Source organism: Symsagittifera roscoffensis, chromosome 3 (genome assembly GCF_963678635.1).
Source record: "Symsagittifera roscoffensis chromosome 3, txSymRosc1.1, whole genome shotgun sequence".
Lineage (NCBI taxonomy): Eukaryota > Metazoa > Xenacoelomorpha > Acoela > Convolutidae > Symsagittifera > Symsagittifera roscoffensis.
Genome location: NC_087064.1, coordinates 5986154 through 6130332, shown reverse-complemented (window position 1 = coordinate 6130332; position 144179 = coordinate 5986154). Strand labels below are relative to the sequence as shown.

Genomic DNA, 144179 nt, shown 5'->3' with positions numbered 1-144179 from the left:
TGAAACGATTTTGTCGTGCGGGATGAATGTAATCAAAGTTGAGTCGTATGAAATTAAAGCGACCAACTAGGTAACCTCAATTCAAATTCAAACAATATTTTTCTGCGGGATCGATCGGCGCCTATAAATAATTTGCGTTACGTTTTCAACACTATGAATAAAATCTTCAAAACGCGCTTAAAATAGCCCAGAGTATGGCCAAAATACCAATTTTTTGAAAACTCCCAGTAATTTGCAAAAAAGGATCGGAGTTAAAAATTTTTTTATATTTGATTTCAAGTAGTCAATATCTTCAGTGGGTTAAAAAATTTTATGTTCAAAGCCATGATTTCGATCGGCAAAAATTGACTGAAAAAAAAGCCACCCCAAGCATAAATAATCCGCTTTCTTCGAAAATCGGAACGAAAAGATTCAACATATCCTTAAAAATAATGTTTTTTTACTTATACAACTTGGATGTCATGTTCTAAAATGTCGAGCGGTTAAATCAAATAGTTTCGAACTCATTTCTGAATTAGAATACAAGATTGCTTGCATATCAGGGCAAAGCCCTGAAAATTCTGACTGCACTTTAGGGAAAATGGATTTTTTTTTGTTGAAATTTTGATAAATCAATCAAAAAGAAGGTTTTATTGACATTTTTATCATTACACCTGCTATGTATGGTTCTAAGACATGTGTCCTATTCCAAAAACAAGACCAATAGACTTCCCTTAATTCAATTTGGATTGAATGAAACCCACCACCCCTTTTGAGTTGAATTGAATTGAATTTAGAGACAGTATAAAGATCACATATGTGTACTTAAATACTGCATCAAGGTTACTGTACGGGCAGTACAGCCCAACTAACAGTAACCTAAGGGAAACCTAGATAAATGAGTGAAAGCAAAACCTGAGTTAAAATACGAGGGTACAAGAAATTTACCCTATAAACATGTCAACAAGTAATCGATTGTCATTTAAGTACACTTTTTTTAATTTTACGTAAAAGTCTTTCTTCTGTTTGTCAGTAAACTCGTTAAGGTTAAGAGGCAATAGGTTATATGACATTAGGAAATTATAGCATTTCACAAATTTGTACGAAACCGAATTTTGTGCTAACTTTGATTTTCTCAAAGGCAAGGGTATACAACCTAAACTATTCGACCGGGTACTACGACGCGTTTTACATAATCAAGATTCAAAAATTTTAAAGGCGATTTTCCAAGGAACTGAAAAATTGTCTCGGAAAACAATTGGCTGATAAAAATTTCATGTACACTCTAAAGTTGGAATTTTGAAAAATACTCCGACACATGATCATACTTTCGAAAGAAGAAAATGGTTCTTATGATTTTTTACTGTGCCACGAAAAATTTAACAAGGTTTGATTTCGATGTACATCCATAAGCTAATAAGCCATAAGAAATTAGTGGAATCACGTATGCAATGTAAAACTTAATTAATGCCTGTTTAGAGAAACAAGATCTTCTTCTATATAAAACACCATTAAATTTGGAAGTTTTCGTGCAAATTTTTACAATCTGCATATTAAAATTGAATTTTTTGTTAATTTCAATATTCAAATATATGAAACTTTCTTTATTTTTCATGTTTCCATAGCTTTACCAGAACCCATCAGTTTACTTTTGTCTGTATTAATCGATAACTTGTTGACATTACACCAGTCATTTAGGCTCTGAGTATCTGTTCTGAATTTTTCAAAAACGCTCTCGTTTTACCAGAACCAACAATAGCAGCGTCATCGGCAAAAAGGCTTATCTCAGATGTCTTTTTTACATTTGAAATATCATTGATATAAATCAAGAACAATAAAGGACCTAAAACCGAACCCTGGGGAACTCCACAAGTTATTTTTTCAAATGAAGAATTAATGATAACATCACTTACAAATTGTACTCTGTTAAATAAATGATTTTTCAACAAATTTAAACAATTACCACGGAACCCATATTTCTCTAATTTAATGATTAAGATATCGTGATCGACAGTGTCGAATTTTTTCTTAAAATCTAGAAAAAGTGCCATTCCACTATCTCTTCGTTCCAAAACTGAGCGCATATATTCGACTATACGTGAGATTGCCTGTACACATGAATGTTTTTTTCTGAAGCCAAACTGTTCAGGGCAAAAGTTTTATTATTCTGTAAAAATTTGACCATTCTTCTATAAATTAGTTTTTCGAAAATTTTGATTATAGGTGATAGAAGGCTGATGGGTCGGTAATTACCAAAATCAATTTCACTTCCACTTTTGAGCAGGGCAATCACTTTCGCTATCTTACAATCGTCAGGAAAAGACTCCGAGTCGAACATTTCATTAAAACAAACAACTAAGAGCTTCATAATGACTGGTGCACAAAGTTTAATCATTACATTACTCAAACCATCATGACCAGTCGAGTTTTTGTTCATCAGGTTCTTAATAACCTTCGCCACTTCATCAACATCAGTGGGAAAGAAAACAAAAGTATCAGAGTTTCGTGAAATTTTATCGTTGTATTTAAACTCCACCAAGTTTTTGGCAAGTGTGGGTCCAATGGTAGAAAAAAATTTATTCATGTCATTCACTTCTAATTTGCACGAATTGGATTTCTTTTTCCCACAAAATTTATTGAAAACTTGAAACATTTTTTTGAAATCATTACAACTTCCAAGTTGATTGTCATAAAACTTTCTTTTCTCCGTCATAATCAGCTTTTTGCCTCAATTCTCAATTTTTTGAATTTCGCTTTTGTTTCATCGTTCGGAAGTGTTACCATTTTTTTTGTGAGCAGCGTCTCGTTTTTTGCATATTTGTTTCACATTATTGGAAATCCAAGATTTTTTCAATTGTTTTGGAAAATCAATTGGTTTCAAAGGGCAAAACTTATCAAAAACATTACTCATTGAATATGTTAAAACGTGGATTTTTGTTTTTACTGATTCCTTATCACTCAACTTTTCCATCTCAACATGTAGAAGAAATAATAACTTAAGTAGGTTGTCATCAAGCCTCAGTTTTTTGAAATTTCTGGTGTAAATAACAGTTTTGCCAGGCATTTCAGCCGAAAACGGCAATTCACCCAACAATGCATAGTGATCACTAATTGTGGTTTTGATAACTGTCACCGGATTAAAATCTTCTGTTATAAAGTGGTCAATGCATTTTGCACTATTTTCAGTAACTCTGGTTGGTTCACTCAAACAAAAATCCAAATCAAAAGACTTGAAAAGCGTTTTATAATTTAACACTTCTGGTTTTTCATCCTTGGCAAGAATATTAAAATTAAAATCTCACACAATAACTGGAAGAAATTCAACTCCCGTTCTGACGAAAAAAGCTACACCGCCACCCCTTTTTTCCCTATTTGTAAAAACCCCTTTTTGATACCCATCCAACTAAAAAAAATCCAAAAAATCATTGTCAGTTCGTCATGTCTCACATAAAGCTATAACTATTGGTTTTTCTTTGAGTGAATCAACCAAAACACATAGCTGGTCATGATGTAATCTGAGTGATCTTATGTTAAGAAAAAGCACACCCTCTTTTCCCCCAATATTTGCTTCCATTAGGTTTCCCAAAAAAGAAGAGAAAATTTAAAGCAAGAAGCTAAGTATATAGTATTTAAGTTCCCGCGTTACTTTCCTCATCATTTGTAATACACTGCGGTCCACGTAGACCTATGCTTTTTTTAGCAGGAGGAGACCCATGCTCAATGACTGTTTCCAACAAGCTACACAGCCGGTCCAGTTTGTTGTCATCCTTATCATGTTTGCGCTTTCCAACCTAAAATTTACTCAAAGTTTTACCTTTCTCTCCACTAGTAGGCAACGTAGTATTTGATTTAGAACCAGCAAAGCTATCACCCTGAGTAGATCCACTATACACATGCATCTGTACATTTTTATCAACACTTCCGTTCTGCAAAATCATGTCAACATCGTTTTTGCTAACGACTTTTTAAGCACGCCCTCTAGTCGCACCATAGGTTGGCAACTGTTTGTAACATACTCTACATTGACCTGCTTACAATGTTCAATAACCTGCTTGTCATGATCCGCTAACCGTTTCACAATATAAACTTTTTCGTAGGCCCATAATTTTTCAAAGACGCTCTATTTCGCCAAATTCTGTCCCTGTGATGATTATAAATGAACTTGACAATAACTGGCTTGTTCATATTTGCACTCGGTAGATGATGACAAGCTGCAATATCTTCCGCCCTAATATTTATTCACATAAACTGTTGAATAAGTCCTAAAATTGACGATAATGGGTCATCTGATGTTCGTATTCCCAAAAAAATCAGGCACATTTTGGACGAACTTTAAAATCCTGTCGTCTTTAATGGCATTCAGCGCGTGAAGATCCTTTATTTCCGTCTCAAGGTGGGATATAATATCGTCTTTGTCAGCAATATTATGCGCTAAACCCATAAGAAGAGAACAAATTTGTTTGATATCGTTTAGATTCGCTGCTTTGATTTTGTCACAAAGAATCTGCATTTCGAAAAATAACGAAGGAAAGCAACGCGAGAGAATTTGAATTAGGACCACCGTTTAGCGAGCATTTGCCAGCATGATCTCAAATCAGTTTTCGCTACTTATAAGAACGCAATGTATTGCGTGTTATCTATCTCAAAATGGCCAAATTAACTGCTTTCAAACCCCCGGAACCCCTTCGAAAAATGATCAAAATAAAATAACTAAGTTTCTCTAACAAAGGCTTTACAATCAAGATAGCCGCCCAAAAGAACCAGGTCTAAGACAAGTGCTGCGGTACACGACTAAATCTAACAAGACTGCTCGCTCGAAATAGGGCAAAACCCTGATGTTTCCGACTGCCTTTTAAGGTCTATGGAGCAAAAAAAGATCATGAAAAAACTGAATGTAGTAGAGTAAAAACGACAAAAAACCTAACTTTGAGATTTTTTTAAAATACATCCCCCACACGCCATGTAAAGTACAAAGTGATGGATTTCGCTCCTATTAACAAATCAATTATGGCAAATAAGCTTCCTTCAACCATTTTGTAACGATTTCTAAGACGGATTAAATCTCCGCTTGCGCGTTATAAGCGCGAAATATATCGCGCGTTATTTGTCCCAAATCCGTCAAAAAATGGCAATCTTTAAACCTTCATCACTTTACAAAAAACGATCACAGGTGAAGTATCTTTTTTTCCATTTTAGGCTTATGATTGATATTTAAAAAATCCGTAAAAATTGGCTAGTTAAAAAGTCGAAACTTGTCTTAAGAAGAAAACCCACCCCGAACACAATCATTCCGTTAATTTTGTTACGAAAGTCGGAACAATAATCCTTGATTGTTCCAGCTGCTCCCATCAAATATGACAGTTTTTCTTCCATCAATTTCAAAAGCTTTAAAGTTTTCGGCTGCAAACATCAAATATAAAGTGCAAGTTTTCAGTCATTATATTATGACAATTTGGTTTACTTCAATCAAATTGAAAATGATTGAGTAAGATAAAGAATTGGGGAAACAATTTGATCCAAAAACTCTTATATTATATTCATTCTGTCACAGTTTTATTCAAATTTTTATTCCTCTAATTTTGCATTAAATAAATCTCATTTGAAATTAACAATTTAAATGAAACTTAATCTCCATCTTGTAATAGTGTCTCACAACAAAATTTTTTTTTCCAAACTGAAAAAACAGTGTCTGTATCGCCTTAATTTATTGGTTTGAAACATGAAGTGACATACCAAAGTCAAAAACAATTTCTTCTAACCGAGCTTTTATGATCGCAATGTTAAACAGTATTTCAAAAGTACAATTGTTTTGTTTGTATAAATGAAAACATTTTTGATCAAAAGAACAGAGTTTTTATTGTCTCAGTGCCACCATGTTAAGCAATTATTGGTGCATCAAAACAATTTTAATCAAAAATTCATCTAAAAAACCGGAAAAGTGCAACTCTCTGTGCTTCGGATGATTTTTTCAACAAAAGCACAATTATTACAGCTCAATTTGAACCAAATTTTGAAATTTAGGAAATACGTGGTTTTCGCTGACTACTAAAACTATGCAAAAAGAGAATTCGATTGTTTTTAAATTTTGATATAACATCATAATTAAACTATGAATTTACTTACGGGTATATTGTGTTTAATGAATGGCGGCATTCGAGCTTCTAGTTGATGCAAAAATCAAATATTTTTAATACTAACAAACTCTCCCCCTATTTTAAACATTTTCTTGGGTAGCAAAAATCAACAAATGATCACATTTGCTACAAGTTTCAGCCATCAACTATTAAGTTTTGTTTCGACCAGTTTAGTTTGTGGTCAAAATTTTTGGAATTTTGGATTTCAATTTTTTGTTCAAATATGGCTTCGTTTTAGAACATTAACTTAAGTTTTCTCTGATTTCCTCGTTTTGAGCCGGAAAAAAAACTTTATCTTGTATCTTGTAGTTCTTTGCTAGGAAAAAGTTATCAATCAAGGTTTTTTAAAACTGATAATACGGTGTCCTTATCACACCATATTCAGGAGATTTAAAGAATGAAAAGCAAATCAGTGCCTAAAAAATTTTTTCCACCCGATTTTTTTCAAACACGACGCCGTATTCGAAAGCCGTATTCTGTTTTGAAAATTTAAAAAATGACCAAAATCTGATTTTTCTCAATGACAAAATGTTAAGCAAAAAAGAATATTCACATTTGATTTTTTCTTTCTTTTCACAGCTCAAAATGAACCAATTTGAAATAAACGAGATAAATTTTGTTGCAGATCCTCAAATTATGCAAGAAGAGAATTCCACAATTGATGAAATGTTATTTAAAACTCAATTCAAATGCAAATGTTGTCTTCCAACCTTGGTTGAAATGCGAATGTTAATGCTTAGCTGTGAAACTAAACTAATGCGAATGGTAATGATTAATTCTAAAAATAAACTAATGCGAATGCTAATGATAATCTACGATGAATGCTGAAATCGAACCATCACGCGGAGCAATTAACAAGAACTGTTTCATGAATAGGTTTTTTTAATCAGGGACCACGACATAGCAAGGGTTCTCTCTTGGGTGCTGTGTTCAGAGGCGCGTATATGAATAATCTGACCGAGCGGCTTTTTGAAAAAGTATTTCCTGCTACTGTTTTTCGGTCGAAAGTGAATAGTACTTATGTTAAAATTAGTTATTAGGTTACTCGAGAAATGATGCTTTGCCGTGAAACAAGATATTAAAAAATCGGATGACTGATTTAATTTAAAACGGGACGTAATAATGATTAAGTGTGAAGGTAATCTCAGAAATTGGAACTTCTCAAAGCTTCTCACTAATCTACCCTCCTCCCCCTAAAAAGCTGGGTAAAAGCGTCACCAAACCCCTGTACTATAAAAGCAAAAAGGATACAAAAGCTAGAACTGAATTTTCTGTAGCCTTAAAGATTCAGCTGTCCTTTCCGGCGGGAAGCCGGAAATTCGACACTCGATACTATTATTCGATACAATGTCGTAGGGGGGGGGGGGGGGGGGGGGGGGCTACTTGGTAACGTGTGATGAGGGTAGGGTATTATTTCAAACTAGATATCTGATATAAACCTTGAATCTACTAACAGATATCTCTTTTAAAAAGAAGGACGGCATTCAAATTTCAATTTAATACAAAGATTAAAGCTGTTCTTAATGCAATCAAGTTGGTTCCCTGTTTTAATATTATACCGATCAGCAAAAATGAGCAACCAATTCTCTTCGGCGACAGGAAGACTTCAGTTATCGACCTGTTTAATGGGGTATAAATGAAATTGTTTTTTAAATTTGGATAATCCCAAAAGAAATCTCCTTCTTTTTGATGGGTTTTTCATAGATTATGTCGCCTAAGGTAACAACTATATTTTGAAGTCAAGTGATTAGATTTTTTATCTAATTGATACAGAAGTAGAAATAAATCTATACATTAGTATCATAAGAAGCATGAAAAATCTCCCATGAAAATTATAGCGGAATTTTTTTCCGGTTGTGATATACTAAAATCTCCTTTACAAAAAGATACCCTCATCGGAACGGCGACAAGAAGTCGTAGCAAACTACCAGAAGTCGCGAATATAAAAAACGACAATTCATCGCAAGCATTCCATATCAAGTCTGACACGCGCTAAAGCATGGCTGTTTGGTTACTGTGAATAACTAAATCAGATTGTTTTTTGCAAAGTTGTGGGGGTTTAAAAATTAGCATTTATGCCATTGTGGGACAATTAACGAGCGATATATTTCGTACAAAATTTAATATAATTTTCGATATATTTAATCCGTGTTCAAAATTATTTCAAATTTGGAAGAGGCATGTTATTTCAAAAAATCATACAAAAAATTTTTGAAAATATGTTAAGTTTTTTTTTCAAATCATTCATCAATTTTTTGAAAGCGAACAGTACTCCATGGACCCTAAAAGGCAGTCGGTACATTCACGGCTGCAGTCTTGTTTCAAATTAGTTTTTGTTTCGATTTTCCAAGAAAGTGAAGAATATAAATGCTCAGGGTGGTTTTTTATTCAGACCAATTTCACAAAACTCTTTACTCCCTCGGGGCGTCGAGCCTTTGACCTGCATGCGCTCAGTTGGTTGCGCACACCAAAATAGTATGTGTCTGTCGAAATTGGTCGTTTATAATTTTTTCTTAACGAATTATCCCGCACTACAAAATCGTTCTAAATTGAATTGAGGCAATAAGCTAATTGGTCTTCTTAATTCAATACACAATTCAATTTTTAACTTTCAAAATTTGATATTATCAGCCTAAGCTTCATAGTTTTGCCAACATTTTTTTTTCAAAAAAACTATTTGAGCCCTACTAAAGAGCAGTCGGAACTTTCAGGGCTTTGCTCTGATACGAGCAGTCTAGTATGTTTGTTAAGCTTAATTGCTCTGCGACGAATTGTCGCCTCACGCCTTCTTCACCTATCTAAACTGATTAGTCTGAACAATTTGCCATAAAAATTGTTCGTCGAAATATGTTCGACCCCCTGACGAAAAATTTATGTACGTCACCAAAAATGGATATATCAAAATAGTACCAAAGGGAGGACCCTTTGGGTCGGCAGGGGGTCGAATTCCTGAGGAGGCGGGGGAGAGGGCGTCTGCCCCCCCCCCCCCGCTTTTCCCCTGATTCCCCTGGTGAACTACTCTATTTCTAAATGTCGGTATTCTGCAAAGTTGGGTCATCTCATTGCAGTTTCTTCCGATTGATGGCTTTATTGAAAAACCGAACTCTGGAGGTAAGAAATTAGGTTAAGGGGGGGGGGGGGGGGGGGGTCGCACATTAATTGCTTGATTTTCCCCTTTTCCATAATTTTACCGAAATTGAATTGAAGACACTTGAAGTATTAGTATTTAACTTAATCAATAAACAAAGTATCGTAATAAAACGTCTACTGTGGTTTCAGTTATATATAGAATTAGATCATATATGATCTAATTCTAAATCATATATGATCCCCCCTCCACCCTTACTAGACCAAGTTAAGATCATCCTCCACAAACAAATAGGAATGCTCAATTCTGATTGGGCTAAAAATCCAGCTTTGAACCAAGTTTACATCCCCCCCCCTAATTCAGAGAAGGGGATGTTAATTTGTTCCATAGAACTGAGTTTTCTTGAGCTAGAACAATATCATTGAAATTGATGGGTTCAGGGGGGCTCATGGCAGGACTAATTTTCCGGGACTTGTAGATCTATGATCTACAAGTGTGAATTGGACAATTTTTTCAATTAAGGGCATGTATGTTCTAGGACTAAGAAGCGCAAGCAAAAATAAGATTATATGTTGGCTGAAATAGTTCCTGTCCTATGATTAACTCTTTGTGTTTATGTTCCAAGTCGAGTTTTTCAATTATATGCTCTTTGCCTCACGAAGTTACAATTAGAACGTTTAAAATGAAAATCACTCCTGAAGACAATTGGCTTATTTTATTTTTCAATACCGCTGCAACCTTCAGATTTGCAAAACTCTAAAAAGATTCCCCTATTCTCCATAGCTTATGGTAGTACCTCTCCTCGTGTGACTTTTGCTCTTGATTTGTGCTCTGATGGAGATTGTTCTTGAGTAATGGAACCTGATCTAAACTACATTTTATTATTGGATAAATTAGATATTTTATCACTATAAAATATTTAATATTAACCAATCATATTCCATCTAACTAACAACCCACTTATTTGTAACTGCTGAAATTACTTGTAATTTCAGCACAAGAGAGATTTGAATTTAACTTAGAACTTAGTTGCCTCTCCAAGAGAACTTCAGCAGTTGCAATAAGGCAGTATACTCTAGATCTATTGAGCCTAGCAGAGACTAGTTAAACACCCTGAGACTAGTAGATATAAGAGTAAGATTAGGATCGGTATTAGACTAAGATGTTGCACGAATCTATCCGGCCGAAAATAAGATAGCGTGACGAGCAGACGGTGTACCCTATCCGAAATTACTCTATGAGTTACAAACCTCGAACTTAACTCAGTAAGAAAATTGCTCACGTTTCGAAACATAAAAAAGCGTTAAGTTAAAGCATTTTTTCAAAGATTTTGCTGGCAAAATCAATTTAAATAGATTTACCTCAGTTTTCTAGGTACTAATGTCTTTCTACCGTAAATAATCCATTTAAGTTCGATTTAATTTGTTTTAATTTTCTAAATGGGCTACTTCAAATTAAAACTTAATCAGTATAAAATATGTGTTAAATTAGCTCAAATCGATTTCAATCTCAAATTTGTCAGCGCAGTTTACCTTATGAGACAAACAATCAAGCAGTCACCGCTAAGAGATAATGCATTTTGCTGAGTATCTGCTGTAGACTAGCAGAAATTTTACAAAATTTCTGAAAAAAAATCAAAAGGATAGCCTGTTACTATGCAAGTAGCACAGAATGTTCTGACCAAAGTCTTTACAAAACTGCCAGAAAAAAATTTCTTTTCAAGTTAGATCAGATGTACAACTACAATTTAGGCATATTTGACAGACCTAGTAATATAGGCAAATTGGAAAAAAAAATTTGTCGAAAAATGACAAGAAAACAAATACACATTTTTTTTCTTTTTTTTTGCAAAAAGTTATCGAATTTTCTTGAAGTTTTTATTTTGCATAATGGAGCTAACTTGCTACAAGTAAAAATTTAGGACTTTAAGTAGGCATAGCTAAGCTGTATAACCATGCTCGCTCGCTATATTCGATCGAACTAAGACGAAAAATCAAAACATTCAAACTGGATTTTTTTCCCTGACAAAATTTTTTGAAGTTTTTAAATATCGATTGAATCACAACTGAAAGAGCTTTAACATGATATATCACTCAACGCATTCCAATGAATAATTGTGGTACCTGATTTTGCGTGGAAAACAAAAAAACTAAAACACACTCGAATACAAAGTTCTTCCCCGTTTTCAATGGTCAGAACGAAAAAAGTTTCGTTGTAGAAATTGAAATCTTGCTTATTTCTGAAATGGAATGCAAAAATGGTCTGGAAAACAAGCAAGAGAAATGATTTTTCAGCAGCGTGTGTATTGCAAGAACACTGGGGTATACACGCCTAGCCGAGTTTCAGATTTGATTTCTGGGCTTACCATGCACACTAGCATCTGAAGTGAAACGCTCTTTCCGTAAAAAACAGGAAAAACAATTTTCACCAATTTCAGTTTTCCGAATCAAAAACAAGAAAAACACAAAGATTATATATCGATTAGACATCTTAATTTGAAGCTTATAATCAATTGCAATTCTGATAATCCTGCAATTCTGATAATCCTGTTCGGATAGTGAACGGCAACAAAGATGACAGAACTTGAAAAAAAAGATAGAAAAACTAGTTAGTGAAAAAAAATACATTTCACCGATCGATGTTACTGTATTAAAAAAACCAAGGTACTTGGGGTCGGGGTAGTCAAGGGGATTCAGGGGTGAGATTTATTTCATCATGAAATACACTTTAGTACACTTCAGGTATAAAACTTAGAACACCCAATATTTTTTCAGTTCATAAACTTGTATTTTTGCTAATAATTGTCTGTCGCAAAACAATTTTATAATTTGCAAAATATTAGTTTTTCAGAGCAGATTATATCAACGCATAAATTTTTTGTTTGATGATTCATTATTTCTTAATAAAAGTTTGACTAAAGGGTTTTTTATCAATACTAATGTTGCTGCCATAGCTTCAGTTCGTTGTTTCAGTCAGATTTGTAAGTCCCATTGTTTAGTTTTTTTTTCTGCCAAGTGAGAAGATTCGGCCGTCAGAACAGTGAGATTTACATCAGTTGGCAGAGGCACAAAGCTAGAGCTACCACCACGAATCCATTCAGTCGAAGGCCCACTAAATTCATTAATAATATTAATCAACAAGCACCACCCGATATTTTGGTGAAAAACTTTCTGGTAAAAAAACTGATTAAAATCAATGGAACTCCTTGCAGCTACCATTTTTCTTATTTCAAAAATCATATTAATCTACCCACGAAGTAAATGGGAACGTTCTATTTGGATGCTTTACTGTTTTTTAAAGTTAATTCTATACTTTCTTCCATTCAATGTCGAAGAAAACCGATTTGAAACTTAATTTTCCTTGTTCACTTTCAGAGCGAGCGAGCGGAGCGAAAAATTTCAAAATGACGCTGTGGAAATCTAAGTTTTTAGCTGTAAGAAATTTTTTTGATTAAAAATTCATCTACTGCTTCCGCGGCAGGAAAAATTCCAAAATTAGAAACAAAATCTGACTGTTTTTTGAATTAGAAATTTTTTTTTCTGTTATTCATATTGCATGGAAAATTGCAGTCAATGGTCAAAACTTTCAGCTCTTTTTTCCTATCTGCACCGGATAAGGACCCAAATTGGAAAAAAATAGGTTTCTAATGATGCCTCGCAACTTTATTTAGTCTAGCAACCGTCAAATTGTGTTCTTCATTTACATTTTCTACTGAATTTGCATTGGCTCGGTGTTCAACTCTTGATGAAACGTTTGTTTTCGAAATTATATATGACATCAAATGTGGCATAAATATGAAATAAATAATCCATAAGTATATAATTAAATAATTAATATACTTATGAATATTGTGAAATGTGAAATGAATATTCATAAGTATATGCATAAGTATTCATAAGTATAAGTATAATCACACTCGACTGGCGTTGAGCCAGTCGAATGACACCTCAAGAGCAACGAAAAAAGAAATCATTTTTCCACGCTTCACCCAGCTATAAAAATAATTTGTTACGTGTTATCACAGCAAAATGTTATCTTTATCTTAACAAGTTACATATACTCATAAGTAAAAAAATAAACAAAGCCCTCAAACCCCCTTTCATTGAAAACTGATGTTTTCATAGAAAAAAAACAGTAAAAAATATGTCAGAAAGAATCACAAAAACTATTGTTTCTTTTTTTTTAAAAACCTCGAAACTAATTATATAGATTTTTCTAAATTTTAGTTCTTTGGTCTATAATCTACCAAATATGAAATGATCAAATTTATCAAAATAATTTGTACATTTTCCTGATTCTCTCGCTAAGTTTTCTCTAGAAATAGGCACTGAATTTTATCTATGTCTTAAGTCCCTTGTTCCTGTTTACCTTTAGAAAACTGGATTCAAGCTCAGTTATCTAGATTCATAAATTTATACGGTTAAACTGGTGACTTTTTTCCTAAATTTTTGCTCTCGTTTCCTTTTTTCATAGTGCTCAGTGTAGTCCTTATTAAAAAAATTTGTATTTGTTTTTCCCTAATTGTAGAGTGTCCAAGTTTTTCAAGTTATAAAAAAAATAAAATATCTGTTCTACGATATGTCAACGTTTTTCAATTAGTATTTTTCGCCAGACCATATGTCAATGCCATATAGCAGCATTCCATTTGGTAGCACTTGTTGAGTGTAGTTTTAAAGGAGACATTTGATCCAAAAATAATATATTTTGGTAAACTTTACCTGAGAGTATTGACAATCGGTTATTCAAGTAATCTATTTGTTTTTTGCTTTTTGGTGACTGGCCCGCGGTGTTTCATTTTTGCTAGCCCTAATGATTTTACTTTTTTTTAATTTTTTGTTGCTCTCCATCAATAACAAAAGCTTGTTAGCCAAACAAGGCCAAACAAAGTTCTGTCAGCTGCAAAAATGTTGTTGTGTAGCGTAGAATTAGGGGATTCCTTCGCAAGCTGTCCCTTTGGCAGTGAATTCAGCGGGGCGACCGATATTCACTATTTTCTACAATCCCGAAGGGTTGATTTGGTGGCAAAAATCCTGTATTGCTCTCTGTTGCTCGCCCCTTTTCTGTATTACACTTCCGGCTGTCTTGTCTACTCGATACAATCGCAAGAGTTTCTAATTGTAATTTAAGTCAGATGATTATACGTCTGATTACAGAGTGCTCTGAGTGGCCAGGTTATAATCTAATAATCAAATCAAAAGGAACGGGTCTGCCATTTATCAGCATAAAATGCCTTATTGCAGTTAACTTCCAGCTAACTCCACTAAAACTGAACTATTCTCTCTCTAGAGAATCTCTGACGAGAAGCAACTATCTACTATTTCTGCTACGGTTGTTCTCTTACTTCGACAACCAACTACTCGATTCTCTAGCAATCATTCTTCTCTTCTCTGACGAGAACCAACTACTCTTAATAGTAGCTAACAACTGTTCTCTTCTCTGACGAGAACCAACTACTCTTAATGGTAGCTAACAGTGTTCTCTTCTCTGACTGAAAACCAACTACTTCTAATAGTAGCTAACACTGTTTTCTTCTCTGACTGAGAACCAACTACTCTCAATAGTAGTTAACAACTGTTCTGACTCTTAAAGGCTCTCCGGTACCCTCCAATTCCTTATCTTTCTTTACACTTCGTTTTAGTTAAGTCACGCCATTCCCTATCGGTCCTGACATCCGCTTAAATCACCCGTCCACGCATTTTTAAGGCTATATCCCTCCGCCTGTCACTTCTGCCACGTGCGAACTTCGGTTTCTTTTATCAATCTTTTCACGCTTATTAGTTACCCGGTATGCGGTAGCTGTCACAATTTGACCAAACATACAAATGTCCTAAGAATCTAATCAACCAATTCCTGACCTCAGTGACTTCAGCCCTTGAGTTCAACTAACCTCTAAACCATGCTATATTTACACAGTGATCCTCCAAAGGTCTTTATTTTAAATATCCCATTAAAGTTCCGACCTCCTAAGGGTAGGGGGAGACCTTTTTCATTGGTAGCTAATTCATTCCAAGCATCTAGAACTTCTATCTGTACTCTATTCCAATCCCGGCTTTTTAGCTCTCAAAGGAACGTAGTTCGTCTGTTAGGGGTCAAATTAAACCAAAAAGTCACCTCCGGGAAGCCAAGTAAATTCCACGTCCATTCATACTATTTAGGAGACTTAATTCCCATGCTACGGTCCTATTGCTATCAGATTGCTGTGGGACTACTTTTCTTCAGTCTAGTTGAATTGCTATTAAAAGATCACTCGCCAAGCTAAAATGAACCCAATGTTTACCAAGTCCACTTTGAATTAACTCCACTACTCCAAGGTTGCAATGTAAAAGATATACCTCTATCAGCTTCTGCTCTCGTTCCCAATATATAATTTTTCCTCCCAGCTTTTAGCAAGGTGACCCATTCTCATTTCCAGGGGCTGGACTGGGGAATAAGCCACTTTCCGGTGTTAATCTTGAGGTTTTCTATGCAATTTTGGGGTCAAAACGCCCAAAGGTCAACTTAAGGTCACCCAGGGGTCAAACTTCCATATTTTTGTTCAGAATCCCACGGGGGTCCTAACTACCAAGTTCCATTCAAATCCCATTAAAATTTCACTAGTTATACCATTTATTTTTCTATGGTCCATTTAACTTTCTGGGAAAAGGCTATTAATACTGGAAGGAGTCACCGGAGGCTTTTCACTCAGAGGGGTCTTTTTTCGGGTTTCGTATCTTAGGTCCATTGCAGCATTAAAATCATTATGCCACCGTTCATCATTTCGCGTAAATTGCCTGTTTCCGGTCTAGGGGTGTGTTTTTCCAAGTGCTTATAGCTTCCGATCCAACCGCCGGATTTGGTTCAAATTATAATACAAGATGTGTTTTGCCACTACCTACCATCCCTCCAAGTTTCAGCTCCTTGTGATCATTTGAGGCCGAGAAACGACTTCCGGAAGTTAGGGATGGGTTTGTTTACTTAGGGCATGAAACCGGAAGTGGTGTTCCTAGGAGTCTGGGATTCTAAACTTAAGCTTCCCTTAACTAGGCCTACAACATACTAGAATTTGAGACTAAAACCGCCGCTAGTTTCCGAGTTCTGTTAGGGCCATTTACACTTCCGGGGACCGTTATCACTTTCCCCCCAAGGGTCTGAGGGGTCTGGATTTTTGCATGCCCGGGTTATTTCATCTCTAGTATCCGTCCTATGAGTTTCATAAAGCTAGCCCCGGTAGTTTCCATTTGGGGGAGGGGTTTGCAAAATCGGTACCGTTTTAAAATCCTGCTTCGTCTCTGTTTGTTTCGGGACCCAGAATCGAACCTTGAGGCACCCCACATTTTATCAAACGCTTCTTAGATACTCTTTTTCAACATCAACAAACTTGCATCTGTTTTCAATGTATGATTCTATGTTTGTAGTAGCGAACTTCATATCGATAATATCTTTCGTGTAATATCGTTGAACAAAAATATTTTAATTTACATATTTTTTTTGAATAAAGATTTGAAAACTCGCTCACCGACTGTGTTGTATGCAGCATCTGAAACGAAAAGAAGTTCTATTAAAAAGTAATACTATAAGTGGAATAAGCGTTAAAAATTATGTTTCAAAATATCACAGCTATGATTAACACTGGCAAGTTTATTTAACTATTTTTTTAAAGTTATTAAAAATGTTTTGCATTCAAGATTTCGTCTGGTAATTATAACAACCCTAAGCTTTTCCGCCGGAAAGATTCCGAATCTACACTTTTTCATTAATGGAAATAAAAATAACTTTTTGTGATTATTTTCGGACTAGATTATATAGCAAAACAAGTATATTGAAGCATCACAGGGGCAGATTTAGGAAGGGCGGCGGGGGGGGGGGGGGGGGGACGCGCCCTCCTCAGGGATTCGACACCCTGCCGACCCAAAGGGTCCCCCCTTTGGTACTTTTGAAGAAATCATTTTTTGGCCGAACGACCCTAAAACTTTTCTAAGGGCGCCTTTGGCGCCAATATATACTAACTTTGAGGGGGAGCTCGCGCCAAAAAACGCGATGTTTTTGTCAAAATTTTCCAAAAATTTGCCTGCTGCGTAGAAAATTTGGCCGAAACAGCGTCTTTTTAGTGTTAGGAGAGCTCGGAAAATCAATTTGGTCAACCTAAAAAAAAGGTGAAAATTTTCGAACTTTTTTTGAAAATCCGCCCCCCTCGAGAAAATCCTAGATCCGCCCCTGAAGCATCATACTATGTTTTCTAGTGTTTATAATAAAAGTAATGGTAGGATAAATTTCATATAACCCAGCATACCCAGCAATTTACTTACAAACTTTCACAATTTTGAAACAACGGCCTTATTTTTGGCTAGTTTTAGATACTCTGGGCACGTTTTCGGCTCGCTTATACTTCGGCTGGTTAGTCAAGCTCCGCGGTATACTTACATATAGTAACTGTGATGACGTCATCTTTGCATGCCTCGGAGGGTCCGTTGGCATTAATGACAACTGTGTAGTTGATACCCACAGTCAGATTGTTCGCGGTCTGAACGGCGGCGTTGTTCGCATCGTAGATGAAGGGTCCATCATGAGGAGGATCGAGAGAGATGGTGACATTGCCATAGGCTTCAGCCCCCACAGACACGTCGAACGAAGTGTCACTGACCCACGTGACCGAGGAGGCAGACTCCCTCAGCGTAGGAACTGTGAACGACAAACATGTGACCTTTGACCTAAAGGATTCGACAGTCAAAACATTAGTCGACGAAAATTGTATATTTTGTGAATTGTAAGCTGATTCCGCAACAAGGACGCTCTCTTTGTTCTTGCTTTGTTGTTTTCATTTTTTTAAATCGTTCCGACAAAATTCTTACATGTTAAGAGACTCACGCACTCAGTGAAAATAAGAGAAAATAATCGATTAAATTATAATTATAATCGTACTTTTAGCAAAATTAAAAATAATTTTAAGCGCCAACTTTAGATATATAAGCGATTTATAATCCATTATAATGATAGCATTTTTGGTGACATTTTAATAGATATAATCAATTATAATTTTTCCGAAAATCTCTTTTTATCTCTTCTAATCTATTATAGTCTATTATAATAGATTGTAATCCCTTTTTCTAACAAAATAATATTTCACAGGAAAAACCCATAATAGTTAATTATAGTTTCGCTATTCTGCATGAAAACCCAGTAAAAATCAGTAAGACGTAAGAATCAGTAAGCCAGGGGCGGATTTAGGATTTTCGCGAGGGGGTATCCTATGCCCTATAAAGCTTGACAAGATTGAATCCAAGCTTTCCAAGGCATTGAAAAAACCCTGTTTTGGCCAAATTTGATGCGTCTCAGGCAAATTTTTGAAAAAAAAAACGGGCCAAAAAAGAAATTTTTAGGCACTTTTTGGAAAAATTTGACCAAAAAACAGCTTTTTTCGACGGGCACCCTCCTAAGCAAAAAATGGATATCTGAAAATATTGTGGAGACCTCAAAATAGTGGGGGGGACTCAAAATAGTGGGGGGGGGGGGATGGGGAGACCTTTTGGGTATGCAGGGGGTCGAACCGCTGTGGGGAGTGGGGCGTCAAACCCCCCCCCCCCCCCCCCCGACGCCCCTTCCTAAATCCGCTGGTGGCTATAAGTACAACATTAGAGTTTCTTTTAGTTCGGTAACCAACTGAAATTATAATCCAAAATAAACTTGAGAAAAAAATTTTTCATAAATAATCGATTATAATCGATTATAAGTACAAAACTACGGATTATATCAGTTCGGTAACCAACTGAAATTATAAAAAAAACTTGAGATAAAAAAAATGTCATAAAAAAATCGATTAAATCAATTATAATGCTTTTTATTGTTTCGAAAATGGTAATATTATAATCCCTTTTTAATCTATTATAATCAATTCTTTTTTGAAGTTTATGGAGACTGACAATAAAAATCATTTGTAATCTATTATTTTCTTTTTTACTGAGTACGGCTTGCCTCTGGGATCCCGAGAACTGCAAACACGAAACTGATTGCCTATCCTGTGCACAATTTGGTCTCCTAATGAAAAGTCTTATCTTTCAATTCTCTATAGAAAATTGGGAGCCACAAAACTGCCTGCAAGCCATTTGCTAAAGTGGAGACCTTCCATCTACGAGGAAAGTGCAGAAACAACCAACCTACAAGCTTTTCAGCTCTTTACAGAGAACAGTGATTGTGCGTCAGGTTAAAAATTACATGCAAGTTTTTTTTGGTTTTTTAAATAGGCTGGGTTGGTTTGCATCGAAACCAAGCAACGAATATAAAAAATGTGAGCTTCAAAGATCCGGCATTCAGGCTGAGAGAGCAATTCATGACGGACTGAGTGCAATAACTGATATATTTTAAAAGCTACTGTAGTAAGGCATCAACCCACTAAAGGGCTGTAATTTTTAGTTACAAAAATGTTCTTAATTTTTTTATATTACATAGATCATTTGCAAAAATAAAATTTAAAAAACTGAATTTGACACTACCGGTGTTTTTTTCTGACCATTGACGATAAGGGCACTTTGTATCTATCAAGGTAACCATCTTTTTTACGCAGAAAAACAACACCACAAGTACTAAGAAGCTGCTTCTCAAAATGTTCACGGTTGAGCAGCAGAACGAGGTTTCAATCAAAAATTGAAAGAGAGAGCCAAAAGTGGTATCAAATCAGATACAATAATAACGAATAAAAAAGTGTGAATTTTGTATAATCTCGTGTAATTTTGTATAATTAATTTTGTGTAATAATCTTTGTATAATTTTGTATAAGATTTTCCTGCTCTGTATTCAATTTTTTGTTCTTCCCTATATTTGAAGTTAGTGTTTATACTCATCAACGTCTTCCGTTCACTGTATATTGTGGTTTCTGAAGTACAATTTCTAAAACCAAACTACACGCACTCAATAAAAAGAGAAATTGATCTATTATATTACAATTAGAATTAAATTTTATGAAAATTATAACAAATTATAAGCGCCAAATTGAGATGTTTGAACGATTTTTAATCTATTATAATGAAAACATTTTTAGTGACCTTAAAATGAATTATAATCAATTATATTTCATTATTATTTTTCCCGAAAACCTCTTATAATCTCTTTTAGTCTATTATAATCAATTATAATCTCTTATTATTGATTATAACAGATATTAATCCTTTATTCTCGCGGTTGAAAGGTTCCCGCAGCAGGTAAAAAATAACTCTTCCAAGTAACTTATAAAAATGAAACAATGTCCTAATACTTTTGTGGTTAGAAAAAAGTTGACGTTTGCATCATGAAACTGATCGAGAAGAGTTGAAAAAATAAAAACGCTGTAAATGTGAATTGATTTGAAAACTGCTAAAACATTTTTCACATTTTTCACATAAACCAATGTCTACGAAAAGCATAAAATGTAAGCAATCCGGATGCAAGGTCGAAGTGAAAATGGGCAAAGAAAGGGATTAAGAATTAAGATGAAAATAATCTATTAAAATCAATTATAGTCAATTACAATTATTTTGAACAAAAAATGGATTAAATCAATTATAGTCGATCAAAATGTAAAATAATTGATTGTAATTTGATTTCAAAAATCAATTGATCGATTATTAATTGAGCAAATTCAATTTCTAATCGGTTAATAAAGCTTGAAATTGGATGCCGATAGGAAATTTTACTGCTCCTTTAAATGATAAATGGTCCCAGTTTTAACAACTTTGTGACTAAATTTTACCATTAAAACTAAGTTTTTTGAGTTCCTTGGTACATAAAAACAACCTCTCTCTAAAACTTTTTCTTTTACTTGAAACTGTAGATTCATTTTTGTTAGCGCCTTTAATGTATTATTTTCACTACAAATTCGGTCCATTTAACAATTATCTTTTCATCCTTAATCATATTGCAAGTTGCACTCAATCTGTAACTAATTTAACTTGGATCTAGTATGGCGAGGTATTGTAACAGCTAAATTCAGCCAGCGGTTTCTTTTGCCTGAAAATTTTTCCTCCTTGATGGCTGTACAGTGCTTAGCTTTGTGTTCTAAATCCAATTATCTGAGAATTTTTGCAGAATCTCTATCACTAGAAGATTATTTATCTTTATTTACCCTCGTACGGTGGTACGTTTTTTTTGCATCATCTTTAACCTGTATTGGTCTTTAAACTGGACAAAAGTCGGACATTTTATCAAATGGTTCTCAATCTTGTTTGCAGTTTTCTCATCTTTACTGAATTTTATTATGGTTTTAAAAGAACATAACTCGTTTGGAAGACCTTCAAAGTACAATCGACTCAAAACTTTTTTCTGAAGCCCTCCCCTGCTTCAAATTAAGCTGAACCCATAATTTTTTAGCTGGGTAAGAAAACAGGATGTCAAGATGTCAATGAAGTATTGCAATAGAAAGCGACAAAGTGGTTGTAAAAAGTACTTCTGTAGTTATTGCAAAGTAACCGCGTTTTATCGTCCGTTCTCAAAAACAAAGAAAGTGACTTCTCTCAATTGAGAAGCCAATTCTGTGAAGCAGATTTAAAAATTTTATTAAAAAAAGGGCGGGGGGAACGGGTTTTATGATTCGTTTTGTAAGATGCGTCATCAAATTATTTGATTATAATCAAATAATTTGATGACGCATCTTACAAAACGAATCATAAAACCCGTTCCCCTCACCCTTTTTTCAATAAAATTTTTTGATCTGCTTCAGAGAATTGGCTTCTCAATTGAGAGAAGTCACTTTCTAGTATGTGCTCACGTGTGCATCCTGACCACTCGCTGCTCCCCCACAGAGAGCCTCCTGTGTTGCTCCAACTTGACACATTGATTGAGTACAGGGTGCCCGCATTCAGACCTGCAGTTAAAGGGCGCTAATTGACACACAACCTATGTGACCAGGGAGCAGTCTAAGTTTTCTCAAGGGGTTGGGGCAGATTGTCAATTGGAAACGAAACGTCAAAAATAGCTTACTTAGGGAACAATTTTCGCTGCATAAAATTTTGGCATAACTGCGCCAAAAAACCGTTTCGGTGTATTGTTTGACTGAAATAATGCGCTGTTTTGGCCGTGGGTCGAGGTTGTGGTTTTATGATCAGACAGTCGCGACCAAATTTGGTATATGCAGACTGCCACGACCGAAACTGGATATTTTCAGACTGCCGCAACCAAATTGGTATTTCCAGACTTTGCGGATCGAGGCAGTGTGTCCGCGATCGACACTACCGAAGGACAGTTAACCGCGACTGGCGCGACCAAAGTAAAGCAATTAGTCGGGCATGGTCTAAAACGTAAACGCCGCGGTCGAAAATTGAGAAAACCGCAACTGGCGCAACTGAAGAAAAATTAAAAGCAATCAGGGAAAAACGACTGGAGAAAAACATTTCGAAAGGATTCGACGCAGTTGAAACAATCAATTGGCTGATGAATTTACTCAACCGATAAAAGTTAAACGGAATTAAATTGAACGATAAACAAAACTCGACTGTGTTTGGTAGAGGAGTGTGTATTCTTCAGTAGCGCCGATTGTTTTTTTTAACCGGGTCGAGGTGCTCGATATATTTTTCGTTTTTCTCGACCAACAATTGGTAAGTGTCAATTTTCCTGATCGAATTTCGATATGTTTTGAATTTTTCGACCCAACAACTTTCTCGACCGACATTTTGTTAATAGTTGCAATTTTTTCGTTGCACCGAAAAGGCTTATAGTTGATATTGGGACATGTGTAGGTCTTTTGATGTCGGTCCTGTATATGATCAGCAAATAAATTCATCTAGCTATCTGCACAATAAAAATACATATAAACCGTTTTTTTTACTATTCGCAATTGTTTGACAGTTTTGCTAGCAAATAACTCATTAATTATAAAATGAAACCAAAAAAGTTTTAGTTGTAACGTAACAATTGCTGTTTTTCACTATCTGTTTCTGATTATTTCATGATTTCGTGTTCTCCAAATTTTTGCGACGAATTTTTGAAGAACTGTCATTACAGCGCCCTGACGAACTTTTCGACTATGCCGCGACTAGTTTTTCGACCATGCCGCGACTAAATTTTCGACCGCCGCAACTAATTTTTTGACTATACTGCGAACATTTTTTCGACCACCGCAAGTAATTTTTCGAGCCTCGCGTCTAATTTTTTGACCACCGCGACTAATTTTTGGACCGCCGTGACTTAATTTTCGAACATGCGGCAACTAGTTTTTCGACCACCCTGACTACTTTTTTGACCACCGCGACTAATCTTTCGACCACCTTGACTATTTTTTGACCACCGTACTAGTTTTTCGACCGCCGTGAATCATTTTTTGACCGCTGCGACTTGTTTTTTGACCATATCGCGACTAAATTTTTGACGGACTTGATTAATTTTTTGACCGCCGCGACTATAGTTTCGACCTCCGCAACTAATTTTTCGACCGCCGCGACGATTGCAACCGAGATACGGTATTTCCAGAGTTTTTCCGCGACTTAAAACTCTGTCCAGACTATGGATTATGAACCCTGTTCAGACAAATTCGAAAAATTAGTTGCGGACCTCGACACGGGCAGCAATCAAAAAAGTCTATATTGGCTCGAAATACGCCTGTAGATAATTTTTCCAGACCTAAAGTTCTTATCATATTAGAAAAAAAAGTTTCTTTTACAATTCGATGAGCGGAACTCACTGAAAAATTGTCTATGAAACAGAGTTTAACTGATAAATTTTTATGACAAAATTTATTTTGAATGGCTGCAAAAGTTCGAAAAATCGGCAAAAAATCTATCTTCAGTTTTTGCTTTGATCAATACGGGTTGTAGTTGGACGGCAAAATGGGTTTCCTCAAAAAAAAATTACAGGTAAGATTGATCTCGAAAAAAATCATGTTAATTTGATTGTGCCTGTGAGTGTAAGGGTGTGTGTGAGTTGTAGGTGTGTGTGGGCGTGTAGGTGTGGTTGTTAGTGTTCGTGGGTGTGAGTGCATTTGTGCTCGTTTCTTTCTGACTGCATTAGAGTGTGTGTGGATGTTTACATGTGCATGCGTGTATGAGTATTTATGCTTGTGCTTGTCAGTGTATGTTTCTGTAATAAATATATGCATAGCAAGCTCGCACAAATGGATAAAATTTTGGTTTTTTAGTCTTACAAGTTTTGAAAAGGTGGTCATCGGTAGATTCCGAAAAAACCTATTAGACACTTTGGGTGTGGAGAAAAAATGGTTGCCGGCTCTACTTCAACCACATTTCCGCAATCAGAATACCTGAAAAGGCCTCCCCTTTGGTTATTTGGGTCGTTTTGGCCGACTGGGTCGTTTCGGTCAGCTGGGTCATTTCAGCCAAATTGGTCATTTCGCTCAAAGGGGTCGTTTCGGCCAACTGGGTCGTTTTGGCCAACTGAGTCGCTTCGGTCAATTGGGTCGTTTTAGGCCAATTGGTTGCTTTCGGCGAGCCGCACTGAACTTTAGGCCAACTGGGTTGTGTTTCGGAGTAGTCGTCCGGGAATAATCGCACGTATCCTATGTGGCGTCACTTTACTTCGTCACCTCTCTGTTTCAAATTTTATGGTTCGTTTTAGAGTCACGTACTTAGTGCTAGCAGTAGTCTGTTACACCTTACGTAGGTGTGTGCATTGTCTGATCATGACATGCAGCTTTCCAGAAGAGATTGAGAAATTTCACGATCGATCGTATATCGGTTTTTGGGAATAATCGTCCAAGATTAGTGAACGAGTATAGTGTCCGGAAAAACTGTCCCTGTGTTAAGCCCAGGTATACTCTCCGGGAATAATGTACGTGTTTGCGAACCAAAATATGATGCACTTTCGTATCCTATAAGACAAACTGCACTATTCCATAAAACATCTGTAATGTTTTTGAAGGCAAACTGACCTCAATTGGACAAGCCAGTAAATTAAAGGCCTTTCGTCTGTCTTAGAAAATATAATTTTAGCTTCTTGTTTTTCGCGCCATACGACGTCATTAGTTTAATCGCGAACATCCTCAGCCTCCAAAAGAGCTAAAAAGGGTGCGAGTTTTACGGCCGGTCGAGTTACTTTGCCGGAGCCTGTTGTGACTACGGCAGATCGTGGTATGTTGTGTTTTCCCTAATTGAGAATTTTAGTACGAGCCAAAGGGTACTGCCCTTGAGCTGCGTTTTTCGACAATCCAAATTAAATCGCCTATTTTTGAAATGAAGTCAGTATCAGAGTGCCACTTACTGCGTTTGTTCAGGGCTGATACATACTCTTGGCGACACCAAATTAGGTTGACGTAGCTTAGCGCTTTCGGTAGTCGCTACTAAGAAGAGAGAAAAGAAAAGCCATCTCACAGCCAGCCGGACTTGCTTATATTCATGTTATAGGGCGAGACGAAAATCAGTCATTGTTCTACGAGACGAAAATACGTTTCAAGAACTTTGAGAAGGAGTTTTTCATTCTTATTATTGCGTAGAAAAATCTTCTACCATACCGAACGAGACGTTCTCTTGATGTGATGCTGCCGGAGGGTCCAATTCACCTTCGATACTCTTTTTCGGCATCTCTACGGGTGCGTTTCTAGACTAAGTACGTTTCAAGAGATCTTTCTCGGCTCCCAAGAAGTTGGTGTCGTTATCGGCCAAATGACTGATGGAGTGCCGCGACGCGCTACGAATCTTTTCATTTTCATTACACCTGAAGCCATGTCCATGAATAAGACAATCTCAATATGTATAGACTATGTGGACATACATGAAGAAAGGAAGCACCGTTGCTTCCGAGAGTGTTTCCTGACTATGACGCAATAAGATCCAAAGTAATCATTACCTCAATTTGTGAAGGGAGGCTGGCGGTAACCAAGTCTTTCAACAGGAAGCTCTGCCATCAAGTGTTTATTCAAGTGATTTCAAATCACTTTACAATGAACATAGATTCAATTATGCAATTTCCAACTGAATTACAGGTATAGTCTAAGAACTGCTGATGATAATACAACTTACAAACAATTTTTCAAAAATAGGCTTTCCATCAAGGATTATTGGATGTTTTGTTTCAAATTCGGTTTAAACCAGACGGTGAATCTGCCCTGCTGATCAAATGAGGCACGACCAATAAACGGTGCATACTGAGCGATAGGGTTACACTTGTTGACGGTTTTGTTGCTGGACAGGAGTAAAAATTCCGCCTTAAAATATTTTTTGGGAAACCAACAAAATTCTTTGTTAGGCGGTTTCCAATTCAGCTGGATCAGTTTTTTACTTTGTTTTAGAGCGGTAGTGTCCGTGTTTCGAACTCAGTCTGAGCATAAAGGCAACCACTCGCTAGTTTACGAAAAGAGCTGAACTCTTTCCATGCAAGGAAAATGGGTTGTTTTTCTGGTTAACATGAATTCAAAGAAAACGTACTGCACTATTCCAAAACACATCTGTAACGTTTTTGATGGCAAACTGACCTCAATTGGACAAGCCACTAATTTCAAGTCTTTTTGCCTGTTTTAGAAAATCTAATTTTAGCTTCATAACTTTCGCGTCATATAAAGTCATTAATTTAAGCGCGAACAGCTCTTAATAATTTCTTTTAAAATGCCTCCATAGGTGAAAAAGGGTTCTTTTTTTCAAGCACGCATCCATTCGCAAATTGATGCTAGTGGGTATGTGTTTGAGTCTGTGTGTATGTGTGTGTGTGTGTGTGTGTGTGTGTGTGTGTGTGTGTGTGTGTGTGTGTGTGTGCATAAGTAGACACATACATACATACATTCATACATACATACATGAATAAATTACGTGTGCATGTATGTGTGCGTATTTGTTTATGTATGTGTACTTATGCCTTATTATATGTGTATATGTGTGAACGTGTGCGTTTTTGTGGGTGTGTCTGCATGTTATATAATTTCATCCTGATGTTTATGAATGTCTGTTACGTTTATGAATGTCTGTTTATGAATGTCTTATTATGTGTGTATGAACGTGTATGTGTTATATTGCGTGTGTATGTGTGTGACACATCAACCTGAGTATCGAAGAGTAGACCCCGAACACGAGTCCACCCCGGCCGACGCAGTAGCCACAGCTGTCTCATCCACACCTGGGTCTGTGGTTGAATTGATGCTGTACCCATCTGGCACTGGATGCGAACAATTTTCATCCGGGTGTTTGAACAACAGCTCAATCGTGTTGTCTGTTTTGACTTCACTCTCAATGTTTGCATCATTTACTTGCAGAACAAAAAATTGAGCAGTATCTAAAAAATAAATTTGAAAAGTTATTTGAGTAGAACAAGTTTGAAAAATTAGTTTGAGTCGTATGCGTTGCATACATTGAATTTTCACATTTTAAAAAATAGTTTATAAATATCCATAGATTCTTTAAAACCAAACCCTGGTCAATTAAACTTGTTCCATCCTAGAAACAATGGTAGGTCTATTTTGTTTTCATGCTACCCGGGGTTGACTAGAAGTCGTCAAACTCTTAAATTTTTCTTATAAGAACCATACATTTTCCTACAAAATAGGGTTCTGAGAATGTTACCAGATAGGGATGTCAGAACGTTGTACTAATGTAACTTTTCCTACAAACTTTTTAAAAAATAGTTTTCATGATTTTATAAATGTTTTTATAAACCAGTTTACAAAATCTGCACCGTTGCAGAGTACTATAAAGGGAATTCAACAATTCTCTTTACCGATGTAACTTCTTACTTTTCAGAAAAAGTTTTGTAGCTAATTAAGAGAATTTTTGTTTATATATGCCTGAACACCACACACAACAGGTCCAGAGCTAGATGACAGGATTTATCTTCGTTGCTTTTTTGTATAACAAACATGGCAAAGACACACTCTATGGTTTTTCTGATTTTTTGATTTTGAGATTATTTTGCGTAAGGTTTTGAAATTTTGGGTTGCGGGTTAAATTTTACCCACTCGCCAATCAAAAAAAAATTTTCTGTTTGGTGCTATTGTACAACATCTTTTTTACTCACCCATGCCATTTATTTTCAACCATATGTCAAAATTTTCTAAAAAGTGAAAAAAAAACTTACAGGCTTACGCCAAAGTTTTTGGCCGAACTTGACTTATAGTTCGACTTTGCTTGACCTAGTTCATTAAGAGGCCATGCACTGTATAGGCGCACACTTTTAAGTCTGTATGTTCCTGAATTCCAGAGACAAGCCTTTAAACATCTTAAAATTTTGTTGGAACGGTCAAAGAGAATGAAATAACAAAAGAAGATTACAGGCAGTGTTCTTTTCGCCGATTCCGCTTAGAATTTAGAATTCATAAATACACCGTTTGGCCTCGTAATGTTCGGCTCTAACGGCCAACATAGGTATGTTCCGATTTCCCAACTGAATTTGGGTATGTTTGGACAACAAAATAGTATCTGTAAATCAATTATAAAAGATGCGAATAAGGTATTTGTTTTCTTGGTGATATTTGAAAGTATAATAGTCACTGGACTAGCAAAAAAAATCAAATTTGAAATTTTGGTTCAAAAATTTTGGTTTCCATTTTTTGTTCGACTCAAAATCTAGGATAGGGCGACCATTTGTATCAGGCGACAATTCTTAACAGACGACAATTCTTAACAGGCGGCAATTGGTAACAAGTGACATTTCGTAACAAGGCCTTGGCAAGTAGCATACACTTGCTCCGCTTCGCTCCGCTGCGCTTACATCCGGCACGAGGGAAATGGTTCGCATAAATTAGTAGTGTTTGCCGCTTAATTTATTCTTTCGAACTGTCGCCTGTTACGAATTGTCGCCTGCTACGAATTGTCGCTTCGCATAAATCTAGTCCTGCCAGTCAGTAGCCGGTTTAGGGGGGGGGCGGATGCCCTCTCCTCCATTTTTGGCAGAGTGACCTTAAAATTTAAATGTGCCTTTGGTGCCAATCTATACTAATTTTGAGGGGGGGAGCGCGCACCAAAAAACCGCGATTTTTTGGTCGAAAATTTCCAAAAAGTACCTAAAAACCCCCTTTTTTGGCCTTAATTCAAAAATTTGCCTGCGGCGCACAAAATTTGGTCCACAAGTTACTGTCTTATAGTGGTTTGGGAGAGCTCAGAAAATCTATTTGGTCCACACTTTTAAAAGACACGTTATTTACTTATAAAACACCCACCCCTCCTCCCTCACCCCAGAAGTACTTACTCAGCGGAAGGCTCAAAGCAGTTGCCGCAAAGATGGCAAGTCGTAGATACTGTGCTCGATTGGGAGACATTTTTCTACACTGCTCTACTGTCACGTGACTATAGCTGTTTTTTTTTCAACCAATGATTTTTTTAATAGTTTTCAGTAGAAATATTAAAAAATTAAATTGTAAATCAATGAAAGCTATTGCTGGGTCATTAAAATTAGCAGGATTGTTTAACGTCTGATTCGTCCAAAATTGGAGAGTTATCGGACCAGTTTTGTATTAAGAAGAGCGAATAAATGTTAAGTGATGAATTGTTAATAAATCAACATCCATTAGATTATGAACATAAAAGCAGCTTGAACAATTATATATCTGCAATAAAAAACAGTTTTTTAATCTGAAAAAAAATACTGCTGCTGTGATACGCGTTAAGTTGTACAAAATCATACAAATTTGAGCACCCGAAGTTGTTTTTCACCTTCTGACAGCTTTTCAATCCAAATTTATCCGACTCCAAGCTTCTTTGGTAAACAATAGTTTTAATTTAGTCACGCCTCTGAATACGAGATGATTGGCTGTCACTATCTCGACGATTTGAATTGGTCCGACTCAAACTTGGCTCGCGCTAGTTTTTTCAATTCAAAAGAACTCAGCAAAATTTGCTAGTAGTTTGCATGAAGTTTAGTAACTGTCATATCACAGAACGGTACATGGTAGCAACAACTAATATTTTCAATTCTACGCCCTCTGAAGTTTCATGGATAATAATTGATTATATTGTTTTTATATTCAGAAATTACTTCTAAACCCCGCAATCGATTATAATTAGGGGCGGGGCGTAGTTGAGAGACGATTGGGGGGGGGGGGGGTCGTAGTCGAGTATGGTGGGGCTCGTAGTAGGGTGTACGTGAGTGAGTAGTGATTGGTGAACATGGGGATGAAACTGTTCGTCCCGGTTCGAGTGTTGCTGAAAAAAATCATGCATAAATAATCAAAAATTTAATGCACAAAAAGTAATCGATCAAAATGAAAACAAAAATGAACTAAAATTGAGTGTAATGGGTTGTCATTGATTTTTCTTTGCCGTTTTATTGACAGAAATTGGTCATAGTTGATCAAAAATCCATTATGTGAACTAAATTTGCCACATTAATCGAATATCTAGTCATAATTTTATTCAACAAAACTCCATTGTAATCAATTTTTATTAATTCGTTGATAGTTTATCAAAGATTAGTATAACCTCTTTTTCATATTTTGTTGCGTTCATTGCTTTTTAGGTTTCTTCTAGTCTTTACTTCTAGATTATGTATCCCTTAAGGCAAAGGAAACCTGGCAAAGTTGCACGAATACATGCAAATTCAATTTGGTAAAAGACGCATCAGTTTTACGAAACTTTTCAAAATAGATTAGAAAATATCTCTAGTTTGAAAAAATAATCCTGGAAGCAATCAAACGTTTTTCACCGCAAACTAATCATTTTTAATCATTTTTTTTATCCACGAGGGATAGGACCAACATACGAGCTGTACAGCTCATCACGGCGAACCGCTGTTGTGCCCCTGCTTAAGAACTACATGCAATTTTTTTGGTTATTTTTCTGGGCTGGGTAATGTTGCCTCACCCTCAAGCAACGAGCACGGATCATGGTGGGCCTCGAACATCCGACCTTTCGATTGAGAGGCGGAGACGTAACCACTTCACCACTGCTCCCCAAACTAACCCCAATATAAAGATTATTGGCAAAAGAAATGTTTGCGAATACAAAATGCGAGTTATGCAAAACCTTGCAAGAATCTTGCAAGATTCTGGTAAAATTTGCTTACCGAATTGTGAATGCGTAAATATTACAAGATTCTGGCTAGGTTTGAATTCCTAAGGAACAATCTTGCAAGGTTTGCGTTTCATGTACAGCTAAAAAGCTCGAACTATCTTCAGACTCTGAAAATTTCGAACTGTTTGTTTTATTAACGAGTACGAGCTGATGAGACTATTTAATTGTTTTCCAATATCATTTTTTTACCGCTAGCTTATGCGGCTCATACGCTGCGTTAAGCTAGACCATTAAAGATAACAAAAAAGAGCTTTCAACAACTAGTTCAAACGAAGACGAGGAGTCTGATTCATACACACTGCATAGATACTTACTCACTACTTCAAATATGATATACTATATCCATACCGGTATGGGTATGAAAATCCCCCTTTTGGATGCCCGGGAAAACGTTCAACAATTTTTTACGGTGGAGTTGGAATATTTTCAAGAGCTTTATATTTAAACCAGCGAGAACAGTTTCTTGTAATTGCTGTCAGAAATGAAAAGCACAACGCTTAAAAGCCATTTTAGGCAAGCGCAGATTTAAGCATTACGAGGCCAACTGAGGTATAAAAATACATGGTTTGCTCTTTCATAGAGAATATAAAACATGTTATATTTTAAAAAAAAGCTGTATTTTTGAAAACATTTTAAACTATTGCTGTGAAATTTTCTAAAACAATTACAAAAAAATTTCAAAACGTTTTCAAATATGCCGTATTTAAAATAAAACACACGTGCTCAGTATTTTTCCGTGCCAAATTTAAAAATGAAGTGCCATATTTGAAACACGACTAATACAATTTTTAAATAATGCCTTGGTACTAGAGCAATATTTAAATATTGCACTAGTGTTTCAAATATTGCACTAGTTTTAAAATTTGAATATGAATCAGTAGCGCAACATGATTCTTAGAACAATCAAAACAAATTAGAAAGACAAATCATGTGTTAGCATGAAAACTTTTTCAAATCTGTGTTTTGTTCGATTTTTCACATGTGTTTTATACCAGACAAGCAAAAGATCACATTGCATCTCGAATTTTGTGCACATATCGACACTGCGTGTCTCATTTTTTTCGAAAAATTTCTCGATGCAATATTTATGTAAAAAGCTGCATTGGGCGACATTGAAAACGCGTCGTCACGATTATCGCTAAATCGTTCCTCAAATTAGAAGGGTATGTTTTTGTTCTTTCTTTCACACATGTTCTTTCACGACAACGCATGAATAAAAAATGAAATATTTGAACGCATGAATGAAAAAAGAAATCATTTGCATAGTTTTGCGCACTTTTCTGGGCTCTTTCACAATTTCCGGGCTCTTTCACAATTTTCTGGCATCTTTCCCTCAGAAGGAGTAAAAGATACTTTTCAACAGTAAGATCATAGTTGAAGATGGCCTCGGGCAAAAGAGCAGCATCAGGCACTTCGTGCCCTCAGGCCGTGCTCTTTTCCCCCGGGAATTTTTCAGCTGTGTTCTAACTATTAGAAAATGGCTGAAAAATCTGAAAAATTTTACTGAATAACGCGTTTCAAACAAATTTTATCGCATTTCACCAACAGTCTTACATTTCAGTCTATACTATTTTTGAGTTTCCTTGCAAGCTTGAACGACAATTATACCTCAAGTTAACCAGGAAAACCCAGTTTTGATCCAATCAAAGAGGTATGTTTATTTTTTAACCTTCAGTTTTATTTCGTTTATTGAACTTAGAAAAGCATTGATTTTTCAGAATTTTGAAAGAATCAAAGTTCTAAATTTGGTTCCAAAAACTGAATTAGATCAAAAATAGGCCACTTTAATATTATTTTTACCCAAAAAGATTTCTCTGACAACTAATATCCAGACAAGTTGTCGAATTTGGTTGATATCTATCACACGAAGCACATGGTTTTCTTCCGATTCCATTTAAGTGATGTTTTGGCTCATTGAAAATTTCTGTTGCGCTTTCAATGTCGCCCAGTAAATAATGGAAAATTATTATTTGCTTTATTGGAACAATCAAACAACTGGAATATAAAGTAGAACTACGTGCTCGCCAAATTTTTTTCAAATGTGTGTATCATTGCGTGTTTACATGTGTTTGTTTGTTTCAAAATTTGCGTTTTAAAAATTGTTCACATCTCGACACATGGTGTCTAGATTTGTATACGTTTTTCGATGCGGTAAAGAAATGTTGTTTATCTACTACAAAGACTGTTGAAGCTGTTCTTAGTCCAGTATGAAGCACCTGTGAAACATTCGAGCAAACCACACACAATTGAAAACGTTTTCACAACAATCCCAGATGTTTTATAAGTTTTTTGTTGGAAAATGACTTCTCTAATGTGAGAACCACAAAGTGACAAGGTTTCTCAAAATAGAGTTTTTTTAATGCCAGCTATTTTTGAATCAAAAAGTACAATAGAGACAAAATCAAGTGCAAATTCATTTTTTACTTTCTAAAATGTCCATGATGGAAAACATTTCTTTGGATTTACATCAAAACTTTTTCATAGATTAAAAGCAAATGATCAAAATACCCTTAATGACACTATCAATATTCGGTCTCAAAGACTTACTTTTAATATCCGAGTCTGAAAATGCCAGATTTTTTTTATCTGCATTAAGTTTTCCAATCCACCTGAACAAGTAAGTAACAGCCGCGTTTAGTAAATTTTCACAATCTACACTGATTTTTTCAATTTTTTCACTGAAAATACTTCACGTCGTATTAAAATTATTTTTCAACCGCTCATTCGAGAAAGAATTTACTATAATGCAAAAATTAGAGCAGATGAGGGAATCTGCCATTATAAACTTTGGATTACGTCGGTAAGTCTTTGAGAGCAAATGTTGATAGTTTCATAGAAATTAGCTCTGACCAATTGCTCCCGGTCTATATGAATTTTGTGCTTTGTGCTGGTAATCAAAATAAGTTTGGTCAAAAATAATCAAAGAAAGCAACTTGGAGAAGGAAAACTGAGTTTTTGCTTAATTTGTCCGCAAGTGCAAACTAATAAGCGAACAATAACTAATAAGATTACCTTGCTACTTGCTATATTAGTGGACAAAATTAAGCGCAAATTAAGGTTTTTACATTATAAAAAGCCTGTTACCATAGTCAATTTTGAATTTAAAATTTTTTTTATAGTCCATGAGCAAATGAGCAGAGCTAAGGTCAATGAAACTATCAAAATTTGGTTTTAAAAATTTACCATGTCAAACGGGTCTCAAAAATCCAGATTTCCTAATCTGCACCAAACTTTGCAATCTTGATCAAATAAGCGGATTTAAAAATCTTCATGCTACGTGAAACATTCTCAGCGAGAAAATTGAAATAGTCAGGGTGGAAATTTTATCTAAATTTAGCTGTTACTTTTTTACCCGGATTAAAAAAATCAACGCAGATGAGGAAATCTGATTTTTTCAGACCCGTATTACATTGTTAACTCTTCAAGACCAAATATTCACAGTTTCAAAAAAGGTAGTTTTGATCATTTGCTTTTGATCTATTGAATAATTTTGCTGTAAATTTAAAAAATTGTTGCCAAAAATCGACATTGAAAGCATGCGTTTTAGAGAAAGAAAAACCAATTTTTTTGTTCATTCTTGTTCACTAAAAATGCCCAACGTTTTGAACAATGACCATTTTGAACAATATTCATTTAAAGTTTTACCAATGTTTTTACGCTGACCAATTGCGAATGGATTGAACTATCCTCTGTGAAAATCTCATTTTTTATTTCAAATAATTTTTACTTTATTCCAGGTCTAAAAAAGCCAGTTTTCATCAATTTCATAAATTTTCCAATAGTGCGAAAATTTAGGAAAAAATTAGAGTTAAGGAAAGCTGAGTAATGCTGAGTAACGCAATTTTCCTATTCAAAATATTTCACATCGCATGATCAAGGTTATTTACTCCGCTTAATGAAAAAACATTTCTCAATGCATCCTACAAATGCTTAAAAGGGGCAATTTCAGACACGGAACAAACTAGAAAATGTTCGAACAAAGAGTTGAGTTTTTCAGAGAGTGTAGTCCAGATCTTTGACCGTCTGTTGATGTAAAATTGTCGTTAAAATTCTAAGTAAATGTTGTCGAAAATATCTCTTATAAAAGGAGTTTCATGTTTTTTAAAAAATATCTGAGTTTGGGTATCAATTTGTCCACTAATGAATCCTAAATAAACGGAACATTTTCAAGCTGAACGACCTTCCATTGATCCTTGTTGAAACGTGAATTGACTGTGGTCGAATCATTCATCGTCTTGATTTACTGCATTTTTCGATGCATAACTTCGTCACCTCAACCCAGCTTAAAATAAAGAGACAAGAGCGCGCTCAACCGAAGTATATGTTTTTTTAACTGAGTGCGACTAAAGGTTGAATTCGAAAATATGTCAAATTGACGAAGTCTTTCACAAACTGCAGCATCGCGTCAAAAAGCAAAATTCAAATTCGTGTGTTTTGCCAGCTATCATCTTAAAACATTAATCAAAACAACCAGAAAATTTCCAGAGATGAAAAAAGTTAACAAGACTTGGATTAAAGTCAATAAGATTTAGAATACGATATGCAAAATCAAAAAATCTCTTTGATTTTGTAGAATGATTGACTTTTTGAAGAAAATCCTGAGAAAATAATCACCTCGCCTAAACAGTCTATGCATAATTCGGCAAACTCAACCTAGTTTAAAATACAGAGACAAGAGCGCGCCCAATTTCAATATATGTCCAAATGCAGGTTTCTTCAACCAGATCGAGCAAAAGTTTTCGACCGAAAAAAAACAGGCTCAATTATGTAGCTAGCTCGTATAACTTTTGACTAAATTGAAAAAAATTAAAGTGTAATTAATCAAAAAAAAATACAAATAGGACTGCTCGTAACAATGCAAATAAATCAGTAGTACAAAAGTGGATAAAACTAATCAAAGATTCATGTTTTTTATCTCTAAAACGCCTGTTTTTAAAAATGATTTTGGACAATTTTCTCTCGGGACTTTAAACAAAGTTTTTACATAGACCAAGAGCAAATAATCAGGGCTGTGTTTCATAAAAAAATAATCAAAATCAGTTTTTCCCGGTCTGAAACTGCCCTCTGTGTTGAGGTTTTTTAAAACTTTATGTCAGTTTGTTACTTCATCACTAAATTTTGCGACGGTGTGAACGCTTTTTTGGAAAAAAACGGAGAAAATTTTTGTTCATGCAAAGTGAAACAACCTGAACGGTATTAGTGAATTGCTTCTTGTGACAAGTTTAGTAAACTTCGCTGTTTCTTACATTTTCTCGCGTTCTGAAAAAACCTAGACCCAGAAAAATCTTTGAAACCAAGTTTTGGTATTTTCATTGAGTGCAGTTCCGATCCTTTGCTCATGGTCTAAGAAAGTTTTTTGAATTCTGAATGAAAGTTGTCCAAAATCATCCTTGAAAACAGGAAGTTAAGAAAGAAAAAGTCAGAATTTGCGCTCAATTTTGACCACTTGTTTAGGAGCTTGGGGCGATCAAAATCCAGGGAAAGCTGGAGGTAAGAGCGGTTGCTGAATTTTATAAAAAATCTAATAGTTCTTAAATATTGGTAATCTTTGTCTAAATTGGTCTTTTTCACTAATAATAATTAGTCTCATATGCTTAAGTAATGATTACAAATTCAGTTCTAGTTAAATTTTGAGAATTATTAGCATTTAACAGTTTATCATTTTGCCCAGTATGTTCCCAACGTCCATGAAATTTAAAAATAATTATAGGTTACAAATTACAATTAATTTCCATAAAACATGGTAAAAAACGAAAAAAAGTTAACGCGGTTTTCAATACATTTGTTAAAACTTCTCCGCGAGACAGAATTTGCCCTGTCAAACGTTGTTTGACTTAATTGCCTCAAGAATTTGAATTATATGAGTTACATTTTTCGAAAAATGTTTTTCATTTTAATCTTGTGATCTATTGGTAGAAATTATGTTAGAACGTTTTTAGGTAAACTACTCCACAGGTTGAATTGTCGAGATCCGAATAATGATAATAAAAAAAACAGACACCCAAGATTTCGCAGGAGTTCTAGTTTTTCGAAAAAATGAATCAACCGACTCAGGCTACTGGCCAGACTATCAAACGACTGAAAACGACAAAGAAAATTTTGACCGAAATTGTGCGTTTTTTTCGGCGCGAGCTCACCCCTCAAAATTAGTATATATTGGCGCCAAAGACGGCTTCAGGAATTTTTTAAGGTTAGTCAGCCAAACATGGATGTCGTAAAGTTATGCCAAAGGGAGACTCTTTGGAAAAGTTTGGCAACCAGAATTGAGCCCCCCTTCGGCACCCTTGAGCCCCCCCCCCCCTCGGTCTCATTGTTCGATATCTGATCAAGATTTTGTTGCCGAGCAACAAGTACAGCATGAAATAATTAGAAAGTTGTTTTTAAAGTCTAGAATAAAAAAAATTTGTGTTTTTAATATGTACTTTAAAACAATTTCTCATAAATTTTAAAAATCATAGAGCTTTCGCTGAAACTATATGTACACAACTTTTGTTTTAGTCGCTTTCTGAGCAGAACTCTGTGCACTTTGGTTTTCTGGACTTTTATTACGCTTTCGATTATCCATTTCAAAATAAACTTCCGCGACAAAAAAGTAGACAATGAGCAGCTGCAAACCTGTTTCAACCAGTCATGGATCAGAAATGGAGTTAATAAAATACACCCAAAATCTGCTGTGCATGAACTTTTACCAGGGATGAAAATTTTACAAAACACACCTGATGCTTTAAGACTGCATGAAAAGTGCTCAAACAACCCCTCGGAAAGTCTGCGAGTTCTGATGATTAACACACGAGTTGGCTCATTTGCTCTTCGAGAATCTCTTCGCGAAACTTACCTGCAAATGTTGCTCGGACCAACTTCAAAGCAAGAGTCGTGGGTTTATTTTTTTTCTATTAGTAAACCCCAAGAAGCACTTGAAGAACGAATAAAGAAAGAAAAAATTAGATTTGACGATGTCATAATTTTTAACACCCCAGAAGGCTATAACATTACGACGTTGAGAGTTCTAGCATCAATGAAATTGGTGAACTGTTTTTGCCTGAAGGCAGTTTACTTCATCAAGGCCGACGATGATTCCTATTTGAGGATCGAAAAACTTGACAAGGAGCTGCACAAACTGCAAAAACAAGTCGACCGCGACTTTCCTTCCCTCAGGATCAATGCAAATGGCGAGAAATCATCTCAAGGTCATGTTCTTTTAAACAGCGGGGGTGCATGCAACGTACAGCGTGTTCCCCGATGGAACAAGTACAGGGTGCCCTTTGACTCCATACGTCAATATAAATTTCCGTTCAAATACTGTTGGGGTTAAATGTCAATTTGGGCAAAAGCGGTCATCGAAAGAATTGTTGCTAATTGTGCCACTCATTGTATTGGGTTTTATGGAGGTCAGCAGGACTTCAACTTCAGCCGACCTTGTCTGTGGCGATCCGAAGACATGTTTTTTGGCTCATGTATCCACGCTTTGTTTCCCAAAGAAATTGTAATTATAGAAATTACAAATACAAGTCGTGCTCTTACAAGAAATAACCAACCGAAGTTAACAGAAGACAACGTTGTGGCAATTGACCGCGGAGGCCCTGCAGGGATTCGATCCGCCCACCAATTTTACACCGCATTGGAAAATAAAAACTCTCATGGCCACTAAAGTTAGCTTGTAGACTGGTTTTTATATCCATAAGGTATTATAGATTTAAATGTTGTAAATATAATCGATTCCCATGTTACGCTCAGACAACAAAATTGGAATAAAAATGGATTTAAATCCATTTTTTTTCCGCAAAAGTTTAATTCAAAATAATTCATTCAAAATCCATCATAATGGATTATATAATAAGTAGAAAATCACATTGAAATGGACTTTTTGTTCACTTTCCTTTGTTTCGCTTCGATTTAAAATGCATTATAATTAATTTGAAATCCATAATTATCAATTATATAATAAGTAGAAAATCACATTAAAATGGATTTTTTTTCACTTTCCTTGTTTCGCTCCGTTTTTGAAAAAGCAATAGAAAACATGAATTAATAACAAAACACGTTCTAAAATCACAAATGATATTTCAGAAAACCTATCAGTTTATATTCAAAATAAATGTAGTTCGACAAGGATCAGAATGACGCATCGGAGGGGGCTCGTGCATCCCCTACACTGAACTGCACATCATCTGCTTGGTCGTTATTATGAGACCCTCCTCTCGGATATCCCCCCACTAAAGGACTGGATGGGCGGCCAGACTGTTTGATGGTGTTGTTTTGGCTGCCTACCGAAATGGGCGAGTTTGAGTGACAGTATTGCAGGGATCTCTCCCGCGTTTGGTGCGAGAGAGGACTCGGTTTCTTCGAGGGAATCCGAAGGTGGTCGGTGGGGGAGAAAGAGAGCTCAGGGGGTCTATAGTCCCACTCTCCTACTCCTCCCACTACTGGGGATCTCTTTGGACCACTGCATCTGAAACAGAAACAATGCGTTTGAAGACTTTATCGTATACCTCTATGGTATATCTCGGCGTGCGGCCGTGAAGCATTCCATTCACCGTGAAGAGTTACGTTTTCTTTAAATGTTCTGACCAAACTATTCGCAGCTTTCTTCATCCGATTACTCCTCTATTCAGATCAGGGGCGGATCTAGGATTTTCTCGAGGGGGGGGCGGATTTTCAAAAAATTTTCGAAAATTTTGACGACTTTTTTTTTTTTTAAGTCGATCAGATTGATTTTCCGAGCTTTCCCAAAGCAGTAAAAAGACCCTGTTGTGGTCAAATTTTCTACGCCGCAGGCAATTTTTTGAAAAAACAGGTCAAAAAAGCCGTTTTTGGGCACTTTTTGGAAAATTTTGACAAAAAAAAACGCGTTTTTTTTGGCGCGCGCTCCCCCTCAAAATTAGTATATATTGGCGCCAAAGGCGCCTTTAGAAAAATTTTAGGGTCGGTTGGCCAAAAATGGATTTCTTAAAAAGTATCAAAGGGGGGACCCTTTGGGTTGGCAGGGGTTCGAATCCCTGAGGGGGGGCGTCCGCCCCCAACGCCCCCCCCCCCCCTAAATCCGCCCCTGATTCAGATTACTCAAACTCGGAAATTAAACTTTTGGAATGTTATTACGCTTTGTTTCCCGTTAACTTATTTATTAATTTTGAAAATTGACAACCGATGCTTGCTTCGATTTGGAGAAAAGTGCACAATCTTTTTCTAATCTGATTTGAGCTTTTAAAAACAACAAATGTGAAACGTTTTCCAGGAAAAAGAAAAAGAGAAAAAACAATGATGTGTTCGAATTCTGATTTTCTTTTTTTAAAGTTTCATCTGTATTGCTGAATTATTTTTATCACTAGCTCACTATTATGACCTATACAAACAACGTTCAATACTTTCATCTGTTTAAAGAAAATTTAGTTTTTGTTTTTCTGAAAGGACACTAGTGGACTTAATTAAGCGCAAACTCAGGTTGTTTCTCTCTCTGAAGTGCTTGTTTTCAGTGTCAATTTTATAAAGGCGCCTAAATTGTAGCGCATTTTAAAAATAGAACAAGAAAAAAATCAAAATTACCCTCTATGAAACAATCAATGTTGGTTTCAAAGAATAATCTTTTTATTCTCGATCTGAAAAGGAAAAATTTCTCCATCTGCACTGAACTTTGAATCGTAGAGAAAATTTTTAACGAAAAATGGAAACAAAAATTGTTCATTCGACTGGAAACCTTCTCAAAAAAAACTGGAAAGAACAATGAGAAAGTTTCACTAAACTGGGCTGTTTTTTAATTTTTCACGCGGGTTGAAAAACTTTTTGCAGACGAGAAAATTTTGAATTTTCAGAGCCGATTTACAATGAAAACTGTTTGACATTAAAAATTGGCTTTTTCATTGGGGTAGCTTCGATCATTTGCTTTTAGTCTATGTAACCATTGTGCTATAGCTCGAAATGATTGTTAACCAAATTGGATATTGAAAGTGTGGACATTTTAGAGAGTTAATTGGAATTGGTGGTGCAAATTAAAAACAGAAATTAAACAACATGAAAAACAGTGGGCAAAAATTTGAGAGCGCTAACTTTTACGAAAACTTTAGACAAAATGCGAACTTAAACAGACTTCGTTAAAGGTTGAAAGTTTAGCACAGAGAAATCTGTTGAGGTCCAATTTCAGTTTAGGCAAGGTTAGGTCAAAAATGATTTGTGTTGATACATAAGCTCGTTTGTACATCGTGTAGCCTTTGCATACTAGTTGCTATCGGAACTCAACTTCTTACTGCATACAAAATTGAAATCCCTTTTTGAAGACCGCGTTGGTAGTTCCCCCAAAAAAGAGTGATCAAATTCCACACTGTTGTTGCAACGCTTCCAAAGATGGACCGTGTCAGCTTTAATCAGCTGGAAACTAATGGCAGTACTCGAAGGTTTCTCAGGGCTGATGCATGTTTTGTTTGTAAGAAATCCTTCTGAATTATTTTCGCTCGAAATTTTTTAGTTTCTTTAAACTAGTAAGGGAACGGGACCAAAATTGGGAGCCATATAGCAATAAAGAAAGATGAATTGAATTTTGGAGGATTATTTTTTCACAATTAGAGACTTTGAAAGGTAAGTTGCGTCTTAGGAAATTGAAAAAAAGTTTAAAATTTTGTAATTATGGTAGACTATGTTAATCCCAAAATACTTTGATGGATAGAGTGAAGACAGCGTATTCAAGTATGTTATTGCTAGGAGGAAACTCACTGAAAGTGTCGTAGCTAAAAGATAATTTCTACATTTATTTGGATGAAACATTAGTTTTTTTAAACTGACCAGCTCATAAAGGAATCAAGATCCTGTTGTTTGAGATTGGGCGAGGCTGAGGAAAGAAAGTTTATATCATCAGCAGAGAGAAAACATCACCCAGTGCTTATGGGTGGCCGTGCGTTATTAACAAATATAACAAATAATAGAGAACCCAGCACACCGCCTTGAGGGAATCCGGAGGTATTGCCAGTTAAAAAAGAAAAAATTGGTAAATTTTAACTGTCCAAAAACAATCAGTAAAATAAGATTTGAAGTCGAAAATTTCTCCATCTGCAGAATTTTCCAAATGCAGAATTTTTCCGCAAAAGGTGTAAACTGAAAATTTGGCAAGTCGTAAATGGAACCAAATCCCTTTTCACTCCGAAGTAGGTTGAAAGGCACAGAACTGCTGAATCAGTTGCCAGATATATTTCAACGAGGTGAGAAATTATTTGAGTAAGTGCTTCTTATTGTCATGAAACCGTGTTGACGTCAATCAAAAAGATGACGACCCTTAGGATAGATAAAATGAAACAAAATGTAGTCTAGAATGATTAAACGTTTAGGCAGTCTACTGGTTGGGCGATAATGGATAATGTTTGATTTACGTTTTCTTTGAATGTTCTGATCAAAATATTCGCAGCTTTCTTTCTCCGATTACTCCTTTATTCATATAACTCAAAATCGGAAACTAAGCTTTTTGAATGTTTGGTTTCCTGTTGACTTATTTCATAACTTTGAAAATTGACAACCGATACTTGCTTCGATTTGGAGAAAAATCTTATTTTTGTTTTTCGAAAAAAAAATTCGAAGTTGATTTTTTAATCTGGATTTGATTGATCACAGATATATCCGGTTTTAGTGCGCAATTTTTTTTCAATATGATTTGAGCTTTTAAGAACAACAAATTTTGGTTTAAAATTTGTAAGAAAGACTACTTGTGATACCTTTTTAAGGAAAAAGCAATGAAAAAAACAATGATGTGTTCGAATTCTGATCTTCATTGTTTTTAGTTTCATCTGTATTGCTGAATTACTTTTATCACTAGCTCACTATTATGACCTAAACAAACAACGTTCAATACTTTCATCTGTTTAATGAAAATTTAGTTTTTGTTTTTCTGAAAGGACACTAGTGGACTTAATTAAGCGCAAACTCAGGTTGTTTCTCTCTCTGAAGTGCTTGTTTTCAGTGTAAATTTTATAAAAATTTTTTTTATTAAATTGTAACGCATTTTAAAAATAGAACAAGAAAAAATCAAAATTACCCTCTATGAAACAATCAATGTTGTTTTCAAAGAATAATCTTTTTAATCTCGATTTGAAAAAGAAAAAATTTCTCCATCTGCAGTGAACTTTGAATCGTAGAGAAAGTGTTTAACGAAAAATGGAAACAAAAAATGTTCATTCGACTGGAAACCTTCTCAGCAAAAAAAGTGGAACGAACAATGAGAAAGTTTCACTAAACTGGTCTATTTTTTAATTTTTCACGCGGGTTGAAAAACTTTTTGCAGACGAGGAATTTTTGAGTTTTTAGAGCCGAATTACAATGAAAACTGTTTGACATTAAAAATTGGCTTTTTCATTGGGGTAGCTTCGATCATTTGCTTTTAGTCTATGTAACCATTGTGCTATAGCTCGAAATGATTGTTAACCAAATTGGATATTGAAAGTGTGGACATTTTAGAGAGTTAATTGGAATTGGTGGTGCAAATTAAAAACAGAAATTAAACAACATGAAAAACGGTGTGCAAAAATTTGAGAGCGCTAACTTTTACGAAAACTTTAGACAAAATGCGAACTTAAACAGACTTCGTTAAAGGTTGAAAGTTTAGCACAGAGAAATCTGTTGAGGTCCAATTTCAGTTTAGGCAAGGTTAGGTCAAAAATGATTTGTGTTGATACATAAGCTCGTTTGTACATCGTGTAGCCTTTGCATACTAGTTGCTATCGGAACTCAACTTCTTACTGCATACAAAATTGAAATCCCTTTTTGAAGACCGCGTTGGTAGTTCCCCCAAAAAAGAGTGATCAAATTCCACACTGTTGTTGCAACGCTTCCAAAGATGGACCGTGTCAGCTTTAATCAGCTGGAAACTAATGGCAGTACTCGAAGGTTTCTCAGGGCTGATGCATGTTTTGTTTGTAAGAAATCCTTCTGAATTATTTTCGCTCGAAATTTTTTAGTTTCTTTAAACTAGTAAGGGAACGGGACCAAAATTGGGAGCCATATAGCAATAAAGAAAGATGAATTGAATTTTGGAGGATTATTTTTTCACAATTAGAGACTTTGAAAGGTAAGTTGCGTCTTAGGAAATTGAAAAAAAGTTTAAAATTTTGTAATTATGGTAGACTATGTTAATCCCAAAATACTTTGATGGATAGAGTGAAGACAGCGTATTCAAGTATGTTATTGCTAGGAGGAAACTCACTGAAAGTGTCGTAGCTAAAAGATAATTTCTACATTTATTTGGATGAAACATTAGTTTTTTTAAACTGACCAGCTCATAAAGGAATCAAGATCCTGTTGTTTGAGATTGGGCGAGGCTGAGGAAAGAAAGTTTATATCATCAGCAGAGAGAAAACATCACCCAGTGCTTATGGGTGGCCGTGCGTTATTAACAAATATAACAAATAATAGAGAACCCAGCACACCGCCTTGAGGGAATCCGGAGGTATTGCCAGTTAAAAAAGAAAAAATTGGTAAGTTTTAACTGTCCAAAAACAATCAGTAAAGTAAGATTTGAAAAAAAACATAATTTTTCTGCAAAAGGTGTAAACTGAAAGTTTGGCAAGTCGTAAATGGAATCAAAATCCCTTTTCACATCGAAGTAGGTTGAAAGGCACGGAACTGCTGAATCAGTTGCCAGATATATTTCAACGAGGTGAGAAATTATTCGAGTAAGTGTTTCTCATTGTCATGAAACCTTGTTGACGTCGATCAAACAGATGACGAACCTTAATGAGACAAAACGCAATCTAGAAAGATTAAGTGTTTAGGCAGTCTACTGGTTGGGCAATAATTGATAATATTTGAACGGGAATCAAACATGTGTAATGGAGCGATGTGAAATTTTTTTTCAGCTTTCCCGCCACATCAAAATTTTTGACACCCAATGGTTTTAGTCATGATTAATGGGGGCAAGGTGGCTAGCAGAATCATGAAGAAGAAAATTTGGAAATTTGTCAGCACCCATAGACGAGGAATCTTTTCACTTCTTGAGCACTTGATCAAATTCCAAAAAAGATTTGGAAAGTCACAAAAACAGATATCCGCATCTGCTGTTGCTTTCGGAACCGTTATTGAAGTTTTTCCATAAACTGAATTAAAAAGTTGGTTGAATGCATTTGCAGTATCCTAGTATCCAATAAAAGTACGGTTTTCAAAAAGTGCAATGTAGAGGGATAGAATGAATCAAAAGCAAGGCAATGCATAAACCCATAGCATTGTGCGGTTGAGTTTAGATTAAATTGATTCATAAAAGATTCTTCATCTGGATCAATCATGTCGTTTAGATTACGTCATAAATCTAATTGTTTTAGCGAGTTAGGCAACGACCGTTCTTTGGAAATTTTTCTAAGGTTTGTTTGTCGTTGATTGAGAAAAGGAAATGAGTGAGAGGAGTAAAAACAGCGGTACGTCAAATCTTTTTTTCCTTGAATTTTATAGAGTTGTGAAAAGCAGCGCATATAAGCTCGTACTATTTTGGCGGATAGGAATTATTTTCATGACTATTAAGGCTAATCCAGTCAAAAATTGCTGAGAGGACGAATTGAAGATTCAAATTTGGAAAAAAGATTTGGGTAGAGTAGAGCTTGGGGTAGTTTCGTTCGCAAAAATGGTAGTTTTAAAGAACACGGGGTAGGTAGTCGGAGAAAAAATCAAGTCCTACAAAAAATGTAATGTTAATCTACAAACAGAAGATCCAGATTATTGTTGCCTTCATGCATTCGAACAACGATATTTTGTGTCAAACAGAAATCAGTAATGACTTCAAGGAAAGTCGGTTTTTGAGAATTTGGAGAAGTAAGTGTCAAACAGTTATTACTGCGGTGATTAAAGTCAGCATGGAGAAAGATATCAAATATGTTTTTGTAATCATCTTTAAGTGCAAAAAATTTCGATTGAACGTACATAAGCCAAGAGACAGTCATTAATGCGAGCCATGTCTTTGTTGTTACTAGATGTAAAAGGACAATTGTAGATTAAAATTAAGAACTTGAGCTGAGTATTGATGGCACCATATCCTTATGAAAACGTATTTTGGATCAAAGAAAAGTCTGCAAACTTAAAATCTACTTGACTAGAAAGGGCAATTAGGAGACCACATTGTTCTCCTTTCAGAGCAGTCTGATCGTTCTATAATGTTTAAAGAATGTCTGAGTAATATTTCAGATTGAGTTTAGACTTCTGAGAACCAGGTTTCTGTAAGAAAGAGCAGTGAAATAGAATTTAAGAAACCCGGGTTGACCTCCATACACCGAAAATGCTTATCATACAATTCCATACATCAAGTGTGTAGGAAAATGCTTGTCATACAATTTTCATACAATTTCTAAAAATGGTTGAAAACTGGTATAAACTGATTTCTGTGGCTGTTTGATTCTAAAAAAACAATCTGGTGATAAAAAACTGAGGTTTTCGTTTTTTGAAAAAAACGCTCATCATACAATTCCCATATATGGAAATTGTATGACTGGCATTTTTTTGATGGCGACACAAAAAATTTTTAAAGTAATTTTGAAAATTTGGCTCAAAATTTTTTTTTTTCAACCGCAAATCGATTTTCGTACGCAAACAAACATTTATCTTTCTTTTGTATGGGGTGTTAATGTACGCCTTGATCAATGTCTGATAATTTGAAAATTCAAAAATTTAATATAATCATCATTAAAAAATTTTGCCAAAAAATATAAGTTTGTTACTTTTGTTATATCAATTGTGAAAGACCGCAAATTCAGGCCGTTTTCTATGCATTGTAAATGCAAGACCGTCCAACCTTTGGTGTTTTGAGTAACCAAGGTCTTTGTCACTAGTGTTCGGTTGCAACTGCAACCGAAAATTTTTCAGAAACTAAATTTAGAAAGAAAAAATCAAAATTTTTGGTTTATGGGAAAACACCTATCATACAATTTTCATATATGGAAAAATGCTTATCATAGAGTTTTCATACAATTTTCTGTACGTATGGAATTGTATGAAATTGTATGACAAGAAGTTTCTCATATATGGAAATTGTATGATAAGAAGTTTTGGTCAACCCGGGAAGATGAATAAATTGCAAATAGATCTGCAGTTATGCAGCATACAGTTTAAATTCAATTGGTCGACCTTTTGAATATGACTTCACGTTTTTGTTCGGAAAACCTCTTTCAATTTCACATCCTATATCACATGGTAACGTTTTGAGAGAATAATTTTCTCCATTTTTCGTCCTTCTGAGATCCATGTTTTTTTGATGTAGACTCAATATTCGTATGATTGAAGATGATGGTTTGCGGCAAAGCATTTTTGTAAGAAGAGATGGTTTGCAGCGCTGATTGGGATAGGTCGTAAATTTCGTTCTAATTTTTTTCAGGATTGACGCTTTTAACGAGTCGTTTGGCGCCGGTGATTTTGCCCTCAGGTTTCAGACTCATAGAGAAGTGACGTTTGCTACTTCATTCTTATCACTTTCAAACTGTTTCATCTAATTATCCTTCATTTAAACTATTGATAGTGAATTGAAATTCAGAGACTGCGTTGGATGTTTTCTGATTGTTTGACAACTTAACAACGGTTGTTACGTGAAGACAAGAACCTAATAATTGAGTAACGGCCTCCGTTTGTTTCCAATCACCCCTACGTTTCAAGCTATCGAGTTTTTTGTTTGTCTTACGTGTTTTCAAGGCTAAAGCACAAGGTTACGACGTAAAATAGGAAAAACAAACCTGTTCACAGTTGTCGGTCTGTTCACCACCTCAATTTTCATTGGACAGTTCCAATTTCAAAAAAAAAAACTTTTCAATTTTGAATTTGAATGGGGGAGCAGGGAAATAGGTGTGTCCTCATTAGCGGTTTCCTTAAAAACCTCAGGAAATGTTTCTCGGATAAACTCAGGCTGCAGAAATTTTATCAGTAGGAGACTGTAACAACAAAAATACAATTTAGTTTCTATTTTTGGGCGATTGAAGATGTCCTCTTAAAATTGTAGACAAGTGTTGATAAGGCAGAGTCAGTTGGGCCGAGATCTCAGCCTTTGCACATCAGCGGACGAGAGTGCACAGCAGATACCATGGAACCATAGGGCACAAAAATGACATCCCATAACTGTGCCAGTATCCTTGACCGGCTTTTTGCTTTGACCACCCTTATAAGCATTTCTTTTGTTTCGCCCATGAGTTGTCGCCCAAGAGTTGAGTTTTGCTTAGCCTAATTTCAATTTTTCGTCTAGTTTGTTTTTTGCTCAATATTACCGTGCGGATAGTGTCTGCTCCACTGCTTTCTTTTGTGTTTTTATTCTGTCTTGCCCAATTTTTGTAACTTGGAAAATACAAACGTATCACTTTCAGAGGAAAAAAATTATTCAACTGAGCGTTTTCTCAATTATGTTTTATATAGCTTCGTTTGGCTAACTTTTTTTTGTTTTTGTGCTTTGCGCTCAGCATTGGTGTTTTATTTGTGCTTTTTGTTAGGTCTACTTCCTTTTGAGGGCAAGTCTTAGTTCAACTACACTAAACCAAAATTATTGTTGAGAGTTGTTTGAAGATATCGCTTATAATTACATCAAAAGTCGTAAATTGCCTTTTAAAAGTATTTTAAAATAAAAAGTGTAGGTCAAATTGTATCTATAATCATAGTAATTGTGAATTACGGCAAAGTCTAAGGAGAATTTTTTTAACATTCAATTGATAATGTCACAACCTAATGGAATTTTTACTTCGATGAGATTTGTACATAGGTTGCAACTGTTTGATCTTTATTAAGTAAAAGTAAGAACTTAATCTCATTAACTGTTTTTGCTTTTCCGTGGGTAGGGATACTCTTGAAATTGAGTTTTTCATCATGAAACTTGCTCCAAATTGTCTATGAAAAACAACTAACAAGTCTTGGAGTTTTTGTTCAAAATGATTATGGTCGATTGAATCAAAAGTTTTAGAGAAATCTATTAGTGAGCAGCAACAAAATTCGTGTTATCAAACTATTTTCTGATAATCACGTGCAAAATAATTCATCATCCAGTGTTGAGTATGGTAAAGCCAAATTGAGTGTTCCTTAAAATGTTTTCAGATAAAAGATATTCGTTCTTTTTGTTTAAATCATAAATTTTCAAACGATTTTGTAAGTACTCCAGTATTTGAGATAGGCTTGTAGTTTTCAAGTAATTCAGGGTTGTCTTTTTTGTATTTTGGAGTGACAATTGCTTTTTTAGCTTCTGTTGAAAAAAATTGTTTTTCAGGTAGTCAAGAAGAAGAAAAATAAGATCTAAGTAGAATTCATTGCAACCATTTTAAAGAGCCCACGATGGAATGTCAGATGAGACTTACGGTTTCTTTGCATTAAGTTTGAGAAGTTCTCTTGAATTTTCTTCGGTAGTTATAAATCTGAACGAAAATGGAGTTTTGTAATTGGACTTGTTTTGATGGTGTTCTTCAGTGAACAGCTCGTGATGTCTTTTTCTTTTGAAACAACCTAAAGTTGATAGTTGATATAGTTGAGGAGATTCACCATTTTAAAGCTATGGCTGTGATTTTTCCAAAGGAGTTTTTAAGAAGAGAAATGTTGGATGATTTTTTGGAGTTAAATGTGTCGTTAAATTTGGTTTAATTTTCACACTCAGTTTTTTTTTGCTAATTGACCGACTGCCATATGAAACTAATGTCTCTTAAGTATATTTTTGTTGTTACATTACGTATTACAATTTCGTTTTTGGAGAACATACTCATTTTTTCAACTTTGTCTCCACTGAAATTGTGTTGAACATTCCCATTCGTTTTTCGACAGGTTGATTTGAATAACTTTTCTGTGTAGTTTTTTATATATATTTCGCGCTTGAAGTGAATTTCGTTTCCACTCATTTTAAGTTCAATTGTGAAAAAAATTGCCAATTGATCCATTTTTATAGGAGGTGTGAAAAATTAGTTCGAGTGAGTAGGAATTAATTTACTAGAAGCATCGAGATTGTATGGCGTGAGAACTTTATCAAGTGAATTTTTATCGTCAATGTTAAGATATATTAGGTTATAATTGCCTAAAAGTTTTATATTAGTGATAAATGATTGAGCATAGTCAATCGACTAAGCAAGGTCTACAAAAAATTCAGTTTTGTTTACGTGATTTCAGTTTTGCTTGGATTTTAAGATATAATTAAAAGGGTGGTTCTTTCGTTTTTATTGGATTCAGTATGAAATTCATTCCATAAAATGTCATATTTTTTGTGCAGATCATTCAGGTCTCGGCGTAGCTTTGAGTTAAGTTTTGTGGGTACTAAAAGAATGACGCCGCCTCTTTTCATTTTCCTTTTGGCTTTGGCTGATGTGTCATTTCTGACTGAAACATTTTTTTTTCACTATCTAGAGCCCATAATCTTTGCTCGTTTGTGTCATTTAGCCAATGTGATTGTTGTGAAAGTCAGAAAATAAATTATTATAGTTACAATAGTTTTGGTAATGGCTAATTTTATAAATATATAACGCATTTGGTCAGTTATATGATGCATCTGGTATATAGATGCATTTGCCTACTAGGAACTAAAGTATGTGACATAAGGGAGTGAAGCACGAGAGGCGTTAAAAGTTTAGAGGTCGATTATGTCGTCTAAAAGATCATAGCTGCGAATTAGATCCAGTGTCGAGGCTAAATGTACAATTTGTACTGCAATTGACAAACTTGGTTGAAGAAAAAACAGAGCTCTCTGCTCAAAAAAGGCATCAGGTAGTCGTCTTTGAAATAAGTTTAAAATTAGAAGATATCAGGTCCGCATTCACTTGTGTTGCGAGCGCGATTTACTGAAAAAAAAGGCAAAAATTTGTTGATTTTTTGCATCTTAGCTCTTTCAGGTCTTTGGCTGATTTTCCCGCAATTTTGCCGGAATTTTGAAAATGCGGATTTGTTGTTTCATAACTTTAGCACTTCCTTCATGGCATGGCGAGCGTGCCTTCCAGCGTTTCGCAAGAATGATAAGCCGTAAAAACCCCGATGATTGCCAAACTTACCACTGTCACAAGTGTGTTCCAGGCACACCTAGGCACCAAGACGGAGATAAACAGCAATGAAAACTTGCTCGTTTGTCAGCTTGAGGCCTATCGACTGACAAGTAATGGAGTTTAACCATGCCTCGGTCCTTATTAGCCTAATTGTTGTGATAAACTTATTAAATTGATTCATGTAAAATGCAGATAATGGTACGCTTGTAAGAAGAAGGTACGCTTGTAAGAAGAAGGCCGCTTGTAAGAAGAAGGCAAAGGATTTTAGAGTCAAGCTCGTCAAATCGCGAAACTCCCCTTTCTACCCGGACATCCCGCCGTAACCTCCACCTGTCGTAACCGCTCGCATGTTTTTGTTAATTGTTTTTAAAACCCATTTTTCTAAAATCCGTTTTACAATCTATTCTTTCTTTTGTTTTGCCTTTTTTATCCCCTGTTTAGTGAATGTTTGGGCCGAAGTACAGGCCGAAGTGGCTACCCTAGTGGAGCAGGAAACTGCTAATAGGAACCTCAAGGACTAAGTAGGAGCCACAGTTCACTCGCGCAGAGATGCACAGCTAGCGGACCTTGCCGCTACTGTCTCCCGCTACCCGTCGCTGAAACTGAACTGTGATACCATAGTAGCCGGCTTGCTAATGATTGGAGATTTTAAATAAATTTAATATTTTATAGCTTTAACCCATATGTGCTTATTATCCCTGAAACCATCCTCTCTTCAAATCATCACTCTATAACGGGTGCTTAAAAAATTCTTTGTTTTGCCTTATAAATAATACATATTGCCCACTCAAGAATCCAAAATGTTTTCCCAATGTAAATGTTACTTTTAGTGCTTATATGCTTCGTAAAGATAGTACTCACTTTTGTTTTTATGGTAATAAATTTTTCAGTTTTTTGCTCGCTCAGCTAACTTGTATATTCTCACCATAGATTGATTCTCCTCACTGCCAAATAATGGCCGATCATGAACACTGTCAATCATATTTGCAATCGCCACCTCCAAAAAAGAGACATAGGGTGTGTCATTTCTCAAGCATACATCCATGTCTCTAGTAGCGCGCTACAGAGCAGCAAGTTTTGTTACGATGTGTTCTCCTGCATACAATGCACACCCGAGAACTTTGCAAAAGGGTCCAACTCTCCCAACAGACCACCAAGCACATCCCCCATTGCATTTGAAGAAAAAACATCACCGGAAACACCCGAAACAAACGTACTTCCCATCGCAACACAGTTTAATTCATCAAACCCAGCAATCACCAATCGCCCTCGTGCGAAGTAAACTAGGAAGTTAAACATATCGATAAACTAATGAGTACAGGCAAAATATCTGCCGACATTGGCTGCCTTCAGGGAAACGCAATCTGTGGATTAGCTTTTTGGTAGTGGAGAATCTAGATAAATCAAATCAATTTGCTTTGGGCAGAGATTTTATCAGGAACTTTTGTGTACCGGTAGGTCTTAACAATGCCTTGTTCAGGATTCGAAGCACGGAGAGGAAGTCTGCAGCAAAACCGGTAAATTTGATAACGACACAGGAGTTTAAAGCTCCAGTTTTCATGAGTAGGTGGGCGAGGTTGAAAGCCAATGATGCTGCAATTGTGAGCTTGAGCATGAGGAAGTACAAATAATTCAGTGATAATAAACAGGTATTTGTAGTAACGAATCCAAATAGCCAAAGTGCTGATATTTTAAGAAGATCAATCTCGATCGCTAAGGGTGGCCTCTGCGTCAGTGTTTTGTTGAAAATTCTTGATACACCAATCAAAATCCAGAAAAAATAGAAAATGGGATATGCATTGCAGGTATAAAGTAGAAGTTCTTGATTGTCGGAATCACAAAGACAAAACTTGTATCTTGAATAGATTGAAACGATAAAAAAAATTCTAGGGAATTATTAGCTCATTGAAGTCAGAGACGGACGATGGACTCTTAAGCTTCTCAAAATTTCTAAAGCGACCCACACCTGAGGCGTTGATATGGATAAACCGGTATAACAAAAACTGAATGTTTAAGGGGAAAGACAACACACGATAAGTTCGAAGCCATCAAGAATGTGTTAGACAGGAATCAGGACATTTTCTCGAGAATAAGGCGGACGTCGTGTGTTGTTATTTTGTTGAATGTGAAATAGAACTAGAGGAGTGAGCGGTACCTCACAGGGAGGAAGCGAGGCGCATGACCCCACAGAAGTCGGATGCATGGAGAAAAGAAATAGTAACCTTATTAGAGTATGACATCAGAGAACCATCCAAATCCTGTGGAGTAGTGAATGCCAAAGAGAATGGAGATCAACTGAGATTCTGTTGTGATTTTTGATATCTGAACTCCGTCACGGTGAAGGATTCATATCCCATCCCGAGAATAGAAGAAAGTCTTTCAAAATTGGTTGACGCAAAGATTTTCACTACTTTCGATCTTGGGTCAGCGTTATTGGCAGGTACCGCTTAGAAAACAAGATAGGGAGAAACGGGATTCGCTTGCAAGCTGGGACTGTTTCAACAGAAAAAGATGCCTTTCGCCCAATGCAATGCGACAGCCACCTTCCAGAGATTGATGTCACATGCACTAAAAAGATTAACAAAGAAGTATGGGAACTTGGTAATGTGAGACGTGGATGACGAGGTGATAGCAACGCCAACCCTTGAGAACCACATCGATCACCTGGGTGAAGCGTTTACATGTATGAAAGCGGCAGGTCTGAAATTTAAGCCGTCGAAATGCGTACTCAATAAAACACCTGTGGAGAATGATGGACAAACATGGCGTTAGACCAGATTCAGATGCAATTGAGGCAGTCCCGACTTGGAAATCCCCAAAGGTTGCACATCAGTTGATGAGCTTTGCTTGGTTTCGCGAACTATAGAGAATTCATCAAAGGCTACGCGGACAAAGTTTACCCGATGCAACAGCTCATGAGGCATAAAGGCAGATGATGTACGGGTCGCCCAAGTTGGAGAATTTTGCAGTAGTTACATTGGTGGAGAAATACAGAGCAAATCTGGGCAGAAAGCCATTTAAGTTACTGTGGGATAACTGAGCATTGTCTTGGCTGAAAATTACTCGATGGATCAAAGTTACACCGGGAGATGGATAGTGCGTCTAGTTGGTTCTAATATGATAACTGAGACCAAGACTAGAGGCAAACACCAGAATGAAGACAGCTTGAGAAAGAAGACAGAAACTTACCAGAGACAAGAACAGAGGGAAGCTGACAGGCCTACATTAAATTATTGAGGTTTATTTAAAGACAAGGAGATTTATGACGGTCTGCCTCTCACAAGATGGCTCGATAAATCATAGAAACCAGTCAAGGATCACCCAGAGTAATCTGTTGAAGATCAGAAGACAAGAATTCTAGGGAGGCAATCGGGAATACCTGTGGAATTTTCTCTCTCTCTCTCGTTACCAGTATAAGATCCTAATAGGGGAAAGCTACATCCGAGAGAGTTGTACCCACTTGTACATGTGATATTTTCAGAAACTGACATAGAGGTTTACTTACATAAAAAATACTATCTCAGCATATGCTAGGAACTGCGTTTGGCGATAAGTGGTTTTTATTAAGTTACTTTATAAGAATTAATGTCAAAATTTAGATTAGGTTAGGTTTTAGGTACAATATTAGGGAATATGTTTTTATGTGATAATATAGATGTGTGATGTTTATGTGTTTATGTGTTATGTTAATGCTATGATATGTTTTATGTTTTGTGTCATAAAAGACCTATAGTACTCCAGGTCATCAAGGTGACAGCGCTCATTTGTGCTACCCTGACGCAGATACAGGTGGACGATCCACCTTGGTGCTAAAATTTTAAATCAGAATTGAGAAGAGAATTTCAATGAAGAGTTTTAAAGAGTTGAATGATGTTTAATCCAAAAATGATGGTTCTAAGTCGCGACTTGTTTTTTTAGATCTTGATTGATCGGAAATTGTTTATTGAATTAATTGTATCGAACGAACCAGGAAGAAACTACACGACAGCAAGAATCAACACGATAAGAAATGGGTGACACGAACGAACTAATGGAATTCCTCTCAGCGAGTCTAGGAGCGACTCTAGACGAGATCTATCAGCAGCTGATCGATTGTGATTTTACACGAGAAGACCTGGGGCTGGCGATGTTTGTGGTCGCGCTCCTCAATGCATTAGGACGAGAGGGTCGAGGGAATCGCCCTACAGAAGTCGTGTTGATGTTGGCCTTCGGTGAGTCTGGGACCGCCGAGAGAGGTCGAAACCGACTGATGAGATGGCGGCGTGGAGAATTGTCTGGCCACGACCTGGCTCGTGAGCCAGGACTAGGTGAACAGAGGTACCACCGGCTAGGTGAGATGCCCTTACCCGTCCAACCTGCGCAGCCACTCATCGGAGCGAAGAGACAACGTGATGGGCCAGGCCTGTCAAATTCGGTCGACTCTCCAACAGCTGCTCCTCCTCCGAAGAGAGTGAGGGTGAGTGAAATAGAGATCCAGACGTCGGAGACGATTGAGACGCTAGAGAAGAAGGAGAGAGATCAGAGCGAGTTGTGTGCCAAACTCCAGGAGTATAGGGCGATAGCTCGAGAAAGAGACGAATGGAAGAAGAAATATGAAGGTCTGCAGGTGGCCTACAAGGAGGATGAAACAAAGCACCTGAAGGAGCTGTATATGGCAAAGGTGAGCCAAGTGTCACAGGAAGTTCTGGCGACAATGAAATCCTCGGAGGGATCCAGCGACACACGCCCCAAGACAAGGGTACAGGAGCTGTGTGCATCGAGAGGGCCCGAGGCTCCTCAGCAGACACAACAGTCTGCTTCTAGCCAGAGTAACACTATACCAGACCCCTCTGACACCTATCTCGCTCCTCAGTTCCAAGAATCATTCAACCAAGTGGCCAGAGCAACAATGGATGAGATCAACAGAACCACTGGGCGGACATTGGGTAGGATCGTTCCTTCCCAACGTCGTGATCATTCATCCAATAGCTCGGAGCGAGCACCCCGCACGGTAGCGTCCCAGGGGACTGCGCATGGCGGAACCTTTCAAAAGTCCCGCGTGGTAGACATTAGGAAGAATCTGATGGCACGTCACCAGTTCACGCAAGTGGCCGCGGAGCATCCTCGAGCCTGCCTGAATGACATGAGCTGGAACCCCGCTACGACCGACGAGGTAATTCTCCCAGGGAGTCGCCACTTGATCATAAGAGACAGTTTGGTGAGGGATCTGAATGAGATCTTCGTCTATGGTCAGACTACCACTCTGTCCTTTAGAGGAGCCTCAGTGGCTCAGGTCATCAAGATGATGGAATTCCAGAGCGAAGATCACCTGGATACACTGGTAATAATGCTGGGAACCAACGACGTCTCGAGAGCCCCAGTGACTCCGGAGAGCAAGTGGGAGCCTCTATTGGTATGCCTCTTGAACGAACTAAAGGAGAAGTACAGGCCCAGGCTTGTAGTGCTGTGCACGATACCACAAAACCCGCTGGTGGGCACCACAGTGGCAGATTTCATGAATGGCAACGTGACACGGTGGAACGAAATGATCCGCTGTCTGGTGAGAAACAACCCTGGCGAGCTGCGACTTCTGGATCTCGAAGACATGCTGCGCATGATTGATCACATCGCGCTTACCAGAGATGGAATACATTTCAACACCCAACGAGGGAGACACTGGGTCAATGATGTATTTCAGACGCAATTGAGGGAAGTGGAGCAGGAGTCGAGGGCGACCAGTTCTCTGGCTTGGGCCAGTTCGACCGGAGGAGATAGAATAAGGGCAAGCGTGCCCGAATCCCTCGTCAACCGCCTAGGGCCCATGGCAATGGAGACGGCTGCAGCTGCACCCGTCGCTCCGAGCTCAAAGGTAAGAGAGAGGCTAGGGACTGCTCCTCGTCCCAGAACACAACCGCTTGAAAGCCGACTCGGGAGATCAGTTGATCAGAACAGGAATAACTCCCAGACCGTGTCTAGGAGGAACGACCCGCCGGCCATGGCAAACCCTGCTTCAGCAGCCGGACCGTCTACGAGCGCCGTGCCAGCGGAGGGAGTTGAACCAGGCAGCGTGCTGCTTTGGAACCGATCAGACCCTAGTCATTGGGGACAGTACAAGACGGACATGTCAACGAAGTTGAACATGACTACCTTGACGTGTCGGGAGGACGCAATGAAAATGATTGGTGGAGAGAGTCCCACAGTGTCGCGACTATATCGGATACCGGGCGTGGACTGGCTGCTAGCAGAGCAGGAGCAGTTCAGCTCCACGACTACGCTCCGGCACGCAGACTTGAATGGGTTGCCTCAGGACAATACCTTTGGACCTTTGAATACCCGGTCTCTTACGGACGTCCGACAGAGAGCCCGGGAACTGACGCCACCTGCTCGCAAGGGCAAATTTCAGGCAGATAACAAGCCTAATAACAAACATCACAAGATGTACAGGCAGTTTGCTAAACCACCCGGTCAGACGCCTGGCGAGTAGGCGAGGGACTACCCCCGAACGAGCACGGTGGATGGAGATGACAAGAGATATGGGAAACTGAAGGCCCCAGTAGGCGACGGCGTGTTTGCCGCTTATGATCCCTTAGATATGAAAGCTGCCAAGTATCTGATTGTGGCCGGTTCCGATTATCTCTACACGCCCCGTTCTCTCTTTTGGCCCGACGTGATTTTCTTGACGGTGCCTAAATTGGACTGGGGACAGGCAAAAGGCATGATGATAAGTGTACGAAGGGTGGTCAGCATGGAGCCGCAGGTGATAGTGGTTGCAGGCTCAAATGATCATCTGCAAAGCAGGGGCTTGTTGACACGTCTGACCGATGGGTCGATCCCGAGCAACGAGTTCATAGGGGGGGGGGCGATAATGACATTGCTCTCGGCGATGGCTGAGGTAGAAACAGCAGCAAAACAACGTTTCACCCAAAATGTAGTGAAGGTGGTCTTTGTGTTGTCACCAGGGTACGCTGCATTGCCAGAACCCCTTCAGTTTGTGTACACGATGATCACAACGATAGCAGAGGGACGGTTCAACGTGATAATTCCTGCCCCGAACAGAGTGGTAGACCCAGACAATTATTACCCATCCCGATCTGAGCTTCCGGCCGTTTGGGCTGACATTTCCCACGCCATACAGGGACTCAAAGATTGTAGCACAACTCGGTTGATGCTAGATGAGGTTCTGGGGTTGGAGCTGTCCAACTTTGCCAGATTGCTGAAGTTAAGACCAGGGGTAGATGACGATCATCTGTTAGTACAACAGGTGGCTGATGATCTCTGGTTCAGTCAGATGGATCATGCAGAGAATGAGCAGGGAAGGACAGTCAGGAAAAACATGACGTCAGCGGAAGAAGATCTCTTGGCAATGGCTTTGCGCACGAAGCCGCACAACAACGTATGGTTGTACTTGTCACCAAGGCTGTGCACCTTGGGTGAGGGCGCGTTCAAGCATGCGCCGGCAGTGATCAAAGAGATACACGTGTATCTGAAGAACTTGGTTGATGCCCGGGAGTTAGCTGGGGGTATGATGTTGAAATTGATGCAGGACGTAAACACGATGTCGCTGGACAAGTTACAAGCTGACGTGCTAGCCACGAGGGCACAGTATGAACGATCGGATGCCATCTTGGGTGGAATGGGAGTGGGATGGACGCCATCCTTCCTGTCGACGTGCTATCCGAGGGCATCTCGGAACCTGATCGCGAGTTTCGTCAAGGACATCAGGAAGTTGTCGATTGGCCTGATATTAGCCCTATACGTGACATTTGGTCATGAAAATTTCGTGAAGGGACCGGCGAACCTCTTCACCCAAGGGTTGACAGATTTGAGATTGGATGGACTCCTGACTCTGATTGCCATGACCTACGGTCGACTGGGTGATTTGCTTGTGCTGTTGCTTTACCCTGAACAACTCCAGGGAACAAGTCGTGAGTTCAACGCGCAGTTGGAAACCACCTCGCTCAGGAAGATGAAAGACTGGAGGACTCTCCTGCTCCAATATCTCTTGCAACAGAACAGAAGCGTCACGGGAGAAGATAAGGTGGCGACGGATGCGGGTGAGTGTAAGCAGTATTGTGGCATGCCCTTGCTGACAGATTTGGCTGTCATGATGCGGATCGATCCGTTGGCTCTGATTCACGGACTGCGGGAATTCGTCACGGTGGTGTATGGACCGGTGATGTCTTTCGCGTTCCCGGACGTGCAAGTCAAGGCATACAGGAATTCTGTGTTGTATGTCAACCTGGTCTCAGTCGTGGATTGTTCCGTGCTGAATTGGGTAGAGCAGAGGGAACTGAGAGGGCTGGCCAGCGACGATAGGCTGTTCGGTAGAATAGCGGAGCCAGGTTGCGTGCTGATGGATTTCAACAACCACTTCAAGTGCCGAATGGGCCGTGAGGACCTTTCCCACATTCAGTTTAACCCGAAGCTTTGGAATCTGAGACCAGTAGTGAAAGATACAGGAGCGGCAATGAGAGTCCCACTCTTGCCAGAAGCCTACGCACACGCGAAAGAGAACCAGCAAGCGTGACTTTCCGGGTCCAGGCCGCTGCCGGACCAATGCCCTCGATATCCACCGATAAGGAGGATGTTGTTGCGTGTCACATCTCCCGTCATTGCCCCTCGCATCGGAGCAGCTCGTGATGCAGAGAAGAGAATCCTGAAGTGGAGTGAAGGGATGGAGCCGCGCTTCATATCAGCTGGAATGTTGCAGCCGCGCACACGTTTGACTTCTCATTTCCTGATGCTTGGAGTAGGAAAAAGATCAAGGCACTACCTTCCAGGAGACCAGAGGTCTCGGCTGAAATGTGGAACGAAGTGTATACACCCACAGATGACTTATCAAGACTGAAGTGGTCAGGAGAAGTGAAAGTAGTCATGCTGGAAGTGGCAAAGGAGAGCAGAGGAGGCTCATACATAACGATAGAGGACCTGGCACCACATGGCGAGGAGTCCGTAGAATTCCTGGTGAACGATGAATTGTTTTATCACGCAGGAGACATGACCGTACCGGCTCGGCCGGACTCGGGCATAGACACACGACAAGGCCCTTCAGGACCCAAGCCGAAACCTGATGCAGATGACGATGAATTGATGGATCAGGACGATGACGATAACGACATCGAGGGAAAGACGGGAAAACCGGGTGAGACGGATCTAGGAGCGTTGGAGAGAGACTTGCTAGAATACCGGTTCAGTGAAGACGACGATGGGGAAGTCGATGGGAGTCTATTGCTGATGACGCCATCGTCTTTCATGTCCCCTACAAAGGAGGCGTCGGCCGACTTATCCTCGATGGACCCAATAAGTCAGGCGAGAGAGTGCCGAAGCAGGGATCCGCAAAGATTGCTCCATGAGTCACCGAGGAGGAAAAAAATCGAAGAATCAATGAGGGTATCCTTCCTGAGTACGCTACCGGAAGAGGAATGGGAGAGATATCAAAGTGAATTAGAAGGCAAGACAGGGGCAACCTGGAGCCGAGTGAACTTCATGGAAAGGTCATGGCACGTGATACGACGATATGGGACGCAGTCCATAATGAAGGTGGGATTGAACCAACCCATCATGCGTGAGGTCATGGAGAAAATAGTGAACTCCATGGAGTCGGATGTTCTGACCGATTCAGTTACAGAAGACAGTGCCAATGATCAGCAGGTCACAAAGAAATTACCTGTTAGATGAGCCAGAAAGGGGCTGAAGCGACTAAAAGGGAAGACAGGAAGTCGAGCCGTGAACCCGAGAGTGGTGAAGTCAAAAGCCAGCGCAGTGGTGGCCTCTCTGACGAGCGCAGGTCGTTCAGGCGAGAGCGGGCAAGGAGATGGTGCGACACTGACAGGTGGAGAAAAAGAGAATCTGATACCCCCTATGCTCTTGGCAGGTCTGACCACGACAGCCCTGAAATCAAAGAAGACAGCACGAACCCTGGCAGACACTAAGTTAGAGATGGAGATCATCAGTCAAGGTGGATCTGGAGGACTTGAAGATTACAGGCCCTCGCGAACCAACATGGCCAAGTTGAAACTGGAAGGAAATTCGACGTGGTCGAGTACAGTCGAATCACTGTGCCGGAATCGGTCCACATGGGAGATCCAGCAGGGGGTTATGTGGAGATGTTGAAAGCGAGGAACTCCGTGAGAGGGCACCTGATGGCTTGGAGCGAGAAGCGAGCCATGCAGGAATATCTGAAAGAGCTTACGGAGAATTCTAACTTAAATCGGAAAGAATACGGCACGGTGATGTCCTCTGAAGCGAACGAAATCGGATTGGAAAAACTACTAGAAATTTCTTGGAGGGCGGCCCTCCAGAGATACTTCGACGAGACGATGCATGCACCTGCGACGGTGGCAGCGTACCTGGCTCATCCGTGCACGAGAACTGACCTGCAAGTACGGTTGGCTTGGTGCTTGATGGGCATCAAGAAGGCGGAATATGAAGCCAGTAAAGATTCGAAATCACGGGAACAGGAGCTGGAGTTGATGGAAGCTCTGCGAGCGTTGATTTCAAAAGACAATTCTGCGATAGCATGGGCTAAGCGTAAGGGTGCCCTTTGCTTTGTCAGGTTCGTGGTGGATCGTATCCCCACTCCTGTTTTGGGAGAATGTATAAGGATAATTCGGCAAAAGGGAGTTGATTGCGAAAGAAACTTCCTTAGGGCACTCCTGGAACTATATCAGGATATGCCGTTGACTGTACCAAATAGGGAGTCGAATGACTTGGAGAGCTATCGCAAGTTGGAAGAAGTGAGAAGATATTCCCACAAAGAATTGAAAGTGAACAGCGAGTTGATTGAAGCAGTCAGGGGACAAAAAGACTTTGCAACACTAGGGAAACTGAAGTCGTTCCAATATGTGTCTGGAATACCGGGGATGGCGTATAATCCCTTCGTGAATGAAGAAGCCAGGGAAGCGTACTTCGACTATGAGCAAGTCATAGTACTCAATTTCTGGGTTGAACGGATTAAAGAAACTGGAATGATGATGGTGGAACAACCCAAGCTGGGAATTATCTTAGAAGAACGAGTGGTCGAACCCTCGGTTCCCGAGCTAAAGGGGCAAGTGAGTTTTGATTGTGGTTTTTGGGACCGTCCCTTGAAAACCAGTCTAGTAACGATGTGGGAACTCATGAAGCCTTCTTGGTGTCCTCATCCTAACGCCGGTTTAATCTGGGACATGACGGCGGATATCACGTTAGACCTGGATGATGACGCGAGTCTACATGATCTGGCCATGATACACCATCTGCTGGCCATGAGGTTGACGAAGCGGAAGAGCAACCCATCCACGGAGCTATCCGAGGAAAGTCCATCGAGCAATTGGTTGAAGCAAGGCACATGCTTGGCTCAACATAGTGGGATGGAAGGACATGTTTGTAACTTGGGGCACTGCCTGATTACGCTGAGCGAGCAGCATCGACAACTGGCACGATTGTACGGAAGATTGAGCATATCGGATAAGAGTGGCATGGAGTTGGTCGCGGACTGTCATGAGGTGACGGATGAAAACTTGACCACAGCCTTGGGATTTTGTAGCATGACGAGTTCGATAGAATCGCTTGGGCGCCTGGAGCGTGCCCATGAGCTAGTGACGTCCCTCAGCGTGGAAGTATTCCCTGGAGCATTGCAGACAGAGCAGAAGATCGGAGGCTGGCGAGAAGCTCTGGAAAACGAAATGAATCTGAAGGATAGTGAAGCCTATCATAAACCTACTGGTTCAAAATATCTGGTGGGTTCAAGCTCCGCGCCATATTGCAATAGTAGGTATCCTACGCACATGGTGGTGATGGATGCGAGGACGCAGCAGGTGTTGATTGACCAACTTTTCTCTGTGCCAAAGTGCGTGAGGTTGGCCAGAATGTCGGAGAGGTCATATGATTTGTTGGCGAAGATCTTTCGGGCAGTCCCGAAGAGATCTGAAGGCGAGTTGCAAGACGTAGTGGGTGAAGAGTTTCTGAGATTGAACGAAGGTAATGTGAGTGAGTTCCAGAAGCAGAAAGCGAGTGGAGCGTTACCCACTGAATTCCCCACCATAGAAGAGAAAGACGATTTACACAGAACTCTGATGGAGGTGGAACCGTTGCTGGGAGCCTCAGGGTATCGTACCCGAAGGAACATAGTGAGAACCCATGGGGAGTATCCTTGCCACTGCTTGGCGCAGACGTTGTGGTGCCGCAAACGCGGGAATCTGATGCTAGTATGGGACGTGGAGGAGTTGTACTCTACGGGGTTGCCCGATCAGAATCAACAGGTGTCAATCGTGGTGGTTAGTGCCATGCTGGCAGTGAGATGGTTGGAAGCTAACGCGGAACAAGTGAACAGGAGACGGCCTTGCCGACTCCTGAGCAGCTGAGCGACGTGAAGATGAGTCGTGAATTGGATCTTTTCAGAACCACCTGCAAGGTTCTGAGAATACCCAAAGCCATTGAAAGAATATGGTCAAGGCAAAGATTGATGCCTTGGTTCCGTGCAGTGATGACATCATGGATGTATGAACGCGCGAAGCGTCACATGTCGAGGAACACGGAAGCCTATCAATCTTTCCAGCTAGATATAGGACCGGGAGCCTATAAGAGAACATTCCTGACGCACAGAAACGCGGTCACCACGGCGGTGAAGCGAGTAGCTGGAGCGCCTTGTGTAACTGAAGATGAGAAGAAAGAGGTCTTAAGAGCTGACCTAGAAAGAAATGTGAGCCTATGTCTTCACAACAGCTTTTGCAGGAACCGGGTGCAAAAGGTGAATGTGGACTTGCTACCTTGTTGCAAACCGAGGCTGTTGGAACAGGAGAGTTGGGGCACGGCCCGCAACTCCATGGACATGCTGGAGAAAGTCCTAGAAGACAGCGAAGCTGAAGATCAGGATGGAGAAGCAATGGAATGAAGATGATGGAACGAAGAGGACAAGTGAAGACGTGAGCAAGAAAAGAAGAGAAGGAGAGAAAACTTGATTGTCTTTGTGTGTTAACCAATCAACCAAGTTTTGATTATTGAACTTGTTAAATTTTTTGTTTTGATCTAGTTTGGTCGAACCGGACTTTGAAAATTGTTACAATTGTTAAAATTGTTGAAAGAGAATTTTAGTTATACTACTTATGTATATATAAAGAACATAGGTGAGTATATTTACCTATTTAAACATGACTGAATATTTTAACTTGTGTAAGACACAATTTCACTGTGTGGCGACGTGGTAAGATTGAGTAAACTTGCTCGAGAAGGGTGAATAACTCAATGACTTTCCTAGCCACAGGGTTTCTTAGTTTTAATATTGAAAGGACCGCATAAATAACTGATTATACTTGGTGAGTGATGTTAAGTTAATTTTAACGAGTGCGTGGCCGTGCCACGTCCCACTTTTTAATCACAAAGAGCGCGAAAAGAAGTTTTATGGCAAGACGACGTAAGTAGTCAGAAAAGAAATTTTATCTAAGACACTCCTCATGGTGCAAATTTTGTGAAAATGTTGAATGGCAGTGAAATGTAGTACGATGCCATTTGAGAACACGTAGTGAGTTGAGGTCGAGTAGATAAATTTCATTTTCTTATGCGATTTGTAAGATTGATTACAGAGAACTGGAACACTACTTGACGATAACCCGGTGTTATGCGATCAATAGGGACATTGATGGGGACTTGTCCGGGGAGTATGTGCCATTCTGCCAGAAAGGCACGGCGCAACCTTCCGGCGACACAAAAGAAAACAAATAAAGGCCTTAGTAACGAAAAAGTATTGCGAAGGAGGGTAGGAATATTCTAGAATTTTTGTTTTTAAAATTTCGATCGAAGAGTGAATACTTCTCAGAAATACAAAAAGACGGTCATTTTGACTGAAAGGGACGAAAAAACAGAACAACGACAAATATTGTGGAAAATGGTCGCACAAGAGACGAGATATACGAAGCCTCTTATCGTGGCAACAACACACGATAAGACTCTTAGCAGTGGATATTAGTGGAGAAGGAAGCTTCAGTGGGGAAGGAATATTCCACGGAATCCTCCCGTGCCACAAATTGGGAGAGATAACAGCGTTATCTCGGGAAGATTACGGGAGCGGAGGCTTGGTCCCCCAGAGACTGTTGTATGTGAAGGGACTATATATAACTGACTTTGTAGATACTTGGATGTCGTAGAAGTCTGAATTAACACCGGTATTATTTGATATTTTAGAATATGAGTAGCTAGAAAGAGGAAGGGGTCAATCCATCTCCAATGGATTTAATATAGAACTGTCACACAAAAACATAATAAGATAGGTTGTTCGAGCAGTGTTTTTAATGGCAATCACGTAGTCTGAGGATCCGAGACTCAGCTATGTGGTTGTGTTCGCATGTAAACGAAAGCTGATCAAAAGTCGTTTGACTGATGGCCTAAAAATAGTAGCCCTAAACAGACCAGAAAATCAACTGGCAAGGTCGAGACGGTGAAAAACGAGTAGGATTAAGGTAACTGACGCCTGCCAGTCGTTAATAGGTACTTTTTCTACGCTCCGTCGCTGTGTAGTATTTGGGCGAATGTTACAAAGCTCACATGGAACGAAAATTGCTCTCGTCGGACATCCAAATCAATTAGTGCTCTCTTCCAGATTAAACGAAGTCTGACTATGAAAAGCAGTGTGACCACCAGGCTTAACGCATATACTGGGTATGTAGTACCCATAGTAACATACGCATCTCAAGCATGGACTCCTAGCAGATCGAACATGGAACAACTCGAACGAGTTCAAAAGTTAGCAACAAAATGGATTCTGGGGACAAGCAAAACTTATACTGAAAGACTGAAGGACCTGAACCTTCTTCCTTTGAACCTATACATGGAAATGCACGACATTTTAATACTAATAGCCCTGCTTGAAAATCGTTACGATGTGACATTCGACCAGAATGTGAAAAATGCAATCTCTGCAGAATTCGGAATTTTAGCAGTAAGCCTTCCGGATTGGTGGTTTTTAAGAACTAAGGGCGTTATTGGAACGTTTAGCCAAACGGTGAGGGCTGAAATATTCTAGTATTTTAAAATTTCAAAAATTCGAATGATGACGTCACATTTCTGAGAAATGCTGAAACGGCCATTTTAACAAAAAACGAGAGAGAAAACACAACCACATTAGTTGCGCTGACGAGAACAACTTTATCGAAATTGAGGAAATCGAAATTGAAGAAGACGACAACGAATTGCAGAGAACGTTCCGAGTTGCAACTATTGTGCTGCTACAATAGTTGCAAGGCCGTTGCGAGCAACGGTGAAGGGTGGAAACCAGCCTTCCGTGTTATCGTGAAATCGAACTTAAGGAGCTTGATTCACCGGATTCAAGAATTCGGAAGGGTCTCGGGACGGAAAACTTTTATTGACTCGTGTGAATTTTTATTTTCCTGTCAAGTCCTGACTTGAATTTAATTAATATCTAGATTCATTTTGATAAGGATGAGAAGCTAGGAGTTAGGGGGAAAGGGTTGATCCATCTTCGATGGAGATGATGATTTTTATCTACTGAACAAAAACAATAGTAATATAATAAGTAGTAGCCCTGTTTTTAGGAGTGACCTCGTGGTCTGGGGATACTGAGACCCAGCCATGAGCTCACTATTTTTGCATGTAATTCAGTTAATTTGAGCGTTCTGGTCGAAGCCGGAGAACAGTAATGTTTTTGTCGACCCGATGTTGGAAAAGACCACCGAAAAGTACTGGCTTGGTAGAGACGGTGAAAAACATGCAAAGCTCTGTTTAGACGCTAGCCAGTCGTCTTAAGACTTAGTTTTGTTATCCGTCGATATGTATCTTCCGGGCGAATGTTACATGTATGTTTTTATGGCGCTCCTGGGTGGGCTTCTTTCATAACATCATGACCGGCGCAACCGTTAACGAGCACTCCGCGCCGAGCGGATGCTCACATTAACGCCCTTAATAGGCCTAAATTGCCGGGGCGGAAGGGTAGTTCGGAACGCGGAAGCCTTCCGGATTACCGTGAATAGTTTTTTAACCTAGTTAAGACCGAAAATTCACGAACCAGGAATTTTTTTTTTTTTTGAAGGGTGGGGGGAATCATGAACCCCTCATCCCCTGAGTCGTTTGTGATCAAAAACACTTAAAGATATAAGCAAAACCAAACAAAAAGTAGTATAGTACCCAAGAAAAACAAAAAACATAAAAAAATAACCGAAAAAAAAAACCAAAAACAGGAAAAAAGTAAAAAATCAGTAGAAATCATCCCCCCAGACAAGATGTGATTCAACCCCCCGTTTGTTGTTGATAGATATGTTGTTGTTACAGGCATTTATATCAGTCAGGATTGTTACGATCAATTTTGTGGCCCGTTTGTGAGGCTTGTTCCCCAAAAAGGGAGGGCTGAAGGCACAAGACAACCATAATAGAGTCGAAATTAGGCAAGTGATAAGACCCTTCACCGTTAGTGTGAATTGTCAAATAAGTGCCTTAACTTCAATCCGGAGGGGTCTAGGAAAGGACCCTATACCCTTCCCAGTTAATTCAAATTGCATAAAAGCAACGCAGAACGTATCCGGAGGGGTATAAGCCGAAATTAAGAAAACTACGAAAAGCTACTTTGACAGAGCTAAGGGCTCCGAATCCGGAGGGATCTACTTTCCACAAAACCGGAGGGGTCCGAATCCGGAGGGGTCTTATAGTTGCTAATTTGGAGGGGTCCAAATCCGGAGGGGTCTACTATTAACTAACTCGGAGGGGTCCCAATCCGGAGGGGTCTATATTCTGACAGTCCGGAAGGGTCCTATTTGTGCCAATCCGGAGGGTTATTATTTTATTAAGGACTTAGGTAGACGAAAGAAAGACTAAAAAGCGAGAGGTATTAGGTTATTAATACACAAGCTAGGTATCAGTGACTGCACTGGTAACTTGCCTTTCAAAAAGAACCAGACTAATACAAAACAGGTCCGAACTCGGATATTCGCGACACTAAGTCTAAATTAAAAAGAGCGTGACTCATTGGTGTGGATTGGAACATAATACGTTTTTGGGAAAAGTGACTGCCCTGAGGATTTTAGTAGGTCTAGCTCGGGCAGTCCGAAGGCAGATAGGTAACACAGTACTCGGTGGGTGCAATAGACGCCCACTTGAGAAAATAACTGCCTTCAAAGCTTTGTCTGTTTGGTGCAGCACCAAGCAGGGAAAGCTTTTTCTTTAAAAGACAGGTTCGACTATTGTACTGCGACCGACTAAGAGTACAAGACACATACGTTTTTTTATATATACATTCATATTGTGTCAATATATATTTTTGTTTTTGATTTTAAATCAACGTAAACTGTGCTTGATTGGGTAGTGAGTACACTATCTTTTAAATTGACTGATAACATCATATTGTGCTAATTTCCAAATCTTTGGACCGATAATCGGTTAGTGTGAATAAATTTTATACAAACTGTACTCTGACAACATACAGGGATTCGTGGTCACTATTTAATAGAATCTGGTGAAATTTATTGTGTTGTGTCATTATTATTGTTAATAAAACTATAAGGTCTCTAGCAATTGAGTCAAGAGTAGGCATAGGAAAGTGACAAATAGAGAATGAGTTTAGACAAGTCAAGGATACCAAAACGAGGTAATAGCTCTAGGAAATTCATACCTGAAAAGCAAAGAAAAACGATGACCGATCCTTTTGTGGATTGGATCAAGCGATCCCGGTCTGACAAAAGGGGGACGGTTTCAGGCAGAATGGTTGAAACGAGAAGTCGGAAGACCTCAGAAGAGCGAAGAGAACTGTTAGAAGTGGAGGTCAATACGGACCATACCATGAATGACAACCAGGAAGTAAATGAACTGGAAGGGAGAGGCAGAAGGCTGGCGAGTGAATCTACCCCGGTAGAACAAGGCCATGATTTTGCCACTTCCACTGGAACATTGGATCGAGAAGAGATGTCGGAACTGTCCGACATCTCTACTGAAGTAGCAGCAACTAGAAGATCTCCGACAGACAACACTATGATGGCAAGCGGAACTGGGAAACAAACAACGTCATCATCGTTCTCAGAAAGAATGAAGAACACCTTCGGAAACATCTTTCCATTCAGCATGGGAGGAGGAGCAGGGAACGACGGTGAGTCCCAGGAGGAAGAGGATGAAGAGGAGCAAGGGGACTTTGGATCTCAAGTCAGCCTCAATAGTTCGGTCCAGGAGAGTGAGGCACACGTGGGAAGAGAGACTGGAACCATGGACAAATTTGGTGTAGTGACAACGATAAGCAAAGAGGCAAACACACCAGGCCAGTCAAAAGACTTCGCGATTAGAGCAAGTTCGGAGCCACAACCTGGTGAGAATAAAACCAGAGGGCTCGGCAACGCGTTTATTGATCCTGAAATAAATAAAGAAAAGACGTTGAAGCAGAGAGTCAAGGCCCGGATCTCGACAAGCACGAAGTTACCTGGGACCGACAGGGTTACACCACCACTAGTAACATCACTCGTGGATAACGGGGCAGCACTAGAGGAAGCCTTAAACAACATAGTGGACAGTTTAGGAGAACAAAACGAGCAAATGTCAATAAGGATGAGTGAACTAGAAAGAGCAGTTCACATTGAGAGGGAAAGGCTGCGGGAAGAAATAAACCGCAACAGACAAGAAGTTGACAGGAGCGAAAAACGCTTGAAAGAGAGAACGGATGAACACATGACGAGGAACTTGTCGCGAATGACAAGAGAGGCGGAACAGAGGGAGTTACGCTTAAGAGCCGACATGGAGAAGTTAAGAATTCAGCAAGAGCAGTCTCTTGGGACTCTTGACACAAAGATAGATGCGATGATGGAGAGGCGAACTCAGGCTATCATGGATAGGTTGGACGGGCTACTAAGCAGCAAGAGTGGGTCAAAAGAAGGAGAACCGAATTCGGGAGGTCCCAGCAGGGAACCGAAGGTGAACTTCAATGAACATCAAAAGAGGAAGACGTATGGATCCACTAGAGGCAGGGGCAGTTCATCAGGCTATGCCACAAGGGATAATGGAGCATGGGGCCCGAACAATAGAGCAAGTTCAACGGGGAACAGACAAACCTCTAACGAACGACCAACGCAAGGCACACATGCGACTGGGAGAAGTGATTCCGGCAACAGGGGGCATGCAAGCCCGAGGAGGAGTCATGTGGGCCAAGCGGGAAGTGCTCACGGTGATTCGGATTGCAGGGATGCACCGCACACAGAGCCTTCGACGAGGTGTGAGGACACTCAAACGGGACACTCAAGGGATGCTACTGCAATGGCCACGGCATTTGAACCCCTGAACAGGTCTCTGGAGACATTCCTGACGAGGTTATCTAAAACCAATGAACGCAGTGAGAAGTCCAGAAGAGTCTTTAAGAAGCCAAGATGCTACAAAGACGAATCTGATGGCTGTATTGATACCTGGATAGAGGTAATGAAGCTGCATTTCGAGGAAGAGGACTTGTCTGAGAGACAGGAATGCAGCGCGCTCACCAGCAACTTAGAAGGGACAGCCCTGAACTGTGTCATGGCCAAGAAACAGTATCAACGTGACACTGCAGAGAAAATCTTCGAAATCTTGTTAAACCGTTTCGGATCAGGGGTGCAGGGGCACCAGGCGATGATGCGCTTCGAGAAACGGAGGCAACGAGAGGATGAAACAATAGACAAGTTTCTCGATGATTTGGAAATGCTGAGAAGACGCAGCCAACCGGATGAGTCAAACCGAAGGATGAACCTGGCCGTAGCCTCAAAATTCATCGATGGTGTGAAAAATGATGAACTTCGTACGATGCTAGCAACGCATTACACACCACTATCAACTAATGCGCCAACACCGGAGGAGTTGAGGCTCAAATCAAAAGAGTATCTTTTGTTGAAACCTCCTTCGAGATCTGGATATTACAAGAACAATTATGGCAATTTTAACAACGGACCAGCGAACCAAGGGAACAATTGGTACAAACCGAGGGATGATATGGACAAGAGACGCTCTTGTGCTAATTGCAGTTCAACGGACCATCATGTGTCAGCATGCCCTGCTTACAAACAAGGCATGAAAGCAATAGGCTTTAGCCTCGAGGACGAAGATGCGTCAGAATTGGACCATGAGGATTTCATGAGAGGAGTAATAGCGAAATTCGGCCAGAAGTGTTTCTTTTGCAACTTGGAAGGTCATTTTAAATCAGATTGTCCGCAATTCTGGGATGCAGTGGCAGACATCAAGCATCCAAGACATGAAGAAGCTTTGTCAGGAGTGAAAGCCAGCAAGGCTCGACTTTTGAGTGAAGCGGAGGCACGCAGAAAGGATAAACCTCAAGAGCTGGTGGCAAAGAAGATGCAAGCGGTAACAGGGGAGACACATGAGCCGGAACCAGCAACTGCGGCTGAGGACTTCAAGATCGATTATAAGGCAGCCGCAAGGGATGCGCTAAATAGAGTACAACAGGAATTGGTCACGAAAGAGATCGAACAAAAAGTGAAACTTGAACTGGAAAATGAAAAGCTTCAGGAGCAATTGAATACCTTCGTAGCAACGGAGGTCGAAGAGACGAAAACACCAAGCAGTTTAGATATGAAACTTAAAGTGATCTCCGGTAAGAGGTTCGGCATGGCGCCGCAAGGAAAGAAGATACAGTCGATAATCTCAGTGGCTGGACACCAGGTAATAAGAAATCTGAGTGAACCATCAGAGTTCACTTTAATGCATTTGGACACATATGCAGATTATCTGAGGCAGGTGGAGCCACGCACTGAGTCGAGAGCTGTGCGAGCACTACTAACGACGGGTGGCCCTCGCATGAAGAAACTTCATGGACGCTACCTAGAAGTCTACGGGCCGTATCAAGTGATGCTGAACGTGGATGGAATTAGTATCTACACCAGGACTTACATAACAACAGATGATGACTAGATGGGGCAGATCTATTTGGGTGAAGAGGAACTCAAAGTCCGCAGGATAGGCCATGGCGCCATGATGGAACAAGACGCGGTACACTTTGGATATGAAGCAGATGTGACAGCACACCTGCTCGACACCAACGGAACAAAAATCGGAGTCACAGGGCTTCTGGACACAGGAGCGGTGGTGAGTGTGATGCCGATAAAAACTTGGGAAAGAATGAGCTTCACACGGGAAGATCTGATTCCTACGAACCTCCGACTGGCCGCCGCAAATTGAGGAGCCATCTACGTAGCTGGAAGAACACCGATAACGGTCCTTCACATGGGAGGACGAGACCTTTGGATGAGCTTCCTGGTGGTAGAGAATCTGGACGACGCCGACCAATTCATCTTGGGCAGAGATTTTGTCAGGAATTTTGACGTGATGATTGACTTGAACAACGGTCTAATACGGATTAGAAACCCGGACCGAAAGTATGTTAAGAGACCAATTAATAGGATAATAACAGATGAAAATAAGGTACCAGTTTTTTTGGATAGAAAAGTAAAGTTACAACCAGGACAAGCTGTAATAGCAATTTTTAGAATGAGAAATTTAAATTCGTTAAGTGATAGCAAACAGGTTTGCTTAGTACCGAAACTAAATAGTCAGAGTTCGGTGATTTTAGGCCGGAGCTTCTCGGTAACGCGAAACGGACTGTGTGTCAGTGTGTTGTTGAACACACTGGACACCACGGTTTCAATCCAGCGTGGAAAGAAGCTTGGCTACGCTTTGCCGATGAGGACCGACTATGAGGAGACACAAAACTTGAAGAAACATAACGTGAAAGACTGTCCTTATCATGCCAATAAAGATAAAATTTTAAAGAGGATTAATGAATTAAAATCTATTCATAAATTGTTTTCAATGAAATCCGAAACGGACGACGGCTTATCAAGCTGCTCGAATTTTCCGGAACGCCCCTCGTCATACGAACTAGAATCTGACAAACCGGTTTTGCCAAAGATAGAACATTTGAAAGGAAAAATAGGTAAGGGAGATTTCGAAAAATTGCGGGACCTCCTAGATCGGAACGCCGAAGTATTTTCAAAACATAAGCGGACATCGGTTGCTGTAATTTCGTCGAACACGAAATCGAACTAGAAGAGGGCGCCGTTCCCCATAGGGAAGGCGCAAGGCGAATGACGCCACGTAAATCGGAAGCGTGCCGAGCGGAAATAGAAATGTTGCTTGAATACGACATGATAGAACCCTCGAAATCGCCGTGGGCTTGCGGGGTAGTTATGGCGAAAAAGAAAGGGGGGCAGCTTAGATTTTGTTGCGACTTTCGTTACTTGAACGCGGTAACGATAAAAGATGCGTACCCGATACCGCGAATAGACGAGAGCCTATCTAAACTTGGTGATGCAAAGTTCTTCACCACATTGGACTTGGGTTCTGCCTTCTGGCAGGTTCCTTTGCGGAAGAAAGATAGGGAAAAAACCGGTTTCGCGTGCGAGTTGGGGTTGTACCAGTGGAAGAGGATGCCCTTCGGCTTGGGCAATGCAACAGCAACTTTTCAAAGGCTGATGGCTCAGGCTTTGACAGGAGTGACCAAAAAGTACGGGAATCTCTTGATGTGCTACGTGGATGACGTAGTCATAGCGACACCGACCCTGGAAGACCACATTGATAGACTCGATGAGGTCTTTGGATGCATGAAAAGAGCAGGATTGAAGTGCAAACCATCGAAATGTGAAATCCTTAGGGATTCGATAAAGTACCTAGGAAGGATGGTGGATAGGCATGGCGTGAGGCCGGACCCGGAAGCAGTGGAAGCAGTGTTGACATGGAAAGCTCCTAGAACGGACACACAGCTCATGAGCTTCCTAGGGTTTGCCAATTACTACCGTGAATTCATTAAAGGATATGCGGACAAGGTGTATCCGATGCAGAAGCTGATGCGCAACAAAGGGAAGAAGTTCGAATGGAACGATGAGGCACAAGTTGCTTTCGAGAACATAAAGCGGGAACTGTGCGAAGCGCCAGTGCTGGGCATGCCTACAGAAAAGGGCATGTTTGTTCTTGACACAGACGCATCGGTGGTGGCCATCTCAGGAATATTGCATCAAGAGCAAGAATGGAACGGAAGAACAGTTCTCCGTCCCATTGCATACGGCAGCAAAGTCTTGAGTGACACAGAGATGAAATATGGCGCACCAAAAGCAGAAATGTTTGCAGTAGTCAACTTCGTGGAGAAGTACCGTGCATACTTGGGGAGCGCTCCCTTCAAGTTACGCGTGGACAACAGAGCGTTATCCTGGTTGAAGACCTACTCGATGGATCAGAGTTATATTGGTAGATGGATAGTAGGACTGGATGGCTACCATATGATAATCGAACATAGGATGCGTGATAAACACCAGAATGCTGACAGCCTCAGTAAGAAAACTGAGTTCTATGAAAGATTGGAGCAGAAGCAGGCCAATCAGGCGGAAATAAAGGAGGGATTCTCGTTTTTGGACAAAGAAACTTATGAAGCGCTTCCCTTAACGAGATGGTTGGATAAATCAGGACATCCAATTCCAGGGCACCCTGAGTTACCTGTAGAGAAAGCAGCCGAGATAAAGATCCTGTCCAAGGAGGACCCGGTCCCGTTGGATTTGTTGCTGCGCTCGAACCTGGTCCAGCAAGAACTCTCTCGCATGAATATAAACAGCCTCTCATTATTGGATAAAACGGTGCAAGTTACACCACAAGTGATGCGGATACTGGGTGGATTGTTAGAAAGAGAAGTGACCAGAGATGACCCCGAGTGGACAGCAGCAGTGGCATCGCTAACAGTCACTAAGAAGGTCAAGATCATGCCGTCCAGACGACAACACGAAGAGAACGAGAGGGATTGTAGGACAATAGTTCAGCAACTAGTATCCTCAATACCCCAAGAGATTTTAACCAGTACTTCTTACGGACAGAAAGGACAGGAGAGCGGCAAGCAAAAGAAAACCGTCACCTTTGTAGACCGGGATAAAGAGGGTGAAGTTGTAGAACAAAATCTGCTGCAAGACTATTTGTCCGGGGAGAAGGATAAGGAGAAAAACCAGCGATCACAAGATCAACACCCGGGTAAGTGAATTTGTCCGGGGAGTCCGAGATAGACGAGAAAATTCCTGATGAGAAACAGGACCTAGAGAACAAGGTTTTGTCCGGGGAGTTCAGATGGATGCGAAGGAAATACAGACATGATCTGGAGGAGCGTGCAGTCTCCAGCACAACACCTTCGACGGATGATGATTCCCGAAACTCAGGAATGGATACCTACTCCGACAGGAATTCGACCTCGGGATCAGAACTGTCAGAACTAGCGATACACACGCTACTAGTGGAAACTCGGGCAAGGGACCTGGACAGAGAAGTGTACCAGGATCCTGACTGTGATCGCTACCTAATACCAAGCGAAAGAGTCTTTGACAACGCAGCGGATGACTTAGAAACAATAGCAGTATCAAAGCGGTCGATGAGCTTATTGCCACAGAAAGAGGCAGTCAGGACTGATCTTCAACCGTTTCAGCAAGAAACACAACCGTTGGCGAAGATTTGGTGCGTTAAGATGGAAGAAGACACACATCAGCCCAACGAGCTGAATAGTCAGATGAGGGTCATGAAGACGTACTTGAAGGCGAGATACAGACTCTCGGACCTTCTAAGGGCGCAGAGAAATGATCGCATGACAAGCAACCTAAAAAGGTGGATAGAAAACGGTGCACCTGACAAAGGTGACCTGGAAGAAGACAGCTATAGGATCCTGAGACAATACTTCATGCAGAAGGAGGGGAGATTATATCTGCACAAGGACGGGATCGTGGCTTGCAGGAGAAGAGAAGAAGACAAGGTCTTATACAAATATAACGCGATAGTGTTGCCGCAACTCTATCAGACAGAACTATTATTCAGGTCGCATGATCAGATGGGCCATCAAGGGATCGACAAAGTGTATCAGAGGATCCTGAAGCGCTTTGAGTGGCCTGGGATGAAAAAGGCATGCGAGAAATGGGTGACAGCATGTCTGTCATGCCAACAGGTCAAGGATCCTAGGAAGTTGCGATTTCCTTTACAATCGATTGAGTCGTCTGAATTCAACGAGGTGGTGCAGATAGATCACCAGAAGATATGCATGACAGACAGCGGTTACAACCAAGTCTTGGTCATGATAGATCACTTCACGAAGTATGCAGAGGCCGTGCCCTGCATAACTGCCTCGGCGGAAGAGACATGCGACCACCTGATCAATACGTGGATAGCAAGACATGGTTGTCCAATGACGTTTCAATCGGACAATGGAACGGCTTTCGTAGGCGAGCTTACGAAAGAGCTTATGAGACGGTCACAAGTCGCTCAGGCTCACTCCACGACATACCACCCTCAGACGAATGGCTTAGTGGAAAGACAGAATAGGACGTTAGTGTCGATGCTGAGGGTATATTGTTCCAGGTACATGACCGATTGGGACAGATACCTTCCACAGGTGATGGGAGCTTATAATAGCACGCAACACTCCACCACTGGAGTTAGTCCACACATGATGCTGACGGGACACGAGAAGTCTTTACCCTTGACATTCTTCTACTCAGAATATGAGGGAAAGAAAACGTCCCCACAGCTCTACATGAGGGATGTGATCAAACGCCAACAGGAGTTGAACGATTTGTGTAGACGAAACACTCAGCAGGCACAGGCAAGGCAGAGGAAAAGATTCGACAAGAAAGCAGCTGGTGCAAAGGCTTACTCGGTGGGAGACTACGTATGGGTATTTCAGAACGTTATACCACCGAAAGGGACAAAGAAGCTTCTAAAGAAATGGAGGGGACCCTTCATGATTACAGAGGTGCACCAAGAGGGACGCTTTTATAGACTGAGTACTGGCCGAGCCGCCCACTACGAAAACATCAAGCCACACAATCCATCGACAGAAGACTGGTGTATACCTGCAGACATGGAAGAAGGGGATTATCTAATGATGGATCCTGCTTGTGAGGTCAATGAAAAAGGCACCAGGGAAAAGAACGATGGAAACGAAATCGTAGAGGAAGGTACGGATACACCGCTGGACCTGGATCCAAACGAAAAGATCGAAGCGGACGATGAAACCTTACCCTACGCAGAAGAGGATTGGCAGGATCCCGAACAGACAGAGGTTCCCAAGAACTTGGAACCAGATCTTCCGTTCACGATTCAGACTCGTCAGAAGGACGGGACGAGACCAAGAAAGAAGTACAATCCTTACGGTGACGACTTTGTAGTGGATGGGATAGATCTAAAGAGAATAGTGGAGGAAGTAGTGGGTTTAGAAGAAATAACTGTGTCACAAGATATTGACATAGTCGATGATCATAACGATGAGTGGGTTGACGACTGGTCGAAACCCGAGGTAGAATTTGACGATGAGCAACAGCAGTCATATGAACAAGACCAGACGAACCTGCGCGTCTTAGAGTGGCTGAACGAAATCACATCAGACCCTAAAGAGACCAGCGTTACGATTCAAGACGTAGATCGTGAAAGCGCGAAATACATTAAGACCGAACGAGATGATCCTTCCTGGGCTGCCCAGGAAGGACGACTACTCATTCCAGCTTCTAATCTTGACTTAATACCCGGTATGCGATCGACGGGGACGCCGATGGATATTTTTGTCCGGGGAGTGGGGGTAGGACTTACCCACACTGAAAACTTGATAATAAAAAAATTAAGAATAGCAAGAGAAACAGGAGACTTAGAAGCAGAAACAGGCGAAGAACCTAAGAAACCTGACATAGGCAGGGTAGTTGAGTCATATTTTAACTTACCAAATGAATATTTAAGTAACATAATACTAACAGACAGTGATTTCATACTCACAAACAGAACATGTGCGATAGCAATCACCGCAGACATGAGTTTTAGGACGGCGCTAGCGGCAGATTTTAAGAGGGAATACAAAAACGTGGAATTCCTTTGGAAGCAAAGACCAGGGATAGGGGGCGTAGCAGCCTTACCTCCGGCGGTGTCACAGATACCGGGAAAGTACTTATGCTTCTTGGTAACGAGGGCGACAGAGAAGCAGCACGTGGACCCAGAAAACCTAGTCTTGTCTTTGACGAGGCTGAGGGATTTACTTGTGGAAATGGACGTGAAGGAGCTCTCGCTTCCAGTGTACGATCCAAATAGAGGAAGACTGCATCCTCGGGAATTGTACGCGCTTGTACACGTGATATTCTCTGATACGAACATACAAGTATATCTACATAAGAAATATTATTTAAGTATAGGCTGAGTGATGTGCGAAAGAGTGTTAGGCCAAAGACCAAGTTGCATGTAATATGTGATATGTGTGTTATGTTATGTTATGTGTTAGGTCATTACGATCATGGGTAAGTAGGGGTTAGTGACCATGAACAACTAGATGACGATCTTGGGAATAGATCCAAAGTTTGGACTGTCCAATCTTAGGTCGAATTCCAAAATTTTAGAAACCAATTGATTTTTATAAATTTTAGGATAAATATCTTTTTATCTGAACTGTTTTAAGCAGATTTTAACGATATATGTTAAGGTGAAACTGACAGGCGTGACAGTCGTGATTCCTTTTCTAGATCCTGATTGATCATTTAATTGCTCATTTGAGTCAAAACTTGAAATCGAAATCAAATCGAACTTGGAAAGAACACTATGGACAATTTCAACCTGGATGAATTGATGGACTTGGCAGAGGCATATGTGGGACCGATGGTAGATGCGATCTATCGTCGGCTGATCGAACGAGACTTCGCTCTGGAGGACCCAGAGGTGGTCATAATGCTGACCGCCCTGATCAACATCTTGGGGCACGACAACCGTGGGGACCGCCCCACGGAAGTCCTGTTGATGGCAGCATATGGAGAAAGAGGAGTACTAGACCGCCCGAACATGAGAGTGATGAGGTGCAGAAACGGGGCTCTCTCAGGGAGTGACTTGGCGAATGAGCCTGGATTGGGAAGTTCTAGGACTTACCAACCAGGTGAGATGCCAATGCCCTCTAAGCCTAAACCTGGGCTGACGAGAATGCATCGGGAGATGAACAGCGAGGCGACCTCGTCTGGTTCACCACTGAGAGCAGCTGTGCCACCAAAAAGGGCGAAAGAAACACAGAAGGTTCAGACGAACCAAACCATACAAGATCTGGACGAGATGAACGATCAGCTGAAAAGCACGAAGAAGGAGTTAGACGATATGACGAAGACCATGCTGGCGATGGAGGAAGACCGGGACATGTGGAGAAAGTTGTTTGAAGACTGCAACAAAAAGCAGGGTCAAGAGATCGAACGCTTAAGGCAGGAATACAAAGAGCGATCGGAACAGGCGGCGTTGACGACGTCCATTGAGAAAGTGATACCTGCAAGGGATATTCCTCGTGGGCAGTCCCCGATGGAGCTCTTGACACCTCGAGAAATGAGTCAAACAACGGAGACACGGCTTCCAGCAGAGACGAACCGAGTAACAATCCCGGATCCTAGTGACACCTTGGGTGATCCCGTCGTAGAACAGACAGTGAGAAAACTGATAGAGACAGCTGGACGATTGGTCGCTAACAAGAATGCACCAGGTTCCGGGGTGACTGCACCCTATGGAACGATTGACGATACGGGCAGAGTACAACTCTCCCAGACAGTAATCAGACAAGGGATGAGTAACGTGACACCACTCATGGGGAGCTCGAGAATCCCAGAGAGGAAAGTACGGAAGATGCCAGCGAAGAAAGTGTCTCGCATTATAGACGTGCAGAAGAATAATCAATTGAAGTATAATTTCACGGGAGTTCCGGAGACAGATCCGAGAGCCTGCTTCAATCGAGCTACCTGGAGCCCGGCTGTGAACCTGCAGCAACCACCACTTGGGACATCTCACCTGATATTGGGAGACGGCTTAGTCAGAGTGCTGTCGAATTTGAGGACCTCATGGGTCACCACGGTGATGGCCTTTGGAGGCGCGACGATTGCTCAATTATATCGCATGGTGGAGCTAATGAATCCAGGGAAGATACCCAATGTGATGATCTTAGTTGGGACGAATGATATCTCCAGAGGATCAGATGAGCAGGAAGCACTGTGGGAATCAATGATGGTGTGTTTGTTCACTACTCTCTGGCAGAAGTTCAGTTGCGCGGTACTGACCGTTTGCACGGTGCCAATGAACGCAAGAAGCCTAACAGCATCAGGAAGAAGGCACAACGAGGGAGTCATGAGATGGAACAACATCTTGAGAAACCTAGCAAATCGAAATGCCGGAAGAATGATCCTCATGGACATTGAACATGAATTGAGAGCCATGGATCAAGCCAGACTGACCACGTATGGCATCCACTTCGACAGCATCGAAGGACAGGCTTGGTTGAATCGAGTCTTCCAAGAACGGTTGGATGAGCTGGAAGCAGAACTCTTTGACACAGGAGTGCTGAAGGAAGAGGGAACGGTGAGTGATACGGTGATCACCACCTTTGTGCCTCCTAACCTGGAAACACGCTTGGGTACGGTCCCAGCCGTCACAAATTACCGGCAACAAAGCTCCAGTGAACCAGGTTGAAGAACAGACGTACAGGATCGGTTGGGAGAAGCACCGATGAGGAGGACAATTCATCCTAGGAGAAGGATAGGACCTGTCAACCAACCAATCGAAGAAGTAGCAGGCACATCTAGATCGGACACTAGATCGGAGACGACGAGTACCAGTCGAGAGGAGAGACCGAGCAGAGGCTCATTGATGTGGTCGCGATCCATACCGTCTCCTTGGCATATATACAAAGACGAACTAATGAAGCTGGACCTACAGAGAGTGAGCTTCATCGAAGATGCAAGGAGGATGCTGAATGGAGCGACGCTATCCGTCAGCAGATTGTACTCGATAACCGGCGTAGACTGGTTGATAGCCGCTAGCATAAATTTCAGCTCCACGACGGCCTTGAGATTTGCCGATTTGGAGGGACTGCCCTCCAACAACACAATGGGACCTGTGAATGCAAGACCGTTGCAAGATGTGAGATTGAACCATGATGAGAGGAATTGTGAAGAGAGACCAGGAAGATTCCTGACGGCGAGAGCGCCGATTGGACAACACGTGAAGATATTTAGGCAATTGACGACACCACCTGGTCATGTGAAGGAGAGAGTGTACCCAAAACTAGTGAACCAAGATGGTGATGCCCAGAGATATGGCGGATTGACAGCGATAAAAAAAGATGAGACCATCTTCGCCGCCTACGACAAAGCAGAGATGAGAAAGGCCAAAATCATGGTAGTAGCGAATTCAGAGTTCGTGTACACCTCTAAGTCTTTGTTTTGGCCGGACGTCATAATGCTGGCCGCAGTTGACCTAGACCTATTGCAATCAGTGTCATTGGCTATAGGGGTACAAAGGCAGACAGAAATGAACCCGATAACGATCGTGTTTGCTGGTATCAATGACCATCTACACAGTAGAGGTTTTCTGAGCAGGCTCAGAGATCCTGCAACAGCAGAAAACGCAGCATGGCCAGCGATAAAAGACATCCTGGAGTCGATGGGTGAAGTGGTGGATGCGACGAAGGAGGGATCATTCAATAAAGTGACGTTGAGAGTAGTATTTGCGTTGTCTCCGGGATATGCACATCTCCCGGATGGACTGAAATTTGTGTATGCAATGGTAGCCTTACTTTCGGAAGGAAAATATGATGTGATCATATCAGCCCCGAATCGCATGATAGAAATGGAGAACCTGAGGCCACTTAAGGCTGAACTGCCTGCAGTATGGTCAGATATCTCAAACGCGATGAGAGGATTCAAGGACCACGCGCTACACATGTTAGTGTTGGACGAAGTGCTGGGGTTGGAACTGTCCAACTTCAGTCGGCAACTCAAACTGAAACCAGGAATAGATGACGACCATCGAGTGATCACGGCAATGTCCAACGACTTGTGGTTCCGAGCAATGGAAGTGGCGAGTGAAGACACGAGAAGAAAGAATTCACTGGAGACGAGAGCTCATCTGGAAGCGATGGTGCTGAGAACCAAGCCGGAAGCAAACCAGTGGCTACACCTGAATCCTAGAGTAGCGGCATTGGGTGCAGATGCTTTTCAGCAAGGCCCAGTAATGATCACTAAGATACACGCCTACTTGTTAAAGGAGGTGAACCTGGCGGAAAATGCCGGAGAAAAGACAGCTGAGTTCGTGAATAGAATGTGTCAGATTACTCTGGAAACCTTCTGGACCCAGGAAGTGAAGGGACAGGAAGGATTTGAAAGGACAGACAGCATGCTAGAAGGGTTGGGAGCCGGATGGACCGCGTCCTTCTTGGCAAAAGTTTACCCGAAAGTCTCGCACTATTTGATAAAGGAATTCCTCCAAGCAGTAGTGAAAGTATCGATAGTGGAATTAATAGCCTTGTTCGTGACATTCGGAGCGGAGAGTTTCGTGAAAGGACCGGCGATACTGCTTACGGATGGAATACAGAACCTGCGACTAGATGGACTTCTGACATTGATCGCAATAACCCACGGAAACTTGGGAGGACTAATGAAACTGGCACGTTGTCCAGAGCAGATGAAAGAGAGAGTGAGGAGCCTGGATATGAAGAAGTCCACGGACTCGTGGAACAAAATAAGAGACCTGAGACACACTCTGATCCAATATCTCTTGCAGCAAAATCGCTTTGGAACCGGAGAAGACGAAACAATTGATAGAGAGGAAGATGTTAGACGACATGTTGGAGGCATGCCGCTATTAACAGATCTGAGCTTGGCTATGAGGACCGATCCCTTGGCGCTGATCAGAGGAGTCACGGAGTTCGTGACAGTGATCTATGGACCAGCAGTCACCTTTGCGTTCCCTGACGTTAAAGTGGAAGCATATAGGAGGTCGGTGCTGCACCTGAACCTCATATCGGCAGTGGACGGTAGTACACTGAACTGGTGTGAGCAGCACACACTGCGGGAGCTCATGAGTGAAGATCTGTTGTTTGCGAAAATATCGGAGCCGGAGATGACAGTCATCAATTTTGACGATCACTTCAGTGACCGCATGGGAGAAGTAGAAAGAGGACACATCGAGGTGTTTCCAAAGCTTTGGAATCTGAGGCCCTATGACAAAACGAATGGTGAAATGACCAGAGTGCCTCGTCTCACAGCAGCCTATCACAAAGTGAGAGAAGAGACGAAGGACTGGGGCGATTACAAGAAGCTACCGGAGGCAATCCCTGAATTCCCTCTGATAAGAAGGATGCTGCTCGTAGCAGTCTCCGCAGTACAAACTCCTAGATTGAGAGCATTCGAAACCAATGAAAGGAGAATAGGGAATTTCTCGGTGACGATGGATCCATGCTTCGTGGGGAGAAATGCCGCCGTGTTACAGTACACACGATTTGCGTACACGGATCAAGCGACGAGAAGGCGAATAAGCAACGCCGCTACTCCCAAGCCTGGAAGATTTGACGAGGAATGGAAGGGACTAGGCTTAGCTCCGATGAGAATGAGAGGCAGGACAAAATTGCCTGAAGCCTCATTAATCCTGACCAGTGTGAGGAAGGAGATGAGAGTTGGAGGAGTATTGCAGACGAGAACTTTCCTAGCACCCTTCGGCTGCGAAGAAGTCAAAGTGGTCCATGGAGAAGAGGAAGATAAATCGGCCGGTACATTGCTCATACCGAGATTCCATGAAGAAGCCGACAATGACGAACAAGGACCATCGAACTCGAATAAGGATAAGTCAGAAGGAGATGACGGACAGGGTGGAAGCCGTCAGACTGAAGAACCCATGCAACAAGATCAAGCTGGTGGGGAAGACGACAGGGCATCGACAGGAGGAACATCCAGCCTGGATTTTAACATCTTCAGTGATCTTGAAAACAATGCGGATACGTTGGAAGCGACTGAGCCAGCGGATGAAGGCACCTCGACGCTGGAGCCTCCGTCAGCCTTTATGGAAATGAAACGGAATTTGCCGGAGAGCAGCTCTCCTGGCAATTCAAGAAATAACGACCAGAGAATCCTCATGGAATCACCTCGGAGGAGAAGAATAGAGGCCTCAGCCAGAGTACCTTTCTTGGGAACGCTGCCCGAAGAAGAATGGGAAGTACATCACCGAGACCACGAAAGTAGGACGGGATGTAAGCTGGACAGAGTGGCGTTCATGGAAGAAGTCTGGACTGTGATTCAGAGCTATGGGACCCAGTCCATTCTCAAAACAGGTCTCAATCAACCCTTGATGAAAGAAGTACTTGACAAGCTTGATGAGTGTGAAGGGAGACTGAGTGAGTTATTGATCGACTCAGCCACTGATGAAAGTGAAGCAAATTCTCCCATCAAGATGACACCGCAGGACGATGAAGGAGAGGTGGTGTACCTGTCAAGGACCAGGAGAGGAACGATGCGATCGAAAATGGTGATTGATAAAATCAATGCGATGAAAATGAAGTTAGGCAGCAGAGTGATGCCGAGGAGAATTGGAAAGACGAAAGTGGATTCAGAAATATCGATGAAAGCTGGTAACTCAGCGAAAAGGAAGCGAGTCGAAGAAGTCATGGATTTGGGGCAAGGTGATTATCAATTGTCTGGCACAGATAGAATATTAACTGATATAGCGATGGTGCCACCCATTTTCATGGCAGGGATAAAGTCAACCGGTTATAGATCCAAAAGGAGTGACCGCACTCTGACTGGAGCAACGTTGGAAATGGAAATACTCAGCCAATGTGGAGAGAGCAAAATGAGGGACTTCAAGCCATCTCCCATGAATCATGGAAAGGGAAGTGTTGCAGGACCCAAGTGTTTGGGTTGGGATTCTCAGATGAATTACTGAGAACGAGCTTGATGGCAGTGTGGGAATTGATGAGGCCATCATGGTGTCCTAGTCCCAACGCTGACTCAATATTACGTGCGACACAAGACGTACAGAGGGAACTGAATGCAGACTGTAACCTGCGTGACCTCAACATCATATATAATGTGATGATAACAGCCTCTAAGAGCAACGGAGAAGATAAAGTAGAGTTGCCTGGCTGGGGACCAGAAGACTGGGTCAAACCTGGTAGCTGTCTGGCGGAAGTCTGTGGGCTGGAGGGTCACATTTGTGGAAGTCTAGACTGTGTGAAAACCCTGGAATACAACCGACTAACCGTGTCGGAGACAGTGTCGATAGATGAACCCACTGGAGGATACATGGAGATGTTGGAATGCCGGAACTCGGCTAGAGGGTATGTAATGGCCCTGTAAGATGAAAAAGCCATGGAGGGTTATCTGGAAATGATGTTGCAAGGCACCACCCTCAAGCAGAAGGCGTATGGAACTTTGGCGTCGTCTGACGTAGAGGCGGAAACGATCGAGCAGTTAGTGAGCCTTCCATGGAAAGCAGTAGTGTTGAGGTATTTCGAAGAAGAAATGAGGACTACGCCAAGGATACACGCTCTCGTGGCAGTACCTTACCTAAGGACAGAGTTACAACTCAGGTTCGCCTGGTGCATGATGGGACTGACTCGCGAAGAATATGATTCAGAAGAAAGGAAGAGATCAAAGGAGGAAAAAGTTTTCCTTATGACGAATCTGAGGGATCTGATAGTCCAGGAGGGAGCAGCAGTAGCGTGTGCAAAGCGGAGAGACGCTCTCTGTTTCATTCGATTCCTGATAGAGCAGATTTCAGTACCTGCATTAAGCACTTGTGTTAAAATGTTGAGGGAAGGCGATGAGCGAACGAAAGCCATGTTCTTACTAGCAATGGTGGATATGCAGCAAAGTAAACCGATGAGGGTGAACATGAAAGAACCTGAAGAATTGGAACCCATGAAAAAGATAGACGAGATCAGGAGATTCTCAAACAAGGAGTTGAGACTCACTAAAGAATCTATGGGAGCATTGCCGAAATCCAGTGAATACTGTGGACCGATCAAGAAGAAGTCATATAGCTACGTATCCGGGATCATAGGGATAGCGTACAATCCTTTCCTGAGTGAAGACATACGTGATTGCTTCTTTGATTATGAGCAGGCGGTGTTACTAAGATTCTGGACGTCCAGAATTGTAACGATTAAAAGCGTCAACAATTCACAGGCCAAATTGGGACTGGTCTTAGAAGAAGAGGTGACTGCACCTTCAATACCAAAATCCGACAAGAGAGTGGGGTTTGGGTTGGGATTCTCAGATGAATTACTGAGAACGAGCTTGATGGCAGTGTGGGAATTGATGAGGCCATCATGGTGTCCTAGTCCCAACGCTGACTCAATATTACGTGCGACACAAGACGTACAGAGGGAACTGAATGCAGACTGTAACCTGCGTGACCTCAACATCATATATAATGTGATGATAACAGCCTCTAAGAGCAACGGAGAAGATAAAGTAGAGTTGCCTGGCTGGGGACCAGAAGACTGGGTCAAACCTGGTAGCTGTCTGGCGGAAGTCTGTGGGCTGGAGGGTCACATTTGTGGAAGTCTAGACTGTGTGAAAACCCTGGAGAAACAACACAAGCAATTGACAGTATTGTTTGGAAATGTAGTGATGAAAGCAAGAACGGAAACGGAACTGATAGCAGATTGCCATGGAGGAACCGATGTGAATCTAGTGACAGCACTAGGATTCTACAGCATATTTGGTTCTTTAGAGTCACTATTGAATCTAGAACAGAAACATGAGATGGTCACAGTCATCAGCGTAGAAGTATTCCCAGGAGTTCTGCAGACTGAGCAGAAATACATAGGAAAATGGAGGGAAGCAATCGAAACAGAGATGAACATCAGACACAGCGAAACTTATTGTAGACCATCAGGAGCATGATATTTGGTGGGCTCAACGTTGGCTCCAATGTGCAAGAGCAGATATCCTGTACATTTCGTAGCTGTGGACGTGAAGAGTACAAGAACGATTGTGGATCAAGCCTTCTCAGTGCCGAAGTGTGTGAGATTGGCGAGAATGTCTGAAAAGTCTTACGAGTTACTATGTAAGATGTTCTCAGCAATTCCAGAGAGAACCAAAGAGGAGTTGGAGTCAATACTAGGAAAGAAGTTCATGGGATATGTGAGCGGGAACTTCAGTGACTTTGAAAAACAGAAACAGAGAGGATCAACTGTCACAGATTACAATGCAGTAGATGAGAATGATGAAATCCACCGAGTGATGATGGAAGTGGAACCATTGCTGGAAGCTTCGGGAAACGTAATTGGAGGAGCATCATGTTGACGCATGACGAGTTTCCTTGCCACTGCTTGCTGCAGACCTGGTGGTATCCCAAGCGTAGTAATCTGATGTTGATCTGGGACTCTGGAGAGCTGCTCTCCATGGGTTTACCAGATTCATCACAGCCCGTAACAATAGTGATAGTGGGAGTTATGATGGCGATACGATGGCTGGAAGCTCATGTGAGAGAAAATAATAGACAGGAGGCGCCGACGAGAGAACAATTGCGGAAATTAGATTGTCTAAAAGATTTAGATCTTTTTGAGACAATGTGCAAAGTTCTGAACATTCCGATGGAAGTGAAGAAGATATGGGCGAGAAAACGATTGATGCCATGGTTCAGAGCTAACATGACTGCGTGGTTGTACGAGTATGCGAAAAAGCATATGTCGAAACATGGCAGAGTATACAGTGAATATCAGCTGGACATTGGGGCAGGAGCTTTCAAGCGAGCTTTCAAGACCCATCGGAATGCAGTGACCACCGCTGTGAAGAGAATTTCCAGGACGAGTGAGCGTAGTGGATATGAGAAGGCAGAGATGCTGAAAGAAGATCTGGAGAGAAACGTGAAGTTGTGTCTCCACAACAGCTTCTGTAGAAACAGAGAATCCAACGTGGATCCCCTACCTTGCTGTAAACAGAGGGTAGAAGAGCAGAAGTGTTGGAGGACGGCTTCCAACGGCGTCAGGATAGCCAACGACGTGCTACAAGACACGGAAACCGAAAGTGCGGAGTCAGTATCACAGGAGGAAGAAATGGAACATTGATGAATGGTCGAGAAAACAGGAGGCAACAAGAAAGAAAATTAGGAGAATTTAGAAGTTTTAGAACTTCTAAACGACGAAAAAAGAAGAGAACAAAGGGATGATGAAGAAAAGTCAAAACTCAGAATTGTTTTGTGTGTGTGAAAAACTCAAGTCAGAAACCAAGCAACCAAGTTGTAATTGAAAACTGAAACATTTAGTTGAGTTTTGAAATTGTTGCATTTATAAATTTGCATTTTGATTTTAGTTCAAGTGGCTTTAGAGACACTCACTTATTATTTATTTAGAAAGGCTTAAGAGAAGAATATATTTAAATATTCCAGCCTGCATGATTGTTTTTAATCACTTAGGAAGACTGATCACTTTGTGGTGATGTGGAAGGCTTGAGTAATCTCTCGAAGAGGGAGATTGTTTCATTGTTCTTTCTAACCACAAAGTTTCTTAGTTTTAATATTCAGGACAATAAACAAGCAAGATTTCCGAAGGGAAGGAGCATAGTAGGATAATTTTAGCTTGTTGGTTGGCAGGACTGTCCTGCAAGCCAACACTTTTTAAATCTAGGAGAAAAAGTTTTAATCGGGACATTGACACTGGGAGTCAGAAAATATGTTTTATCTTAGGTTATATCCTCAATGTGCAGATTAATGAAAGAATTTGAAGGCTATAATGATGAAGTATGATGCCATTTATATTCTGCAGTGAATCGATGTGACGTGGATAAAATTAATTTCGTGCATTTTGTAAATTCTGTTCGATGACACTGTAACGATTACGAACATTGCGCGATTCAATGAGGACATTGACCGGACTGTCCGGGGAGTATGTGACATTCGACCAGAATGTGAAAAATGCAATCTCTGCAGAATTCGGAATTTTAGCAGTAAGCCTTCCGGATTGGTGGTTTTTAAGAACTAAGGGCGTTATTGGAACGTTTAGCCAAACGGTGAGGGCTGGAATATTCTAGTATTTTAAAATTTCAAAAATTCGAATGATGACGTCACATTTCTGAGAAATGCTGAAACGGCCATTTTAACAAAAAACGAGAGAGAAAACACAACCACATTAGTTGCGCTGACGAGAACAACTTTATCGAAATTGAGGAAATCGAAATTGAAGAAGACGACAACGAATTGCAGAGAACGTTCCGAGTTGCAACTATTGTGCTGCTACAATAGTTGCAAGGCCGTTGCGAGCAACGGTGAAGGGTGGAAACCAGCCTTCCGTGTTATCGTGAAATCGAACTTAAGGAGCTTGATTCACCGGATTCAAGAATTCGGAAGGGTCTCGGGACGGAAAACTTTTATTGACTCGTGTGAATTTTTAGCTTCCTGTCAAGTCCTGACTTGAATTTAATTAATATCTAGATTCATTTTGATAAGGATGAGAAGCTAGGAGTTAGGGGGAAAGGGTTGATCCATCTTCGATGGAGATGATGATTTTTATCTACTGAACAAAAACAATAGTAATATAATAAGTAGTAGCCCTGTTTTTAGGAGTGACCTCGTGGTCTGGGGATACTGAGACCCAGCCATGAGCTCACTATTTTTGCATGTAGTTCAGTTAATTTGAGCGTTCTGGTCGAAGCCGGAGAACAGTAATGTTTTTGTCGACCCGATGTTGGAAAAGACCACCGAAAAGTACTGGCTTGGTAGAGACGGTGAAAAACATGCAAAGCTCTGTTTAGACGCTAGCCAGTCGTCTTAAGACTTAGTTTTGTTATCCGTCGATATGTATCTTCCGGGCGAATGTTACACGATGTAGAAATAGAACGAAAACCATCTGAATCATGCGAAATCACCCGACAGTCATCAAGAGGCGAATTTCAAATCCCAAAAAGCCGCTTGCAAAGAAAGGACGACAATTTTTTCAGACGTGTGAAACATCTATACAACTGTCTTATCCGAGCCTGCCCAACTTTTAGCCTTAGACCAAGAAATACTTCAAAAAAATTTACAGTGAAGTCAACAAATGTACATGGAAACTCTTATGCAGATGTGGAAACTGCAATGTTTACAACAAACAGATAAAACATGGACTGTAAAATGGGTGAAATTCCCTAGAGCTAATGCTCTGAAGCCTATTCTACTACTACTACTACTACTATAGAAAAGGTAGCTAGGGCGAGAATAGGCCAAAGTGGTATACTTAAAAATGCCAGGATTATGGGTTTTGACGGTTTCTAAAACATGCTGCCGGGATACAGAGATGAAGGCGTTTTTGAAGTCAACCTTGACAAGCACAAAATCTTCTGGCAATTATTGGCAACCATTTTCTGACAGTGTGAGCTGCTGCTTCAACGGTTCTCGATACCCGTATCCGAGTTGCAGGTGACTGCATGTTGCACGTCTGCTGTTCTTTTCAGTTTCACCGGCGCATTTCGAAACAAGCCTTTTAAGTGTGTTACCCGCGGCGATAAGTCAAATGCCGCTGTCTTATCCTTAGCATATCACCCTCAAAGGTGTAAAATCCATAGCATATCACCCGCAGCAACGGTTTTGATCAAAAACGCAAGGCTGTTGAGGAGTTTGATGCTGTGTTCACCGGTTTTTAGGGAAGTCAAATCCTTTGAAACTTGCGGGGGTAAACGATCTTGTCCACCAGTCGGGCCCGAGGGAAATTACAGAATAGCATTTTTGGTTCGGTCACTGTCAACACTGAAGCACTCTTCGGTGAGAACTGGTTCTGGTGTTTCTTGCTGGCTCGATGGGTGCTTCTCCAAGTTTTGTAGAGTGTCTTCTGTGTTTGGGGCGATTGTGTTATCCGAAGAGGCTATACAGACCGCTGCTTTGATGTTAGCGTTGTTAATCTTGGCGGTAACTGCGCGTGCTTTCAATTCATCAGTGCTTAGCTTCGTAGTTTTCCTGGTACCGTTTTTTCGGGGCTCATAGCTGACTGTCGAAATCAGCTATCTGTCTATTGATCTCGGTTGCTAGCGACTTACGATGTTTTTTTTCCGAGTCCGCGTAGGCTTCTGTTGGCAAAAAAAATATATTTGATGGAGCTCACGCTCACACCAGTTATCCACAGAATCAGGACTATCTAAAACGTTCTGATCTTACAGACATTAAGTCAACTAGCTGGTTACGTGAGCCTTTTGGTACTCTTTTCAGTATCGAAGAACCGGCTTTAGTAGCTTCCAGAAGATCATGCAAATTCAGGTTGATAGTTGAGGGTTTGTCAGTTAGTGACATATCATTTACAATTGGCGATAAACCGGAATGGGGAACTGGTCGTCAGAGGATGATCTGGTACAGTGTTTGCAGAAAAAAGCATTATGAATGCAAAAAATGTTGCACTGGGTTGCTAGCTGAAATTTAAATGCTCTTACCGCTTAAATTCGGTCAGAAAAAACTGCTATTAAAATAGCTTTTAAATCTGCTCATGTGTTTAAAAATTCCTTTGATTAATTGATCATGAGTCATGCAAAAAACTTCATGGATATCTGCTGGGCCTAATGGGTTTGCATTATCTATCTATAATGTATTTAAATGCGGGCTTCAATATTTCGCCATGTATTTCAACGTATTATTTTTGCTCGACAGTAAACTGCCAGTTTAACGAAAGAATTTTAGTTCGTTTTTCCAGGTTGATTTCAGTGATCATTTCACCAAGTTTGAAATTAGCAACCCAAAAATGGGGTGGTGTCAGGGTTCCCCCAAGGGTTGCAAATTTGGCCTCCGATTTTGAACACCTAAATCTTTTTACTTTGCGAGATACGACGGTTTTTTTTGGGATGTTTTCAAAAATCTTAAACTTACATTTTTTTCCAAATTTGAAATTCTGAACGCTGTACTTGGGACTGTCTGAGTGTTCTCTAGGATTGCGAATCTTGCCTCCAATTATGACTGCTCAAATCTTTGTAGTTTTGAGATATGACTTGGATTTAAAAAATTCAAAAGATATCAAACTTCCAACCTTGTAATTGGGTCTTGTGAGATTATTCTCAGGACTTACAAATCTGAAGATGAAATGCCACTTGCGTTGAAATTCTTATATGCTTTAAGTTTCCAAAACGTGGCGTTTTTATGATTTTTTCTGGCCAGTGGTTGCAAATTCTCTCCATTGCAAATTCTTAACCAGTGATTGCAAATCTCTCAGTGGTTGCAAATCTGGTCCCCAAATATTGCCAGGGGCCTTCAAAATTTCGAGAACTAACAGTTATATGGTTTTTCAAAATTTGAATTTAAAAAAAATATAACATTTGAAATTACCCACCCTGTAATTTAGTGCTGTCAGAGTTTACTCAAAAGCCTGCAGATCTTGTTCTGTTTAATGAGCGAGCATTAATTGCCGCCTTCTCTTAATTAATAATGAAATGTTTTTGTTCTTTGCAGATATGCTATAATGATGTCACAACAAAGTCCATCAGGCAGTGACGCTGATGACTCAGGGAACTGCAGTCCTTTGAATTACGAGGACTTTGATTTCGATTCTATAAGACCCGGGGAGTTGATACGACTCAGTGATGTCGACGAAGCAGCCCTTTTTGCCACGTTTTCTGACGCTGGTATTGTCAATATTGCGTCTCAAGGTGGTCAAATGGGATCTATGCCATCAGATCTCTTCGTCCAAACTGCCATTGACTCCCCTGAAAGCGGTTATCACAGCTCAATATCTTCCAACTATCTAAACTCAAGCTACAGTGATAACTATACGAGCGTGTCACCTGATTTCACCGAACTAAATGCATTTTCTCCTATTGTACCCCCTAATGCACAGACTTCAAACATACCGTGTTTGCCCGTCATAGAAAAACAAATCAATATTCCATCGCTTGAGATCTGTCATAAAACTAATGCAGCTAGCTTGAAATCTTCCCCATTTTCTCAGTCATATACCAAGCAACAGTCTTTATCCAAATCGACTGCTTATAATTCGGGCAGAAAGGTCAAAGCAATCAAACCTGCTAATGTTGCTAATCTCTCCAATCTACAGCAAGAGCGCGTTTACACTGCCGCAGAATTAACCAAAATGAGAAATCGAGAAGCAGCTCAGATCTCCAAACAAAAGCAAAAAAATATGGTCGATAATTTACTAAATGAAAAAGAAATCACAATTCAAAGTCTCCAAAAGCAAATATCGGAGAAAGACTCCTTGATTCTGCTCTTACAAAAGCAGAATAGTGACGTGATGCTATCTCTTGCTCAGCTACAAGTTAAGTACAATGAATTGCTCCAGAAATACGAAAAGGATAAAAACGCACTCCAAATTTCTCGAAATATTCCAACTCAAGATGCAAACGTCTCAATACCTGTGAAACGGGCCCCTGAATCCCAATTTAAGCAGCTAACATCTGTGCCGGCAAAGCGAACATGTTTGTTCGCATTTCTGTTTATTTTCTTGTTCAATTACGGATTTTACGATAATTCTCAATCTCAGATAGGAGACACAAATAGCGTTACCTCTCGTCGTCTCCTGGAATCGGAGCCCGACTCTGATATGTCAGACGAGGGCTCGTATGCAGGCAATACAGGATACATATATGACCCGAGACTTCTTTTCAATCGGGGCAAGTTTCGGTCTGGAATCGATCCTCAAGATGTTGTCAAGTATGACGAAATCACCAAATTGCAGTCGAATACCTCCCTCCAACAAAAGTGCAAAGACCAAATGCATTCCAATTCAACTCATAGCTATAAAGTCACGAGGGATTTGAGAGAAGGAATAAAACATTACAAGAAATTCACGGATAAAAATTCAAAATTCGATCAAGAAGATCCAACAATGAAGCTACAACAGATGCTGTACAAGACGCCAAATGGGTTTCTGATGAAGTCTATTTATGAGTTTCTCAATTCATGGGAGCGAAAAGATGACACAGTTTATATGTTCGCCTTTGGATCAAACGAATGGTTTTTGCCAAAGGCGAATAGCAGTTTCAATGCGTCCAGTACCCCTCCGATGCGACCGAAAATGTCGCTTCTGATGCCCGCTCTTAACAACTCATTAGAAGTCAACGTACCTTCGAGATCTCATGGAAATCAGGGGCTATACAACACGGAGTTTGCGAATTCGGACCGAGGCCTATATTTAATGCAAATAGACTGTCTAGTTATGGATACTCATCTGCTTCCTTATGAAAATAAGCGAAACGGATCTGGTGGCTCTACGAAGAGAAAAGAGAAGAAAAGAAGAACTTAAAAGTTCCATTCAGGATTATGTAATTGATTCGAGGTGGGTTAAGTTTGTAGATGCTAATATTTTAATCAATTAATTTTACCAAGTGTGTAGTAAAACGGCAGTATATTTGTAAATATATATTTATAGCATTTGAATAAATCAGTTGGATTTTCAGTTTTGTCCCGACTAAGTTGGTAACGTCACTATACCAGCGCTCAATGTACTTGAGAAAAGTTTGAAGAATACAGAAAGAGTTTTTTTTACAGCAGCCAGTGTTTTTTCCAACTTACCTTTATGCCCAATTTAGCTTGTTTTAACTGCAACTTAAGCTTGTGTTTTATCCGCTTTATACGTATGCATGATTTTCTCGTTTAGGTGATGTGTAAACCGTATAAAGCAGTCAGGCAGATTAGATTCTCAGAAAAATGTTTGCTTCCGAGTTTCATTTGATTTTTTTTTCAATCAGTGTGGTCAGAACATCTTTAGCACAGCAGCCGGCTAGCTTGTTAAGTGATATGAGCTGTCTGATATATTACTGGAGGCCTTTGTGGGGCTAAAAAGTCTTAAGAGAGTATCTTTAAAATAAGTTTTGCCTGAAATACATTAATCCACCAGCGGGATTAGGGTGGGGGCGGACGCCCCCTCAGGGATTCGACCCTCTGCCGACCCAAAGGGTCCCCCTTTGTACTATTTTGGGATATCAATTTTTGGCTGACTGACCTTGAACTTTTTCTAAAGGCGCCTTTGGCGCCAATATATTCAAATTTTGAGGGGGGAGCGCGCGCCGAAAAAAATGCGATCTTTTGGTCAAAACGTTTCAAAAATTGCCTAAAAACGCATTTTTTTGGCCGTTTTTTTTCAAATTTTTGGTCAATGTGGGGTCATAGTGATGTAGGAGAGCTCAGAATATCAATTTGGTCGACTTAAAAAAGGTCGACAAAATTCCCCACTCCCTCGAGAAAATCCTAGATCCGCCCCTGCATCGATCATCCTTCAATTTTTGAACAAATGTTTTTTGTAATGTAAAATTCGAAAAAAAATTACTGCTCAGAATGCTTCTAAAATTAGTCTAAAGTATTCCTGTTCAATTTGATAACTGATGTTGTTTCTTATCAATTTCTGTTTCAAACCTTTTTTATAAGCTCCGCTTCTGCAATTTAAAATCATATTCCTGGCGCTAAATTAGCGTGAAGTCGAGATAATCTTACAAATTTCTGATGAAAATAAGTTTACAAAAATGAAATTTTTGTTTTTATCTTGAATTGAGAAGAAACTATGTCTTCCGGTGTGTTTCAGTGTTTTTTTCTGATCCTTGAATTTTATTTATTTTTCGAAAGCATTGGATTAAGTCAAGTGATATATCACTTTAAAGCCATTTCAGTCGTGATCGATATTTTTTATTTTATTAAGTGTAAACTCGAGCGAATGCAGCGAGCAAGCAGACTTATAATTGAAGTAGTCATCAATTTTTAAAAACGTTTCTCAGTTTTTGGTATCAATAATTATGTCGTTATTTGTTCTTCAAACGATAATTTGGGCAAAATTGCACCAAATTCAAAATTGTGCTAGCGTTAGTTTTTCTGATGCAGGCCAATTTGGATATGGTAACGAAATAACTTCTTGAGTATTTTTGGAGCGTGTTCAGTATCATTAAGCGACAAGACTCAATGTCAAAGCTAAACATTGTATCGACTGCATCTCAAAACGTCAATTTTATAAACGGGTCAAATGTTGGCGATGGAATATTGTCCCCCTCATATTTAGCACTCTTTGATGAATTTGGATGGTTGAACATCGTAGAGCTTTTTGTGTGGAACTTCACGTGTAAATTAAGAAACAGCTCTTTACGAATCCGGAAGCACTCTGGCTGACTGATTTTGTCTGGCTGAATGAAAATGGACTCAATCGTAAAAAGAGTTGATTTTCAGCAAACTTTACTACGCTGTTGTATCCTTTTCGACAGAAGCTTGCTTAGTATCGGATACTGGCGATCAAGTTGCGCAGTTTTGAGACTTTTCTGATAATTGCATTTTTTACACTCGTGATAATATTTTTTCCTTCCCCCAATCCCTCGCCGATCTTTATTTCCGGATGATACACATCGCAGCTGAGCCAGTTTAGAAATTTTAATTGAAGCAGCAGTCGACGGTGATACCCTCTTCGTATCCTTCTTCATCGCTGGTAATTTTGTTAGCTTGAAACGTTTTTTTTTCATGACACTGCAGTTGTCTGTAAAAAGCAGTACTGTTATTGGACAACTCTGTATTGCTAAAATGCGTTTCGATTAATTGCAATTATTAAAAACTAGCACCTCGCCCACTTTTTATATCAATAAAGAAAACAAGCTTCGTTCTCAGTTTGAGTTGACTATCAATTAATGCAACACTACAGCGCAAGAAAGACTTGAGATTGATTGCAGTCCACTCATCATTAACCTTCGAAAAAATATAGGATTTCAGACTCGTGGATAGAAAGTTTTTCATCTCTGCTGTAGACTCTGTTTTTAATAAGAAATTGTTTGATACGTAGGCGTAGGTCACGAATATCGAGGCTCAAAGACATTTCTTAAGTTTTTAAAGCAATCCCTCTCGATTAGTTTATCTGGTGATCCACCTTTCTCCAGCGTGTCGTAGATATTTTACTGAGTAACGTTGTTATCAAATAAATTTCTTGTGATTAAAATCTCACCAGATTTCTTAGAGGCTCTGTCCTGCGCGATAGATTTTTTTTTTTTCACATTTGATTGGAGTTGGATGCAAAAGTTCAACTGCTGTTTCAAATTAGTCTCGGTTTTCTTTTTGAAGGTTATCGTGTCCTTCACATTTAGCACTTTTTGATCAATTTGGATAGTTGAACATCGTAGAGCGTTTCGTATGAATTTTCACGCGGAAATTCAGGAACAGCTCTTCACGAATCCGGAAGCAGACTCGATTTTGTCTGGCTGACTGAAATTTGACTCAATCATAAAAAGAGTTGAATTCCAGCAAGCTTTACTACGCTATTGTTTCTTTTTCGAAAGAAGCTGGCTGAGTTTCTAAGACTGGCGATCAAGTTGCGCAGTTTTAACACACCTCACCTTCCTCCATTCCCCCGCCTGCCTTTTGTTTGACGACGATGCGTAGCGCAGCCGAGCGATTGAACATTCTTTTTAAAATGAAGAATCAGTCGTCAGTGATTTCATAATCGTATCCTTCGCTGGAAATTTGGATAGCTTCGAACGCTTTTTTTCATGACGCTGCAGCTGTCTGTAGTAAAGCAGTACGGTTTTTGAACAAATCAGCGTTCATCAAATGCGTCCCGAGTAGCAGTCCTGAGTGAATGCGCATCTCGCCCTCTTATGATTTCATCAAAGGAGAAAAGCTTCATGTTCAATTTGAGTCGACTTTCAATGATTGTAGCGCTACAGCGTAGTCAAGACTTGCGATTGATTGCAGTCAACTTGTCTTAATCCTTCGAAAAACTTTTTCATCTCTGTCACTGTAGAATCTAATTTTAATTCGAAATTGTTTGATACGTAGGATGCGTATATCGAGGCTCAAAGTCTTTAAAAGTTTTTCATCTCTGTCACTGTAGAATCTAATTTTAATTCGAAATTGTTTGATACGTAGGATGCGTATATCGAGGCTCAAACTCTTTAAAGCAATCACACTCTGTTAGTATAACTGGTAATTCACCCTTCTCAATTATGTCTTCAAGAATATACTCAGTATTGTTCTGTTTCCGATACGTTTCTAGTTGTTGAAATCCAACCTCACCTCTAAGGGGATCTGTCCTGAGCAATAGGATCGTTTCTACATTGAATTGAGTTGGACGCAAAATTTCCAGATGCCGCATCAAATTAGTCTTGCTTTTGTGGTTGAAGTTTTTCTCTTCCCCTCACAATTTGCACTTTTCGATGAATGTGGTTCCGTAAACATTGTGGAATTTTTCTCATGGAAATATCATGTTTGAGCATAAACTCAAACTGAAATCACCCACAAATTTGCTGAAATAAAATGTTTTTTTTTGTGTGTTTTTAATTTATTCGGAATGTTCTGTGCTAATGAACAGCAACTGGCTATTCTTTTTGTTCCGACCATTGAAAATGGGGAGGAACTTTGTATTCGGGTGTTTTCGTTTTTTTCAACTTTTTATTTTCCACGCAAAATCAGCTACCACAATTAATGATCGGACAGGGTTGAGTGATATATCATATTAAAGCCCTTCCAGTCGTGATTCGAACGAGATTGAAAAATTTCAAAAAAATTCAGTGTCGAGAAAAACCGGTTGGACATTTTTGATTTTTGGTCTAATTTCAAGCTAATTAGTAATTGCAATAGCTTATTTAAGCTTAATTTAAGCCGTAAAAACTTAGTTCTACTCAAGTAAAGTTAGTTTTTTGAGTTTTTTAGCGCAATTTTGGGAATCAAAAACTTGAAAGTTCAAAAAAATTTCAGCAATTTTGTTTCAAATTTCTATTTCGTTTTTGTAGTCATTGTTCTTCAAAAACTGTTTTTCAATTGACCTATTTTACTATGACTCTCACTTATGCCTAAGTTCTATTATTTCGTTCAGATTTTTTTATCACAACATGCAAAAAAAGGACACAAATTTCAGAAAACTTTTTGGTATTTTTTAAGACTGGTCGGAACAATATGTGCTACTTGCACAGTAACCGGCTATGGCTATCCTTGTTTCGTTTTGTAATTATGCGAAAAAAAAGATGTAGCGAAAATGTTTTTCAATCACTATTTAATGAAATTTGTTTGTTTTATACATGGCATTCGAAATTGACAGACGGTGATCACTGTTTTTTAGATTTGAAAAATCTGGACCGATATTTTTCCAACTTTCAGATTTTGCCATGTCGTCATCGGCCATCCAGAAAAGATCTGGTGGACCTTCACAATTAGCTAACCTGGAGCAGCAATTGAAAGAGAATCTAATGGCGACCACTGAGAACTTTCTAGAATTAACCAAGTTGGCTGACGTCACGAATGAAACTAGTTTGCTGAATAGCATGGCCATTGTACAACAAGAACATCTCGAGATTCAGGTTGTGACTTTGAATATTTTATCGTGTTTGTTGGTCAACAGTATTTAGTGGCTTGGATGTTTTGATGTTCTATACTAATGTTGCAACTTAATTTTATAGCAAGCTGGTGTGAAGGAACGTGATTGGTAAACCATGTTTTATTGCTGACTAAACTCCTGAAGTCGTACATTGTGTTATAATCTAAATCATATCCTTAATCAGAAAGGAGAGACAGGTTGAGAGGGCGATTTAAAATCCTTGAAAATATTTTGAAAGGGTTCTATTTAACTATTCCTTCTTCTTCTATGGCGGCTAGTTTCGAATCTCCCCCTATAAAGAACTCATGCAACGGTTAAGCATATGTGAACTAATACCTTTCGGATCTTGTTAAATATTCCCCTCCTTCTATTGCAATAAGGGGGATAGTTATCAAGGCTCAAAATTCGTATATGCTTAACCGTTCAATTTTTTCTTTGTAAGGGGGGGGGGAGGAGAGGGAGGTACGTTCAAGGTACCATGGAAGGGGGAATACTTAACAAGATCCTACTTTTCTACGAATACTCCCTATTCATTGCAATTGGGTGGAAATAAAAAAAGAGTTTAATTCAAATGCTCTTTTTCTTTTATCCCCACCTGCAAATTTTTACAAGTAGTTGATCAAATCGTCCGATTGTGATTGTTATGAAAGTTGACATGCGGACTAATGAAGCCATGACAAACATATTTGGTTCTCTTATGTAACCTTTTAATACCACTCGTTACACCATAAAATTGATGCTCGTGTGAGCTGAGGGAGGTTAAATAGCCAATTGAAAGTAGTCTCTGTGTTATTGAAAGATAATGTGTCTCTTACTCATCAATGATGTCATCAACTAGAGTTGATGCTGGTTAAGTTTTTAAAAGTTTTGTGAAACGTGAGCTGAATGAAAATAGTTTCTCTGTGCAATGCAAACCATAAATTATATAGAAGGGTACGGTTGGACAATAGATCATAGGCTGTGGAATGACAATTTTTTTGCAATTTTTTTGAGCGGTTATTTTGCAATGCAAAAAGCGTAATTGCGTATACCAATGTTTCAATAGTTTCATTTTTTCATGCTCGTTAACAGAGCAAATATAAAGCACCGTTTTGTGCTACTGGGGAGTTTTGAGCGTCCCAACTCTCCCTCTTTTCCTTTTTAGTTCGAATACGCTGGGTCACAATGTCGAATTATTACAAAATCTGGAATTCTAACTAGCTGACCGAATAAGCTATGCCAAGCGTAATGCGTCTTCATATATAACCTCGTTCATATATTACCATATTTTATCTTCTATCTATTATATATTTAAATGCGGGCTTCACTATCTCGCCATGTTTAAGCTTTTTCAGCGTATTATATTTGCGTGTTTCAACGAAAGAATATTTGTACGTTCGAAAAAATCAATGAAAGGATCATATATTGCTATTTTTAATTTTTTTTTCAATTTTCCAGATCGAATTCAATGTTTTTTGTGATGTCTGAAATTAGCAATCCAAAAGTGGGATGCTGTCATTGTTATCCTAGGGGTTGCAATTTAGTCCAAATATGAACACCCAAATCTTATTTAGTTTACGAGATTTGATGACTCTTGTGACGTTTTCGAAAATTCTCTGATAACTATGATGTAAAACATTCCACATAAATTGAAATTCTCAACCCTGTAGTTGGGCGCTGTCAAGATTCTCTTAGTGGTTGCAAATCTGGCCTCAAAAATTGACTGCTCAAATCCTTTTATTTTCTGCGATATGACGTTTTTTGTTTTTTTTTTCCAAAAAAATTCAAATTACTTAGATTTAAAAAAGCTTAACAAAATTTGAAATTCTTAACTCTATAGTTTGAGTTGCTGTCAAGACACTCTCAGTCGTTGCAAACCTTGCCTGCCCAAATCCTTTTAGTTTCCGAGATATGACTTTTTTCTGATTTTTTTAAAAAAAAGTTTTCAAAGAAATTATATGAATACTTGACAAAATTTGAAACTCTCAACCCTGAAATTAGGTGCTGTCAGGGTTTTCTCAGGGGATTCATACCTTGCAACAAAATATGACTGCTCAAATCCTTTTAGTTTCCGAGATTGACGTTTTTAAGTTTTTTCCAAAAAAAATCAATCAATTGAGATATAAAAAACTCATTTAAAATTGAAATTTTCAACTCTATAGCGTAAGGGGCTGTCAGGATACCCTCCGTCTTTGCAAATATTGCATCCAAATGTGCCTGCTCAAATCCTTTTAGTTTCCGAGATATGACTTTTTTCTGATTTTTTTTTAAAAAAAGTTTTCAAAGAAATTATATGAATACTTGACAAAGTTTGAAACTCAACCCTGAAATTAGGTGCTGTCAGGGTTTTCTCAGGGGATTCAAACCTTGCAACAAAATATGACTGCTCAAATCCTTTTAGTTTCCGAGATTGACGTTTTTAAGTTTTTTCCAAAAAAAATCAATCAATTGAGATATAAAAAACTCATTTAAAATTGAAATTTTCAACTCTATAGCGTAAGGGGCTGTCAGGATACCCTCCGTCTTTGCAAATATTGCATCCAAATGTGACTGCTCAAATCTTTTTACGTTCCGAGATATGACATTTTTATGATTCTTTTAGAAATTTAGATGATTCTTTTAGAAATATTCTTTTAGAAGTTTTCAGAAATTCCCAATCCTGCAGTGGGTTGCCCTCTGGGTACTCTCAGAGGTCGCAGATCTTGCTTCAAAATTTCTGAATTAGTTTCTGAATTTTAGTTTGATGCTTTTTCAAAAATTTCATAAAAATTTAAGATCTAACGTGATTTCCAAGTTCGAAATACTCAACACTATGGCGAGGTGCTCTCAATGTACTCTCAGGATGTTTGTCTGGACTCCAGTTATGACTGTTCAACGCCTTTTGTTTTCTTAGTTAAGACGTTTCTATCTTTCAAATAACGCTTTTCAAATTCTGAAATTGTCGACGCTTTGGTGGGGTTAACTATTAATGAAAGAAAAAACAGAGTCTGATATTTTAAAATTAATTACGATGGATTATGAATCCCATTTATGAATTTGATAATTTAGCGATTGATAGTTTCAATTTCTTAGTATGAAAAGTGCAGTTGTATGCTGTCGGCTATTTTAGGGTTTCATTTATCTGAAATTCAGTAGTTATGGAGTTTTGAACTTTCTAGTCAAAGTTTCTTTTATCGTTCATGAAATCAGAAGCGTTGTTGGATTTCCCCGTCTAATTTTCGGTTACATCCATTCCGCTGTTTTGTCCCAATTTCTGTGATGTTTATCTGCAATTTTCATGTTTACTAATCTGTTTGAAGCACCAGAGGTGCGTTACCTGCTAGTAATATTGAAATTTTGTTTTGTTCAAGTGTGTGGGTGCGGGGGGGGGGGGGATTGGGGGCGTTTTTGAGCTGTTCAATGCTAATTGCATTTTCGTTTCAGTGTTTTTAATTGTTTTTCTTTCATAGTCGTGCAATATGATGCGAGGCGAAAACTCGTAGCACTTAAAAAAAGTGACTATTTGTAGCAGGCGACAATTATTAGCGGCAGCAACATTTGATCAGATCAAAGAAATAAATGAACTTGGAAATTAAAATTTAAAGAAAGACCCTCAAGTTGCTTAAGAAGGTTATCAATTTTATAGTGCTTTAGCAGCTCAATTAACCGCGAGTGGGATTTCAATTTGGACACCTTGGTAACACTTTCTCGGACTAATAAGGCGAGCTTATTTTCCAGCATGCTTTTTTGTTTCTCTAGATTTGAATAATTTTCTGAATGGTGGTCTAGGTACATCACACTCCCATCTAAAAAGCCGTGTTCCAGCCCTTAACTGAGTTGTTGGTCTTTTGTGTCCCATTCTAATTTTCTCGAATTGATTCCACAAGCTAACGAAGAATTGTTCCCTCCCTTTTTGTTTCGAAGTTATCTACATGGTCCAATAGTGGGATTCGTCTGATTTGCACATTTCACTGCCAAACTCATTAATACCAATTTCGAAATCAAGCTCTAGAAATCAAAATCTGAAAATCAAGCTTTGGGAATCAAAAGCAGAAAACTCAAAATGCTCAGGAATATTTTTTATTGAGGGGAGCGCAGGCTCGGTAGCTCCTCTAGATTAGTTCTAGCTAAAGATACATGTTTGGGTAAATGCACGACTTTCAATAGTAACATCCCTTGCGTTTTTCTTCTATTTAATGTCATGTTTTCACTTGAAATTTTACTTGCTACGGATCGTGGTTGCTTGCTACGGATAGTGCGAATTGTTGCTTTATTTTAAATGCTACGAGTTGTCGCTTGCGTTGAATTGTCGCCGTGCCCAATATAATTTTAAAAATTCAACATGCCGAGCGACGTTCAATCAAAGCGGCGCTGGTTTGAGGCCCACCATGGCAAAAATTAGTTGCTCGAGGTTTCTAGAGCATTTGCCAGCGCTAAAATGAATTTCCGAAATTTGCATTTAATTATTAACCTGCGCAAAACAACAACAGCTCTCCCGTGATACACTATGAGCTACTTGCAAAGAAACTGGCTATCATTGTTGTTTAATCTGAACTTGTTTTCTAGGCAAGGACTTTGGCCATTGTGAGAGCTTGTGAAAAGTTGACGGAGATAACGGCCCAGCTAAAAACCATCCTGGTGGTAAATGACTTTTCTCAAATCAACAAGTCAGTGGATGAGCTGAACGTGGAAGCGGCGAAAGAAGCAAAGAGTCTGTGGACGAGGACAGAGAAACACGACGAGAATGTCATCAATATGTTAAGTACGTTCTTAGTGGGGGCGGGGGGAGGGTTCTTTTCCAGTATTGTCCCCCAACCCTCATTTCATAGAATTTAAACCAAAAAAAAATTGTTCACAGATCGTTCATACGGGAACTTGTATGTAAAAAAGTTATGCTCCAATCTGCTACTTTGGTAATACTGACATGTGTTGGTTAAATGGTACTTAGGGAATTGTATGTTGTAGCATCTTTGTTGTTTTACTATACTCACATCTATATTGCTTCGAGAAATTTTGTGAACAAGTCGAGATACTCAGTGTCGAGATGTTAACTAATTACGAGGGATCGCTTTAACTATATCCTCCCTCGGGTACCTAGTAATGAATTTCACTTAGTATGAAGCACATAAGACAAACTCGATCAAAATACACGCACACATTAGAACAAGATTCACGCTAAAACCTGAGTTTTAATTTTCAATTTGGTTTTTTTATTGTTCTAGAAAAGATACTGCACTATTGGTTCAAATATTGCTTTAGTTTTTCAAATATGTCACGGAAACATGCAGCCATCATGTGTTTTTTTCTTGCAGAAAGTGGGGGCTGCTAAAGCTGCCAGGAGTAAATTTAATTGCTGTTACAATTTGGAGTGATTGTTTGATAACCCACTAATCATGTCGATCGTAATTGGTTCTTTCTATTATTCCTCACCAATATAAAAAGTAACGGCTGTTTTTTACCATCTGATCGAACGGAAAATGAGGTACTGAACTATTGAAGTAAAGTAGAGGTGAAACAACGTGAAAAACATTAATCAGTCTTTGATTTAGCGTCAATTTAGAGCAGTGAAGGTACTTGAAAACGTCCTGTGGTTTTTTCAGGAAACTAGTCTAAAATTGTTTCACGCTTAATTTGTCGCAATTTTACATTTTGACTTCTTTTCAAGTTGAGTTCAAATTTAGTTGCTTAAAAAGAAAAATTACGCTCTCCAATAATGAAAGTACGCAAATAGCGGAAACTACAATAATCAAAGTACATATATGTGAATGACTTCAGTTTTGAACACATCTGTTATAATTTTTTAGACCAGCGCAAGAAAAAAAATTAACTGAAGACCCATTTTTCTCAGTTTGGGTTAGTTTTAGACAATCTCTCACCCACAACCCCCCCCCCCCCTCTCCCTCACTCCCACGTAGCAATGGGGGGATGAGAGATCGCTCGAAGCGGAACTAACCCAATTTGAGAAAAATAGGTCGTTGGGTTTTTTCTTGCGCTGTGATCTAAAAATTCATTTTTGAAACAAATATAATAATAGATAGCTTAATATTCACTTGAGGCTTGCTTATAACCGCTTAAAACTAGTTTTTTTCGGAGGCGTTTAGCTGGCTTGTTAAGTAACGCCTGTAGCAGGTATAAATAGATTTCGTTATAGTTCGTGCACCGTGCCCTAATTAGATTTATAGTTTGTCAAAAGTTATTTTAGAACATGTGTCACTAACTTTTCTGACAGTTTTTTTGTTTTGCAATGATGAAAAACTGTTACATCATCATTTTAACATTGTTTTGTTTAGATGAACTTGAGTTTTATACTCAAAATCACCTTTAGTTTACATTGACGGAAGGCATAGACGAGAGACGACTTATCCTATACGGACGTAGAACCGATTGTTCCAGCAGCTGCAGAGTTCGGGCCGGGTATTTGTCGGATAGATTGCTGATGACAGAAATTTCTTCGAAAATCAGAAACAACAAACCTTGTTTTGTTTATCACTCGCAAATATTTGTTGTCAACTTTGTTTTTTTAATTATCACTGAATCTAATTGTGAAAGCAGGCAATTGATATTTGCGACTTTTATTAAGAGTAATGAGCTTAGCGAAGACTCTTATATAGGTCTTGGTGAGTTTTTTTCGTTTTATTTTTCCAGGAAAAGCCTTAAAATGCTCTAATAACTACAGATGTGCATTCGTACACCTTGATGAATTTATGAATGCACTTAGATATATATATATGCACTTTTTGAGTTCAATTGAAATTCATCTGAAATTCATCGTAAAAAGCACTCTCCATGTACGAACGTGGAAATGGCGAGAAAAAACGTGAACATGGAAATTTAATTCACGCGAACGGTTTCGAAAGTGGAATTTAATTTTTAGATTTCCAGCGGAATAAAAACTTTACCTATTGATCCAGTTTTCTCAAGTTGGCTTAATGTTATTTAAAAAAAACGCCAGTCGTAAGTTATTTAGAAATTCAAAGAGCTTAAAGGGCATCTAATTTTTTGTTTGAGATTCGAAAGTTGAGATTTTTTCAACAAAGTCAGTGTTTTTTTTTTCTGTTCATTATTCTTTTCCAACTATCAGTTGGCTATGTTTGCTACGGTATTGTTTTTCAGATCTGTGATAGCTATAGTAGAACAATGTTGATCCTCGATACTGGTAGTAACATCCTGCGCGACATTCTCACCCGGCGTTTCAGCAAGTCATCCAAACCAGACCTGATAGTGGCTTCCTTCTGTGACTACGATGGTCTAATGTACAATATCACCAACATCGGAAACCCGCTTGACCGGAACAAGGTCATGGTCGGGATTGACGTCACCGGGTTCAAGGTCATAATGGAGAGGTCGGATGTGAATGTGAAGGAATACTTAGCCAAGTACTCGTACGCTCCCTTTTTGACGGTAATTGGAAAAAATAAATGAATTGAAGATTTGACATAACTTCATTCAGCATTGAGATTTGAACTCGTTCAATAGTGAATTAAAACGTCGGAAAATAAATGAATTGGTCAATCGGTTTATCGTTGGGTGTTAGAAATATCCTTGCCAAATGTTTTTTTTTCTGGACGTTTGATAAATTGAACAAAAAAAGATACGTTTTTGAACATTTGATAATTAGAATAAAAATTTGAATTTCATGATTTTTTAATGAAGTTGGCATAAAGCAACAAAATTTCAGAAACCGCTACTATCAACAGCGAATTACTTCAATTTATTATTCCTGCGATATACAAATATATTCTCTAAATATTCCTGATTATCGGTTGGTTTTTGAACCCCGAGTACAATAGCTGCTTCTTCTGTCAGCAATTTGTTAAAATTAAAATGAAATAATCAACGTAATTTGAGTTAATACCAGTGATGTCCATTAAAAAAAACAAATTTAATTAAATTGAATTTTCATTTAAATTTATTTAAATGTGAAATTATGAGCCCGCCGAAGTACAGAATTTACTCATGATAATTAAGTTCACAGTTCTGCGGAAAAAGCAAGCAATCTTAATTTTCACGACAAAAAATTTTAATTGATGCCAACAATTTTTATAATTTTCCTAAACAATTTTAATTAAAATTTCAATTTTTATTTTTTTTAAATGGACATCACTGGTTAATACCATCAATCTTTTTTGTCTGACCTCATATTTTTGGCTGGAGTACACGAGTGTGAACACATTTTGGTTAAAGAAGGCTTCGAACACTAGTAATTTTAAACACGAAAAATCAGTCACTTCGTATAAACCTCAGAAAGCGTCGAGTGAGCTTGGTTAGAAAAAAAATGGTCTCTGTTTTGGGAAAAATGGGGTTTGAAATATTTTTATAACGAGTGCGAATCGATATCGCCAACCATTTGAATAGACAAAAACAGTGAAAACCCAAGTATAAAAGTTTTCCGTTCTCTTAGTTTTCAATTCAGATTTGAAGAAGCTTAAGCTCTAGTTGTGTAAGGTATCTTCGAGGTGAAGAGACATAAAACGTTTAAATTTATAATTGTTTTTTGAAAAACTGTTTTTTTTTCAGGAGAGTGGTGACGGAGCGACTCACGACATCAACATTCTGCTGGACTTTGAGAGTGACGCCATCAAGTCACTCTCAAGTGCAGACCAGCTGATCAGTGACATGGCCGATATAAAGTACCACGTGTTCGCAGCCTATCTGATGCCATGTTTCAAAGAGGTGTTCGAGGAGAATCCGAAGCCACTTCAACCCCAATTGATCAAAATCAGAACAGATGAGGCCATCTATGTTAGACCTCTAGGTATGTTTTCCAACATTAATTAATTTTGCCCTTTCGAACATGTGAAAGTGAACAACAGCCAATTGTTGTGATAAACTTATTGAGTAGTTTCAAAGTCTGAGCGTGACTTCGACTATCGAGTAATGAAGCGTAGCAACTAAAGATTTGACAATCCAAAGGTTTCATTATCCAACCCCTATCACGAAATTTGACTATAAAGATCGAAAGTTTGTCTCAGTGTATGTACAGAAGATGATGATAATGCAGATAAGACATCTTTAAAATACAGACTAAACAGCGAATACGTTTAAATGCAGACTGATGTCAGCTGATGAAAATGCAGATGAAGACGTTTAAAGGCTGTCGTCAAGGGAAAACAGTTTCGTAGATTGTGGAAAAGTGATAAAGTTATGTGCATAAAAGATGATGTTTACTCACGAGCGAAAAAAGGTCGAAATATCATTAAAATAATTAACAATTTTATATAAAATAGCCTGCAAAATTACACGAGCATCTGGAATTGCAGCTATTAGTGACAAGGGAAAAGACTTAGCAGATTTAAGTGAAAGCATATACCTGCAATGATTTAATTTTAACCTCAATCAGCTCAAAGCTGGCAAATGCTATTGAAAATGTTAATATTATTTTAAGTTCGAAAATGTAAGTCAGTCAATGTATCTTGCTGATAGTTCACTGCACGGTATAATCAATGTTATTCGTAATCTGAAATCGAAAAAAACTGCAGCCTAGATGAAGTAAGTTACTTGTTCAAAGGAAGAATTGCTTCATTCTTGCTCCCTACCTATTGTTTCTAACTAATCATCTAGCGTTCAAAACTGATATGTTACCTTTTTTTTACAAATCTGAGAACAAACTGGATTTAAGCGATTACCGAAAAAATATCATTGTACAGTGCAGTGCTGATTTATGTTACGGGGACAAAACAAAAGAAGACTTCAATTTCAAAACGCATTTTTCCCATATTGGGTTGGCATTAGAAAAAAAATGATAAAGACAAAACTTGTTTTTAAAATTAAAGTAATCACTCTTTTATAGGTCTTGCTGATTTTTTTTCAGGAAAAAATCTCAAAATTTGTTCACGCTCAGTTTTGATTTTTTGCGGTTTGACTTGTGATTTTTTTTAAGTTCAGTGTATTTCTATAGTTGAAAGGAAAGCAAACTCCACTATCGAACAGTAAAATTGTAAAGGTCACGAGAAACGTGATCGACTTCTAATTTCGAAAATGGAAATTAGTTATCAGATTTTCCAGCGAAATAAAAGCTTTTACATATTGATCCGGTTTTCTCAAATTGGATTAATTTTAACATATAAGTGTCCATCATAATTTGTTCTACAAACTCAAAAAAGTTTAAGGCCATTTATTTTGAAGTTGAAGGTTTTTGAAAACACGTCGTTTTTTTCAGTTTCTGTGCAACCATTACTATTTTCCAACTGTCAGTTGGCTATGTTTGCAAACTTGTTGTGATGTAAAATATTGTTGCGAATATCGGGTCCACATGTTCACAACAAAACTGATCATTTTTTTGTCTTTTTTAGTCAATCAAAAACTACGCCAGAACTAGGAGATAAATTGTTTTCGAAGTTATATCAAAATTCCTCTCATATAGCCCAAGAAAGTTAAGGAAAGGATAACATGTTTTAATGAAAAAAGTATTAGCTTGTTTTTGTAAAAAGGAAAATTTTTGGCTAATAAACGAAACATAAATTTAGTTAAATTTTGTTGGTCTACATAAGTGGCTCACTTTGATATAATTGTCGAGGCAATTTATCAGGTAGTTCTGGCGTAATTTTTTACCGACTAAAAGGCCAAACAGGATTATTTTTTATGCAAGATTTTTGCCCGAATTTAGCAGTAAAAAATTCACCATATTATTTTAGCCAACTTTTTTATCTAGTTTTGTCTTATCATTTTTTGTCTAATGCCAACCCAGTTTGTGAAAATTGCATTTTAAATTTCAAATTTTGTCCGGATGATTTGAATCATCGTTTCAGCTGTAGCAAATTTACCGAAATTGAAAGCTTAGATTTCTCATCAACCGAAACTTTGGATTGATTCAGATTTTGCAATTTTTCAAAAAACAATTCTTTTTTTTTTCAAAAATGTTTTCTATTCAATCTTAAATTTATGGCGAGAGGATTCGATAGTGCATATGAGATGCATGTGCCTTCAGCTAATCTTGAAAATTTCAAAAATTTAGGAATATAATTTGGTGTTATGTGACGGGTAAAATAAGGAAGATCTAATAATCTGGATTTCTGGCAATACTTCGATTTTTGCTTAGTGTTTGGGGTATGCGGTCCATAAGCGACTCTTCTTTTTTCCAACCTAAGTCGCAAATAGAAGTCTTACTTTTGGTGGCACTTCGAACGGTAGGCTGCTGTAGCAGTATAGTATAATGTCATATTTGCTTTAACATTTGATTAGTAAAAAAGTTAACACAGTTGATGCATTTTTAATTCATGAAATGAACCAAAAAATTATAACAGCAGGACAAAAATTATAACAGCAGGACAATAATAAAAAGCTCGATTTCAGAAATTTTTCAACTCAATGTGTCTCGCAATTTTTTTGTTGAAATGCATAATTTATACATAATTTGGCTTTATGCTTTCCAATTAATTACATGCAAAATTGTCTCTTTTTGTATTTGATGCTACTTTTGCTTCATCGAGTTGGCAGTTCATTAGAATATGTAACTGCGTTATTGCTGGCTAGTTATTGGTGTTTTAAGCATCTGTGGTTAGTGTGTGAGACTCAAATTTGCTAGTTCGCAGATTCGAATCCTACACGAAGCCGAGTTTTTGCTAATTCGGGGCGTATTTCCCCTTTTTCTTATTTCACTTGATAGAGCTGCTTTTTGGTCGTGTTCTCGCAAGTGTTTGCGAAGCGCAGCTTCGCCTCTATGTCGAGGTCTGATTTTTTGTAAAATCCATTTAAATTCATGAGCAAAAAGCAAAACCGGGCCCGCTTTCGAATAAAAAATTTTCATTTACTTTTAATTTCAAAATTTAGCTAAACAAGTCAATCATTTGCTTTTTTTGTCCTTCAGTTCCTTGACCGTTTCTTTCTACCTGTTGGCTATGTTAATTTGATTAAAATGCTGTTCTAGCTGACCAAGTTGAACTGACCTACAGGACCAAATTTGACGATGACGATGATTTCGAAATTGGAAAAGTGTTCATCCAGGAGTTCTCAGAGACACGTGTTGCCGGTCCAGGCGTTCGTGCCTTCGTTGGAAAACCACCGAATGAAGTGGCGGATATATTCTCAAGTTACGACAATAGTCGTGCTGCTTATGTCGTGATCTCGCTTCGTCAGCAGGTCATCACAGGCGAAGCGAAGCAGCTGAATGCTATCAAACTGTGTCTGAGCTTCAGAAACTATCTGCATTATCATCTCAAGTGTTCCAAGGCATATATTCATTCGAGAATGAGGGCGCAAAGTAGTCATTTCATCAAAGTGCTCAATCGGGCGTTACCTAACGAGGAGAAAGGTGGTGAAAAGAAGACGATGTCAGGGCGTTCATTCATGCCTCAAGCTTAGAACTTAAGGATAGAGTTAGGATATGAAATTGAAATGCGAATATAGCTTCGAAACAAACTCCTTACTGGCATATTTCCGGCTCTTTTTCCTCTCCCCTCCCCCCCCCCCCCCCACTGCAAAATTTTATAAATGAAAAATTTGTTCACATTATTCAATTGTTATGAAAATTGGCACACGGACTAATAAGGCCATGGCAAACATATTTGGTCTTCATAAACAACCTTGTAAAACCACCCGCTATAGCATAAAAATTGATGCTCGTGCGAGGTGGGGGGAAAGGAAAAAGAGCCATATTTCAAACTAAATTAACTTTTATACATCTGTTTTATCGTAAAAATCAAATGGAAGAAGCAATGACCATGATAAAAGCTTGTTAGCCATAATTTTTTACCTTAATGACATTTCTATTGAGCGGCAACGTAATTTGATCAAACTTGAGAGCATTAGTGTATTAGTACAAACCTAACTCGCAAATAAAAGTGTTCACTTATTTGATATATTTTGCTGTAATCACGATCTGTAGCATTGGAAGTTTCATAGCATCTGTTCTCTGCTTTATTTGTGACTATTGTTTATGTCATATTAAGCGTTTGTGGCTAAGTGGTTAGTGCGGGAGACTCATTATATCTAGGTCGCAGATCGAATCCGACATGTAACCGAATTTTTATTAATTCGAGGCTTATTTCTACTTTTTCTTATTGCACTTTAGAGAGCTACTTTTTGTCGTGCTCTCACTAGTGTTTGCGAAGCGAAGCTTCGTCTCCTCGTTAATTGTTTTTAAGAGTCGGTGAACGTAGTTCGGTTTCTTAATTAGGTCGCGATGATGTTTTCAAAAAACAAATCGGTATTTTTTTTCTGTTTAATTGCGTTAATTAACTCTTTAAACTGTCTGTTGGCTATTTTTTTTTGTTTTAAGGGAAAGTGTGGAAATTTTTTCACGCTCTTTTGTTGTGGGGTTAGTTTTCTTTATGTCCATTTTCAAATTATTTTCCAGCCAGGGCAAATTTTGCTCTGAAAGAAAGTTTAATGATTACTTTAAGTTTGCTGCAATGGTTTTCTTGTCATGGTAAATGGCCTCTGCAATGTGTTTATTCTCTTTTCTGTTTATTCGGCAATCGCTGAATTTTCATCATTATGTATGCTAATCGATACACTCCATATTGATAACCGCTGCATGGAATTTTAAAAGGTGCAAAATTCTCATCGATTTCTTTTTTTTTGGACTGCAACTAATTCATTTTTTGTAATAAATTCTTGCCATAACTATTGTCGAAACTTGAAGCATCGAATTTGAAGCGTGAAATTACTTTCAGTCGTGTATTGAACTGTTAAATTCCAATCATTAATTTTATGTTGACATTCAAAAATTATAGTTCAGCTCAATTTTCCCCTCTGCTCGACTTGATTATTAGATGGCAGTATTGCTCTCAAGTACGCTCCGTTTCATTTAATGGTCATTGATTCGATTTCATTCATAAAAATTGTAAATACTTCTGCTGATTGCTCATAAAGATATAAAATTGAAATTGCTTGTTGAAGATTATCTCAGATTGACCTTGAAATTTAATCCATTGAAAAGCACGTCGTCTTTCGAGTGTGAAGTGAACTGGAAAAGGAAATGCAAATTAGCACCATTCATTTGAAACGTGATCATTAGTTATGTCACGCCGAGTTCAAGTGTTTTAAGGGAAATTGAGGCAGGCTGAAAAGAATCTTATTTCACGCATCACAGGCAGTCCCATTTAGGGGCTGGGCTGTCAACCGGCACAAAGAGTTATTTGGATCATTGAGGAAACGGGGTTCTTTCACCTCAGCCTGCTTTTACCCGTAAACTTTTTGTTCACGATGTCGGATTGTCCCATAAAAATTGGCATGTTGATTGAGTAAGCGCCTTTTTTTACCGTCTCCCCTCCCGCACCTACAGTTTTCTAAGAGTCAATGAACGTGAAGGAACCTTTTTCCTTTTTTTAAGTAAAAAGTCCACTTCACTTGTTCACGCTCAATGTTGATTCCTCACGGTTGAAGTTTATTTTTATTAATCTAGTTTGAAAAGTGGATTTTAGTTTTCAGATTTCCCAGCGGATTAAATAACTTACCTATCATAAATAATCCATGAACTTCAAAGAGCTTTGAATCAATTTGTTTGTCCATAAAATTCGAAAGTTTTTTTTTCAAAAAACAAGTCAAAAACAAAAAATTAAAATTTAGATTTTACAGGTAGTTCATCCACTAGAAGAAGTAGTTCCGTAATGTCGCTGGAATTTTTGGCAGTTAAAACTTCCCTCCTTTTTAAACATTTTTTCAAAATTCTCGAAATATGACTGTTCTATTGATGCAAAATGAAGCAACCCAACGTTGTGTTCCCATACTCAGACTTGAATAGTACAAAATTTTTGTGCGAAGACAACGCCTGATCTTCTGAAAGAATGCAGTTCGAGCAACCCCACCCCACATCAGTCCATAGTCATATTTGTATTGTGACTTAAAAATAAATCGAACAAATTCAGTTTTCGAGTATAAAGACATCCCTTAATCTATGCACTAAATTATTTAATTTGTCTTTTGGGAAATTTATAAAATTGTTAGGCAGAGGATCTATAAAAAGCTATCAAGCCTGTATAAGCATAGTTAATTTCTATTATTTCTCTACATTCCATACTTCAGTTAATATGTTTAGTGAAGCTATGTTTTGAGACTGAGGGCCATTTTTGCGTCCAGATCTTTTTTGTGGTAGTTTTTGCAGCTAAAACCGGTCAGGCTGCACCAGGCTTGAAGTAAAAAAAACATGCGAGAGCTCGTCCTCACTCATCATTGCTATGGCAAGGGATAGAATACCCAATCTGACGCTCTCGAACTGAATGGAATGCCTTACAATTCTGCTAAGTTCCTTTGTTTTTGTCTTCATATACAACATCGTAAAATTAACAGTTACTCCGTAAAAATGGTGTTTCTATCTGATGTGGGGAACTGTGGGAGAGCCGAGTAAGCTATTCCAAACATTTAATCTTCATATTTAAATTTATTAAACCACTATTTGCACCATAAAATAATGGGTGAATGACAAGCTGATCCAGACAATGAACGTAATAGACAATTATAAAAGACAGATAAGCAAGCAAAGCAGCAGCAATGCACCCAATTGGAAGAAAATTTTTAGTCGAATATTAAATCACACTTTGTTACAGGAGTTAATTTTTTTGTTCGTTCGATTTGAGGGCAAGCAAATTGTGATGCAATTCGCTTACCCCCAAACTGACTTCATTTTGTTTATTCAGCTCACTATTTAATTCACTGTGTAGATCAGACCCGTCCCCTTGTCAAACACCAATAATTGTTCATACCAGGTGGGTCAAAAGAGCCGCAGAAAGAGCCGATAATGGATAAAAATAACTTTTCTTCCAGGGAAAGGACAATCATACGAGCTGTTCAGCCCTTCACGAAGAAACGCTGTTGCGCCCCTCGTTCACCCAGGGTAATTTTTTTTAGTGTTGCATCGCCCTCAGTCAACGAGTACATATCACGGTGGTGGGCCTCGAACATCCGACCTGTCGATTAACAGGCGAGGACTTCTGCACTGCTGCCCCGTGGTACCGCTTATGGCGGCAAAAGTTCTCCAATAAAGAGAATGGCTACAAATATTCAATTCCAATGACCTGCCTATAGAAGATTAACCACTGTGTGAGGGAGTAAGTCCCTTCAACAACTTAAATGTTACGCCTGTTTTAACGGTTTGAGTCATAAATTTACGAGCTATTGACCGTAAAACTTCCAAGCACCGAGGAAAGAACGCAACAAAATTAAATTTTTCCTTCTGGCGTAAACAAGTTTCTTCGCGTTTTACGGTAAGAAACATTGCAGGAAAAGCAGGTGGAGTCTTTGATATAAATGAAGCTAGTTCAAATCGTTTTTCAGCTCTTCTTCCTTCCGATTTCCGATTCCCTATACATTTTTTTAACTTTCAAAATGGCATTTTCACGATGACCTATTTTGGTGCGCAATTATCACAAGGATTTCAACTAAGAATTAATTGATATCAATAGTTTGAACTGTAGCTCTCATTTTTTGAAATGTATTTTTTATGACTCAATCTGTGTATCATATGTTGCGCACATCGAAAATCGTCAACTTTTTTGTAAGTCGATTATCCGATAATAAAATTCAGATTTTCGCCTATTTCTTTTGTTGTAGCCTATAGTTTCTTCAATTTGATTATAATATTTGAATTGACCCTTTTGCATAATTAGCTTTGATATTATTACTTGAAAATATTTTTGAAAATCAAATTTGAAAATAATTGTTTCCTTTTCCGGTAATTAATTTGTATTGTAGTAATTTTTGAGCATATTTGCGTTTCTAATTGCCGTTTTACGCAAAGTTTTTATTTTTGGTTTCATTTAAAATTATGTTAGACTTCAATTTATCAACTTTAACAGTTTCTACTTCTTTAATCAATTTAGTTGCGTCAAATTGCGCCGTTTGAATGGAGATAATAGATTTAAATGCAGCTGGGCTTAAAAGGGACTGAAACACTTGAATTATAATTTATTTACCTGCAAAAATTTTTACACCAGAGATAAGCAAGCATTATCAGATCAAAACATAGAGCAAACAAACTTTTCAGGCTAAAAGTTTGAATAACAGTCACTGAAACGATTGATAGCTTGATCCATAAGCAATTCAACTTCAGTGTATCGTGATACAAAGACGGCGAAGAGGTGACGTGCATGACTGAGACAATGGTCCAGAAAATGAATCCGGGCAGGGCTTTTTTGCAAATTGAAAAAAAGCAGTTTGAAAAAAAAATGTTGGGCTATAGATTGTCTCTAACTTTTTGGTGGCTTAATTGCTCTCTTGGTGGCTTAATTGTCTATCTAAGCACGCGTTGCGAATAGCAAGTATTCCCAAATCGGCAAGGTTTTTTTCAGATTGACAACTTGCTTAACAAAATCATCTAATCATTGGTAACAGCACTTACGCTACATTAACGTGCTCAAAATTCAAATTAAACTACCGTATTGTTGGTTGCTGATACAGTACTATATGGTCATTGTATTAGTACTCTTGTTTTTTGGACACATTTAAAATTGCTACAACGGATTGCCATTTTTATTTATTTCTGTTATTTGTACTTTCAATTACTCGGCTGTTCAATTTCCCATTTGTTTCCCTCAAATAGCTTTGGCCGATGTAATATCGGCTCAAAAATAGAATTTTCCTCGATTGCGAGGAAGCATTTGAAAAAAATAACAAGGAATTAAAACAGGACAAAAAAATGAATTTCGAGTTTTTGGAGCTCTTTAACCCATTATGGTAACTAGCAAAGACTATCCACGCTGGTAATGGACCAATTTGACCTTAACGTGTTTGAAAATTGGGAAGTGTTTGAAAATTGTTTTTTTTTGCACTATGTTCAATTCAAAAACTTTCGTTTAAAAAATTTTCATTATTTCAAAAAAATTTTCTGTTTATCTTTTTCTGCAATTGGTCGCAAAAATTCGCTCAACATTCAATTCCTGATGATTTGACTAAAATCTCTTAAGAGTTTGTGCCTGTTTTTCTTTCCCTGAGCACGCATACTCTGTCAGCATTGAGTAAGATTTCCAGATAGAGCATCTACAGCGCTGTCCTTTAAATTAGCATAGAGGAATTTTGAGCTCCCAGAAAGTTTCTGAATTTTCTCATAAATGTTGAAGGCTCTGCTTTCAAATCATCTGTGACATCTTGACTTTTTGAGCAAAAAACATTTCTTGAGCAAGAAAAGTTCGTTAGTTTGTTCTGCAATTTTTTTTGGCCCCTGAAAAGCAGCCAGTGCTCTGAGAAAAAGTGTTGTCGTTATAAGGAAATCACTCTTGTTTTACTCTAGTACTCTTACCGTTGGATTTTATTTTTTTAAAGGAATACTACCAGCTCTACTTGTTTCAGTTTCTCATTAGGTATTCCCAGAAAATGAGTTTCCAGTACTGTTGCTTAAGAAAGACAGTTAAATGCCTGCTCGTTACTAGCTCTCCAGTTAGCTAATTTTCATTCAATATCGTTGTTCATTATACCTCGTGTCACGAATTTAAACTTGGTTCTGTTGTCTGTTTTTTCTAGTTTTAGTAAAATTGCGGTGTTTTCACTAGAATAGTAGTAACGATAGTCATTGTTTTCAGTAATCTGTAGAAAACAAAAAACGCACACATTAACTTTGGACGCTTTACTCAGTCTTGCAAAGCCGTGTCCATACACTTCCCTATTTCTTCGTCTAAACTATCTGTATGAATCAATGAAATTGAATGGTGCCGCAGCATAGTCATCTTTCTCATTTGGCTTCTTAGGTTTCTAATTTTTGGCGTCCACCAGAGTCACAAAACTTCGTAACGAGCTCTTTTTGGCTCTTTTCAAGTCGCCCCCTTGATTTTTTCTGAAATTCAATTATAAAAGTCTATCTTAAAAACTGCATCAAAACGAACAATTACTTACAACTTTTTTTTCTACATGCAAAATGCCGTGTGAACAATTTTGAAAAGCCTAAGTTTGTAATTTTACAAGTGGGTTGGGATACTGGAAAAGAGCTCTTTTTTGCAGGCAAGCCATAATTATTGTTTGCATGCATTGCATGACTTTGCCAACCACTTGTGTTTGTGGTCCGCCGTGAAGAAGTTCCCCCGAGAAAAAACGACTGAGCAGGGATTTTTCCTGCAATACTGCGGGTTCTGACGTTTCGTCAGATGTCGTGCCTGGCCGTACATATTACTCACGTCGAAATAAAAGCGAATACTTCTGCGAAAATTATATCTCCCTAAATCCCTAATAGTCTCTTTCTATATCTTGGTCCGCAATGCAAACACAATTCGCCTCTTGCCCTGATAATCTCAGATATAAAAACTGCATGCTCTTTTAACTTCCCCCACATTTGAATTTCAAGTTATAAAACTAATTTAACGTTGTCATAACGCAACGAAATTTTGCATGATGAACAATTCAAAAATTGCAAACTGATTTGGTCTTCGTACTTAATATCGTAATATCACGCATTTAGCCGTTATAACACGTAAAAAGACTATGAAAATGGAATATTTGAAATGTGAGGGAAAATGGAAAAGAGCCAAAGTGCAAGCCTTGTTTCGCGTTTTTAAGTACATCCGTTCCGTTCTAAAGTTAGTTTTCTTAAAGAGTATTAGCTGACGTTGTTAATGTTGACATGAATGTATTTAGATCAATAAAAAATGCTTGACCAGCAGTGCCTTTGTCAGAAGATATTCTTATAGTTCCAGTTATTGATGAGATAGCTTGGAAGATTTACTGGAATCGAAAATGGTTAGTGCAAATTATTTCACGTGCTACAAATTTTTTCCAAAACAATTTGCCAAAGATTTTGTCAGTAACTGGAAAAAAGTTTATCGGACAATTTTTCTCAAAGTTTACCGGGGTTTTACGTTTGTGTAGTGAATTGAAATGGTTGTCTTCGATTTGGCACGATAAAGCTCATCTCGAAACGTTCATGAAAAAAGTGATATAGGCTCATTAACAAACAAACAAACAAACAAAACTTTAGTGCCTTTTTAATTCTACCATCATGCCAACCGAATAATTATAGCTCGCTTTTTCAATGAACTTGGAGTAATCTTGTAAAGACAATTTTTGTAGGGGTAGATTCTTTTAACAATGTACCATAGAGTTAAATATTTAAGAAGTCCGACTTTTTTTATTTTTGCCACATTTTAAACTTCAGTTTGTTGCGATTAGAGAGTATTGCATTAGCACCACTAGATTTTTACAGACGGCGCTAACAGTATTTTTCAATTTTACGATCGCAATTAACTCGTGTTTATAGCTATAGAAAAAGTTTTCAACGAAAAAATTTGAAATATATAACAATTACCCGTACGATTATGTATTTTGAATCCATGTTGACACTTCACTATGATGTTGAAAGTGGATTGATGCACCAGTCTCTGTGTTGGCCGGAATGAAAATTTAAGGCTGTTGTGGCACAAGGCTGTGTTGTTGTTGCCGCTCATAAAGTTTCCTCATTTCGGTCAGATTCTGATATGAATGGTCTTTGTTTTAGTCTAGAATTGTTATCTCGTTAGTTCAGTACCTCAAAGAAGGTTGATTGCTTAGTTTTGGTTGTTTTCAAATCTTCCAGGGGAAGGTTGTTTTTTTGTCAAGTTGACAATTCACAATGATTTTGAAAGTGGATTTATGTACCAGTCTGTGTGTTGGCCGGACTGAAAAATTAAGGCTGTTGTAGCCCGAGGCTGTGTTGTTGTTGTTGCCGCGCGTAAAGTTTCTTCATTTCGGTCAGATTTTGACATAAAGGGTCTTTGTTTCTGTCTAGATTTGTTAACTTGTTAGTTCAGTACCTCAAAAAAGGTTGATTTTTTAGTTTTCGTTGTTTTCAGTTCTTCCAGGGGAAGGTTGTTATTCTCATATCGTTTAAGTCTCAAACTGCAGCCCCCGCGGGGTGCTTCTGGCCGGAAGATGGGGACCGATTCCAGTAAATGATATGTCTAGGGATTCTAGTTTCAGTGCCCGTTTCGGTGAATCGGCAAGCCTTCAAACAGGAAAAGAATAGCAAAGCTATGGTTTTAGGCGTCTCTACTGTTCTTGCAGATTACCAGACAGAGGAATCGTTCTGTTTTCATATCCGAAGTTATGAGTCAGTGTTGAGTCGACATTAGTCATGAGCAGCGAGCCCAAATGATGTGCTTGAAGGCTGATCAAACCTGAGCAAGGCAGAATCCTCGGCTGGATTGGCCAAGAGTGAAAGTGTTGTGATTGTAGTAGGGTTTTGGGGAAATCGAAAGATGATTGGTATCGTGTTGGGTTTTGCAAGACTTTTGGACAATCTTTGTTTTTTTAAGTCAAGTCTGATGAATTATAAAGAAGGGGAGAGAAGTCGGATCGTAGTTGATCTAGGCTGGAACGTGCCTTGGGACTCAATGATAGTTCAGTTGGGGAGATAAGTGGGGGATTTTTCGTGCGTCGTTTTGGGTATGGGAACAGTTTCAATGTAGTTGGAAATAGCTCGCGCGTGGAGTGTTTTGTTTATATGGAGTTTGGTTCTCTTGTTGATGTAGTCGTTAGAGTCGACCAAGTCAGTCAGTAGGCCCGTATTGTGGCTTTTCAAAGTAGGTTTTGTTTGTGTGTTTTGGTAGTGTCGAGTATTGTTCTTCCGGGGTGGTTGTGTAGATGGTAATTTGATTGAGGATGTGTCAGGGCCACCCGTTTTTGTTTACCGGTGTTGAAAGGTATTTTCTTAGACGGCTGTGCTTATCAAGCGTAAGAATTATGAAAATGTTATCGAATGTTCAAATGTGTGTGGTCTTTCAAAGAGTAATCTTGTAAGGACAATTTTTATAGAGGTGGATTCTTTTTACAATGTACCATAGAGTTAAATATTTAAGAAGTCCGATTTTTTTTTTATTTTTGCCACATTTTAAACTTCAGTTTGTTGCGACTAGAGAGTATTGCATTAGTTCAACTAGATTTTTACAGACGGCGCTAGAAAAATTTTTCAATTTTACGATCGCAATTAACTCGTGTTTATAGCTATAGAAAAAGTTTTCGACGAAAAAATTTGAAATATATAACAATTACCCGTACGATTATGTATTTTGAATCCATGTTGACACTTCACAATGATGTTGAAAGTGGACTGATGCACCAGTCTCTGTGTTGGCTGGAATGAAAATTTAAGGCTGTTGTGGCACAAGGCTGTGTTGTTGTTGCCGCGAGTAAAGTTTCCTCATTTTGGTCAGATTCTGATATAAACGGTCTTTTTTTTAGTCTAGAATTGTTATCTCGTTAGTTCAGTACCTCAAAGAAGGTTGATTTCTTAGTTTTGGTTGTTTTCAAATCTTCCAGGGGAAGGTTGTTTTTTGTCAAGTTGACAATTCACAATGATTTTGAAAGTGGATTTACGTACCAGTCTGTGTGTTGGCCGGACTGAAAAATTAAGGCTGTTGTAGCCCGAGGCTGTGTTGTTGTTGTAGCCGCGCGTAAAGTTTCTTCATTTCGGTCAGATTTTGACATAAAGGTTCTTTGTTTTTGTCTAGAATTGTTAACTTGTTAGTTCAGTACCTCAAACAAGGTTGATTTCTTAGTTTTCGTTGATTTCAGTTCTTCCATGGGAAGGTTGTTATTCTCGTATCGTTCAAGTCTCAAACTGCGGCCCTCGCGGGATGCTTCTGGCCGGAAGATGGGGACCGATTCCAGTAATTGAGATGTCTAGGGATTCTAGTTTCAGTGCCCGTTTCGTTGAATCGGCAAGCCTTCAAACAGGAAAAGAATAGCAAAGCTATGGTTTTAATCGTCTCTACCGTTCTTGCAGATTACCAGACAGAGGAACCGTTCTGTTTTCATATCCGAAGTTATGAGTCAGTGTTGACTCGACATTAGTCATGAGGAGCGAGCTCGAATGATGTGCTTGAAGGCTGAGCAAACCTGAGGAAGGCAGAATCCTCGGCAGGATTGACCAAGAGTGAAAGTGTTGTGATTGTAGTAGGGTTTTGGGGAAATTGAAAGATGATTGGTATCGTGTTGCGTTTTGAAGACTTTTGGACAATCTTTGTTTTTTTAAGTCATGTCTGATGATTTATAAAGAAGGTGAGAAGTCGGATCGTAGTTGATCTAGGCTGGAACGTGCCTTGGGACTCAATGATAGTTCAGTTGGGGAGATAAGTGGGGGATTTTTCGTGAGTCGTTTTGGGTATGGGAACAGTTTCAATGTAGTTGGAAATAGCTCGCGTGTGGAGTGTTTTTTGTAAATGGAGTTTGGTTCTCTTGTTGATGTAGTCGTTAGAGTCGACCAAGTCAGTCAGTAGGCCCGTATTGTGGCTTTTGAAAGTAGGTTTTGTTTGTGTGTTTTGGTAGTGTCGAGTATTGTTCTTCCGGGATGATTGTGTAGATGGTAATTTGATTGAGGGTGTGTCAGGGCCACCCGTTTTTGTTTACCGGTGTTGAAATGTATTTTCTTAGACGGTTGTGCTTATCAAGCGTAAGAATTATGAAAATGTTATCGGAAGTTCAAATGTGTGTGGTTTTTCAAATTTTTTTCGATCAGCTCAGTGTACCAGCAAATTATGATACAAACTGTTCTGTATCGGCAACAGGTTATAGTCCCATATTCAGTAATCACTTGACTCTTTTTGAAATTAAATTGTTAATATCTGTCATTGATGCTGTCTAGCCAGAGAGAAGGAGCTATATTCTAAACTCCTGTGCTGATTTTGTTTTTGTACGACACAACTTCCTGATGAAAAAATTGTTTAAAATTGTAAATTTGATGCCATTTTAGAGTACTTAAGTCATATTGCGAAAACAGGAAGCTAAAGGAAGAAATGCAATTTTTGCGACTAAGGAAGATTCATACACTAAGCTTCCAATCTAACTCGTAATTTGCTGAAGTGTATGAGGACGATCTTTCACTTGACCTTTAGCTTCAGCTTCGCTTCCTCACAGCCTGACTGATTTCGGCTGCAATACTGGTGCCACTTTAAAAGTCTAAACGTAAAAAAGAGCTTCGCTCAACAATCCACTTCAGTCTGGTATTTAAGGAAGTAATCAAAATGGACTGACCTCAGACATGCTAAATTTCCTTTGATAGATCCTCTGCGAATCGTAGAAATACCAATTATCCTCTGGATCGGGTATTTATTTGACTTGTTTGGCAGAAATAACCTATCGAACATATGAAAAGCACATATTTTTCCATACTTAAAAAAATCCGCCCTTCTAGAAAACTTGGATCTGCGCTTGCTAATATTCCTGTAGATAAACTAAGTTGCTGTTTGAAAATTTGGATCAATTGAGCATGAGCTTGAGGCGTATAATTGTATAAAAATAGTTTACATTATTTAAAATCAGGTGCCAAATTATTTATCTAATGTGGAACACCGAACATCACAGATGAGAACTCAAAATTAGTTTCAGTTTGAAAAAAAAAATCACCAAAAAATAGTTTAGATTTAGATGCAAATAAAACCGTCTTTTTTTCTAGGGAACAGTTTCTAGATACAATGTTAGAACACCAACTTTGGGATTTTTTTTTCCTCGAAGGAATGATCACCCAAACAAAATCTCGAAAAAAAATCGATTTTGTTTTTCCATGATCTTATTTTTTTCTCCAAGTTTTATGAACTAATGTTCAATCAGCCATCTATGGTTGCGTTTAATATCGCTTCTACGGTTTTGATTGAGGTGGGGGGCGCAATTGACTCAAAAATGTTTTTTTGTTTGTTCTGTTAGATGTATCTAAGTAAGTTGCCATGCAATTGTTTCCTGGTTTTCTTTTTTTTTTCATTTAATAAGCCATTCCATCGAACTAGCATGGACAAATTGGATGGAGTTTCCCCGCAGACGGTATCATTCGTATTTTGCATTGCTTGTAAGAGGGCTTCAGAAACATCATCATGTTGCGCGAAAGACTCTTGACAATGCGTCGCTTTTTTTCTCAATGGGAGGTGCCGAATCTTTGAACTAATTGAATTGAAGTTTGCTCTCCAATGTCTACGTATATTCTGAACTATACAATCCGCCTTAATGCTTAAAATATTGAAAATCAGATTCTTTTCCAAAATGCCAGATTTCAGCTGTTTGTTTTTTCCCGGTTTCTAATTTGAAAACTTTGAGGTTATTTATCTATTAGTTTTCTAAATCTTATTTTCTAAAATGAAATACAAATTTGACTAAAAACGAAAACTAAACTCCACTAGGCGTTTGCTTTCTTAAGGTGACGTTCAAGGAGCGGCCGTGATAATTCACAAGTTCCTTGTTATTTCTTCAAGTACTCAGATGCTTTTGGAACAAGACGGCTGGTATCAAGACAAAACCTTGAATGTTTTGAATGCCTTTTGGCTGGTGTCGAATAGTTTTTGGTTAATCAAGGATTCGCAAAAATTGTGATTTATAAGCTGATACGATCGAATTTGAGTCGTTTATGGAATTAATAAGGTCAATTTGCTTATTACGTGTGTTCAATTTGGAGCGATTTTGTAGTCGTGGGTAATTTGACACGCTTAAACTATTCGCTTCACACTTTCAGCATCAAAATATGAAATGCGCATTAAATGTAGATTTGTGACAGGCAAATATAGGGTTGTTCGCATACGACGTGGCCCAGGAAGATCCAGGGATCGACTCCCTAAAATGAAATGATCTTTTTGAAGTTAGTCTGAAGTAAGAAAAAAAAACACTCCGAGCATATATATTCCTCCCTTTCTTCAAAATGAATCCTCATTAAAAATGAGTCTGACCGGCCTGGAAAGTTGTGTTGTTTTGAGAAGCACGCACATTTTAAATGCGAAAAAGGACGCGAAATCAGACAGAAATGAAAGTGCATACCTTGGCTGAAAGTGACGGCAGAACAGATAAACAAGACGGACTCTCAGTTATTGTTCCAAGTTTCGAAGAAATTGATGAAATCTTTATGCACGGTGTTGTTTTAAATGTGATCGTTTTGAGAAGTTCTACTTGAGTTTTTTTTGAACCAAAGTTCAGTTAGTCAATCAGCCATCTATTTTTGAGAATTTATCGGCTTTGAAAATTGTCAGTTTGGCAAATTTCGAACACTTAACGCGCGAGATATTTCAAGCTATTAAAACTTGAGCTGACATTTAAGTCGCTGTTTAATCGTTAAAAATGAAATGAGGCAGAGTAATATGTTACTAAATTCTAAAAAAAATCAATTTGTACTTGGTATAGTATGTGGGGTGAAGCAATCGAAAAAAAATCCCCCAAATTTTTCTTCATTTGATGTTTTAAAAAATGTTTGGAGATATTGAAGCGCTGTCGGAATCTTCAGGCCTTCACACTGATACGAGCAGTCTTGTAACAATTACACATCAATATATCGACCGTCAAATTAACATTTAAAAATAGAAAAAATGAAATAATGTGTATGTTGAAGTGTGTAAAAATAAAAGGTGTGCAAAGAATAACAAGACTGCTTGAATCAGGGCGAGGCCCTGAATGTTCCGACTGCCTATTAAGCAGTCTATGGAGCAGTAATAACATGAAAAAATTAAATGTAAAAAAATGAAATTTTGCGAAAACCATCCATTCCCCCACTCGCCATAAAAAATACAAAGTGATACACTTCGCTCTTAGTAACAAATCAATTATGGCAAATAAACTTCCTTTAACCAATTTGGAACGATTTGAAAGACGGATTAAATCTCCGCTTACGCATTAATAGCGCGAAATATATCGCGCAATAATTGTCTCAACTTGGCCAAAATGGCATTCCTTAAACCCCCATAACTTTTAAAAAAAATGATCACAGGTAAAATGTTTTTTTTTTTCAAATTTAAGCTCAGGACAACAATACCCTTGAATGATATGAAAAAGTTTCGTCAAAAATGGCTAGTTATTTTTTCTGATGAAAAAAAACCCACCCTGAGCACAAATTTTCCGTTACTTTTGTTACAAAACTAAGCAACATCAACTAAGCAACATAATCTAAACAACATTATTATTGTTGAAGAGAACGTTAATCATGAATAACTCACCCATTTTTTTACCACCTGAAACGCATTGACATCTTGACATCAAATTTACAAAGAGGTTTTACCTGTGATCTTTATTCAAGAGATAATCGGCTTTGAAAATTGTCAATTTGTAACAATTAACGCGTGATATAATTCGTTCTATGAATGCGTAAGCCGCTATTTAATCCGCTCATTAATCGTTCAAAACTGAAATGAGGCAAGATAAAAAGTTTCTAATTTCTAAGAATATCATTTTGTACTTGGTGTAGTGTGTGGAGAAAAATAATCCAAAAAAAAAACAATTTTTTTAATTGATGTTTTCAAAAACTGTTTCAAAGACATTGACTCGCAGTCGGAATCTTCAGGGCTTCAATCTTATACGGGCAGTCTTGTTACAATTACGCATCAGTATATCGACAGTCAAATCACCAGTTAGAAAAAGATAAAACGTGTATGATGATGTGTGTAAATCTCACTATTATTCGTAACAAACCTATTCGATTATTATTGCGATGTATATCTATCAACAGGTATACAAAAAGAGTATAGACTACAAGCATATTAAATGACGATGAAGGCGGGTCAAACGTCAGCTAGCTAACATATTTTAAACATAATTATTATAGTTGAACAGAAAAAGTTCTTCTAAAATTATTCACATATTCAAATCCAAAAAAAAACACGAAATGCATGTCGGAATGCTTTCAGTGTCCTCAATAGCTATCATGCTACGTTTGAGTCGTAGGTTTTTTTTCTGTTGCATGAAAGTAAGTTAATTGTAGAAAACAAATGCAACCGTAAGCTATTTGATCTGACTGTTATGAAATGATGTTCAATTTTAATTAATGTTCTAGTAGCAAAGTGACCCTTTTTAACCAGCACACCAGTACCTTCCCAAATATATCTCAGTCTGACAACTTCATTGGCAAATAATCAACTATCACAGTAAGGTATTAAGGTATTTTTTTCACTTAACTTTTGGAATCAACAATACCGAATTCTGCGATTGATAGATTAATTTTTAGCCTATTTTCATCAACATCAATGATGAAGTTTTGTAATGTGGGCAGGGTTTATGATTATCAATAATTCGCCCAATGACCCACATACAAAGAATCACTGCCACCTAGGAGTTTCAAAAAAAGACGCCAAAAATTAAAATACATTCGGTTTGGCTCAAAAAATAGTGCAGTTGTTCTAGCAGCTCTCGAAAAATGTGTTACGTTGCCAAAAAAATAAGATTGATTGGCAACATGTTGTTTCCTCTCAATCATTTTTTGTTCAAATTTCTTTGCCCTGAGTAAGGTAATAAGGGCAAAGTGAAGATGAAGACGTAAACATAAATATTGTGTTCTAATACTCTAACTAAGTATGTAAAATCTATGTGCAGCTGCCGTGAAAGAATAAAAGAATAATAAAAGTGTTCAATTGAAATGTCTGTTCTAAAGCTAACACGTTCAGTGAAATGATCGACCAATGGTCGATTCGTGGTAAACTTGACTGGTATCTTACCATCACCAAAGGTCATAAAGTTACGTAATAAAACAAATCACAACATTCATCACAAGAAAAAATTTTAATTTTTACAATAAATCTAAAACTAATTCTAAAACTAAATATACACCCAGTTCCCCCTTCAACGAAAGCCTTCATCGCTTGAAAAAATAAATTGAAAACTTTATCCCGTGATTTGGGAAATAACATTGCATTACAGAACAAATAATGTTTTGTTACAAAATTCAAGACAATCAGGTAAAATGTATTATATCAAACGGATCAATTGTTGAATAAAATAACCTACCATTAGTCAAAAGTTGGGTGCGTTATTTTAAGTTGATGAAGAAAAAAACAAAAATGCGCAAAAGCTTTTTTACCGGTTAAAAAAGACAGTTTTTAGTGGAAAAAAATACTTAATGGCATAAATTTTTAAACACATCTAGAAAATCAACTAAGATGTCTATTAACCCTTGAATGATTTTTTTTTTAAAAAACCTTGTTACATTTATTAAAATTTAAATCAGATGTCCTTAGATTCTTGCAGAGGAATCGCAAACATAGAGAGAGAAAAATATGTGCTCATTCATTGGTTAAGAAGGAAAAAGTGAAGTTTTTTAATCACGTGACATTCGTTTCTGGGCTTGAACGTTTCGAGCCACAACGAGAGAGATAACCAGTCCAATGTTTCAGGTAGTTCGAAATCAAAATTTAGAGGAAATAGAATTGCAGAGAAACTAATTGCTCATTCATCGGTTAGGGAAATAATTAAAACCCGTGACATGAAAAAGATAATTTTTTGTGCTTCATTTTTTCCAATACATCCATAAAGATCATTTAAGGCACTATTACTTTACTGATGACTTTTTGTAAATAAAAATTAAGTTTCATTCCGATGTTTTAAGTAGTTGCCGTAAAAAAGAAAACACTGATAATATCATTTCTCATTGATCGGCTGAGAAAAAGTCGCTGAAAAAAATAGTTTTATTTTGCTGCTTGCAGTTTTGTTACCTCATTTTGGTCAATCAGCTAAAACATTTTTTTTGAACGAGTGAATTTTTAAGTAAAATAATCTACTATCAGTTAAACTTTCAGTCCGATGTTTGAAGTAGCTACAGAAGAAACGGAAGCGCGGATAAGTTATTTGATCACTCATTGGATGAAGAAAGTTATTGTTAGTAGGATGAGAAATTAGCATTTTTCAATCCCTTAATACAAAATTCATATTTTGTGGTACATGCGTTATTCTTACCCCACTCACAAAAATCAGCTGAAACAACATTGAAAACAATGATGATATTTTGAAAAAGAAATTAGAATTAGGTAAGTTTTTAGTCCGATGTACTCAAGTTGATGCAGAAGAAATGGTAACGCGGATAATTTTGTTGTTTGTTATCGGTTAAAAAAATTGAACGCGTCAATCTTGTGATATAATGACAAATTTTTTTAGTCTTAGAATTTTAACATATCAAGAAAGATCAGCTGAAATTTCGTTGGTTCTTTGGATGATGATTTTAAGTTTATATTTAAAAAAATATATAAGTATCATCAATCAGAACATCAGTCCAATATATTAAGCAGTTGACGAGGAAATGGAAACGCTGAAAAAATTGCTCATTCAATGGCTGAGAAGAAACTGTAGGGACTTTTCAATTTTCTGTAAAACGCAGAAAATCTTTTTAAGGTCTTCACTTTCATTTAATATATCCGAAATTTCAGCTAAGACCTTATTTATCTAATGCATGATAATTCAAAAATTTTGACTCACTCTCAGTCAAAACTTCAGTCAGATGTCGTAAGTAATTGAGGACGAAACGGCAGCGCGGAGAAAAATGGTGCTTTTTCATCGGCTGAGATTTTTTAAAAATAATAATTTTTTTTTCAATTCTCTGACACGGAAAATCATTTTATGGCCTAGGTTATTTGCAACAAATCAAAAATATTCACTGAAGACTTTTTGACTACATGGGTATATCAAGTAGTTGCAGAGGAAACGGAAACGCGTTGAATTTAATTGCTTTTTCTCCGGTTAAGAAAAAATTTAAAACTTATTATTACAGTGACACATCTATTTTTTCTGAATGAATTGATGTTACCATATCCAGAAGTTGAACAAAGTTTTCATTTATCACCTTGATTACACAAGCGAAGCTTGTGTGATAGTATGAGTTCTCTTTTTTTCGAAAATATTTGAGTCGCAAATTTTAATAGTTATCTAATTGCAGATCAATAACCATCATTAAGTACAGCCAATGCTAAGGATATTAACACAGACTATAATATTACAAGTAGCACTTTAGCTTCAAGGTATCATGGATCTGTAGCGCAGAGGAAGGGAAGAAGACCCGCAACAAAATAAGACTCATTCAGTTTTTCCCAGTAGCGTTATTGGTCATATTTTGCTTGTTTATGCGAATTGCAACTTCGCCTCTGTGTGAAAAAACATGTTTTTCTCAGCCTGCTCTTTTAAAATCGAAACGATTAAATTTTTCTAAGGAAATTACTTGAACGTGATTATCAATTTTCTGAAGTGATTTTTTCTTCGTTCAAAAAGTGATTGCAGTCAAATAGATCCTCGAAGTAATTAATTGACGACGAAAGTTTATAATTGAGAGCAATGACGCAAAAACAATTCCGAGAATTCACAAAAAATGCAAACATGCAAAAAATGAATTCAGATATAACGCTCTCAAGTTATAGCTGAAGAAGATCACCATAGGCAATTAAATTCTGAGCTCTTTTTTACCTCATTTCTTTAATAATCCGCTTTTTACAGAAAATTTCCAACTAAATCAAGGATGGTCGTTTTATGAAAGAAGTCTTATTTTTTTTTCCTGTTCCTCAGCTTCATTTAGTGATCTGAATTCAACGACATGTATAAAGCTATGTGTTTGATGTTTTAACAATTAAAATATCTGAAAACTATTGATATTTTGAGCTCAAAATAAAAACAGTAAAACATTTGTGCCTGGTTTTTGCAAAATTATAAGGGTTTGAAAATTGCCATTTTGGCAAATGTGGGTTATGAAAGCGCGATATGTTACGTGTTTTTTTTATGCGTGAGCAGCGATCTTATCTGGCTCAAAGTTCGTTCAAAAATGACTGGAGGCATGCTAGGTGTCTAAGTATTAGTACACTAAATATCAATTATATCACTTTTTAATTTCAATATCTCTTATTGGGGGGGGGGGGGGGGTATCAGGGGCGGATTTAGGGGGGAGGGCGGGGGGGGGGGCGGACGCTCTTCCCCCCTGAGAGATTCGAACCCCTGCCAACCCAAAGGGTCCCCCCTTTGGTACTTTTTAAGAAATCCATTTTTGACCGACCGACCCTAAAATTTTTCTAAAGGCGGCTTCGGCGCCAATATATACTAATTTTGAGGGGAGCGCGCCAAACAAATGCGTTTTTCTTGTCAAAATTTTCCAAAGTGCCCAAAAACGGCTTTTTTGACCGGTTTTTTCAAACAATTTGGGAGAGCTCGGAAAGTCAATCTGATCGACCTAAAAAAAAAGGTCGTCAAAATTTTCGAAATTTTTTTGAAAATACGCCCCCCCCCCCCCCTCGAGAAAATCCTAGATCCGCCCCTGGGGGGTTTGTCAAAAAAAGAATAGTTTCTTAAAATAGATTCCTTTTAAACAAAACATTGAAATTAAAAAAACACAAAAAAAATTTAAAAGTAACTTGACCACTACTCTGCATCTATCTGGATATTTAGGCGTCACCTCGATAAGAATTTTTTTTTCAGTTTTTTTAGAAATATACTTTACCAAAACGTCCTGACCGTTTTTTTTTGCTTTCGCTGCGCGAGTTTTCAATCAGTCAGAAAAATCAACGTTAGAGGAAATAGAATTGCAGAGAAACTAATTGCTCATTCATCGGTTAGGGAAATAATTAAAACCCGTGACATGAAAAAGATAATTTTTTGTGCTTCATTTTTTCCAAAACATCCATAAAGATCATTTAAGGCACTATTACTTTACAGATGACTTTTTGTAAATAAAAATTAAGTTTCATTCCGATGTTTTAAGTAGTTGCCGTAAAAAAGAAAACACTGATAATATCATTTCTCATTGATCGGCTGAGAAAAAGTCGCTGAAAAAAATAGTTTTATTTTGCTGCTTGCAGTTTTGTTACCTCATTTTGGACAATCAGCTAAAACATTTTTTTTAAACGAGTGAATTTTTAAATAAAATAATCTACTATCAGTTAAACTTTCAGTCCGATGTTTGAAGTAGCTACAGAAGAAACGGAAGCGCGGATAAGTTATTTGATCACTCATTGGATGAAGAAAGTTATGCTGTTTTTTCTCCTGACAAATTTCAATTTTTCATCAAGTAATTTTTGACGGATTTTTTTACATCATTGGAAAACTATTGATGACTGATTTGTAATTTTTTCCTATGTTTTTTGAAATTTCACCATTGTTTTTCAAAAAACTGATAACTACTCGACAACTCTGAGTGTTCCAGTGTTTTTTTGCTTTTGCTACGCAAATTTTGTATCTATCTATTTTATAAATTTCAATTTTTCATCAAGTTATTTTCGGGTGTTGGTTTTTTGCTGGTGTTGTTAATTTGTTACAAATAACTCTGGCCATAAAAATGATTTTTCTTGTCAGAAAAATCAAAAAATTGTTTTTTTTAAATCTCAAGCGATGAAAAACCATAATTTGCTGGTGCTGTTTTTTCTCCTGACAAATTTCAATTTTTCATCAAGTAATTTTTGACGGATTTTTTTATATCATCGGAAAACTATTGATGACTGATTTGTAATTTTTTCCTATGTTTTTTGAAATTTCACCATTGTTTTTCAAAAAACTGATAACTACTCGACAACTCTGAGTGTTCCAGTGTTTTTTTGCTTTTGCTACGCAAATTTTGTATCTATCAATCATAATATAACCGTCAAGTTCACATGAAATGATTCAATAATTGAACTAAGCATCAAAAGTCTTACTAGCTCAAAATATCTTGACATATTTTTGGCTGCAGAATTTTTCAAGCTTCAAAAAGATCTCTTAAAGACTGGGGACTTCAAGCGATCAACGATTAATTTCCATTTCGTTTTGATTGATCGGGCCGTAGCGCAGGACAATTCTTATGAATAGAGTATTTATGGGAGCATCCTTAGGTACAGGGGCGGATTTAGGTGGGGGAGGGGGTTGGGCCGGGTGTTGGGGGGGTCTGTGTTGCGGACGCCTCCTCTCCTCAGGGATTCGACGTCCTTCCGTTTTCCAAAAATTTTCCAAAAAGTGCCTAAAAACATCATTTTTTTTGGCCTGTTTTTCAACATTTTGTCTGCGGCGCAGAAAATTGGAGAAAAAACAGGGTCTTTTTTATTTGGAAGAGCTCGGAAAATCAACTTGGTCGACCTTAAAAAAAAGTTCGACAAAATTTTTGAAGTTTTTTTGAAAATCCGCCCTCCTCAAGAAAATCCTAGATCCGCCCCTGCTTGGGTACAAATTTTCATAGTCATTACACCTCAAGAACAATGAGTCGTTGCACGCATAAACAATTTGCCTTACAGTGACTTTCAGGATGCACTTTTAATTTGAAATGATGAACTGATTGTAGGTCGCATCATGTTAGTTTTACAGTTGAAAATCTGTAAATCAGGTGGCAAGGGCCGCTCAGCTGATAGTTTTATCTCGATCTTTGCTTTGAATCTGTTGTCATACAGATCAAATTAGTCTGGCTGTACGAGCTCCTATAGTTTGTGGTGAGGGCCTTCAGCCATCCCCAACAATTCATCAAAATCAAGTCACGGGGATTTAAAACAAGTCAAGAGTAAAACAAGTGGGAAAAGACAATTTATGTTTTATGTACAATTTTTTCTCGACCTTATCAATCTTGCGTGAGCTACAGCGTCTTTTTTAAGTATAGAAAATTAGTTTTATCATCCTCCTACTGAAATAAAATTTTAAAAAATCACCACTGCAAAGGACTAATTCAACAGTTAGGTATATACGAATTATCTATCTTTTACCACTATCCCACATAATAAAGGAAGACGGAGAATTTTAAAAAAGGTCTGGCATGAAAAACCTCTTGAGAGACGCTTGACATTCAAAATTTAAGCAGGCGTTGTTTGGGCTCTCCTTTTTTGCTGCTTTTTACATTTTGAGCGCATTCACGTCTTTTATGATTCATTCGTTTTTTGAGTCAGAGGATATTTATAACATTTGAAGGCAGGCTATATCTGGCGGTCAGATATGGGGCTGTGACTCGTATTTTGTAATTAATTTGAAAAATAATTTCACTTTGAAAATGTTTTCATTGAAACAAGAAGAGAGCAAAAAGCATTTTTTGTGTTTGAAATAATAGACTGCATCAAAAAACTGTTAAAAATTAAAGTCATCAAAAAATTCAAAAAGTAAAAGGTGCTGCAATCAGAATACTCTGTTTTGATTACCGACGTATTAGTTCTACAAGTTTTTACGACTGTCAAGCGTAGTTTTTTTTACAACTAGTTTTTTTAAATACTCATTACATTAAGTACGTTGAAGAAGATGTTTAATAATAGTTTTTGTCCCAATGTTTCTCCTGGTTCTATTCGCTTCCCAACTTTGGTCAGTTTTTATAGATTCGCTCATCGGTCAGTTTAGTTCAGCCGCCAGAAAACAAAAAGCTTCTTTTATTTAAGTGAGCTCAATTTTTGCAGAGCGAAACATATAGTGCTTCGTCGCCACTAATACTCTGTGCAAAATTTTTGTTACAGATGAAGCTCACACAAAAGTAAATGAAAAAGATATTTTTATCGCAACTGTGAGTCAAACTAAGATGTCTATTAACCCTTGAATGATTTAGCCAGCACACCAGTACCTTCCCAAATATATCTCAGTCTGACAACTTCATTGGCAAATAATCAACTATCACAGTAAGGTATTAAGGTATTTTTTCACTTAACTTTTGGAATCAACAATACCGAATTCTGCGATTGATAGATTAATTTTTAGCCTATTTTCATCAACATCAATGATGAAGTTTTGTAATGTGGGCAGGTTTTATGCTTATCAATAATTCGCCCAATGACCCACTAACAAAGAATCACTGCCACCTAGGAGTTTCATGTCTCCATAACAGGAGAATTGAGCCTGAAGAGATAAACTTCAAAAAAGACGCCAAAAATTAAAATACATTCGGTTTGGCTCAAAAAATAGTGCAGTTGTTCTAGCAGCTCTCGAAAAATGTGTTACGTTGCCAAAAAAAATAAGATTGATTGGCAACATGTTGTTTCCTCTCAATCATTTTTTGTTCAAATTTCTTTGCCCTGAGTAAGGTAATAAGGGCAAAGTGAAGATGAAGACGTAAACATAAATAATGTGTTCTAATACTCTAACTAAGTATGTAAAATCTATGTGCAGCTGCCGTGAAAGAATAAAAGAATAATAAAAGTGTTCAATTGAAATGTCTGTTCTAAAGCTAACACGTTCAGTGAAATGATCGACCAATGGTCGATTCGTGGTAAACTTGACTGGTATCTTACCATCACCAAAGGTCATAAAGTAACGTAATAAAACAAATCACAACATTCATCACAAGAAAAAATTTTAATTTTTACAATAAATCTAAAACTAATTCTAAAACTAAATATACACCCATTTCCCCCTTCAACGAAAGCCTTCATCGCTTGAAAAAATAAATTGAAAACTTTATCCCGTGATTTGGGAAATAACATTGCATTACAGAACAAATAATGTTTTGTTACAAAATTCAAGACAATCAGGTAAATAGTATTATATCAAACGGATCAATTGTTGAATAAAATAACCTACCATTAGTCTAAAGTTGGGTGCGTTATTTTAAGTTGATGAAGAAAAAAAAACAAAAATGCGCAAAAGTTTTTTTACTGGTTAAAAAAGACAGTTTTTAGTGGAAAAAAATACTTTATGGCATAAATTTTTAAACACATCTAGAAAATCAACTAATATGTCTATTAACCCTTGAATGATTATTTTTGAAAAAACCTTGTTACATTTATTAAAATTTAAATCAGATGTCCTTAGATTCTTGCAGAGGAATCGCAAACATAGAGAGAGAAAAATATGTGCTCATTCATTGGTTAAGAAGGAAAAAGTGAAGTTTTTTAATCACGTGACATTCGTTTCTGGGCTTGAACGTTTCGAGCCACAACGAGAGAGATAACCAGTCCAATGTTTCAGGTAGTTCGAAATCAAAATTTAGAGGAAATAGAATTGCAGAGAGACTAATTGCTCATTCATCGGTTAGGGAAATAATTAAAACCCGTGACATGAAAAAGATAATTTTTTGTGCTTCATTTTTTCCAAAACATCCATAAAGATCATTTAAGGCACTATTACTTTACAGATGACTTTTTGTAAATAAAAATTAAGTTTCATTCCGATGTTTTAAGTAGTTGCCGTAAAAAAGAAAACACTGATAATATCATTTCTCATTGATCGGCTGAGAAAAAGTCGCTGAAAAAAATAGTTTTATTTTGCTGCTTGCAGTTTTGTTACCTCATTTTGGACAATCAGCTAAAACATTTTTTTTAAACGAGTGAATTTTTAAATAAAATAATCTACTATCAGTTAAACTTTCAGTCCGATGTTTGAAGTAGCTACAGAAGAAACGGAAGCGCGGATAAGTTATTTGATCACTCATTGGATGAAGAAAGTTATGCTGTTTTTTCTCCTGACAAATTTCAATTTTTCATCAAGTAATTTTTGACGGATTTTTTTACATCATTGGAAAACTATTGATGACTGATTTGTAATTTTTTCCTATGTTTTTTGAAATTTCACCATTGTTTTTCAAAAAACTGATAACTACTCGACAACTCTGAGTGTTCCAGTGTTTTTTTGCTTTTGCTACGCAAGTTTTGTATCTATCAATCAAAGTATAACCGTCAAGTTCACTTGAAATGATTCAATAATTGAACTAAGCATCAAAAGTCTTACTAGCTCAACATATCTTGACATATTTTGGCTGCAGAATTTTTCAAGCTTCAAAAAGATCTCTTAAAGAATGGGGACTTCAAGCGATCAACGATTAATTTCCATTTCGTTTTGATTGATCGGGCCGTAGCGCAGGACAATTCTTATGAATAGAGTATTTATGGGAGCATCCTTAGGTACAGGGGCGGATTTAGGTGGGGGGGGGGTTGGGCCGGGGGTTGGGGGGGGTTGTTGCGGACGCCTCTCCTCAGGGATTCGACCTCCTTCCATTTTCCAAAAATTTTCCAAAAAGTGCCTAAAAACATCATTTGTTTGGCCTGTTTTTCAACATTTTGCCTGCGGCGCAGAAAATTGGAGCAAAAACAGGGTCTTTTCTTATTTGGAAGAGCTCGGAAAATCAACTTGGTCGACCTTAAAAAAAAGTTCGACAAAATTTTCGAAATTTTTTTGAAAATCCGCCCTCCTCAAGAAAATCCTAGATCCGCCCCTGCTTGGGTACAAATTTTCATAGTCATTACACCTCAAGAACAATGAGTCGTTGCACGCATAAACAATTTGCCTTACAGTGACTTTCAGGATGCACTTTTAATTTGAAATGATGAACTGATTGTAGGTCGCATCATGTTAGTATTACAGTTGAAAATCTGTAAATCAGGTGGCAAGGGCCGCTCAGCTGATAGTTTTATCTCGATCTTTGCTTTGAATCTGTTGTCATACAGATCAAACTAGTCTGGCTGTACGAGCTCCTATAGTTTGTGGTGAGGGCCTTCAGCCATTCCCAACAGTTTATCAAAATCAATTCACGGGGATTTAAAACAAGTCAAGAGTAAAACAAGTGGGAAAAGACAATTTACATTTATTTACAATTTTTTCTCGACACTATCAATCTTGCGTGAGCTACAGCGTCTTTTTTAAGTATAGAAAATTAGTTTTATCATCCTCCTACTGAAACATAATTTTAAAAAATCACCACTGCAAAGGACTAATTCAACAGTTAGGTATATACGAATTATCTATTTTTTACCACTATCCCACATAATAAAGGAAGACGGAGAATTTTTAAAAAGGTCTGGCATGAAAAAACTCTTGAGAGACGCTTGACATTCAAAATTTAAGCAGGCGATGTTTGGGCTCTCCTTTTTTGCTGCTTTTTAGATTTTGTGCGCATTCACGTCTTTTATGATTCATTCGTTTTTTGAGTCAGAGGATATTTATAACATTTGAAGGTAGGCTATATCTGGCGGTCAGATATGGGGACTGTGACTCGTATTTTGTCAAACTAAGATGTCTATTAACCCTTGAATGATTTAGCCAGCACACCAGTACCTTCCCAAATATATCTCAGTCTGACAACTTCATTGGCAAATAATCAACTATCACAGTAAGGTATTAAGGTATTTTTTCACTTAACTTTTGGAATCAACAATACCGAATTCTGCGATTGATAGATTAATTTTTAGCCTATTTTCATCAACATCAATGATGAAGTTTTGTAATGTGGGCAGGGTTTATGCTTATCAATAATTCGCCCAATGACCCACTAACAAAGAATCACTGCCACCTAGGAGTTTCATGTCTCCATAACAGGAGAATTGAGCCTGAAGAGATAAACTTCAAAAAAGACGCCAAAAATTAAAATACATTCGGTTTGGCTCAAAAAATAGTGCAGTTGTTCTAGCAGCTCTCGAAAAATGTGTTACGTTGCCAAAAAAAATAAGATTGATTGGCAACATGTTGTTTCCTCTCAATCATTTTTTGTTCAAATTTCTTTGCCCTGAGTAAGGTAATAAGGGCAAAGTGAAGATGAAGACGTAAACATAAATAATGTGTTCTAATACTCTAACTAAGTATGTAAAATCTATGTGCAGCTGCCGTGAAAGAATAAAAGAATAATAAAAGTGTTCAATTGAAATGTCTGTTCTAAAGCTAACACGTTCAGTGAAATGATCGACCAATGGTCGATTCGTGGTGAACTTGACTGGTATCTTACCATCACCAAAGCTCATAAAGTTACGTAATAAAACAAATCACAACATTCATCACAAGAAAAAATTTTAATTTTTACAATAAATCTAAAACTAATTCTAAAACTAAATATACACCCATTTCCCCCATCAACGAAAGCCTTCATCGCTTGAAAAAATAAATTGAAAACTTTATCCCGTGATTTGGGAAATAACATTGCATTACAGAACAAATAGTGTTTTGTTACAAAATTCAAGACAATCAGGTAAAATGTATTATATCAAACGGATCAATTGTTGAATAAAATAACGTACCATTAGTCAAAAGTTGGGTGCGTTATTTTAAGTTGATGAAGAAAAAAAAAACAAAAATGCGCAAAAGTTTTTTTACCGGTTAAAAAAGACAGTTTTTAGTGGAAAAAAATACTTTATGGCATAAATTTTTAAACACATCTAGAAAATCAACTAAGATGTCTATTAACCCTTGAATGATTTTTTTTGAAAAAACCTTGTTACATTTATTAAAATTTAAATCAGATGTCCTTAGATTGTTGCAGAGCAATCGCAAACATAGAGAGAGAAAAATATGTGCTCATTCATTGGTTAAGAAGGAAAAAGTGAAGTTTTTTAATCATGTGACATTCGTTTCTGGGCTTGAACGTTTCGAGCCACAACGAGAGAGATAACCAGTCCAATGTTTCAGGTAGTTCAATATCAAAATTTAGAGGAAATAGAATTGCAGAGAAACTAATTGCTCATTCATCGGTTAGGAAACAAATTTAAACCAGTGACATGAAAAAGATAATTTTTTGTGCTTCATTTTTTCCAATACATCCATAAAGATCATTTAAGGCACTATTACTTTAGAGATAACTTTTTGTAAATAAAAATTAAGTTTCATTCCGATGTTTTAAGTAGTTGCCGTAAAAAAGAAAACACTGATAATATCATTTCTCATTGATCGGCTGAGAAAAAGTCGCTGAAAAAAATAGTTTTATTTTGCTGCTTGCAGTTTTGTTACCTCATTTTGGTCAATCAGCTAAAACATTTTTTTTGAACGAATGAATTTTTAAGTAAAATAATCTACTATCAGTTAAACTTTCAGTCCGATGTTTGAAGTAGCTACAGAAGAAACGGAAGCGCGGATAAGTTATTTGATCACTCTTTGGATGAAGAAAGTTATTGTTAGTAGGATGAGAAATTAGAATTTTTCAATCCCTTAATACAAAGTTCATATTTTGTGGTACATGCGTTATTCTTACCCCACTCACAAAAATCAGCTGAAACAACATTGAAAACAATGATGATATTTTGAAAAAGAAATTAGAATTAGGTAAGTTTTTAGTCCGATGTACTCAAGTTGATGCAGAAGAAATGGTAACGCGAATAACTTTGCTGTTTGTTATCGGTTAAAAAAATTGAACGCGTCAATCTTGTGATTAATGACAAATTTTTTTAGTCTTAGAATTTTAACACATCAAGAAAGATCAGCTGAAATTTCGTTGGTTCTTTGGATGATGATTTTAAGTTTATATTTAAAAAAATATATAAGTATTATCAATCAGAACATCAGTCCAACATATTAAGCAGTTGACAAGGAAATGGAAACGGTGAAAAAATGGCTCATTCAATGGCTGAGAAGAAACTGTAGGGACTTTTCAATTTTCTGTAAAACGCAGAAAATCTTTTTAAGGTCTTCACTTTAATTTAATATATCCGAAATTTCAGCTAAGACCTTATTTATCTAATGCATGATATTTCAAAAATTTTGACTCACTCTCAGTCAAAACTTCAGTCAGATGTCGTAAGTAATTGAGGACGAAACGGCAGCGCGGAGAAAAATGGTGCTTTTTCATCGGCTGAGATTTTTAAAAAATAATAATTTTTTTTTCAATTCTCTGACACGGAAAATCATTTTATGGCCTAGGTTATTTGCAACAAATCAAAAATATTCACTGAAGACTTTTTGACTACATGGGTATATCAAGTAGTTGCAGAGGAAACGGAAATGCGTTGAATTTAATTGCTTTTTCTCCGGTTAAGAAAAAATTTAAAACTTATTTTTACAGTGACACATCTATTTTTTCTGAATGAATTGATGTTACCATATCAAGAAGGTGAACAAAGTTATCATTTATCACCTTGATTACACAAGCCAGGCTTGTGTGATAGTACGAATTCTCTTTTTTTCGAAAATATTTGAGTCGCAAATTTTAATAGCTATCTAATTGCAGATCAATAACCATCATTAAGTACAGCCAATGCTAAGGATATTAACACAGACTATAATATTACAAGTAGCACTTTAGCTTCAAGGTATCATGGATCTGTAGCGCAGAGGAAGGGAAGAAGACCCGCAACAAAATAAGACTCATTCAGTTTTTCCCAGTAGCGTTATTGGTCATATTTTGCTTGTTTATGCGAATTGCAACTTCGCCTCTTTGTGAAAAAACATGTTTTTCTCATCCTGCTCTTTTAAAATTGAAACGATTAAATTTTTCTAAGGAACTTACTCGAACGTGATTATCAATTTTCTGAAGTGATTTTTTCTTCATTCAAAAAGTGATTGCAGTCAAATAAATCCTCGAAGTAATTAATTGACGACGAAAGTTTATAATTGAGAGCAATGACGCAAAAACAATTCCGAGAATTCACAAAAAATGCAAACATGCAAAAAATGAATTCAGATATAACGCTCTCAATTTATAGCTGAAGAAGATCACCATAAGCAATTAAATTCTGAGCTCTTTCTTACCTCATTTCTTTAATAATCCGCTTTTTAAAGAAAAAATTTCCAACTAAATCAAGGATGGTCGTTTTATGATAGAAATCTTAATTTGTTTTCCTGTTCCTCAGCTTCAGTTAGTGATCTGAATTCAACGACATGTATAAAGCTATGCGTTTGATGTTTTAACAATTAAATTATCTGAAAACTATTGATATTTTGAGCTCAAAATAAAAAAGTAAAACATTTGTGCCTGGTTTTTGCAAAACTATAAGGGTTTGAAAATTGCCAGTTTGGCAAATGTGGCTTATGCCCTCTCCCCCGAAGGGATTCGAACCCCTGCCAACCCAAAGGGTCCCCCCTTTGGTACTTTTTAAGAAATCCATTTTTGTCCGACCGACCCTTAAATTTTTCTAAAGGCGCCTTTCGGCGCCAATATATACTAATTTTGAGGGGGAGCGCGCCAAAAAAATGCGTTTTTCTTGTCGAAGTTTTCCAAAAAGTGCCCAAAAACGGCTTTTTTGACCGGTTTTTTCAAACAATTTGGGAGAGCTCGGAAAGTCAATCTGATCGACCTCAAAAAAAAGGTCGTCAAAATAATTTTTTTGAAAATACGCCCCCCCCCCCCCCTCGAGAAAATCCTAGATCCGCCCCTGGGGGGTTTGTCAAAAAAAGAATAGTTTCTTAAAATAGATTCCTTTTAAACAAAACATTGAAATTAAAAAAACACAAAAAAAATTTAAAAGTAACTTGACCACTACTCTGCATCTATCTGGATATTTAGGCGTCACCTCGATAAGAATTTTTTTTTTCAGTTTTTTTAGAAATATACTTTACCAAAACGTCCTGACCGTTTTTTTTTGCTTTCGCTGCGCGAGTTTTCAATCAGTCAGAAAAATCAACGTTTTGCTCTACTAAATGAGAACTCTTGTGGTTCAAACTTTTGGAGAGAGCACGAGAATATAGTTCACTAAATATTAATTACATCAGTTTTACTTCAAATATCTCAAAAAAATTATCGTTAAAAAAAACTTCGCTTTTTTTAAATTAAAAGTAAATTGACCACTACTCTTATCTATTTGGAACATTTAGGGCGTTATCGTGATAAGAATTGTCTCGTTGGGTTATGTTTAGAAGTATACTCTCCCAAAAAACCCTGACTGCTTTATTTTTATTCTTGCTTTTGCTACGCAAGTTTTCTGGTGTTTTTTTTTTGTCCTGACAAATTTCAATTTTTCATCAAGTTATTTTCGGGTGTTGGTTTTTTGCTGGTGTTGTTAATTTGTTACAAATAACTCTGGCCATAAAAATGATTTTTCTTGTCAGAAAAATCAAAAAATTGTTTTTTTTAAATCTCAAGCGATGAAAAACCATAATTTGCTGGTGCTGTTTTTTCTCCTGACAAATTTCAATTTTTCATCAAGTAATTTTTGACGGATTTTTTTATATCATCGGAAAACTATTAATGACTGATTTGTAATTTTTTCCTATGTTTTTTGAAATTTCACCATTGTTTTTCAAAAAACTGATAACTACTCGACAACTCTGAGTGTTCCAGTGTTTTTTTGCTTTTGCTACGCAAGTTTTGTATCTATCAATCATAATATAACCGTCAAGTTCACATGAAATGATTCAATAATTGAACTAAGCATCAAAAGTCTTACTAGCTCAAAATATCTTGACATATTTTTGGCTGCAGAATTTTTCAAGATTCAAAAAGATCTCATAAAGACTGGGGACTTCAAGCGATCAACGATTAATTTCCATTTCGTTTTGATTGATCGGGCCGTAGCGCAGGACAATTCTTATGAAAAGAGTATTTATGGGAGCATCCTTAGGTACAGGGGCGGATTTAGGTGGGGGGGGGGGGTTGGTCCGGGGGTTGGGGGGGGGGGTTGTTGCGGACGCCTCCTCTCTTCAGTGATTCGACCTCCTTCCGTTTTCCAAAAATTTTCCAAAAAGTGCCTAAAAACATCATTTGTTTGGCCTGTTTTTCAACATTTTGCCTGCGGCGCAGAAAATTGGAGCAAAAACAGGGTCTTTTTTTATTTGGAAGAGCTCGGAAAATCAACTTGGTCGACCTTAAAAAAAAGTTCGACAAAATTTTCGAAATTTTTTTGAAAATCCGCCCTCCTCAAGAAAATCCTAGATCCGCCCCTGCTTGGGTACAAATTTTCATAGTCATTACACCTCAAGAACAATGAGTCGTTGCACGCATAAACAATTTGCCTTACAGTGACTTTCAGGATGCACTTTTAATTTGAAATGATGAACTGATTGTAGGTCGCATCATGTTAGTATTACAGTTGAAAATCTGTAAATCAGGTGGCAAGGGCCGCTCAGCTGATAGTTTTATCTCGATCTTTGCTTTGAATCTGTTGTCATACAGATCAAACTAGTCTGGCTGTACGAGCTCCTATAGTTTGTGGTGAGGGCCTTCAGCCAGGCATCCCCAACAATTCATCAAAATCAAGTCACGGGGATTTAAAACAAGTCAAGAGTAAAACAAGTGGGAAAAGACAATTTACATTTATTTACAATTTTTTCTCGACACTATCAATCTTGCGTGAGCTATAGCATCTTTTTTAAGTATAGAAAATTAGTTTTATCATCCTCCTACTGAAACATAATTTTAAAAAATCACCACTGCAAAGGACTAATTCAACAGTTAGGTATATACGAATTATCTATCTTTTACCACTATCCCACATAATAAAGGAAGACGGAGAATTTTTAAAAAGGTCTGGCATGAAAAAACTCTTGAGAGACGCTTGACATTCAAAATTTAAGCAGGCGATGTTTGGGCTCTCCTTTTTTGCTGCTTTTTAGATTTTGAGCGCATTCATGTCTTTTATGATTCATTCGTTTTTTGAGTCAGAGGATATTTATAACATTTGAAGGCAGGCTATATTTGGCGGTCAGATATGGGGACTGTGACTCGTATTTTGTAATTAATTTGAAAAATATTTTCACTTTGAAAATGTTTTCATTGAAACAAGAAGAGAGCAAAAAGCATTTTTTGTGTTTGAAATAATAGACTGCATCAAAAAACTGTTAAAAATTAAAGTCATCAAAAAATTCCAAAACTAAAAGGTGCTGCAATCAGAATGCTCTGTTTTTATTACCGACGTATTAGTTCTACAAGTCTTTACGACTGTCAAGTGTAAATTTTTTTTACAACTAATTTTTTTAAATACTCATTACATTAAGTACGTTGAAGAAGATGTTTAATAATAATTTTTGTCCCAATATTTCTCCTGGTTCTATTCGCTTCCCAACTTTGGTCAGTTTTTATAGATTCGCTCATAGGTCAGTTAAGTTCAGCCGCCAGAAAAAAACAAAAAGCTTCTTTTATTTAAGTGAGCTCAATTTTTGCATAGCGAAACATATAGTGCT

The 144179-nt window shown here is 38.3% G+C and overlaps 4 protein-coding genes across 4 annotated transcripts in view; 2 read left to right on the top strand and 2 right to left on the bottom strand.

Annotated features, from left to right (window-relative positions):
• The window catches only part of LOC134841371 (QRFP-like peptide receptor), a 37433-nt gene extending 31234 nt beyond the window's left edge, over window positions 1-6199 (bottom strand). The window contains exon 1 of the mRNA XM_063857311.1: window positions 6103-6199. The gene's annotated coding sequence lies outside the window, so the exon portion shown is untranslated. The remainder of the gene's footprint in view (window positions 1-6102) is intronic.
• A 5952-nt stretch (window positions 6200-12151) lies between these two features.
• On the bottom strand, window positions 12152-29584 carry LOC134842791 (uncharacterized). Its single transcript, XM_063859281.1, has 6 exons — window positions 29260-29584; window positions 27121-27351; window positions 21914-22009; window positions 17602-17859; window positions 16697-16717; window positions 12152-12312 (listed from the first exon to the last, which is right to left on the bottom strand). Exons 1-6 carry the CDS (start codon window positions 29327-29329, stop codon window positions 12248-12250), a joined length of 741 nt encoding a protein of 246 aa, XP_063715351.1. The 5' UTR covers window positions 29330-29584; the 3' UTR covers window positions 12152-12247.
• A 21575-nt stretch (window positions 29585-51159) lies between these two features.
• Window positions 51160-111312, top strand: LOC134842045 (actin-related protein 2/3 complex subunit 2-B-like). Its single transcript, XM_063858199.1, has 4 exons — window positions 51160-51180; window positions 106021-106310; window positions 107427-107664; window positions 110776-111312. Exons 2-4 carry the CDS (start codon window positions 106047-106049, stop codon window positions 111207-111209), a joined length of 936 nt encoding a protein of 311 aa, XP_063714269.1. The 5' UTR covers window positions 51160-51180; window positions 106021-106046; the 3' UTR covers window positions 111210-111312.
• On the top strand, window positions 98743-104238 carry LOC134841541 (mediator of RNA polymerase II transcription subunit 22-like). Its single transcript, XM_063857570.1, has 3 exons — window positions 98743-98934; window positions 103476-103671; window positions 104222-104238. The coding sequence occupies exons 1-3, from the start codon at window positions 98743-98745 to the stop codon at window positions 104236-104238; spliced, it is 405 nt and encodes a 134-aa protein (XP_063713640.1).
• Window positions 111313-144179: the final 32867 nt, after the last annotated feature.

Excerpts from the sequence above, each read along its gene's own strand:
- LOC134842791 (XM_063859281.1), bottom strand. The coding sequence starts at position 29,329 with ATGTCTCCCAATCGAGCACAGTATCTACGACTTGCCATCTTTGCGGCA. Across the intron at positions 16,718-17,601 it reads CGTCATCACAGTTACTATAT|ATGCTGCATACAACACAGTC; the intron begins GTAAGTATACCG and ends TTTTCGTTTCAG. Across the intron at positions 12,313-16,696 it reads TGCTGCATACAACACAGTCG|TGGGCCTTCGACTGAATGGA; the intron begins GTGAGCGAGTTT and ends TAATGAATTTAG.
- LOC134841541 (XM_063857570.1), top strand. The coding sequence starts at position 98,743 with ATGTCGTCATCGGCCATCCAGAAAAGATCTGGTGGACCTTCACAATTA. Across the intron at positions 98,935-103,475 it reads AAGAACATCTCGAGATTCAG|GCAAGGACTTTGGCCATTGT; the intron begins GTTGTGACTTTG and ends CTTGTTTTCTAG.
- LOC134842045 (XM_063858199.1), top strand. The coding sequence starts at position 106,047 with ATGTTGATCCTCGATACTGGTAGTAACATCCTGCGCGACATTCTCACC. Across the intron at positions 106,311-107,426 it reads CGTACGCTCCCTTTTTGACG|GAGAGTGGTGACGGAGCGAC; the intron begins GTAATTGGAAAA and ends TTTTTTTTTCAG. Across the intron at positions 107,665-110,775 it reads CATCTATGTTAGACCTCTAG|CTGACCAAGTTGAACTGACC; the intron begins GTATGTTTTCCA and ends ATGCTGTTCTAG.